General features: G+C 33.2%; 12 protein-coding genes and 5 pseudogenes across 14 annotated transcripts in view; 10 read left to right on the top strand and 7 right to left on the bottom strand.

Moving 5' to 3' along the window:
- LOC120123631 (replication factor C subunit 3-like) overlaps positions 1 to 5247 on the bottom strand; it is an 8379-nt gene extending 3132 nt beyond the window's left edge. Inside the window, exons 1-9 of the mRNA XM_039142481.1 lie at positions 5080 to 5247; positions 4836 to 4946; positions 4505 to 4537; positions 3957 to 4125; positions 3490 to 3671; positions 3117 to 3253; positions 2925 to 3023; positions 2620 to 2689; positions 2473 to 2547 (exon numbers count right to left, since the gene is read on the bottom strand). Coding sequence (XP_038998412.1) covers positions 2473 to 2547; positions 2620 to 2689; positions 2925 to 3023; positions 3117 to 3253; positions 3490 to 3671; positions 3957 to 4125; positions 4505 to 4537; positions 4836 to 4946; positions 5080 to 5163 — 960 coding nt within the window. The 5' untranslated portion in view covers positions 5164 to 5247. The remainder of the gene's footprint in view (positions 1 to 2472; positions 2548 to 2619; positions 2690 to 2924; positions 3024 to 3116; positions 3254 to 3489; positions 3672 to 3956; positions 4126 to 4504; positions 4538 to 4835; positions 4947 to 5079) is intronic.
- Positions 5248 to 6033: 786 nt separating this feature from the next.
- LOC120123642 lies at positions 6034 to 7827 on the top strand (annotated as a pseudogene).
- A 2220-nt stretch (positions 7828 to 10047) lies between these two features.
- Positions 10048 to 29110, top strand: LOC120123613 (transcription factor IIIB 90 kDa subunit-like). 2 transcript variants are annotated; one of them, XM_039142471.1, is made up of 20 exons: positions 10048 to 10099; positions 10262 to 10381; positions 10478 to 10559; positions 10908 to 10980; positions 11250 to 11338; positions 11431 to 11507; positions 12721 to 12777; positions 12902 to 13014; positions 13132 to 13211; positions 13302 to 13388; positions 16763 to 16843; positions 17284 to 17445; positions 17571 to 17675; positions 23867 to 23918; positions 24021 to 24139; positions 25290 to 25373; positions 25736 to 25873; positions 28082 to 28171; positions 28575 to 28628; positions 28886 to 29110. In XM_039142471.1, exons 2-20 carry the CDS (start codon positions 10320 to 10322, stop codon positions 29069 to 29071), a joined length of 1791 nt encoding a protein of 596 aa, XP_038998402.1. In that variant the 5' UTR covers positions 10048 to 10099; positions 10262 to 10319; the 3' UTR covers positions 29072 to 29110. The 2 variants fall into 2 exon arrangements, with proteins under 2 accessions (XP_038998402.1, XP_038998397.1); XM_039142466.1 differs by lacking the exon at positions 10048 to 10099 and having other exon boundaries at positions 10241 to 10381.
- A 7743-nt stretch (positions 29111 to 36853) lies between these two features.
- Positions 36854 to 38605, top strand: LOC120120735 (WUSCHEL-related homeobox 11-like). The gene is made up of 2 exons (XM_039140284.1): positions 36854 to 37485; positions 38403 to 38605. The coding sequence occupies exons 1-2, from the start codon at positions 36942 to 36944 to the stop codon at positions 38603 to 38605; spliced, it is 747 nt and encodes a 248-aa protein (XP_038996215.1). The 5' UTR covers positions 36854 to 36941.
- Positions 38606 to 41798: 3193 nt separating this feature from the next.
- LOC120120956 (probable arabinosyltransferase ARAD1) lies at positions 41799 to 43338 on the top strand. The gene is made up of 2 exons (XM_039140447.1): positions 41799 to 42651; positions 42757 to 43338. The coding sequence occupies exons 1-2, from the start codon at positions 41806 to 41808 to the stop codon at positions 43309 to 43311; spliced, it is 1401 nt and encodes a 466-aa protein (XP_038996378.1). The 5' UTR covers positions 41799 to 41805; the 3' UTR covers positions 43312 to 43338.
- A 10000-nt stretch (positions 43339 to 53338) lies between these two features.
- Positions 53339 to 54500, bottom strand: LOC120120949 (transcription factor MYB60-like). Its single transcript, XM_039140437.1, has 3 exons — positions 54337 to 54500; positions 54126 to 54255; positions 53339 to 54036 (listed from the first exon to the last, which is right to left on the bottom strand). Exons 1-3 carry the CDS (start codon positions 54467 to 54469, stop codon positions 53433 to 53435), a joined length of 867 nt encoding a protein of 288 aa, XP_038996368.1. The 5' UTR covers positions 54470 to 54500; the 3' UTR covers positions 53339 to 53432.
- Positions 54501 to 63044: 8544 nt separating this feature from the next.
- Positions 63045 to 65032, bottom strand: LOC120120725 (annotated as a pseudogene).
- Positions 65033 to 68733: 3701 nt separating this feature from the next.
- On the top strand, positions 68734 to 72968 carry LOC120120715 (F-box protein At5g07610-like). The gene is made up of 2 exons (XM_039140272.1): positions 68734 to 68902; positions 71653 to 72968. The coding sequence occupies exons 1-2, from the start codon at positions 68734 to 68736 to the stop codon at positions 72966 to 72968; spliced, it is 1485 nt and encodes a 494-aa protein (XP_038996203.1).
- Positions 72969 to 74082: 1114 nt separating this feature from the next.
- LOC120123585 (protein GrpE-like) lies at positions 74083 to 76645 on the top strand. Its single transcript, XM_039142433.1, has 3 exons — positions 74083 to 74361; positions 75419 to 75937; positions 76232 to 76645. The coding sequence occupies exons 1-3, from the start codon at positions 74119 to 74121 to the stop codon at positions 76502 to 76504; spliced, it is 1035 nt and encodes a 344-aa protein (XP_038998364.1). The 5' UTR covers positions 74083 to 74118; the 3' UTR covers positions 76505 to 76645.
- A 756-nt stretch (positions 76646 to 77401) lies between these two features.
- LOC120123574 (ELMO domain-containing protein A-like) lies at positions 77402 to 81479 on the bottom strand (the record flags this gene model as incomplete). The annotated part of the gene is made up of 9 exons (XM_039142424.1): positions 77402 to 77651; positions 77883 to 78025; positions 78609 to 78729; positions 78909 to 78963; positions 79058 to 79173; positions 79422 to 79490; positions 80103 to 80215; positions 81147 to 81249; positions 81336 to 81479. Coding segments are annotated over 9 exons (966 nt in total), but the record flags the coding sequence as incomplete, so codon positions are not given.
- A 2904-nt stretch (positions 81480 to 84383) lies between these two features.
- LOC120123552 lies at positions 84384 to 90623 on the bottom strand. Its single transcript, XM_039142406.1, has 5 exons — positions 90382 to 90623; positions 90193 to 90248; positions 86802 to 90094; positions 84994 to 86274; positions 84384 to 84852 (listed from the first exon to the last, which is right to left on the bottom strand). The coding sequence occupies exons 3-5, from the start codon at positions 90048 to 90050 to the stop codon at positions 84535 to 84537; spliced, it is 4848 nt and encodes a 1615-aa protein (XP_038998337.1). The 5' UTR covers positions 90051 to 90094; positions 90193 to 90248; positions 90382 to 90623; the 3' UTR covers positions 84384 to 84534.
- Positions 90624 to 93147: 2524 nt separating this feature from the next.
- On the bottom strand, positions 93148 to 96967 carry LOC120123564 (annotated as a pseudogene).
- A 74-nt stretch (positions 96968 to 97041) lies between these two features.
- Positions 97042 to 105571, top strand: LOC120120706 (annotated as a pseudogene).
- A 3462-nt stretch (positions 105572 to 109033) lies between these two features.
- On the top strand, positions 109034 to 113901 carry LOC120123532 (MLO-like protein 1). 2 transcript variants are annotated; one of them, XM_039142402.1, is made up of 14 exons: positions 109034 to 109190; positions 109415 to 109747; positions 110168 to 110424; positions 110642 to 110758; positions 110878 to 110938; positions 111056 to 111150; positions 111731 to 111805; positions 111898 to 111986; positions 112098 to 112147; positions 112359 to 112399; positions 112866 to 113075; positions 113163 to 113230; positions 113342 to 113402; positions 113486 to 113901. In XM_039142402.1, the coding sequence occupies exons 2-14, from the start codon at positions 109567 to 109569 to the stop codon at positions 113702 to 113704; spliced, it is 1524 nt and encodes a 507-aa protein (XP_038998333.1). In that variant the 5' UTR covers positions 109034 to 109190; positions 109415 to 109566; the 3' UTR covers positions 113705 to 113901. The 2 variants fall into 2 exon arrangements, with proteins under 2 accessions (XP_038998333.1, XP_038998326.1); XM_039142395.1 differs by having other exon boundaries at positions 109034 to 109225.
- A 788-nt stretch (positions 113902 to 114689) lies between these two features.
- Positions 114690 to 117112, top strand: LOC120123520 (annotated as a pseudogene).
- Positions 117113 to 117740: 628 nt separating this feature from the next.
- LOC120123509 (50S ribosomal protein L3, chloroplastic-like) lies at positions 117741 to 119299 on the bottom strand. Its single transcript, XM_039142384.1, has 2 exons — positions 118694 to 119299; positions 117741 to 118214 (listed from the first exon to the last, which is right to left on the bottom strand). The coding sequence occupies exons 1-2, from the start codon at positions 119226 to 119228 to the stop codon at positions 117925 to 117927; spliced, it is 825 nt and encodes a 274-aa protein (XP_038998315.1). The 5' UTR covers positions 119229 to 119299; the 3' UTR covers positions 117741 to 117924.
- Positions 119300 to 132883: 13584 nt separating this feature from the next.
- LOC120123499 (RING-H2 finger protein ATL52-like) lies at positions 132884 to 134090 on the top strand. Its single transcript, XM_039142377.1, has one exon. It carries the CDS (start codon positions 132991 to 132993, stop codon positions 134068 to 134070), a length of 1080 nt encoding a protein of 359 aa, XP_038998308.1. The 5' UTR covers positions 132884 to 132990; the 3' UTR covers positions 134071 to 134090.
- Positions 134091 to 144179: the final 10089 nt, after the last annotated feature.

Genomic DNA, 144179 nt, shown 5'->3' with positions numbered 1-144179 from the left:
CTAACTGCCTCTTCTAGCTCGACATGTCGACAAAGACCATCCAAAACTCCAACTATAGAGCCTCCAAGATCAGAAAAAACTCCCTCTCCATGCACCTTCCTCTGAGACTTCTTGCTTTGACTTTAACAAGGCTTCCTTTGATGAGCAGAGAATTTTTCTTGAAAATTTCGGAGAGAACTAAATATAGCATTTCTCTCCTCCAAAGCTGTTTTTTTCTGACGCCCAACCACTTTCTCGGAATTCGACAGCCCCATCCCCTGACCAGCAGGCATATCCTCGTGCACAACTGTTCCACTAACCGAACTAATAATCGGGAACTCCAAGAACCTATTACTATTTAATAAAACCTTGGTCTGCCGAGAACCAACATTCCTAATTGGAGCCAAACGCCTCCCACTAACAGCAAGAGACATGTGCTGCACATCTTTCGAAATTGCACTATCAACTTTAGCATCACACACTTCCAAACCTGAGCCCACATGAACCCCACTAGCTTCCTTCAAAATATTAAAATCCGCACTCCTTTGGCCAACTGAACCGAGCGTAGCTTCCCCATTACTGTTTGTCGGGTTATCACAAAACGGCAGCTTATGCCCATGCACATTAGTCCCCACTTGCGCCCCCCTAGCTACCTCCAAAGAATTAAAAGTGTCGCTCAACTTGCAATCAGACCCATGCGCAGCTGTACCGTAACGGACTGTCGGGGACACAACTTCCACAGCCCTTACCTCATCGGAACATGGACCATTTCCTACATCCTCGGCACCCGAACCACACATACCACCACCAGAATGCGTGCCTTCAAAACACGCTCGAGTTTCTAACTGAACTTCCTTAATATTAGTTGAATCAAGATTAACTCCAGAAATCGTTCCAGCATCTACCACCAACTCGGAAGGCTTAAACGGCGAGACACCACAAAGCTCCCCTCCGTGGGCAACGGGGCTGCTACTGACGTTTCCAACACAGACGAATCAATCCAGACGGAATCTGGGCTAAAGCAAGGTTCAAACTCAGAAACAAAAACTGTAAAAGACTGTTCACCAACTTTCAAAACACAGGATTCTTCCAATCGATCTTTGCGGTTCGTAATGATCTGAAAACAGGCCCTATCAAACGAGCCAGGATTAACGGTTCCTTCGTCAATGGAGATAAGAGCTCCCCATTTTTCTGCTATGTTCCTGAAAGTTGAATGGCACCACACAAACGGAGGGATCCCTCTGCACGATAACCATGCCCGTCGACTGCTACACTGAAAGTTTTCCGACCACAGATCCACTTTGACAAAGCATTTATTCAACGCTCCAATCTGATTTTTTAGAGTATAGTCCCTACTCTCTTCATCTTCAAATATAATCAAAATAGCTAAACCACTTAACCTCATAATTTTCGGGCCTAATATGCCTTCCTTGTGCATAATAGCAGCTAGCTCTTTCATTTTTAAAAATTTTCTACTCCAACCAACCAAACAATCTCTAAGAGTAATGAGCTTATCCTCGTCAACTACACCAATAATTGGCGCCCCTTTAACATCCGCCTCACTGCTCTTGACCACAGCTGAATTTGAACCAGAATACTTTTTCCTCTAGAAAACATCACGAGGTTGAAATCTCGCCATGAACACCCTAACCTTTTTATCTTGAATCCAAGATCTATCGGCACAGAGGATAACCCTCCTCGAGTCCTCCACTCTGGAAAATCGGACAAAACCGAACCGACTACCTCCCTTGCTTCTTTTGCTAGGGATGAAAGAATCGACCACCTCGCCATATTTATCGAACAATAACCTAAGACCTTGATAACGAAGACAATCTGGAATATTGAAAATAATAACTGTAGCACAATTCTTCCCACCAGATCTTCTCAACTGACTCGCCATTAAAGGATTCGAAAGTGATAAAGAAAGAAAATTTTGAAAAACGCCTAAAATAAAGGCCAAAGAATAGAGCTGTGAATCAAGGTCAATTTCTAGTTGACTTTTTTTTATAGGAAGTGGAGGCCTCGTTAAAAACCCCCTTCATGATTAACATAACACCGATCGGTGTTCCTTAATCAGCGGAAGGAGGAAAAGAGTGCCTCAAAATTCATTAATAAGTAAAAGATTACAAAAAAGTTTAAACCAACAATCCCCATACAATAACAACCCGAAACACACCACAACATCCTAATCCAACCAACAATAGCTACCCAATACCAACCTAAGCTAAGCTATCAGCTTCTATTATTAGCTGTTCAGTCAACCCTTCTGATAGCACCCTCCAAAACTCTTATCAACAGCGATATCTATCACTAGAAGAAGAAAAACACCAGGACGGCTATCTAAATTCTTAACCCAATCCACAGCAAGATGCTATCTGAATCAACGGTCCACCCTTCTATTTTGATGAAACACCCAATAGTCAGCCACAACTTAATGTTGGTAAGAGAATGTTAACACTTACTGCCTGGAATAGGATTGACTATTGAACTTACATAATATGCGGCCCAATGGCACACCTCATGTTTTAGCTCTGCATCCAATTTCTTCAATAACTCATGAAGGAGCCTCTGAGACAGAAAGCAAGTAAACTTTAATTCGAGGAGGTATCAGAGTGCAACATGAAAATGGCCCGTATTTACCTTCAGGATCATCTCAGGAGGAATACAATTAATAAGCAATTCATACACCTTTCCTCGAACTTGAAACAACCTAAAGAACAAAGAAAAGGTTTAATAAGAAGTTCACAAAGACGGATACTCAAAAAGATACCATAAAATAAACGACAGTTTGCATTTCAATTAACTTCTAATCATCCTACCCGTACATCTTTCCTATAGGAACTTGCCATAAGTAATCACATAACCAACTTGTCACTAAAATGAACTGAAAGAAATATTAACTACTGCAGCAATAATAAGATAGTGTAAGATACTGCAGTGGAAACCTTTTAGGGCTTTGTTCCTTCATTATATCAGTTGCTATTTCAGATATATATTCTTCCCAATCCATTGGCGGAATTGCTTGGTTGCTTGTGAAAGGGTACCTATACAGTACAAAAAGAAAAAAATGTAAGGAAGTTTCTTGCCAATTTGCATGATGGCAATATTAATCCATAAATGATAACACCGAGCTTAACTGTTGAACCCGGCAAGTCTCAAACGACAATATAGCTCTCCTTAAACTCCTTTTTGACTTTTTGGCAATGCGGGCTGCAAAACCAGATGGAAGTTGCAATCCTTCTTTCTTTCCAATGAACTCTAACACCTTAATGATCTGACATAGAGAATTTAACAGAAATAAAGTTTATTTCACCAGTAAGAAGACAAATTGAGAGAAGAAAAAAATTCTTCACGAAACTAAAATGCATATAAAAATCATTAAGGACTGAGTTGAAGGAAACCCCCCAAAAGGGTTTGAGGAAAAAAATTGAAGGAACATTCCCAGGAATTTATCTATTCATCTTTTCACATTTTAATAATAATAAAAGACAAAAAGCAAACTCTGCCAACCTGTTCTTTGGAAGGTGCATTTACTCGAATATTCAGACATCGAGACCGAATTGCCTCAGCGACTTTTGAAGAACTATTACAGCACAAAATTAGACGGCAAGAAGCACTGTATTTCTCCATTGTTCTTCGAAGTGAATGCTGGGCTTCTCTTGAAAGCTTGTCAACTTCATTGAGAATCAGCACTGACTTCCATAAACGACTATGTCAGTAAAATAGTGAAATTATATGCAGTTACTCTAAATTTTAAAGAGAAATAGAAACCTATAAACTTGAAATAGGCATCAAGAGTAATACCAAATAGACACAATAACCTAAAGGGCACAGGCAAGGAATGTTAATTCTGGAAAACTAATTATTAAAAATGAATATACAATGCCGTTTTGGAGACATAAGTTAACATTGAATTTTAAATGAGACAAGCTTCCAAATGAGATTTACTAGGACGAAAAGTAAGTAAAAGAAATTACCTTTATATCCTCTTTTCCCTTTTGTGTCAATCGGTCTATTTTTAGCCATTTCCTTAATTATCTCTTGAACTATATATCTGTCCTGAAAGCCTGCATCACTAGGACTCAACTCCACGTGGTTGGCACTTGACAATGTGGTCAACTCCAGATCGATGGTTCTACTTCCAGCCTGAAATAAAATGAAAGAAGTGGAGATTCTAGTAAGAGCATATAGGGGAAGGAATACATTGATTCAACCAATAATGATTCAAAAATGCTCAACAAATAAATAAGTTCCATTGTTGCATACAAAGTTAATAATGGTAAATTAAAATTAAGTACAAAGGTCTCTTAAACATTGAGGATGGGGAAAAAATGCTTCCAAGATAGCTTTGACGGATAAAGGACATGAAACATTCAATCTCAATGCTCTTTTATGCAAGTCATCAATAGAAATTCTTATTCTTACAATGAAAGCTTTATTGAAAATTTTATCATGGTGCAGAAAATCACATTTCATTTCTATTACATGAAATTTTGATATGAAAATTACACCATTTGAAACTTACATCAATTTTCCAGTTCCTATTCTCCACTTTCACCTGCAACCAACCAAACAAAATGATCCTTCTAAGCACAAAAACCAAAATAAATAAATAAAATTAAATCCAATAGAAAACAACTCAATAAACTTCCTTACCTAGTTGAAAAAAATAAAACCCATCTTAAATCTCAAAACCAAAAACATTTCTAGGCCCCCAAATTAAATAAGTGAAACACTAAAAATAATTAACACCGTACTTAAATATTTCCCGCACTTAAAAATTATAAATAAGAACATTATGAATCGATTCAAAGAGTGAAAAGAAAAAAATGGAAAACAAATAGAAATAAGTAGACCTTTTCAGCAGAAGGACCGAAGATCTGTCTGAGAAGAGCCATAATTAGGGTTTTCTTGCCAGACCCAGATTGTCCATAGAAGAGTAAATGAGGGCAATCCTGCTCTGCAACCTGTTCAGATATTTTTTTTTATAAAAACAAAACCATGAAACGGAAAAAATTAAAAACAAAAATTGAAAAACTAAAAATTAGGCATTCAAAAGTAAAAAAAAAAATCATTTTGAAGTGAAGAAAAAATGGGTACCAGTTTCTTGAGATTCGCGGCAATCTCCTCATGAACCATAACTCGGTCAAGGGTTTTGGGTCGGTATTTGTCAACCCACAACATCTTTAAAAAAATGGTTACTTTCAGTGATCCGAGTGAAGTGGAAACAAAGAAAGATGACGGGAAGTGGCGGGAAAGAGAATGAGGAAGTGGGTGAGAAGGGTTTTATTTATGTAGAAAAAAGGTATAACACATATGGTCGTTTAATTTTGGTCGCTAAAGTTGATAAATCACAAAATAATCATTCAATTTGACGACATTAACAAAAAGGGTTAATATCCAATTCAACATCTAAATTATAATAAAACTTTAATTTAATCCTTCAACATGGTTTCTTGAATTCATCTCTTTTCTCATCTTTCAGATCTCTTGCTTCAAACAATCAATTTTCACTCTATCAAATCTATTTTTCATGGGTAAAAACAAATTTAATAACTGAACTTTCTCATCATTTTTATTTTACTCACTATACTTTAAAAAATTTAATTTAATAACTAAACTTTATACATAAAACTTTTTTGGTTACTTTACTGACAGCATTATGACTGACGTTGTTAAATACTTCATAACACGATCGTTAAAATGAGTACTAGCTAAATTATGAAGAGTTTGGCAAAAATTAATGACAATAAAAGAATTAATAATTTTTCGTTTAATTATATATAAAATGAATAGTAAAAAAATTAAAATATACGATCGTCGATGATTATTTATCTGGTGTATTATAAACTTGACTAAAATTAAACAATTTTTTTAATAATACTGGAAGAACCATTTAAAAGCTTAATTTTCTCTTTGTTATTTATAAATTTGTAAATCATCTCGTTATTTATTCAAATTTCTCTTTGTTTTTTAACTAACCCGATACCCGGCCCATGAAAGAACAAACGGATAAATCCAATTTCATTTTCCCACCAAACATCGTTAACGAGATACGAGAGGCACCAAGAAAACCCTCAATTCTTCGATTTCTTTGGAGCTCTCTTCATAGGTTTCTAATCTAATTCAAAAACCCATTTCTCCAGTTCCCCGGTTTTCATCAAAGAAATTCACTTTGTGTGTTTTTCTAAATAATAAGATTATTATTAATTGTTTGAATTTTGGGATATAATGGAGTCCGCCATTAGAGTTTCATCTCCAGTAATATTTCCCATGAATTCAACACCGAAATTGAAAAAAAATAACAAAATTTCTTATGGTTTCGGATCCAGTGGATGCAACCGGATCTCTAAAATCTGCACAGTTTGTTCCAGTGGATCTGTTTCATTTTCTTCTCCTGAGGTTAGTTTAGCTACATTTCTGTACTTTTATCCTTTTCTTTTGTAATTTTTATGTATATTCATATTAACTGCGACGTGTTCATTTATTTTTCTTAATTCAGAAACTATACAATGAAAAGGAACTTTTTTCGTTAATATTAATTTCATTCATTTTCTGCTATTCGAATTACAGTGAATATTTCATTCTCAAAGTTGTTAATATTAATATCTGGTAGTGTTAAGATAGTTGTGCAGTCGGGTTGTCTCACTAATTCCAGTTCTGATACACCTTCAAAATAAGATGGCTATGGAGTGTATATTTGAAATGGTGAATTTTGATGTTACAGGCAGAGTCGAGGGCAGTGGGAGATGCACACAGACGAAGAAGCAGTCTCGAATCACTATTTTGTTATGATAAACCTATCCCTGAGGAACGAATTGAAGAACCAGTTGGGGTATCTTTGGCTGAAAAATAGTTGGAGATAATCCCCGTTGCACTGGTTGTCAGGCTAAAGGTTGTGTCGTACCACTTGCTCTGGTTGCGGATTATATGTGGACTCGATATTAGAGAGCCAGGGTGTCACTGTCAAAGTCCGCTGTCTAGGTAAAGTTAATGCTTCTTCAATGATTTTTATTTTCCTATATGCATTTTTATGTTGTCGAATTCCTACATCTGTACTGATTTTACATTACTATGGACCTGATTCTGCATGACAAACCAATGTAGTTCCAAATACAGCCCTTAAAACCTGTTTATTATAGGAAGAATCCTTTATGAAATGATTAGATTAGGGTTTATTCAAATTATTTTGACCATTTCCTCTTTATAGGTCATTTCTTACCTTAAAGCTTCGCCAGCTTGCTGCCACGCTATGCAAATATCATGGAATAAAATTTTCAGTGCTTGGTGAAATACATTATGATTTCACATTAGCAAATCGAACGGTTAAGAGGTGACTTAGAAAATGTGACAGCATGGATCAATTGGACTAAGCTTTGGTTTTAATCCCAGATTTTGTTGGTTGTATAAATCGATTGGATTAAGCTTTGGGTTTCATGTGTCCGACCATTTTATTAAGTATGGTTTTGCTGTTATGTTTATGTGACGGATAATATGATATACTGAAGCATAAAATTTGTTAATGTTCAGGTTGTGGAGGAACTGGCAATAATATGTGCTCGGAATCGGAATGTGGTGGCCGAGGTCATCTAGGACCCAAATAATTTGCCGTTGGCCTCATTACCTCTTCTTGGAAAATTTCATTTAGCCTTTATATGTAGCATTCACACATTGAAATTTCATTTATTCTAGTCATTTAGTTCATGATAAAAGAAATGCAACAATGTAATTTGATTCGTGCCATTTTCTAACGATGTTTGCCTTCGTTTTAAAATCGTCAATTACATGTCAGTGCACAATCGTTTATAAATGTATTTATACCTGTATACTAAACGAATCGCCGGCAAAGAAGATCCACATCAAGATGCCAAACCTAGGGTGACTAAGGCTGACCAGTACAGAGACCGTGCTGGACAGAATTTACATAATATGATCGGAAAGTGACAGTAGTCGCCAAAAGAAGCTGATCGGAATCAGGGGCGGATGCACTAAGCCCCCTAGGGGTAAGTGCATCCCGTTATCTAGGAAAAAAAAATAAAATTTAGTATAATATGTTAAAAAAAATAGAAGAAATTTTTTTTTGCACCCATTATTTTTAAAAAAAAATTAAAATTTTAAACTCCTATTTATAAATTTTTGGATGATCGAAATCGATGGCATGTCATCTTGAAACCTAGGGTGGCAGATGTAGTAAAATTTAATATATTAATTTTATACCCATACACCTGAATAATGTGTGATGACGTGTTGAACAATCTTATTTATAAGTGAAATAAAACGGGTAAATTTATGAAAAGGTACAGGTGGATGGTTGCCAAAAAAAAATCAATAATATATTTTTTTAAATTAATCGAATCATCTTGTTTGTTTGAAAAAAATAATATTATAATTTTTTGTATTATCAATGATCATACACTAATAAAAATAAAGAAAATCTTTATAAGAGATGAAAGAATGATAAAAATAATCTCTAATCACTAATATTTATTAAAGTTAAAACTATATTTTGAAATAAATACGAAAAAGTAAAAAAAACTTAATTTAAAGTTAAAAAAATAATGAAAATGTACGCAACCTAAAATATTATAAAAAACAACATTTTAGATTATGATTTTCAATTGTCCAATTTAAAATATTATGTTTTTTTTATAATATTTTAGATTAAGTTGTGTTGAAAATATTTTGATGTTTCGATATAACAAATTAAATAAAATTTTAAGATTTCACAATTGATTTTCTAAATATATTCGATTTAATTACTTGAATATCAAATTATTACTCAAAGTCTTTCAAGATCAATTTCAAACCTTACTAAATGTATAAAATTGTGTTTTATACTTAAACTATTTTTGAAACAATTTTCACAAAGTATTTTGAAGCAAAATCAAGCCTAAAATCAATTTTTCAAAGTGATGCACCAATCCATGCATCGATGCACCAATTAATTTTTCAAACATCAAATGCATTTTATGCATCGATGCACATACCATGCATCGATGCACTCAGTGCATTTGATGCATCGATGCACAAGACCATGCATCGATACACTAAGGTTTTTCAAAACATCGAATGCATTTTATGCATCGATGCACTCAGAGTCCAATGATCAAAATATTTGAATTTTACACTGATGCATCGATGCACTGACGCTCCCAACTGAATTTATTAATTGTTTTCACACTTAAACGACTCTATTAACTCCACTAACCATCCCCAACGTTCAGAATCATTCGAATGTGTATTTAAACAAGCTTAGAAGCCATTGATCAACAACACGAAACAACAAGCAACTAGAATCAAGAGATAATAAAAGAGAAAGCATCAAACCTCAAGTTTGAGCATTTCAAGCCTGTTTTTCATTCAATATTCATTTTGCTTTCAAGAACACTACTTGTACTCAATTGTATTCATTATTGAGTGTTCTTTTCTTTGTTCTAGAATTGTGCAAACAATTTACCTTGTGAGGATTTTCTTGTAAGTTTGCAAATTTGTAATCTTCTATTTGAGAAATAGTGTTCTCAAGAATTGGGTATATTATTGAGGGTGTTGTAAGGTTATCTATTTGGCCTCAAAAGAAAGAACAAATTAGTGAATTTATTGGAAAATCTTTAGTGTGGATAGCTAAGGTAGTGGACGTAGACTTTGGTTGAGAAAGTCGAACCACTCTAAATCGCTGTGCAAATCTTTTTAATTTTCTGCAAAAGCTTCCACCGAAATTTTTAATTGTCAATTCACCCCCTCTTGATCGATTTCGTCGATCGATTAACTCAACAAGTTATTTTTTAGTCACATAATAGAATTCCTCAATATATACTATTTTATAATTTAACTAAAAATAAGTAGTAGATTACAAAAATAACCTTTAGGATTTTTTTTATTACTTTAAAAACGATATCTCCTAGCGCGTTTAAATTGATACTTCCGATTAAGATAAAAAGTAGTGAGAACTAACTTCTTTCCTCCACTCCCAAGTTAGTTAAGACACACACATCCACGGCGTTAACTGCTCCAAAATTCTGAAAATTTTAGTAATTTCCTTTTCTTAATAAAATTACCTACCTCCTAAGCCCTAACCCTAAGTCCTAACGTCATCTCTTAACTGTTCCCGACTCCTAACTTAGTGAGTAACTTCCCTTCTGCTTCTCAACCTCCGGTTTCTTCATTTTTTTCCGTTTTAAATATATTCTTCTAAGTATTATTATGAATATTAATCTCTTTTGATGTACATTATTTGTATTGTTACTATCTTGATTTCATTTGAAAACTTTATTTCGTTGCTCAGAAAAGGTGAGAAGCAAAAAAGATTAGCGCTATTTTTTAAAAATTCGTAAATAAGGAGGATGGTTTTCTGCTCTAGTTGCTCTAGAAACGTTGCTGGAGAACGCCTCAATGAAGGTGTTTTGTAAGTGATTTTCTTGCTCATAATCACTGTTGTTTTTTCCGGAGAAAATTTTGATTTTCTTGTTTCATTATTTGTTTTCTTTATATATTTATGTAGGTGTTGTAATTTTTGCGGGAAGGTTTTGGAAGAATACAATTATGCAACCGAACCTCAATTCGTTAAAGATTCAGCTGGCCAGGTAATCTTTCTGATAAAATTTAGCGGAACAGTTGTGATATAGGTTTAAGCAAGTTGATATGTACTGTTTCGTAAATTTTCTGCAAAATTCATTGTTTTCAGCTATTCGTAGTTTACTAACCATGAATTTGGCTGGGTGAATATGCTATTAAACAAAAGAAGAAACATTCTTTGCTAATCTTATTGTCGGATATGTTTTAATCGAGACAAGTGTGTTGAATTGGGAAGTTCAAGTTTTATCACCCTTTATTTATTTTTATTTTACTTTATTTTGATCACTTGATCTGTGCTCTCATGTTTTTGACTCGCATTTCTATTGATTTCTATTACCGATTTCACTTTGTTCCAGAGCAAATTGTCCGGAAATTTTGTGAAATCCGTCCAAGATATTTCAGATTCACGTAGGCGTACATTGGATAAAGGTATGGTTTGTCAAGTAGCATCTATGCTATGCAAGAAGCTATATGTTTCTGACTTTTGATAAAGGATCACTGATACATTTCACCATATTCGCCCTTCCTAGTTTCTCTGATTTCAAAACAGTTTAACATATATTTATTGCAGGCTCAACTCTACTTTTTTGTGTTATTTCAATTTCTTGTCATGGTTAATAATGTGCTAGCATTAAATTGCTTACTGCAATCTGACTTACAAACATCTTGTTTCTGATTTTAATTTCATTGTGATACAGCTTTTGATAATATGAATAGTCTGAGGATTCAATTAGAGATTGACGATTATAGTGATGAAGTTGTTCAAATTGCTAGACGCTTTTATGAAGTATGTTTTGTTCTGCCTAAGTCTCATTTCAATGCTTGTCATTTTTGTCTTTTTCCTCAATATTTTGAGCTATTTTTATCTGCATTGTGAAGATTGGCCTTGAACGGAATTTCACTAGGGGGCGCAGATCAGAACTAGTAGAGGCTGCATGTCTTTATCTTGCCTGTCGGTGAGGAATATTTCTTTCTTACATTTGTAACGTGGTTACAATCGAAATGCTATTGCCTGAGCTTGAACATGGTTTGTTGTCTAAACTTAAAATGTGATGATTCGGCTGTTTACATGTCAGTTTAAGAAAACAATCATATAGGTGTCTACTGATTACATGTGTAAGAATTTGCAAAACTAAAATTTCACTCTAGTAACTTGTTATATCGGATATGTATTTTACATATTTTGCCTAGTTTTTGGTTTCTGAAATTTGTTACTCAATGCATTTTTTTATTACTAATATAGGGTCATGTAGATGCCTAGACTGTAGTTATCTTTTACTACTTCAAACCTCTCGTTCTCATTTATAAAATACCAAGTAGATTATTTATCTTGTATTCTTTCAAATCCTTTGGAAATTTGTGTGGTATTCTCTACTTTTCCTTCTGCAACACAATAACCTATGACCCTTTTCTTCATCTTCTAGTATGATATGCATATGTTATTTTCTTTGGGATGGATTTATGCCTTTAGTTTATCATGTCATTATATATGCTTTTGGTCATGGAATTTGTGTAAATTAGGCTTAAGGAAAAGGAGGGTAATGACATAATTTGTAAAGGTTTTTCGTTGGCTAGGATTTCTTGCAGTAGGAAGGAGCGTAAGGCTTGTATTTTAGATGTTGATATTGGTCAAGTGAAATGTATTTGCAGCTAGGGTTTGAATGCTGAAAACTATTGCTGGTTTGGAATTTGGATAGAAAATGTTGGGATGTGGTCTCTTTCAGCTTGTGGTTCACTACTTAAAAAACCCCAAAGGTTCATGCTGTGTTTTTGAGAGCTGCATCAAATTCAAATTAGCTCCACCCTTTCTTGAAAATTAGACCAATGCAGAAATATATAAATCATGCACTGTATGATAGTCAGGAAAGAGTGCAATAGAGGAGGGAGAGGAATAGAGGAAGACAAAAAGAGAGAGCTATCATGAACAATATGATACAGTGTTATTTTAAACTATAGTCTGTAAGGTGCATACATTTGAATGTACTTTATTGTAACAAAAATGTGTTTTATTCCATCATTTTTATGGTGGTTAAATGTTGTATCACATGTATATATTAATGCCATACTCGAATCATTTGCCGTCTTGATTTTCTTTCCTTTATATCTCTTTTTTGTTTCTTGAATTGTTGAACTATTTCCCTCCTTAACCATGTAATTTCTGGAATGCAGGCAAAAGAGAAAGCCGTTCCTCCTTATTGATTTTTCAAATTCTATAAGTGTAAACGTGTAAGGAATTTCCTCCTTTTTACCCCTCGTAAAAAAATAATTAGCTTGATAATCCTTTCTATCTCTGTTTTTGTGTGACCTGTTTCTTTTTTGTTTTGATCAAGTTTTGTTGTTTCTTCTTCAGTTATGAGCTTGGCTCTGTATATCTGCAGCTTTGTTATGTGCTCTACCTTGCTGACACAAAAGATCTTCCGAAACTAGTTGATCCTTCAATTTTTATTCATAAATTTACAAATAGTAAGTTGCTTAATCAATTTCCAGACCTTGAGATTCTTTAGTTGATTATATGATCCCAGTGTTTGAGCTTTCACTGCTTTGAACTCAGACATGCATAATAACCAACATGCTTTGCAGCTTTGATTCCAGAAGGGAATGATGCAGTTGTTAAAACTGCACGAGACATTTTAGCTAGCATGAAACGGGACTGGATGCAGGTATGATTTTATTCAAAGCACTTTATTTTAATTCTGAGTATTACTGGGTAATTTTTAGAGTTAAAATCTTACTGTAACACAAATTTGCAGACAGGGAGAAAACCCAGTGGATTATGTGGTGCAGCGCTATACATTTCTGCTCTTTCACATGGTTTGAAGGTTTCTAAGTCAAAAATTGTAAGTTGTTTTCTTACTTCTTTGTTTATTGGCTTCTTCAATAATTATAGGTGTTTTAATTGTATACCTACTTTTATTATCTGGCTGACGAACTTTGCAATTTTAAATTTATGAGTAGGGCTTGCAATTTTAAATTTATGAGTAGGGCTTGCAATTCAGTAGATGTTTTAACTTTCAGCCATGTCATGATTGTGCCAGAAGAAACACATGCTATATAAGGTCCTAACTTATATTACGTGGTTTTGGACTAGGTTCATGTCTTCACCCAAGCTAGAGTAGTAGGGATAATTTTAGTCTTTTAGATGCCTCACTGCAATAGTAAAAGAAATTCACAGCAGTCTTAAGCCATAACTATAACCCCTAGACCCGGCCTATCAGATCTAGTGAATTATAGTAAAATTTTCCAAAACATTATTCGATAATTTAAATTCATATTATGAATAAACACCTTTTAAAAACATGATTATTAATAATAAATTCTAATTCGAGTAATATATATAAAACCATAAATATCTCTGAATAAAACAAAAATCTTTCACCAATCAGTATCAATGAAATTCTAACATCAGTCGCAAAAGCAATATATGTCGCAAGGCAAGTATTTCAAAATAAATAGGCACATGTCACCCAACATAATGGCAAATCGGAAGATAAAAACATTACAACAAAATAATATTGTACTGATGTGGTGATCCTCTAAGTGTCAGGTCCATGTCGCCTATAAAAAGTATTTGAAAGGGGAAAGTTTGGGGGAGTGAGCTAGGGAGCTCAATGTGTTCCAACAGTACAAAATAAAATCATACAGTTAAGTTTCAAAATCGGTTCATTATCAAAGTTATGAAAACGATAGTAGAGTTGTAGTTTAAAATACAGAACAACCCTCCAACCAAACGCCATACGCAGTTCCCCAAGAACCACATCCGTAAGGACTTACCCTAGGCCCAAAGAGCGTAGGTGCCAACCTAAGGGAACACCTTGGATCCATAAGGGCTTACCCTAGTTGAAGCATAGGTGCCCACCTGAGGGGTGTGCCCTCAGGCCCATAAGGACTTACCCAATGCACATAGCAGAGGAGTCACCCTAAAGGAGTATCTTAGGGTCCATAAGGTCTTACCGCTAGGCCCATTGGGCCCAGGAGCCCACCCAAGGGTCGCCTTAGGTTCATAAGAAATTACCAACTTGATCAGTGATAAACCTACATGAGGAATTACCAGCTTGATCGGAGCTGAACCTGTAGAGACTTCATACCAGATCTCAGAGTACTCCGAAGGAAAATAGTTTTTAGACAGTAAACAGTAGTAACAGGAAAACAGATTTCAGAAAGATATCAATTCAATAAAAGCAGTAACTAGAGAACATGAATCAGACAAGCATGCTTAAAACTTCAGCAAATCAGAAATCATGCTTGAAACAGATAAATCATGTGAAATTAAATCAGATCAGCTAGCCATATTGCAATTCAGGTAAAACAGTCATGTGAACATGATATTTCAAACATATATATATATATATATATCACACAAGAAACACACATCGCAAAAAGAATCAGTCCGGTAGATTTATCGAGCACCAGCTTCACTACGCTCTTCGACTGTATGAGAACCTAAGTCATATCAGAACAAAATTATTATCGGAGTAGTACGCTAAACTGAGTATTTAACAGGATTGCAGAACTATACGAGTAATCACGGGCTCTTGCAGACAAGCGGGTCAGGAGGAACCGGGCCAAGAAGACGAACGATTGGGAGAATCACGGGTACCTTAATTAAACGACATAATAATTTAGTCCTTGACCCTCAAATTAGATGCACTTAAATAAATCACTTAAATTATATATGCATATTCAGGTTTAACGGGACAATTTGGAGGTTTTTAGGTTCGAATTTGGAAAAACGGACTTCGGATTCGGACTCAGGACGTCGAAAAACATAAATATGACTTTTCAGAAATTTTGACTTTTTTGTCAAAGTAACGGTCAAACTGAGTTAAAGTCAACGGTCAAAGTAAACGGGTCTGGGTCAAAGTCAACGGTTCAGACTCGTTCGGGTTGACTAAGGTCGAGTCAAACAGACCCGGTTCAAACCGGGTTGGGTCGGTTCGGTCCACTTGGACCATTTCTAGAAAGAGCCATAGCTGGAGAAGGAGTCCCACGCATGTTGCTGGAGCATGAGACAGTGGAAAGGGGTCGGGTCGGTCGGCTGAGTACTCTGGGTGCAACTTAGTCTTCAAACAACTCAAACACAACCAATAATCAAGCAAAATCGAGAGAAAAATTAACCGAAAATTAAATCCGAGCTTACCCACACCGGCGACGGAGAAACCGATGAAAAAGTTACGACCCAAAGGTTGGGTTTCGAGTGGACGACAATGAGGAGTCCAACCACGCCGGCGGTGAGGCAAACGGATGACGATGGCAGCATGAAATCGCAATTAACCGAGGTGACGGGGGGTTTCGACGAAACTTTAAACGCTCATCCACGACGAACGACGGGCATTTAGCGTCGGTGGTTGGCTGGGTTGCTTCGCGGTGGCCTGGCGCTTCAATTGGAGGTGGTGGTGACCTGTACCGCCAGTCGGAGCAGGGAGCGACGATGAGGGGCGACAAATGAGTTTCCCCCCTCGTTTTGCGACGATCGGTGACCAATTGGGTGAGTTGAGGGTTGGGGTTGAGTAGCTGGAGAAAGCTGGTTATGATGGCGGCAGGGCACAATAACGGCGGTCGGAGCGGGGTGGATCGACGGGGGAAAGCTTGAGGACCGAGGGGTTTGATTTTGGGTTTCACGAATGGGGGTATGTGATTTTGGTTTTAGGTATATCCCGAGCCAAAATAAATAATATATATTTTTATTAAATAAAAACACTAACAAAAGCATAGCCTAGTGGCCATAACCCTTGGGTCACATGTTTAAGTCTCCCGCCCACCATTTTATTTTATTTTTGTGTCAGATGATTTTTTTGGTTATAGGAAAATTACGGGGCTAGTCCCTGAAAAATCTTTGATTTACATTTTAACCTAAAATCATTAATAAAAATTCAATTTAACCCATTTAATTAATTTATTGAATTTCTAATATTTTTACCCGAAATTTTGGGGTGTGACTAACAAATACTAAAGATATTAAAAAAATGCTTGATGTTTCCATTTAGCATCTGCTAGATAATGATTTTTCGTTTTTTCCAGTTTAATTGATATTATTACTATTATTATGGGCAGGTTTTGTAGTTTTATTCTTATATGAGATTTTCCATCATTTTCCAAGTTCCAATTTCTTCTTTGTTTAGATTCATGTTTATTATTGTTTCCCCCCTTTTTCTTATTATCCTCGCTTTCTCTCTCTAAAATTATTTGGTTAATTAAGGTCTATGTTTATCAGATAGAGGTTGTTCACATTTGTGAAGCAACATTGTCAAAGCGGTTGATTGAATTTGAGAATACCGACGCTGGAGCCTTAACGGTGTGTATCTTTCAACTTGTTCATGGTAATCTAGAAGAATTACATTGTGCCAGGAAACTGGTAATGGAATAAGGTGTAAATTAATAGTAACTATGAAATAAAGAACCATATTCTACCTAGTTGATATTTATGATAGTTAGGATAATTTTTTTTTAATTTTTTTTTTCCTTTTGATGTTGATGTGGCTTCCTATCTGCTTAGGGCCCTAAGTAGATAATGATTGTGTGATCGGATTTAAATGGTTTGCAGCATCTTGTGAGGGAAAAAAAAAGCTTTGTTGTTGTTGTAATTGTTACTTGTGTCAGTGCTATTATTATAATCCTTACGGTAGAATTTGATTATTAATTTTTTTACTGTTATACTGTTGTTTGTATCCACTCTACAGACTATCTAACTAATTTTATGTAAAATACTCTCCATTGTTATAAACTTGGGACCAGATGGAGGAGTTTACGGAAAAGGAGAGGGAGCTTCGAAATAGTTCATTAACTATAAAACAGCCAAATACTGGGTCAAAAGAAACAAGCTTAGATGAAGTTCTGTGTAGGCATACGGAGAGAAAATCTTTTGCCTATGGACTTTGTAATGAATGTTATGAAGAGGTAAGCACACGTGTTGTTTTTGACATTTATTAGGCTTTCTTATCTTTCTTTGCGCTCTACAATTTTACCACTGGGAATTGTTTTATCATTGAAGCTGGAGTTCATGCTGTTACTGGTTGATGCAGTTCATGAAGGTTTCAGGAGGGCTTGAAGGGGGATCAGATCCACCTGCATTCCAACGTGCTGAGAAAGAGAGACTTGCAAAATTATCTGTAGAGGAAAATTCTAATGTAAGTTCTGTAACTATACCTCTCTAAAGGTTTAAGGACATTGAAAGGTTGATAATCCAAATTGTAATTGCTTCATTTATTTTGAATTTCCGGATTTACACGACCATGCAAAAATTATTCACTTACAATGTCTCTCTTTCCCTTCCTCATGTGCTAACTTATCTTTTAATTTGGTGCTGTCATGCTTTTCAGTTTAAACACTTAATAATTAGGAATTTATCTGTGGGTACCAGTTGTAATCCTAACTCTGAAGATTTTGGAGTCGTGAGGCAGAATTTTTCATATAACAGTTGCAATAACGATGTGTCAAAGGGGGACGATGGTAGAAACTTAGAGAAGGAAGAAGACAACAGGGAAAATTCAGAAGAAGGATTTCGGTCAAAGGTAGAAACGTGGCTTCAGACCAGTCTAGAAAGGAGGATGTCAGAAGAAGATGGGGAACATTATTTGAAAAAGAAGTCTGTCACTCTGCCCAATAATAATGGGGTGTCAGACAAATTTGAATTTGATTTAAACTATTGTGGGGATTATGCAGGAATTGGGCTGCGAGAGGCTGTGGACCAGAGTATCCAAGCCCATTCTGATTCAAATGGGGAGTCTCTTTCTCCTATAACTAAAATTTTCCCAGCAGGCCCTGCTGTGAAGCTGAATTGGGCCAGGGTAGTAAATAAAAAAAGGATCAGCCTTTGTTCGATTTTCTAGAGCAAGATACAGATGTAGTGAGGGATGAAGCTATAGTTAACAATAGAGCTGTTCCAAAGAAGTTGAGAATGGTTAAGGATGTCAATCAAGTGATGCTCAATGCGGGTAGTGATTCTTCTTTTTGTGAGAAGAAGAGAAATTCAGTGAATTTCGAGGACTGTGAAGAAATTGAGCCCTTAAATCCTAACTTAATGTTGTCAGCTCCTAATCAAGAATCCTTGCATTCAAGAGGCAGAACGTTGATTCAGCATAGAAGATTACTTTCTTCTAAAAGTGTGCCCTTAGAGAGAAGGAGAATGGCCAGCTATAGAAGATTTTATAGCAGATCTAGGGTGAGAAATAACTGGTTTGAGAATGAACACAAAGGAATTCATGGTAGAAAGGATGATGTTCTGCAGCTCACTTCAGAAAATATGGGAGAGAATGTGTCAGTAGTTCCTATCTCTGTTGTAGGATCAGGAAGATCGAAAAGAAGGGAGAGAAGAGTTAATCAAATCTCTACTGAAGATAACATTAAGATGGTTGCTTCAGAAAATAGGGGAATTGAACAGGATGTACAAGTCTTTGGTTCTGCTAATGATCAGGAAAAATCTTTGGTCCCTATCTTCTGTAAGAATATTTCTGAGGACCGGTCTATTCTCCCTCCTGTTTCAAAGCGTGGTAGGAAATACAGAAGGGAGAGGAGAGTTTTAACTAGGGAAGCTGTGGACTTGGTTAATGTGATTACTGTCTTTTCTCCTCAGTTTTCGAAATTGGTGGAGGAAGCATTGGCAACTTGGGAAGTTTGTCAGTTGTTAGGCATTTCATTCAAAGAGGAGAAGGAGACTTTCATTGAAAAAAGATTAAGTCTTGAGCATGGATCGGAGGTAATTAGGGAAGGTTGATTTCTCAGGGGAGGCTGATTTCTTGGGAAAGTTAGGAGTATGTTTACGATTTATTATGATGAAGTTAAAGCTTGTTATTGTGTCTTGGAATGTCAGAGGTTTGGGTAGAAAAGAGAAGCAAAGGGCAGTGCAGAGAGTTGTGTATACTCGTTGCCCCCAATTTTTGTGGCTGCAGGAAACTAAATTAGAGTTGTTTCAGAAATCTGTTATCAGAAGATGTGGTTTAATTAACTTGCAAGGGTTTATTGAATCCCCTTCGGTTGGTGCTTCCGGGGGATTACTCTGTTGCTAGAATGACAGTACTTTCGAGTTGGAAAATCAGTTTATATCCAGTAGATTCATTGCTATTACTGGGAGGTTTCGTGCCAATAATTTCATATGCAGTCTTATTAATGTCTATGGTCCTTCTATTGAGGAGGAGAAAAGAGGCTTTTTTGAAGAGCTAGGCTTGTTCATTGGAGGCCTTAGTGATCCTATCTGTGTTGGAGGGGACCTTAATGTTTATCTTCATGAGGATGAAAAGATGGGTAGAGCTCAAAACAGGAATTCAATTGAGATTTTTAGTCAATTTCTGCTCTTCACTGGTTTAATCGATTTGCCATTGAATGGTGGCCGATTCACTTGGTGTAATAACCAAGATTCCCCAACCTACGTTAGATTAGACAGATTCTTGGTTGATAATCGTTTCTTGATTGCATTTCCAGAGTTAGCTCAATATCTTTTGCCTAGGTCTATCTCTGACCATAATGCTGTATTGCTTGAAAATGGTGGGGTAAACTGGGGTAAGAAACCCTTCAAACTTTTTAATTATTTGATGGATGAAGTTGGTTTTGAGGATTTGGTAAGTTCATCAATTCAAGATTGTAAGAGAAATCAGAGGAATGCTGGAATTTTCAGTATTCTGAAGAATACCAAAATAGCAATAAAAAATTGGGTAGGGAGGAGAGATAAGTTTCCTGGGGATTTGATTTCTGATCTTGAATTAAAGATTCAGAAGCTTGAAGTGGATGCTCATCATGGTCTACTGGGCTCCAATTCCAAGACAGAACATGAGTTGAGGGTGTTGAGATCAGAATTGTGGAGGCTGTATAAGATAGAGGAGCAGATTTGGTTTCAAAAATCAAGATCGAAGTGGGTTGAAGATGGGGACAGAAACACAAGATATTTTCATACTTGTGCTTCTATTAGGAGGAAAAGAAATGCCTTGAATGCGCTACTTGTCAATGGCAGCTTTGTTCATGATCCGAATGTGATTAAGTCAACAGTAAGAGAGTACTTTTTCAAGGCTTTCAATGATCAGTTTACTTTACAGGTGGAAGACATAGGGCTGGATTTTTCCAGTATTACTCTTGAGCAGAGCTTGAGATTAGAGAAAGAATTCTCTGAGGAGGAAATCTGAGAGTCTTTAGAGTCTTGTAATGGGAATAAAGCTCCTGGGCCAGATGGTCTAAATATAGGTTTCTTTAAGAGATTTTGGAATGTGATTAAGGGAGATGTCTTGAAGTTCTTCAATAACTTCTATTTGGGGAAAGAGTGGGAACATGGTATTAATCATACCTTTATTACTCTTATCCCTAAGGTATCTAATAGTGGTGACCTTGATGATTTTAGACCCATTAGCTTAATTGGTGGATTATATAAGATTCTTTCTAAGTGTCTTTCGAGGAGGCTGAGGAGTTGTATTTCGGACATAATCAGTCCTACCCAATTCGCTTTTATACCAGGCCGACAAATCTTAGATTGCTCTTTAATTGCCAATGAAGGAATCGACTTTTTGAGGAAAAATGGGCTTCAAGGCTGTGTTCAAAGCTGATTTTAAAAAAGCTTATGATTCGGTGGATTGGAACATCCTGTTTCTAGTTATGGAGAAGATGGGATTCAGTTCAAGATGGATAAATTGGATTAGAAGATGTGTTACTACGGCCTCAGTTTCTGTTCTTGTTAATGGAGTTCCTACTGAGGAAATTCCTATGGCGAAGGGTCTTAGACAGGGATGTCCTTTATCTCCTATGTTGTTTAATTTTATTGGCGAATTACTCAATTTATTGATCTTAAAGGCAGTTTCTCAGGGGCTGTTTTCTGGTCTTATTATAGGGAGGGATGAGGGGTCTTTTAAGTTATCTCATTTACAATTTGCGGATGATCTCATTATTTTTAGTGGTGCTTCGGAAACGCAAATCCTAAATGTGAAAAGGGTGCTTAGAGTGTTTCAAGTTATGTTAGGACTACAACTAAATATGAAGAAATGTAAAATGTTTGGTGTGAATTTAAATGATGAGGTTGTGCATGAGTGGGCTCACAGTATTGGTTGTTCAGTTGGTAGCTTTCCCTCTGACAACCTAGGACTTCCTTTGGGGGCTTCTAGGAATTCTGCTGCTATTTGGAATCCAGTGATCAGTAATTTTTCCAAAAAGTTAACTGGTTGGAAGGCAGCGTCTCTTTCTTTAGCGGGGAGATTGGTTCTTATTAAATCGGTTTTATGTTCGCTCCCTATTTATTATTGATCTCTTTTTAAGATACCAGTTTCGGTTCTAAAAATCCTCAATTCAATGATGTCAAATTTTTTATGGGGAGGTGGAGTTGATAAAAGTAAGATCCATTGGGTTAGTTGGTCGAATGTTTGCAAATCTAAGATGGAGGGGGGGTTTGGGTGTGATGAATCTGAACTTGATGAATAGAGTGCTTCTAGAAAAATGGTCTTGGAGGTATGCAAACGAGAGGGGATCTGTTTGGAGGGATTTCATTTGTTCTAAATATAATCTTGATCCCTCTTTGTTAATGTTTGAAAATAAATCTCCAAACAAAGTTTCTTGGTTGTGGAGATCAATGGTTTCTAATCACTTTAAAGAGGACCCTGTCGGCTTTAAGCTGAGAAGTTTGTGTTCTAGTTTAGTTGGAGATGGCAAATGTATTCGGTTTTGGCAGGACCTTTGGGCTCTGGATTACCCTCTTTTGATTATCTTTCCTAGGCTGTTTTCCATTTCCATCAACAAGACAGGAAAATTGGTTGAATTTGGGGAGTATAGCTCTACTGGATGGAGTTGGGAAGTGCAATTTCGCAGAAATTTAAATGATTGGGAGATTGAGCAGTGGGCTAATCTGATGACTGTTATCTCGTCTTTTGCTTCATCTATGGATAGCTCGGATGGAATGATTTGGAAAGGGATCGGTGATGGACTGTTCACTGTTAAGTCGGCTGTCAAGCTTTGTTCATTCGGTTCTCTGGGTTCGGAGGAGGCTTACTTTTGGAATAAGATTGTTTGAAAGGGCCAGTTGCCACCAAAAGTTGAATCCTTTATGTGGCAGGTTGTTCTAGGGAGATTGACTGTTAAAACTGAACTGGTGAAAAGAGGGGTTTCAGGAATTCAAAACCTGTTGTGTCCTCTTTGTATGGTGTAGTAAGAGTCTCCAACGCATTTGTTTTTCTCTTGTGCGGTGGTGTGGTCTGTTTGGAACAAATTTCTTAACTTTTGGAGAATTAAGACTGTCTTCCATTCTAATGCAAAATCTTTTCTCCTGGCTTGGGATGCTTTGAGGACTAATTCAAAGATTTGGTATCTCATTCCAGGGGTGGTTATGTGGACTACATGGAAATTGAGGAACTTAATTGTTTTTGAAGGAGGGAAGTTGGATGAGGTTGAGTTCTTTTTCTTAGCAAGATTTAGGCTTGCTTCATGGTTTTTAGCAAAAAATAAAGGGGTGTGTATTCCAAAAGACTCTCTTATTTCAGACCCCTCCTTAGGGGACTGTTGTTACTTTCAACCTAATAGGATTAAGTCTATTATTCCTTGGCATCCCCCTCCTAAGGGTTTTGTGAAAATTAATGTTGACGCAGCTACGACTAAGGATTGGAAGAAGAGCGGGTTAGGAGGAGTTTTAAAAGATTCTTCTGGACATACCTTAGGGTCTTTCAAGGAGCTTGCTGGTACGGGGCCTCCTACTTATATGGAGTTAAAAGCTATTCATAAAGGGCTAATATTCTTTGCGAATTTTCGAGATAGACTTCAGGACCGGTTGATTTTGAAAGTGACAGCAAAATCGTAGTGGACTGGATTAAGGGGGTTGTTTTTTGTCCTGATGTTTATGCAATATTGGTTAGAGACATTGTTCACAGGCTTATAGAGTTCGGAGGGCTGGTTAGATGGGTTAGCAGGACAGCCAACATAGAAGCCGATGCCTTAGCTAAAGAAGGAATTGGTTGATTCTATATTTATAGTTACGTTGTTTTATGGTTGTTTCGAGTTTTTGGTTGGTGGGGTGTATAATGGTTGTATCTTATGTAAATTTATGGTTCAATAAAATCCTAAGGCACTCTTTTCCTCCTTCCGCTGATTAAGGAGTTCTATAAGCTCCATTAATCAAGAAGGGGGTTTTTAACGAGGCCTGAAATTCTTATCAAAAAAAAAATTAGGAATTTATCTATGGTATGCTGCTTAATTATGAGAGATTAACCAGTCTCAAATTCTTGTGACTGGATGCATGAATATTTTTTCTGCTATTGGATCTTTTTAGTTTACTTAGTTATAACGTTTTCTTCAACATTGTTTTAACCGTCATTTTTTATCATGGGGTTTCATTTGTTTTGGTTATTCTTGATAATTACAGAGCGTATCTAACAGCACCATCGAGAGTGGATCTGAAAAAGCTCAAAATATTGGTAAGTTTAAAACTCACGATTAATCATGCTTTACATGGTTTAATAATTGGACACTTTGATCTAAATGCCCAAGTTTTTTAATTAGAGAAGGTATTGTTTCAGGGATTTTAGAGGATGCAACTAACAAGGCAGCCATTGATGACTGTGACAATAATAAATTACCTGGAGTTGATGGTAGTGATGATGGATCGGATAACTTTTCTGATATTGATGATTTTGAGGTAGGGAATAAGTCTGCTTTCTTGTATTTTGTCATTGCAATGTCCATATGAACTTCAACAAACAAAATACTACGAGCTTAAGCTCAACTACAAAAGTGCTACCAATTACTTTGGTTATATTTCCTAGTCTAACAGAATTGTTAAGGTGTAGTTAGAATCAAGTAGATACATTATTATCAAGATTCTTGAGCTTTGACAAGCTTAACTTGTTTTGCTTTGCCCTGCATCAATAAACCATCTAAGATGTGTACCCATGAGTTGTTGAAGTCAGTTGGGCTTAAATTCAGCTTTCAATCATTGCTGCCAAACTAATGCTAAACATATGGTCGGTTGTGTGTCACATGTAATCAACATCACTATTGTTATATTTTCTTCTGAGCTGCTCTGGGTCTATATAATGTATGTGATCCGTGTGGACTTAAGTCTTCAGAAATACAAAATCGTCAATTGAAGGAAAAAAATGTTGAAGAATTGACTAAAATTTACCTAAATTAAGCTTATTGTTCAGGTCTATTCTTCAGTATTTAGTGTTTGATTCTTCATAGCTTTTTTAGGAAGTGCGTTTGGTTGGTCTGGTACAGAATCAACCAAGCTGACCTGAAATTTAGTTATATAAAATTCTTTACTATATACCTTTCTCTACAATATTGTTCATGACTGTTAAACGTGCTTTATATTTATTATGCATGCACGCATTTAAAAATTATATAAAAACTTTTATAAAAGCTTATTCAACGAATAGTTAAAGGTGAAAGGGTAAACAATTTGCGTGTGATCTATTAGTTGTGTATTCAATCTTTAATGATGATTTTGGTTGTTTTATTTAAAAAAATACATTAGAATATATGAAAAAAACCAAAAACACTATTATGACAATATTAATTATCTCATTTAAGAAGATGGCTTTTCAGTCTTCTCACAATTGAGTTGGTACCCAGTTAATCGGTGACACCAACTCAGTCAAAAACTTAAATAATAGTATAGTTAAGTGCATGTTTATTGTTTGAGCTGCACGCATTGTGTTTAAACTTATTTTAGAAAGTGTTGGTTGATTTTATGTGTTTATGTGTATGGAACAGCACTATCCGTTGTTTACTTTGATAACATTTTCTTATTACACTGGGGAATTACTCAAATATTATATTTTCAGGTTGACAGTTATCTTCTTCACAACGAGGAGGAGAAGCATTTCAAAAAGATCATTTGGGAAGAAATGAACCGGGAATATCTTGAGGTGATTTGAAACATGACTTTGTTGAGTACAACATTATTTTGGCTTACTCTAGTCTAATATCACACTTTAAGCGCAATATTCCTGCATTGGCGTGTCCTCAACTATGAGCATGAAGAAACATTTAGTAAATATAATTGAGTGCTGAAGAGACGGACTTTTAGATGGGTTTTCTCATATTCTTATCATATGGTTAAATTGAGCCCCAATTCCAGTGAAATTGTTTGATGTAACTAATTTGCGTCCCGATGCCTTTTGTTAGTTAGAACGTTAGTAAAGAATGCAAATAAACTTTGCTTTGAAGAATTTATCTAGAATCTCATACTATATATTACAGGAGCTTAATCATGCTGCAATCTTTGCAGGAACAAGCAGCCAAGGAAGCAGCCATAGAAGCTGCTAAGGAGGCTTTAATGGCCAAGTATGATAAATGCCCAGAGGACCTCCAAGCTGCACAGGAGCTTGCCGCAGCTGCTGCAGAAGTAGTGGCAAAATCTAGAAAGGTGATTCTTGGATATTAAGAAAAGTATGGAAGTTTGCTGATTTCTGAAGATTATATTTTAGAAAAATGCAAGCCACCATTCATGCTCTGTTACTTCCGAATAAAGTCAGTCAGAAACTGAATTCGTTGATGGCTGGTTTTCTATGGGGGGCGGTTTAGAGAAGAAGTCTATTCATTGGGTGAATTGGCAAACAGTGTGCAGTCCTAGAGATGAAGGAGGCTTGGGGGTTTTAGATTTAAATCTTACTAATCGAGCTCTGCTAGGGAAATGGATTTGAAAATTTCCTAATGAAAAGGGTACTTTGTGGAAGTATTTGATTTGTTGTAAACATAACATCGATAGTATGTCGATGTCGGTTAGTAGTGCGTATTCAACACAAGACTCTTGGATTTGGAAAGGAATTGTTAGTAGTTTTATGAAGAATGATGCAATTGGTGAGAGGCTTAGATCTCATTCTAGAATCCAAGTGGGGAATGGCAAGTCAATTTCTTTTTGGAATGATGTTTGGGTTGATTTTTCACCGCTGAAAATTCAGTTTCCGAGAATTTTTGTGTTGTCAACGAATCAATCGGGACGGGTTAGTGATTTTGGAAGTTATGATTCGAACGGATGGACTTGGGATATCCGTACAAGAAGAAATTTAAGTGATTGGGAGTTGGAGCAATGGCTGGAACTAATGATCAAATTAAACAACTTTCAGTTGACAGAGGAAGTGGATGATTTTTTATCATGGACAGGGAAGGGCGATGGTTTGTTTACTGTCGGCTCTTGTAGGACTATTGGTAAAGGACAAGTGGGTAATCCTCTTTGGAATAAGTGTGTATGGACAGGTTTGGTCCCTCCTAGAATAGAATCCTTTCTTTGGCAAATTACTCATCAAAAAATGGCAGTTAAGTCCCAGCTGAAGAACAGGGGGATCCCGTTATCAGATTGGGAGTTTTGTCCGATGTGTTTATTAAGTGGAGAAACGGTTCAACATTTGTTTATTGTCTGCCCTGTGGCTCATGAGGTTTGGTATAAGTTTCTCAGTCTGTGGCACGTTAGCACAGTTTTGCCTGGGGATATTTCTACTCTTCTCAGTTCTTGGCCTGATTTGGTGGCTAATTCACTTATCTGGAAATTAGTTCCAGCAGTGGTTCTTTGGTCGATATGGAATTATCGAAATTCTATTGTTTTCGATAACAAGGTTATGGACAGACTTTCACTTTTCTTCATCGTAAAGTTCAGGCTAGTTAAATGGTTTCTAGCAAAGTTCCATCAAGTGCAGATTCCGGTGGACTTGTTAATATCTGACCCTACTTTAGCAGATGGTTTCAAGGGTCTTCACGCTACTAATAGGTCTGTCCAGACCAGTTGATTTCTTTAAATTTAATGTCGATGGTGCAGTGAAAAAGGATGGGATGGCGGGCGGCATTGGGGGTATCCTCAAAAATCATAACGGTTTCGTTTTAGCAACGTTTTCAGAAAGCACAGGGCCAGGGCCACCCCCTTTAGCAGAGTTGAAAGCTATTAGAAAGGCTGTTGACATTTTCTACTCTGTTTGGGCTTCTAAGGGCAGATTAATTCTGGAAACTAACTGCAAGAATGCAGTGGAGTGGGTCAACTTTCCAAGTCTCTCTCCGGTGTTTTTTAGTAATTTAATCAAGGAAATTAAGTCTTATGTACTGTCCAGGGGTTTGGTAGTGCAGTTTATTCCTAGGTGTAGTAATTGGGAAGCAGATAAGTTGGCTAAGGCAGGGATTGGTTAAGTATTTGATATTTTGTAAAGGTTTCTAATGTATGCTTCTGTTATTAATAAAATGAGGTACTCTTTTCCTCCTTCCGATGGATGACTTTTTTCCAAAGGGTCAACTATGAAGGAGGTTTTTAATGAGACCTCCAACTTCTATAAAAAAAAAAATGCAAAACAAACTACAAATGTACCATGCATATTAGCTTGATCACATGCACTTCATTTTGTTCTCAGTTTCAGTTGACTGTTGCCACTCTTGTTTAATTCGAAGTTTCTTTTTCCTCCTCTTTTTACTTTACGCACACACACGCATGAGCATACTTGTAAGCTTTAGCATGCCTACAATATCTTATTTTTACGTCCAACAATGACCCTCTTTAGATTATGTTAGTTACCCTTTTAAGATATATTGCTTCAAGGGTTCTTTCCCGTATCTCAACTTCTCTCTCTTTTGTTGGCCTTTGTTGTATTACCAGGAGAGACGACAAAAGCGGGCTGCTGAAGAAAAAAGTGCAGGTCCTCCACAGACTGCTGCTGAGGCAACCCGGCGAATGCTGGTCAAGAAGGTATCAGATAGCTTTTCTTTCTTGTTTTACCACGAGGCTGAATAGTGAAACTTAGTTCTGAGATTTGTTTTTACGATAAAACTGCACTGCCTTCAAAATGGCAACACTGTAGTCTTATAGTAATTAAGCCACCGGAATTTTATCTAAATTAATATCAGGTTAATGAAACTCTCTCTCCAGGTGGTCGTATTCTTTATTCTGTGAATTTTACATATTAGTCAATCCTAAAATCGAGGTCATGATTTTTTTTAGGAAATCCCATTTACATAAGATTTTGCTGAAAAGAGTTTTATCTATATTTTTGAGTTGCAATGGTATGGTTGAACAAATTAAAATCAGAAAGTTTAACCTCATTGCCTAAGTTTTGCGTTGAATGTATGATACTTATATTGCTTCTGTGCAGGGACTAAGCTCAAAAATAAACTACGATGCATTGGAGAAACTCTTCGATGACCCGGTATATTTATTATGTCTGCTTTAATGTTTAAGATCAAATTTTAGGCTTAAGACACAAACGTAGGAGAACTTGTGTGCGACACAAATACTTTCTCATTTGGGTGGTATAATACCTATATTATTCGGATTCGGTAGTGTCGGATACAGATGTAGTTAACTTTTTCCAAGTTTTTCCTTGTATTAGAGTATCATTCCCTCAGGATTTAAAAAAAAAAAGATCTTTCTTCAACTTGTCTTAAGATTTCTATGGTATCGTAGGTAGGTACAGAGAAACCCAAGAAACAAAAACTTGAGTCAAATTTGGATGAAAACGAAGAGAAGGGTTCAGAAATTGGGAAAGCAGGTGATGAATATAACGATGATGGAGGGGATGAAGAAGATTATGAAGACTATAACCCGGAATTTGACAGCCAAGTTTATGATTATGAGTATGATGGATATTGAGAACTTAGGAGTGACAGCAGGGGTCATGGCTTCTCCAAGATTTTTAAAATTTGTTAATAGACTCCTAATTTTTTTTTTTGATCTTCTCAAAATGTTTAAAAGTCTTTTATTTTCTTTATTTTTATAAATATTCTCAGTATATATTTATACTAAATTTAATTGATACCGTTAGAATATGGATTTCATATTTTTCTTTAGTTATTGTAAAAATAACATATAAAATTTAAACTTATTTTTTAGAAGAAAAAAATAACCTCCTACAAATTATTTTTCTTAGTTTATTTATTTATTTATCAAATTCATATAATTATTAGGGTAAAGTACACAAATGGTCCCTTGATTATAAGGCAATGTTTTGTTGAGTCAATTGACATTTAAAGTTACAAATTAGTTTGACTATTTATATGTTCAAAACTTGACTTTTTTTAAAAAAAAAATTAGCAGTCATTTGAACTAGATGTAAACTTATTGATAGAGATATGATAAAATTTGATTCTATAATTATTTGAGATGTATTTTGTAGATCGATTTTTCGTTTATATTATATCATCGATCAATGCTTAAAATACTATGTTGTCGAGCCGGTGTTTGAAAGCAATAACGGTGCCATTAGACATCATTGAAATATGGTTTTATCATATCTTGATCTGTATGTTAATGTCTAACTTAGACGATCATTATTTTTTAGCAAAAAAGAACGGGTTTAGAACATATGAGTAGTCTAGCAATTATTTTGTAATTTTTAATAGTCAAAATACTTAACAAATTAACATATTATTATCGAGAAATCATTTTATAACTTTTAATAACTGAATGACTCAATAAAATAATATCTTATTATTATAGATCATTTGTGTATTTTACCCCGTTATTAAAGAGAGGAATGGACTTTTCGAATATTACTGACGAAAACTGTAGGTATAGTTATATATATGTGAATATGATGTATATATATTTTGAAGCGATATTTGTGGATAAAAGCATAAAGGTAGAGGCAAATGAGATGACCCATTTCCCGCAATTTATTGCACCATCCCATCCTTCATAACTGGAAATTTATTTGTTTGTATAAGCTTAACATTTTTATTTGGTTGCAATTCACTCAATTTAAATTTTAGTTGGTAATTGGAGTTTGATTCAAATTTTGATCCACTATTTTTAAAATATGAATCTCATTTTTAAAATCCCAATTCCTATAATTTTCATTTTTTAAATTTAATCACTTTATTTTTAATTCTATGATTTAATCTCTTAATTTGTTTGATTTAAAAATTAAAGTCCAATTAATAACATTTTAGTTAACTTCTATAAACAAATTTGAATATATCATATCAATTGGATTTGTTTTTTTAATAAACTTTTGAACATTAAGATATCACATACTTAAATTTATAAAAAATTATAAATAGTGTTATCGATTATGTTTTATTTTTAAATCAAACTTATAAAAAGGCCAATCTTGCATAATTAAAAACGATAGACTGGGAGCATAATTAAACATTTCTCTTATTTTCTAGGCTCTCGTACATTAAAGTGAAACTATATATATTCGTTTACTTATTTTCCATGCTTAATTCAAACGAAATCATTAAGTTTGAAGTTCAAATATATTGTATAAGAAATAAATAATAAGAATTACTAACAATTTGTTATATTTTGAGATGGGTTATTAAATTCTTTAAGAAAGTTTAAAAGTTCGAGTCATGACATTGTGAATGAAGTAAGTTGGGTTGAGAGAATTATCCCATAATAAGTTTATATAAATCCGAATTAATCGATCAATAGATCAAATATCAATGATTAGAAAATATCATTTATGATAAATACCTGCGTATGTTAAATTGCTTAAAGAATAAATTCATTGACTCATCCTTATCCTCTTCATAGCTTTAATAAACACATCTAAAAGATAACAATTAAAATGTTCCATATTTTTTATTCTTTTTCCCCCTGAAAGAAACCATTATAGCCCTCTCAAAACAATGTCAATAGTGATGGTTTTGCTAAGTAACCTAATAATCACCTTTTACATTAAAAAATATAATTAATTTATTTTTAATTCAACAAAACGATTGAATAGATAGAGTGTCATTATTATTATACAATTTTGTTTGGTTAAATTAGGAAGGAAATTTAGCTTCTACTTTTTTTTGGAAACATGGAAAATCTTTGTAAGGAATGAAATTGACAGATTTTCATCTTTGTTTGGTTGAATGAATTGACAAAGATGGAACAAAAGGGGAGGGAAAGATAAGTGTTGGAAGAAGAAAGAGGATGACAAATTTAGAATTTGACCCAAATATTTTAAATTAGAATCAACTTGATAAATTATATAATTTTTTGGACTAAAATTATTATTAAACCATCTCACAATGCCAATTTTAACTACCACTTATTAAAATAGAAAAATATAAGATCAGTGGTCATATTTGCATAAAAATACAGTTAAGTGATAAAAGTAAAAAAGAGAGAATCATCAGGTGACTAATATTGTAATTTAAGCTTTATTTTGAGAGAAGTCTGTACAAAATAAACAAACCCTAAAAAAGTAATAAATAGTACAAGTTGAAGAGACAGAAAAAGGCCATAAACCCATGTTTTGTACACTCTTTTTTGACAATCATCAATGCTCTTTCTGCAACATATCAAGTTGAATGGAAACACCTCTACCTGCAAAAAGCAAAGGTTTAGGTCGAATTCATAAACCAAACAACTACGTATAGAAATTAATAAAAAAAATAAAAGTGAAAAATATCATTCATGAATGTTCAAAAACTAGATACATGGAGAAGTAATAATTGGCCTATCATCTTATTCTTTCCTCAATTTCATGTATTTCATCAAGGGTGCGCCCCCGCATCACTAAAATTTGAGAAATAAAATGGCAAATTACTCCAATAATTGTCATGTTCACATAAAAGTTGATGAATTCCATGGGATATAATCATCGTTCCTATGAATTCAATGAATATTTCCATTGCTTGTGTTAAATTTCATGGATATGTATAAAAAGCACATTGTGAATATAAAATGAAGTTTGATTATCTTTATGAGAGTCAAAATTGGAGTGAAGTTGGATTATTTATGTCAAATGCAACACGTTTGGTCTGTTTGAAAAGAAGCAAAGTTTTAGGAAGTAGTGAAGATTTTTATGGAGTTAGTTAGTGGTCCATTTCAAATTGCTGTTTGAACATACAAAAATGGTTGAATACAGTTTTCACAAGACGGTTGGGTATAATAAAAAAGTTAGGAGGTACTCGGGGCACGTATAATTTTACGTTAAAATATGAATTTAGAAAATTTAAAGGTGTTGTATTCTACAAATACAATTATATAACTCAATAATTCTAAAAAGAATAATACATTTTTTATTATTAAAACCACTTAATTGGTCGAAGAAATTCAATAGTCGTAGGGTAAAGAATGAATAGTTATATATAACACAATGTTCTTTTAATAATATGATGTAAATGTTAAAAAATTAAGAGTACCACGATCGTACTGTAACTAGATTATTAAATAGAGAAAGCGTCGATTTGATGTGGCATGTAATGAATTATTCATTCGGGGTTAAAGCTCTGTAGAAAACAACAGTAGGCAAATAAAAAGATATGAGAGGAGGAGGGGGTGTCAGTGTCAACACGAAGCACAGTGAAAGATTCCTTTGGTTTGAAAATGCAGAGAGGAGGAAAGTAGGCAGTTTTCCATTTGTGGATAAACTCCAAAACCCCTTCAAAAACCACTCTCATGAACCTATCATTTAATTAATTAACCACTAACACCAATTTTAATGTTACTACTTAAACGATTCTTAATTCGATAACCCTATTTAGTGATTAATGGAAGCAATCCCTTTATTGTCTATTTGCTGTTGTGGGTTCTTGATGTATATTCTTTTTGATAGTTTTTTTAAGAGGAATTTGCAAGTAAAATTTAGGGGACACCGACCAGCATCTGGTTCTGCTTTTGGGGCACATGTAATCGAGCGTTTTAGAGAAGTTTCGACTCATATGTGCAGTGTGCGTTTCACCGTTTTTCTCACTATTGCATAATTCTCTTGCAATTAGTATATAGATTTAGGGTAATTAAATGCGTAGAAATGAATGGTTGAGATTAATAGTAGAATGTAAGAAGATATTTATAAAAAAATAAAGAGTTAATTTTAATATTTTATTGTTATTTATCTAACAATTCTAAATCTATATAAAATTAAAAAAAAAACTTTACATTATATAAGTGGATCCTAATCTTATATACATATATATATTTTTTTGTTGTCTTCCTGGTTACCAAGACTTTTCTCGCACAAATCCAGACCAAATCGAGTTGTACACCTAACTTTAGTAGATGAGTATCCCAACAGAGATTTTGTACATACACAAAAACTTGAACTCGATACCTAGTTAAAAGATATCAAGTTACTTATCATTTAAACCAACCCATTGATATATACATGTATATTTGCATTACTAGCAACAACCCTTAAATTAATTTTTCTTCTTCTTCTTACCAATATAATCTGATTTTTATTTATTTCACTTATTCATTTACTAATTTGCATAATCTTTTATTCACTTCTGCTCAACTGAATTTTCACTTATTTATTTCACTATATATATATATTATTAACATTATACTTAACTAGCAAAAGTTTTTTTTTTATCTTTTTACCGATCGAATTAATCATGTGCTAGGTACATCATTTTACTGATATATTAAATACATAAAGCTCTGAAATAAATATTAAAAAATTAATGAAAAAAACAAAGCACCGTTCTATTAAATAAAAAACTAAATCCTTCCCAACCAAGGCAAAAGGAAGAGAAACAAAGACTGAAAACCGCGACCGAGTAGGTTCCCGTTTTATACTCCTGTTTTAATTTCACTATATATTAAAAATAAAATAAATATATTATATAATATAAATTACATGAACACAACTGTAATCCTATATAAATCTTTATATAATTTATTGAAATAATATTTATTTCAATCATGATAAATTTAGTTCTATTGATAAGTGCAATATGAATATAAAAATGTAAGACGGAGAGAAATGTGTTCGAAGTTTAAGCCAAGCTTGAAGAGTTGTTTGGTCCTCTCGTTTAATAAAAAATGTTATAGAAAGAAGATGGCAGTGCTACTGTAAGCCATGTTTTGCTTAACGTCACACTTGTTATTTATTTATTTTTATTTTTATTATTATTCCACCATTTTTGACCATCACTTTGGATGGATTGTTTTCTTCTCTCTTTTAGATTTTAATATTATTATGAAAATTATATATTATATTATATTAAATATAAAAGAAGTTGTCTCCTTCTCTTTTAACAGCAAGCCCAGGTTTCCATGCATTCCTTCACATGCATTTAGCCATATTAGCCGAAACCCTAACTTTCCTTCTTCAACCTTCTTCTCTTCTTTGTTTCTTTACCATTTTAACCACTCTTTTTATGATTCTTGTTTCCACACAGTGAGTTCCTCTCCATCTCATATCTACAATATGTTATTTCTTAAACTTAATTGCATGAATATATATTATCAAACATAATTTTGAATAATAAATATGAAATATTTTTCTTTCTGAAGAAATAAATAAATAAATATATATATATATTGGTTTATTAAACAGAATCTTAATAAAATACACCATAGTAAACCCAGCATATATAAAAGAAAAATTAGAATTTTTTAAGTATATATAACAACTGGTAATCTCACTGTACTAATGTTTAGGTATTATTGGCATTCACTTTATCTTAAATTAAAATTAGATTTCTTTTCTAATTATAAAAAAATATAAACAAAACATATTAATTAGATTAAAAATACGACGAATAAACGGTAAACATTTTTCTGAATTTGATTTTAATTTAATTTGATCCTTAACATTTTTTGAATTAAATTGTTACAATTTTAACAGAGATGTCAACTAGATCCTTAAATTTTACAAGAAGTTTATGTTCAGCATTAACATGACATCTTTTTATTTATATGTTATGCCAGAAGTAGCTTGAAATATTATTATTTTTTCAATAAATTTTGTTATAAAATAATATACGATGTTATAGATTGTCACTTCAATAAAATAATGTTAAATTAACATACGACTTGTGAGGTTATCATTGTGAAATAAATAATTACCTAGTTAACGTATTTATAAAAAATAAAACAATTTACATAAAGTACTAAGACCCGATTCCAATTAAAAAATAATTAACAAAACATGAAAAAGTTTATTCAACCTTGAAAATAGTATCCTGAAAGTAGAGAAGATGGGGACTATAATAGCCAAATAGTAATTTAATATTATTGTGTTTAGCCGTTGTTTTTAATTATTATTTATTTATTTATCAAATGGGTGAAATAATTACCATATATGCAAAAGAAAGGGGAATGTGTAACATTGTCATTCACTTGACATAAAAGATAATTGATCTAAATAAAATATATAGTAGAATAATTAAAGTCTAAAACAAACCAAAAAGTATGTTTTTCACCTTTTGTTAAGCATGAAAAAGTTTGGATACAAAATCCTTAAACCAAGGAAGCTAAATAGCTAGAATTCAAGATTAAACACTTAATTTCCCTTTATTTTATTCAATTAGCATGTGTTTATAAATCTGGAATCAAATTATTATATTTTCTTTTCGATTGCATATATAAAATTCACTTTTAAATCGTTTCAATTAATTTAAGTTTCAAATTTTATTATTAAAAGTATTTAATTATGATTTAACAAATTTAATTGTTTATAATTCATTGATGACATAAATATACCCTACAGACGTAATTGCTTGAATCTAGGACTTTAAAGTAAAACAACACTCCCTTCGACCACTAAGATTACTCAATTAATTCAACACAACATGATATGCTAAAATATTATAAACATTATACAAATATATAAACATTGTATTATAAACATTATAAAAATTTAAATAATTATATATACCAAATTTATTTTTACAAATCATATACTACTAATTTATATGTTAAAATTAGCATCGGTTGCATATATAAAATAAATATTGATATACATTTTCATATATCTATTATCTCAATTTGTATTACGTATGTAGGTGTGAATTCAATTATCCAAATTTGACTATGTATTATAAAATATAAAATATATTTGTTTGATTTGAATCTTGATAATTCAATTTTTAAAATATTCAAATTTAAATTTATAGAAATTGGAATATTTAACATATAATTTTAAATTTTAAATTAATGTTTTGTAAATTTAAATATCATTATATTATTTTTAATATATGTTGATATCTGATTTATTAATTAATTAATTTAGATCAGGAACTATAGAGATAATGGTGATTATCCCAACCCAGTTTGTTTTATTCGCAAATCGAAAATATCATATTTGAACCACTTAACATTGTTTAAAGTATCTAAAGCCTCATCTGCTACACCGTCTGATTGTCGATTTTAAATGTCGATTTATTAAATATGATTAGATAATATTATTTAATTTGTATCCAAATTTGCGTGATCTACTCAAATAATTTATAAATAAAAATCAAATAAAATGTTTAAACTGATTTACAAATTGAGAAAATTTAAAATTTATAAATATCCAATACTCTAGATTTCTTACCTTGCCAAAGCCAGGATTTAGGACTTAGGAGGCAATGAAGTAATTTCAAGTGTAGGAGGTGGAAGCAACAAAAGGGTGATTTGGTAACTTTAGGAAGCAACATTCCATCAAGACTTGTATAAATTCACTTCCTCACTCATGTATCCTAGACCGTGTATTCATGTGCTTTGTTTTTTTCCCCTTATATTTTAAACCTAGTTTTCAGTTTCAACACCATTATTTAGCTTTCTTGTTTCCTCAGCTTTCATCCTAATAATGGAAGATCAAGGTCCAGACCCTAATAGTTCGACCCATGGTTCCGAAAGAAGTGAACCGGTGAGGTCAAGGTGGACGCCAAAACCCGAACAAATCCTCATACTCGAGTCCATCTTCAACAGTGGCATGGTGAACCCTTCAAAAGACGAAACCGTCAGAATAAGAAAGCTGCTCGAGAAATTTGGTTCCGTTGGGGATGCTAACGTCTTCTACTGGTTCCAGAACCGGCGTTCAAGGTCTCGTCGCCGTCAACGGCAGATGCAAGCCAGCCTTGCAGCTGGTTCGGAACAAAGGAATAATAACCACCAAGCGCAACATGTACTTGGCGGTGGTGTAATTCAGTATGACAGCACTAATGCGATGGCCGCCGCCGCCGCCATGGGGTTTGCACCGCCGTCTTACAACGTCGGTTCCTCCTCTTCTTGCGGTGTTGTGGCGGATGATGGCTTCGAGAATCTACTTTCAATGTCTGCTCATATGGGGTTTCAAGAACTTGGCCAGAGCTCGAGTGTTTCAGAAACTTCAAATTTGCACTATCAAACTGGTAATTGCATGGTGGTAAAAAAGAGTTAATTTCTCGGTTTATTTTTTTTTTATTTCCTAGCTAATTTCATTTTCATTAAACTTGATTATATATGTTCAGAATCACTGTGGATTGTTGTCATCTACTTCAAACATTTAGTTCTTTATTCATCCAAATTTATACTATGAATATTCATGGATTTTAAAAACCAGGTGTTTATTCTTTTTGTTTTTTCCTATAAACATTATTTAGTATTACTACCTAATGACAATATATATTTTTTAATTTTTCTAGTTAATATATCATTTTTATTGAATTACATAAAATTAATATATTAATTATACGGTTTTATATATAATTTTAGTTAATATCATTAAACACTTAGTTTAGCTAACAATTTTCATTAAAAAAGGTTTATTATAGAGTTTTTAATAAAAAAAAATTAAGGTTGGAAATGATATAAAATAAAGTATTTATGATGTGGTTAACAATGTGTTTAGTGTTTTGTATTATAACTCATATGCTACCTTACTTATTATTTCGTATTCGAGCTTTGTCTTGGCTTATTTAAGAAAAAAAAATATGAGTTTTTAAAAGAAATCAATTTTATACAAGAGAAACCAATGATTGAAAATAACCTAATTAAGCCAATTATACAGTTGTTTTTTCCCTATAGTTTTCACAAAGATTCTCTGTTTTAATTAAGATTCAACTTTTAGCTTTTCCCAATATTTAAGGGGAAAATGAAAAAGGGATGATTTCAATTTCTTTGCACAATTGGAAATTATAAGACAATGACCGTAAAGAGCAGTTCTGCCTGCAGAATTTAAGCCAACAAATCTGCAGAAATTAAGTGCTGATACTCTGCAAAACTGAGTTCCAGCTAGAAATCTGCAGCATGAATTGGCCTTGTAATTTTTACTAGGATTGTTTTCCAGGATTCATCACAGTGTTCATCAATGGAGTTTCAACGGAAGTTCCAAGAGGACCCCTTGATATGAAAGGCATGTTTGGTGAAGAAGTAGAGTTGGTTCACTCCTCAGGCGTGCCTATACCCATGAACGAGTTCGGCTTTTTACTTCAGACTTTGCAACATGGCGAAAGCTATTTCCTGGTAACTGCATTAACCATGTTAATCTAACTTTTGGTCGACTCGATTAAACTTAGTTTGGACTGAACAAAGTTTCTTTGATTAGCCCTAATATGGATTTAAAGGTTTAGACCTTTCTTCTTAGAACAAAACCCTAATAACAAATTTTGAGGTTGAGACCAAAATGATTACATCTCATTCTTGATTTCAGGTTTCGAAAATAACTTAATTTTCAACATCTGCAATATCTTCTTCTATTTTCAAGCTTCCGTCTCGTTTGTACTAAAACCGAGCTGCAAACAGGTGAGAGAGGTGGTGGTATTAAGATAATATGCAACTATAAACTATATATGTAACAAGTCCCTATCTATTTTGCTTTATTCATATATCTCTTGTTTCATAGGAGCTCAACTCAATCTGAATGTTAAATAAATTTGCATGCATCTTATCTTGAAATGTACGCTTCATATCACATACGTATTAGATCAGGAAATTAAAGATATGTATCGGTGTTGTGTTCGTATAATTTTTGTGTAACAGTTAATATTTATATTAATATAAATTTAAATAGATTAATAGTTCGTATGGTTTATATTTATCTTGTGCTGTTTGATTTTTTTTATGTCACAAGATCAGGTATAATGAGAATATAAACCCTAATCATCTTTACTGGACGTCTTACATTGGATGAAAAACGTAATTAAATCTTTTAAATAAATAAATACTTAAAAGTTGTTCTAATTTTAGCGACGACATTAAGAATCGAATAGGTATTGTTTAATATTAAAATGTTAAGTAGAGGTGCATGGGCAGTACGTGGGTATTCATGTGAGAAGAATTGTTTTCAGTTTATAGAATCCAAAGAAAATAAAATAAGAAAGGTTGGGCACTTCAGTCTTCACCACCGACCAATATAACCAATCTGAGTCATACGGATGTTTTGTTTATGTACGATTTTACACACCACACGATCTCTATTTTCCTACATTATTTTTTCTCTATTTTTCACTACAATGTTGCTTCAAATGTTATTGTTATATGGATTATGTAGAACAAAAATTCCAATAAAAACTGTTTGTTTGTTATTTGATGTTTAACATAATACATGTGTTACCAAAGCTAAATTGATTGGACATAATAGTTTTTTTTCTTCAAAAAAATAAGTTAAATTTATATTTGATTTTATCCATTTTTAAGTATAATATATTTATAATAAAAAAATTCAAAATATCAATGTAGAATGATAAGATATTTATATAAAAGTATATTAATAGGTGGAGTGATAAAAATATATATGTAAAAATATATTAATATGATGTTTGATTCTTAAAGTTTTGATTTTTTAATTATTTTATTTAATACATTTTTTAAGTATGTAAACATAAACATTATGACTTATTAACTTTTTAATTGAATCGATATTCGATTGAGTATTCGTAGAGACTTATTATAAAAACGATCTTTCAAATTAATTTATTTCATTCATAATGTCAATATTTTAATCCTATGAAAACAACTAATAATTGATTCAAAGCTCGAATAGTTAGTATATATTAAGATGATCCTAAATGATCATTTCATGCACATATGAAATAATACATGGAATAAAATGTATATAATACATGTGAGGGTTTATAGATGGCATGTTTTCAATGTATAAATTCATGGTACTAATTAAAATATTTATAAAAGAATATATGAGGAGTGAAGTTATCTTTATTTTTTAAATATCATCTCTTAAGGATTAGTGAGAAGTGTTTATTTATTTAAGGTTGGCAGTGGCAAGCCGTTATATAAAATGGAGAGAAAGCCCAATGGGTTAAAACCCATTTAATACGGGAAGATTACATTTATTATATTTTGTTGGGCCTTAAATCAAGTATTTGATCGCCACTTTTGTATTAGCTATTTACTTTTTATAAGGGATATGATATTATTATATAATGTAAAATTATTTAGTCTTTAAAATATTTAAAACTGTTGGATGAGTAAAAATAAATGATTGAAATTAACAGTAGGAACCGAAGAGATGTTTACTTAAAAAAGAATTAATTATAACTATCTATTTTCATTCGTCTAACGATCTTAAATTTGTGTAAAATTAATTTCATCATCACTAATAGAAGCTAGGAGCTTACACCTAACATCATCGTTAAAGCTCATTTCCCTTAAATGCTTGTGAAATGTGGCATTTCTTTGTGGACAAACAATAAACGTCAAAGGATAGCATTCTGTTGGATGAGTAAAAATAAATGATGAAATTAACAGTGGAACCGAAGATGTTTACTTAAAAAAGAATTAATTATAACTATCTATTTTCATTCGTCTAACGATCTTAAATTTGTGTAAAATTAATTTCATCACTAATAGAAGCTAGGAGCTTACACCTAACATCATCGTTAAAGCTCATTTCCCTTAAATGCTTGTGAAATGTGGCATTTCTTTGTGGACAAACAATAAACGTCAAAGGATAGACATTGTTGAAAATGAATATAATTTTAAAAGGATATATATATATATATCACTGTTTTTGCTTCTTTATTTTATTATGTTCAACTATATGTTCAATAGCAATAATTGATATGCTTCCTTTAATAATGGAAATTAAGATTTATTTTTATAATGTAAAAAATTTTAAGTTCGCGTTATTATATAATTAAATTAATTGAATTTTTGTAGTGGAGACTAAGATTTTTAAATTGGAGATAGTTTATTTTTTTCTTAAAATTTTCTCTATTTTTTATTATTAATATCTTATTTCGCTTTATATATGCATAAAATAAAATATATTATTGTTCTCCTTTAATCATAGTGGTGATCGCCCCCTATTGCTTAATTTCAATACACTTACGCAAACACCTACTAGCATTTCTAACAGCCCTATGTATAAACACAAAATCAAAGACATGATTGCCTCAAATGAAAAGAAGCCTTGCTATTATCATATATGTAAATTAGATCGAATTTATAGGATATATAAATTTTAAGATTAAAACTGTTATTATATGAGATTTAATTATTATTTCATTTAATATTTGATAGTTATTGACATATTTATAATATTTTTTTGATTTATAACTTATAAAATATCCTCATTAATTTAATCATACCCATTTAAGTTGTATAAACTTTAATATTACCCAACAAGTGCTCAACCATCAATTAATAGATTTAAAATAGATAAGAAAATATAAAATAGTAGTAACTTTTTAAAATCAATAATTTTACCTATAAAACCAACAACACCGGTGATGTTCGTGTTAACTTCAAGTAGCCGTGCCGGTGTCTTTGATCGTAAATCGTTGCCAGACGAGAAGCTTCTCACTGATTTCAACAATGGCGATTCGCAAACATTGAATCAAAGCAACGTCGAATCTTCAAAAGGATCGAACAGAGCGATTCTCGTAGATAACGGAGGAAAAGGCGTGGAAGAAGGAGGGTTCCGATTGAGTTGCAACGGGAATTTGAAAGAACCATTAAAGATTTACATGTATGATTTAGACCCAGAGTTTCACTTCGGATTATTGGATTGGAAACCCCAAGGAAACGAAATTTGGCCTGATATTAGAACAAGAATCCCATCTATTCCAGGTGCATTGAATTCACAACACAGCGTAGAATACTGGCTGACATTGGACCTCTTAGCTTCAGAATTTTCCGCGAATCCAAACACCAGACAAGCCATCAGGGTAAAAAATTCCAGTGAAGCTGATTTGATATTCGTGCCATTCTTTTCATCGCTGAGTTACAATTTGTATTCGAAGGTGATTCCTCCTCGCAAGAAGAGCAAAAATATGGAATTGCAAACCAAATTGGTCAAGTTTTTGAGGAATCAAAAGGAATGGAAAGTTTCAGGTGGGAGAAATCATGTGGTTTTGGCTCATCATCCCAATAGTATGCTTGATGCCAGGATGCAACTTTGGCCTGCAATTTTCATACTTTCCGATTTCGGAAGGTATCCGATCAATATAGCAAATGTCGAGAAAGATGTGATTGCGCCTTACAAACATTTAATCAAAAGTTATGTCAATGATTCATCCGATTTCGATAGCCTGAAAACGTTGTTGTTCTTCCAAGGTGCCATATACAGGAAATATGTATGTGCTTCTTCTCCCAACATTATACCCAACACTTTATTATATTTAATATTCGTGTCATAATCCGACTAACACTTGTGTTCGGTTTTTAATTCTTGATTACAGGGTGGATTTGCTAGACAAGAGTTGTTTTATCTTCTAAAAGATGAAAAAGATGTACATTTCTCATTTGGGAGTGTTCAAAATAATGGAATTCGCAAGGCAAGCCAAGGCATGCATTCATCCAAATTCTGCCTAAACATTGCCGGTGACACTCATTCATCGAACCGCCTTTTTGATTCCATTGCTAGTCATTGTGTCCCGGTCATTGTCAGTGACGAGATCGAACTCCCTTACGAAGACATTCTCGACTACTTCGAATTCTGCATATTTGTGCGTGATTCGGACGCCATGAAGAAAGGGTTCCTCATAAACCGGATCCGGAGCATCACGAAGGACGAATGGACTCAAATGTGGGAGAAATTGAAACAAGTGGAGCCTCTGTTTGAGTTTCAGTATCCATCAAAGGACGGGGATGCCGTTCAAATGATATGGCAGTCATTGGCTCACAAAGTTCCTGGTGTCAAGATGAAAATAAACAAGTCTAGGAGGTACGATCGTTTTGTTCCTCGGAAAAGGAGAGGGCTAAGAGTTATAGAAAATACTTCTACTCAATTATAGGCTCGAATGAGTGTCAAAAGATGGATACGAGTATTTGCGTTACTTTCAAATATTTTCTCTGCACGCCAAGATTATATTTTTGTATCTATTTTTAGATATTGATATCGGACACGAATATTTTATGAAAATAGCATGTATAACATAGTTAGGAACTTAACCTTCCGTATGTGGCTAGAGATAAGCTGATGTCAATTGTTGTCTTAAATTCTTCCTTGTTAGTGAACTTGATATTTTGATCAAACCCGGTTCTTAAACCTATTTCGAACCCTGACCCTATTATTCGAAGGCCATGAAGCAAATAGGCCGCTCAATGCAATTTCACTACCCCACCCTTAGATGTTGGTTTTCTTAGCCCAAAGAAAGAGATATAACATTAAGCATATTTTAGAGAGGGTGACCTTTCTCCATTTTTTTAATTAACCAGGTAATATGAATGAAAATAGAATTCTTAAATTATAGATATGTTGAATTTTAAGTGAAATAATGATTTAAATTAACGAACCAATATATCTATATATAACTTGGCGTCACCGATTTAGTTGAAATTTATTGAAATATCATCTCTTGTAAATAAATACTTAATAATAATAATGATGTTTATATTCTTTAAATGGAACAAATTAAATTAAGTAGTAAATGTGTTGTGGAGAAGAGTTCCCATCAAAGATGAGTTGATAATTATATTAAGTAGTAAAATTATATTTATTGAGTTGGTTTCTTAAATAACGTTTTTTCCATTATATGGTCATTGTATAAAAAGATAAAATAATTAAGCCAGTTTAAAAATATGGTTAATATTTTCTCATATTTTAAATATATCGTTAATAATTGAGTTAGGTGGACATGACAGTAGTGCTTGAAAGTGAGCTGCTCAGGAATTAATTATTTTGTTTTTCCATTTAACAAAAAGAAAGCACTAAGCCCTCGTGGAATTGTTTAATTATATCAATTTCAAGGTTTAATATTATTAATTTTAAATTTTATTTTAAAGATTAAGTTATTTATTTTGTGTAATCTGAATTTAGATAAAATGAATTTTAATTCCAACTAACTACTTACAATACATTTGGATAATATCAATTTATTTATGAATAAATTTATACAAAAAAAAAAATCATAGTTTAAAACAAGTGAAAAGATTTTGGATTCTACTACTTTTATGTATAGTGGAAGTTCTATATATGCAGACAGTAAAGCTTACATATTAAAGGATCATCAAGGCAAAAATGTATCATTGATAGAACTAAAACCTAATAAATTAATGTACAATAAAACCCCATCATATAAAGTCTTGTGCCATCATGTGTCATGTCTCACCTATATTACAACAATTAATTTAAGTTTTATATTTCAAATATAAAATATCATTTAACTTAGTAATTTAGAATAAACTAATCTTCAAACTTTATAATTAAATATATTAAAAATTAATTTGATTAAATTTAAAACTAATTTAATTTAAAATATTCAAGATCATTTCGATTGAAATTGACAAGTTTAAGAATTATAAGATGCTTTAAACATTTTTTACAACATTACATTACATTAATAATTATATGATGGGTGAAATGAAGGAGTGTTGGTATACAGTCGAATCCTAAAAAAAATTTAAATCCTTATATAATTTATATATTTTATTTATATTTTTAAAAAAATTAATTTTGTACTTTTTAAATTACTAATATGATATTTTATATTTACATCTATTGATATAAAATTTTAATTTCATCCTGATTGGGTTAATCCTCTAATATTCAAATCATGTTATATATTTTTTAAAGAATAAATATAAAATATAAAATATATAAAAACTAAATATATGTATTTATATTAAATATATAATCGAATTTAATGTTTACCAGAATCACAATGTTAAACTTGGTGTCAGTACAGTGGACGAAGGAAATCACTTAAAAATCACAACAAATACCCAGTTTGTCTTATCCCTGGTTCCAAGCAAATGCACTTTTTTCAGAGTTCTTAACATAAAAAATGATTGTACTTTCTAAAAAAATTAATCATTAACTGACTCTTTAAATTACAACAAGACAATAGGTTTGGTTTTGGTGAACGAATTTAATTAATCTTACCTATCTAACTAACTGGTTTAAATAAAATCTATAAAATATTTTTATTTACTAAATTAAAATATGACAAAATCTAATGTTGTTAATAAATATCAAAATTAGACAGTAAAATTATTGGGTTGGAGGTCTTAAAAAATTATTAATGTTGCGAAAGACGGCTATCAGATAGAGCAAAATCGCAACTGATAATTTGAGAAAATAAAAATGAAGATAAAAGAGACACAAAATTTACGTGAAAAACCCCTAAATAATATAGGGTAAAAACCACGGGCAACGGTAGAAGAATTTCACTATGAGAAAATATGAATTACAACTTCTCTCGATCGACCAAGGAGAAAACAATGATAATTCTCTCTTGATAAAAAAGAGAAAACAACTATCAAGAAACTCTCTAAATTCTTTCTAGTATTGGAGGAAAGCTAGAATGCTTTGGGATGGTTTTGAAGCTAAATGGGATAGGGTATTTATAGCTAAATCTTAAGGACTTAATCTTGTAAATACCCTAAAGTTTAATGATTAAAATGTGTAATTTTACCATTTATTATTTCAACAATTTGGTGCCTAACTTGGACCAATTTTTAGCCGCCCAAAGCAACCCCATATGCTGTCAGCCGCCCATGCATTGGCATTTCAACAACGCCTTCGTCATGAAATCTGCTATGTTGTCTTTGGTATGAATCTTCTGCATATCTACTGTCCCTTCTTCAACCTTTTCACGAATGAAATGGTACTGAACTCGTATGTGCTTTGTCCTTGAATGAAATGTTGGATTCCTTGCTAGATGCAAGGCACTTTGACTGTCATAAAATAGAGAGACATACTCTTGATTATGCCCAAGCTCCTCCAATAGCATCTTTAACCAAATTGCTTCTTTACTGGCTTGTGTAGCTGCTACATATTATGCCTCTGTTGTGGACGTAGCCACAACTGACTGCAATTTTGAAACCCAGCTTACAGCTCCACCAGCAACTTTGAACACATATCCTGTAGTAGATTTGCTTTTATCCAAATCCCCTGCATAGTCAGAATCGACATACCCATTTATAAGTAAGTTTGATCCTCCGTAACATAATGCAATATTTGAGGTCCCTTTGAGGTATCTTAGGATCCTCTTTACAATATTCCAATACTCTTTGCCTGGATTCGCCATGTACCGACTAACCACTCCCACTGCTTGTGCAATGTTTGGTCTTGTGCATATCATAGCGAACATTAAACTTCCCACTGCTGATGCATACGGTACTCGAGACATCTCCATCCTCTCTTCTTCACTACTAGGACTCATACTGGAGGATAGTTTGAAGTTAATAGGAAGAGGGGTAGAAATTGGCTTACAATCTTGAATGCTGAATCGTGACAAGATCTTCTTCAAGTAATTCTTTTGTGAAAGCCAAATCTTCCTATTACTTCTGTCTCGGTGAATTTGCATCCGTAGAATCTTATTTGCTGATCCCAAGTCCTTCATTTCAAATTCCCTAGCCAGTTGTGCCTTCAATTCTTCAATATGATCTTTGTTGGGTCCTGCAACCAATATGTCATCCACATACAATAACAATATAACAAAATTGTTATCACCAGACCTCTTGAAATAAGCACAAGGGTCTACATTAAGTCTGTTGTATCCAAGACACATAATGAAGGAGTCAAATCTCTTATACCAATACCTCGACGCCTGCTTTAGACCGTACAGAGATTTGTTCAACCTGTAAACCAAGTTCTTCTTTTCGTCTTCTTCAAAACCTTCAGGCTGGAGCATATAAATCTCTTCTTCAAGATTTCTATGAAGAAAAGCTGTTTTAACATCTAGTTGTTCCAGATGTAAATTCAATGTAGCACACATTGCCAAGACTACTCGAATTGTTGTTAGTCGAACCGCAGGAGAAAAAATTTCATTGAAATCAATACCTTCTTTCTGAACATATCCTTTGACCACCAGTCTTGCACGATACCTCTCCACTTGATCGTCACCATTTCGCTTGATTTTGAAAACCCATTTGTTACCAATTGGCTTCTTTCCTTGTGGTAGTGGTACAAGGTCCCATGTATTATTTTTATGAAGGGCTTTAATTTCTTCTTGCATCGCCATCATCCACAGTGAAGCATCTGAGCTGTTTATTGCCTCCTGGTATGTTGATGGCTCACCGTCCTTTGTTAAAAGATAGTATGCAATATTACTTTCTATAACATAATCTGAGTACCAATTGGGACGTATTCTCACACGATTTGATTGACGAGTTATTGGAGCTTCAGAACTCTCTGGTTATTGTTCATCATGTGCTAGTTCCGCTTCAGAATAATCTCCTTGTTCAACCTCCTTTTTCACATGTATCTGTGTAGTCTCTGACTTTTCAGCGTTATCATCGGCTTCTTTTCTTTGTAGTTTATCCTCTACAAAGATAACATCCATGCTGATGATCACTTTATGGGCAGTGGGATCCCACAAGCGATACCCCTTTACACCATCAGCATACCCCAAGAATTTGCATTTCCTGGATTTTGGATCGAGCTTTGAAATTTCTTGGGAGTTGTACATCACGTACACAATACTTCCAAATACATGGAGGTTTGAATAATCAGCTGGTTTACCAGTCCACATCTCCATTGGTGTCTTCAGCTCTATTGCAGTTGATGGAACTCGATTCACCAAATAACAGACGGTATTGACTGCTTCTGCCCAGAATGATTTTTCTAGGCCTGCATCCCTCAACATTGCTCTTGTTATTTCTAACAAGGTTCTATTCATCCGCTCTGCCACTCCATTTTGTTGAGGAGTGTTCGTCACTGTGAACTGTCTTTTGATGCCTTCTATCCTGCAAAAGTCATCAAATTTTTCGCTTGTGTATTCTCCTCCATTATCTGTTCTGAAACACTTGATCTTATTTCCAGAATCAAGTTCCACTCGCGCTTTGAAGTTTTTGAAAGTTGAAAACATATCTGACTTCTTTTTAATAGGGTACACCCAACATCTCCTGGAGTAGTCATCAATAAATGAGACAAAGTATTTTGCTCCGCCAAGGGATGTAACCGGTGCTTGCCATACATCAGAGTGAACCAATTCTAGAACACTTTTTCCTCTAGAATTTGATGTGTTGAATTTCAACCGGTGCTGTTTGCTTGTTATACAATGCTCACACAAAGGAAGTAATACATTTGTTAAGCCTGGAAGTAGCTTTTGCTCCACAAGGACTTTCATTCCTTGTTCTGACATGTGTCTAAGTTTCTGATGCCATAGCATTGTCGAATCTGAACTACATGAGGCAACATAGGCTTCTGCTTCTACCAAAGTCTCTCCCTTCAGCATGTATAAGTTTGCAGCTATCTTTTCATCTTTCAGCACCATAAGCGCTCCACGGATCACCTTCATGATTCCTTTTCGTGTTTCAATCTTGCTTGCATTATTATCCAACAATCCGTAGGATAATAAATTTTTCTTCAGGCCTTTCACGTGCCGCACATCTCGAACAACTTTAATTGTTCCATCATACATCTTCAATTTGATGGTTCCCACGCCAATGATCTCTAAGGCATGATCATTGCAACTATACACAGATCCTCCTGAGACAGGTTCATAATGATGTAACCATTCTCTTCTTGAGGTCATGTGATATGTTGCTCCTTAATCAATGAGCCATATATCTGTATATTTCTTTCTACCTTCCACGGTGGTTGACGCTTCACAGCATAGAGCATCTCCATCATCTGAAGTGTTTGCGGTATTGCCTTGTGGATTGGAGTTTTTATTGAGACTCCAACAATCCTTCTTCAAGTGACCATTCTTTCCACGGTGGTAGCACTTTAAATTCTTCTTGCTCCTTGACTTCGATCTACCATGTTTATGACTGTTGCTTTGGCCACGTTCCGTTGATCTCCCTCTCATCGTTGTCAATGCTTCTGCTTGTTGCAGATTTACTTGTCTGTCTTCCTTGTTCTTGCGCCGATTTTCTTCTTGTAGAACACAGCTACAACGTCATCGAAGACTAGACTGGTGACATTACTATTTGTCAAGTTGATGATGAGTTGATCATACGAATCCGGTAGACTTTGAAGTAGAAGTTCAACACATTCTTGTTCTCCTATTTTACAGCTTAAGGATGTAAGCTAAGAAAATAAGGTGTTTAGTGTATTTAAGTGCTCCGCCACTGAAGTAGATTCTGACATCCGGAGAGTGTACAATTTCCTCTTAAGGAAAATTTTATTTTGCAACGATGTGGCCTCGTACAATTTGGTGAGATGATCTCATATATCCTTAGCTATCTTCTTCTCCTCGATGCTTGACAATACTTCATCTGCTAATGCTAGATGAAAGCTTGCCATAGCATTCCCGTCCATTTCAATCCATTTGTTGTCATCTGTGAAATCCACCGGCCTTTCATTGATAGCTGCTAGACAACCGTCTTTCCTCATGATGACCTTCATCTTCAATTTCCACAATGAGAAATTTCTCCCATTGAACTTTTCAATATCAAATTTCGTTGCCATAGATTCTATTTCGGATAGCTCCCACTATTTCACTATCGTGAATAGTTCTCTAGAACTGTCAAAGAATGAGTAATACATTCTTACTTTCTTATGTTGGAGGATCCACCTTTTGGTGGCAACCAAAAAGACAACAAGCATATATTACACACTCAAATCTGGCTCGGATACCAATTGTTGCGAAAGACGGCTATCAGATAGAGCAAAATCGCAACTGATAATTTGAGAAAATAAAAATGAAGATAAAAGAGACACAAAATTTACGTGGAAAACCCCTGAATAATATAGGGTAAAAACTACGGGCAACGGTAGAAGAATTTCACTATGAGAAAATAGGAATTACAACTTCTCTCGATCGACCAAGGAGAAAGCAATGATAATTCTCTCTTGATAAAAAAGAGAAAACAACTCTCAAGAAACTCTCTAAATTCTCTCTAGTATTGAAAGAAAGATAGAATGCTTTGGGATGGTTTTGAAGCTAAATGGGATAGGGTATTTATAGCTAAATCTTAAGGACTTAATCTTGTAAATACCCTAAAGTTTAATGATTAAAATGTGTAATTTTATCATTTATTATTTCAACAATTTGGTGCCTAACTTGGACCAATTTTTAGCAGCCCAAAGCAGCCCCATATGCTGCTAGCTGCCCATGCATTGACAATTCAACAATTAATACGGGGTATTAAAAAATTATTTTGTAAAGTCAGGTGAGTTGAATAATGTACGTGGAAACTCAATCGGAATTCTTGACGTTTTTAAAGTTGGCTGGATCACCTGACGTCTTTGACACCTATACAATATTTAACTATCAATCTAGCTTATATGGTGATCAAAATAAGTGATTTTATCCCCCCCCAAAAAAAGAGAGTCTTCAGCCGAGAGAGAACTAAAGGTGGGTGACGGGTTTCGACTGCTAAAAAAATTGAGTCTCAAGCCATTAAAATGGAAGGGGACAGAGTAAAGACGCTTAGGTGATGAGGTTAACTACAACAAAGATGAAGTTTGTTGGCTGAACTTGAAGATATTAGGCGTTTCGGTCGACTTTCCAAAGACAACAAGTAGGGGTATTTAAATTTAACCATTATTGTTAACCGTAATTGTTAACTAATATAATCGTTATATTTTACAGATTAATTAACTAAACTGTTTAAATTTAACGATTTCGGTTAATCAAATCGCTAAAAGTATCGGTTAACAGTTACAATTACGGTTATAAAATTTGATAAATGGTTAACTATTGGTTAACCTTCAATAAATTATAATTAATTAGTTATATTTTTTTAAAGAATTAAATTAGAAATAAAATTAAATCAAAATGGTTTCTCTTATATTTTTTAGTTATCATGGTTATCTTATATAAGAGCACACTAAATTAAATACAAATGGAAAAAATTGATTTTAAATTGTAAAATATAAATATACACGTAAGATTTTAAATAGGAAAAAGAAAACCTCTATATACCTCATAATATATATTTCTATAAAACTAAAATGCATTTACAAATAAATAAGATTTCTACAAATATATGTTCGATAATCGTAAATTTTATGAAATTTTAAGATTTTCATATTGTGTTGTGTTTGGAAAAAAAAAATTATAATTGAATACTGTAGCCAAACTGTTAAGGTTAGGTTATGGTTAATTAAATTTAATAACCGTTATAATAATTAACCAACCGATTAGATTAAACAATACAATTAACCGATTATGAACACCTGTAACACTAAATGTTCCGGCTGACTTTCAACGTGCACTACAACATCTACATTAGATCAAAAAATAATTTCGATAACAACCTATATATCAGATTTTGTTTTACCGCGCTATCTAACCATTTTTGCCAAATTACAAAATAAGAGTACATCTATTTAAATTTATAACTGTAACTGGTATTGCTATTGTTGTATTAACATTTTACTGAAAAGTATATATCCTTTTCTTTTTTAAATTTAAATCTATAAAATGAATATTCTCCTTAAATGATTTTTAATACCTTAAATGAGTAAATGGATTTTTTTTATTAATTTGAGATGAATATAAGATAGTATATATTTAAAGATAACTTTGAATAATTTGATATTGAATGCTAACACTTCTATTATTTCTAATATTCAAACATGAGACTTTAATAAACAACAATAATTTTTTTATTATCGAAATCGTTTGGTTGGGGCAAGAAAATATAACTTAAAAGCATTAGAAAGGGACCGTAGAAAGGGACCGCATGACTTGTGGTTGATTTGGATAGGTGGTGAACTGGTGAGGAATCTGTGAATGTTCTCTGAAGCGGTAGAGGTAACCTATTCCCTTTTCGTTTTCCAACTCCAAATTTAACAGTCTGGTTCCATCATATTAAAGCCTGTTTTTTTTTACCTATAATCGAGGTATATTTATATTCTCATTAAATCTTTTTTTTCATAGTTTAACAAATTTATAAAACTAGTTTTAAAAATAATATGTAATAATATAAAACTTAAATCTTGATATTTATAATTATTTCATATTCTCCTTTCTAAAAGAAAAAAAGAAGAAACATTTTGCTCTCACGTTTCCTATGATAATGGCAGCTGTTAAGTTCCAGTTTTCACACCGTAAAAAGGTCAATAAAATCACAAGTTTCACTCTCATGATTTTCATAAAACGAAACCATTTTGACTTATTTCGAAGCAAGACTTTCGTGATACCAATCCCATTTATCGTTCATATGGAAATAAATACATACACATACATAAATATATATTAAACAAAAATACACAGATAAGGCGTTAGATTTTTTTTTAAAGTGTATTATAGTGGTTTTTTTTCTTCCGATTAGTGATCTTTTTATATTGATAATTGAAGATAATCTGACGACTTCTGAAAAAATGGTTGAACAACACGACGTCTTTCAATCTTTATGTATATAAAAGATGTCGTGTCATCCGACTGTCTTCCCAAAAGATATCATGTCGTCCTATCTTCTTATCTGACAATATTATAAAAAAAACACGTCACTTAAAAAAATAAAGTCCAAATCATCACTTAAAAATAAACTCCAAAGATCATTATCTTAGAAAAAAAATATTCCAGTGCAGTAGTTGGTTTATTTTACCATACATATTCATTACGCCAGTGTAAAAAATAACGCATGAAAGCTACAATAACTAACGTGTTTTAGAAGAGGAACTAAATGCTATATATTGTTTATGATAAATGAATAATTATCAAATATATAATTATTAATTTAAATATAAAAAATACATAACTAATCTAAATACCAATATGTTAATCATATATATATATATATTTAAAAACCACAATTTAATTAAGTTATGTAATTTAATTCGCGACATATAGAGTAAAAATGGAAGTCATTGGATTGCATGGAATGATCCATCTGCAATTAATTTTACTCAAAACTAAAAAAATATGATTAAAAAAATAAACTAGTGAGTGTTGCTAAAGAAACACCCAAGGTTAATTACATTTTGTTAATACTAAGAGATCCCTTTAACTTGTTCAGAATTCTCGATAAAACTTGAAATAAAATTAGGGTAATTAAATAAGAAAAAAAGATTTTAGAAAATTGAAGACAATTCCATCATCTGATTCATGTCTTCTACTTGACCTGCAGTGCTCTCATCCAAAAGCCACTTCTCCAGAAATGATAATGGAGGATTATCATTATCATTATTGAGATTTTTCTGATGACCAACTTTTTGCTTCCTCTCTGGGTTCAACTTTTCACCATTTTCAGAATCTTGAAAAGTAGTCTTTGAAGTAGATTTATCCACTAATGCGACATTGTTTGTGTTCTCGAACGATAGAATCGATTCCAACTGATCATCTCCACAAGAGAGCAAATCACAGTTCGCAGAAGTACTCCCGATACTGTTGTCGTTGATCTTCGGTGTCGATCTCATCCAACCTTGAAGAAGACGACAAATATTCTCGGTGCTTGAAGCATATGAAGAAGAAGAGCTTTGGTTTAGCTTAACATTACTCGAACCAGCTCGAGTACTGTCGTCGAATATTTCGTAAACGATCTCATCGGTAGCTGCCATGGAAGAAAACTCCAAAGCTGACTGAAACTTCCTTAGCTTCTTCTTCAAGTGAGTGTTCCAGTGGTTCTTTATGTCATTGTCTGTTCTTTGCGGTAAATATGATGCTATGGCTGCCCATCTATAACCAAAACAAACATATTATTTCAAGGAAAAATGATCAAAGACAAAATCATGAGGGAAAAAATGGAGGAAAAGATTGAGGATTACTTGTTACCCAGTAATGCCTGCAAATGAACAATCATCCCTTCTTCATGAGTAGTGAAGTTGCCTCTTTTGATTCCCGGTCTGAGATAATTAGACCATCTAAGCCTGCAACTTTTGCTGCATCTCAATAACCCTTTTTTCCCCGAACAAAAATGGATTTGGATCAGCTAAAAACCCTATGAAATTATGAAACATATGAAGTGAAAGTATATACCAGTATTAGTGGGGACTGATCTCCAATTTCCAGGACCATGTTCTTGAACGTAAGAGACGAGGATGATATCTTCTTCAGGAGTCCATGGACCTTTCTTGATACCTACTTTATCACAGCATGGTGGTCTTCCCATGGCTTCCCTTTCCTCCTTTTTCTCTCTGTCTTTCACTTATGGAGCTTTCAAATTGTGGCCATAACCATGTGAGTGGCATATATAAAGTAGGGGGAGATAGTTAGAGCATAAATGAGATATTTGTATTCCTAAATTACAATCAACCATAATATACGATGATTATAAGACAAAATTTGTTTAAACTATTTCTTAACCATCAACAATGTACGATTGTTCAAATTTCAAATTTTGAAAGAGAATAATACTCTCATTTATCACTAAATCACTTAATAAATCTGAAAAAATATAAAGTATTATTTAAATATATATATATATATATATTGTACGTCATATATTTGAGATGTTACTCAAATCTATAAAAGGTAAATGCATATAGAACTCTCTCACACCTAATTTTGATATATTGGTGATTTGTTTTATATATTTGTAATATATTCTGGTTAATTTTCATTATGGCATTGAAATCTATATTATAGTTTGATTAGTTCTCTTAATAAAATATTATTGCAGCAACAAAATCATGAATTACCGTAACATAAATATTGGGTTTAAAGAGCAGACAAGCAAAGTTGTGGGTAATTGAGTTTCCAACCGACTTCTTTGTACATATTTATGGGAAATTACTTTATGTCTTATGATGGGGGCTTAAATAAACTGTAATAAATAATAATAATAATAATATTTAACTTATCCATCTACCACATGGAAGATTTAATTGTAATAAATTTAATTGTGTACGGAATAATGATGATTGGGCAGAGCCTAATATGGTTTATGTTTTTTCCCCAATTCAGATTAAATTCAGTTAGTTGATTCCATATTTTTAAATTTAATATAAACATTATTATTTAAACAATAAAACTAGATTATGGACTCATTGCCATCCAACTTTTATAAAGAAAAATATAATTACAATATGATAGTTATTTGTTTGCTTGTCCATATATGACTAACTCCTTTATTTATTTGCTTACCTTAACTACTTATATGACCAACTCATTCATTTGCTTGTCCATATGATTATATAAACTATAGAATTTCTATTTTTTAATTTTTTAAATTTATGTTTTCCATCGTTTTCGATTTTACTATTGTGTTTGCCATATATTAAAAGCTAATTAAGGTGATTTGAAAAAAAAGCATCAACTAAGTTTATAAAATGAAATAAATAAGTTTATTTGTATACAAATAAAAGTCGGATCAAACTCAAGACAATTTCATCTTCTTTATTATCACCTCAAGTTGTTGATGTGATATATATTTAGTCATTATTTTATTAACTTGAGATGATTATAAAATAGTAGTTATTCGAAAAAATCTCAATTGTTTGACAATAAATGCTCATACACTATTATAGATGTTGTGCTCGAATATGAAATCTCAAGAGATAACAATCATCCCTCTAACTATTGAGGTTGATTGGTTTGTACATGTTGAGCTACTTTAAACACGTTATTTTGGAAATTTTATATTGGAAAACTTATTTTTAAAATCCTGGTTACAAACACTTTAAATTTAAAATATAATATTAAAAATAAAGTATATATTATTTAACCCATATGTAAATAACTATAATACTAACATATTTAAAATTATTTTTTAATTTTTTGATATTTTATAATGAATTATTTATGCTTAAAAATTATAGTTTTTTACTTTATTCATTTATATCAATCGAAATTTTATAGGAATGTTACTTTTAAACAGAAAATATATTCAATACACTAAAATTTAAGACTTTTTTGAAGAAATGCCATTATTCATTTGCTTATCTTTGTTAATAAAAATCAAAATAATATAAAAGTAAATTCATAAGGAGAACATTTTCTTCTAAGTGGAGTTACTCTAACAAAATAATAAGAAAATTATATAAAATAAAGATAGAAACTTGTAACGAAAAACCTTATATAATATAAGATAAAAACTTTACTATATTCATAAGAAAATAAATAGATGTCAACAATTTCTAAAATAGATGATTAAGACACCTAAATGGATACAAAAGCAATGTTAAGACATATTCCAGATGAAAAACATCTAAATGGATACCAAGAAAAGAAAATGGATTTTTTATGCTCATATCCTCCACAAATTCAACCAAAATATTGCTAATGCAATAAATAAAAGAGAAAGACAAAAAATGCCTTATAATATACGATTTTAACCAACTTTTTTTGGATTTGCCAAAATGACCAACTAAATCGCAATGCGATCGATAATTCGCAACGCGATCTTCGGTATCGCAAATCAGTTTCCAGATTCGCAACGCGATTCTGACTATCGCATTGCGATTTTCCAAATTCGCGTTGCGACTTTCCTAATTCGCAATGCGAATACGTAAATCGCAACACGAATCTGACTATCGCAACGAGATTCTGACTATCGCAACGCGATTCTGACTATCGCAATACTGAATTTCAAATTCGCAACTCGATTTCTGAATTCGCAACAGGTTTTAGTTTCGCAACACAAATGTTTTGGGTATATAACTACGCAGCAGCAGCAACTCATAACCTAAATCCCTAAATCGCAACTCATTCCATCTCCATCTATCACTCTCTCCGGCGACATCCGTTCCTATATCCAACGACATCCTTCCCCATCCGGCAACATGTTTTAGTTTCGCAGCTCGTTTGTTTAGTAAATTAATTTACAATAATGAAATCATCTAATGTTGATCATGTTTGGATATATTTGTGTTTTGGAGGATCATGGGAGAATGTGTAAGGAAAGTGGTCATACAAGGTTGACATGTGGATCACCAGTGCCATCACAATCATCTTTTCCTCTACCAAAATATGGATCCTTATCAAAATCCCAATCACAACCGGCTTCACCTTTTGGGACTGTTAACTTAGGTGATTTTTAAATGCAAATGTTGTATTATGTGTATATTATGTGTGAACTTTTAACATTTTCAGTTAGACATGTATTAGTAACTTGAGTTTGAACATTGCTATGATATGTTCAGTTGTTATCACTTATTAGACATTCATTTGACTATCGCAACACGGAAATTGCAATGCGAATATGACTATCGCAACACGGAAATGACTATCGCAACGCGGAATTGACTATCGCAACGAGAGAATCGTAATGCGAAATGAAAATCGCAACGAGAGAATCGCAATGCGAAAATGAAAATCGCAACGCGAATTTAGTTTCGCGTTGCGATTTTCATTTTCGCATTGCGATTCTCTCGTTGCGATTTTCATTTCGCATTGCGATTCTCTCGTTGTGATAGTCATTTCCGCATTGCGATAGTCTGTTTTGCATTCAACATAATGCAGATTGAAATCAACAAATCAACAATTACATTTCAATCAATTAAACAAGCACAAATAATAATTATGTACACATCAATTAAACAAATCAACATTTACAAATCAATTAAACAATCAAAAAATAATAATAAGAATTATTTCCTCATCAATTATTGAATCAACTTTTGCACCCATACATCCATTTCACGCAGCTCACTTCAGGATTAACCTGCAGAAACCAAACATTGAATCAACAACACTTTCTACACATCTAAAACCTACAAACAACAAATTATTGAATTCTAGCTACTTAACCAAACATTTTCAAACCAAAAAGAGTATATATGTTTAACAACACTTGCATTTGACTTACAAATTGTTTATGGACACTTTCATGACGTGGATACAGGTAGGCAGCGTATCGCATATATCGTTCTAGCCATAAAATGCCGAAACCACAAGCCTACAACACCTCTATCTCTATCAGTGGGAGGTAGAAACTGTGTACTTCCTATCGTCAAACGCTCCAAGCACATGCATACGAGAGGACCACAATCCCCTCTGGCTTCCTTCGTTTGTTGTGGCGCGGTCTCGTCTCTGATAACTGTAACATTGAACTTCTTTGGCTTCTTGTTTCCAGAATTAGTCCAATAATTAATTAAATCCAAGAATTTAGCCAAATGAGAGCTCCATCCCTTAATAATATCTCTCAAATCAGACAATGATATGTAATTTATCATGCTGTCATATACTATTGTCTTTAGGGATGGGAGCTTAAGCTCGACGAGAAGCCAATGAGTACGTTCCAAAACAGGGATAAACACCTGCATTGAAATGTAATAATTCAAATTGCGCACTTATTTATGAACACCTTTAAAATATTTAAACAAATAAATACTAACCTTATCGACCTCCCACCATGCAGGATAAAGTTTAGCTTGTCCATTAGGCAACACATATGATTCCTGTCGTTGATTCTTCAAGTGAACTACGTGAAAAGCCGTCGGCATAATTATATATCGCATTTTTTTATATTTTTCTTTAATTTCCTAACAATTAGAAGACGTGTCACCCATGCATCAATATGTTGTTTTACAAAAAAATACATATATTAGTGAATTACATAAATTTTAAAAAAAATTAATCAAACTGAAATATAAGACTTACCACCCATCGAAATAGCCGTTGTCTTCAACCCCTAATAATATACCCCACCAAGACCGTTCAATCAACAAATGCATATCATTGTTGAGTTTGTATATGTCAGCGTAACACCCTTGGCTCCGCTCATGTTGATAAAAATCAACTGTAGTCTTAGCGCAAAGGGTATTATCCAGAATTGTTTTCGGTAGTTGTTTCCTCTCCACTTCATCTGCCGGAATGGTACTGGCCGGTAACTTATACGAAAGCCAACAGTCATCCATCATGCCTGGCACGTGAGGGGGCTTCTCAATAATTCAATATATTACGCCGTGTGAATCTGGCTCTAGAATGTTGGGAGGGACCTCTTCAACGATGACAGTGGCCTCTTGAACGGTGGGAGGGGACTCTTGAGGGATGATAGAGGCCTCTTGAACGATAAGGGAGGCCTCTTGAACGATGACATGTGAGTCGGGATTTTTCTTACGGATTCTTCGCACTATTGAGGTGAACGGAGACGTAATGGCACGTGCATGCCGTCTGATGCATGAACTCCGTCTTGCAAGAAAAACCCGACGTAGAGCATCCACCTTAGCAGGCCGCTAAAAATAAATTAATACATAAATCAGTAAATAAACAGACATGATATTAAACAGTGAAAACAAAGACAAATATATTTCAAACTTGCACGGTATTCACCCAAGTCATTATTATATCATTGTTCACAAAATGCATCAGATAACATTCCAGAAGTAAGCACTTATATAAACACTTAAAAGGACAACATATAGGTTTAGTGCAGGTTCAATGACAACATAAAGAGTAGTAGTTTATTCTTGAAACTTAAATTTTCAACACTGTGAAGTTAGTATTTGTCTTTTGGTTGAAGTAATGCAATTCATTCAAGTTTCAATTTGCAGAAGAAGAATAGAATCTGAAACTTAAAATCGCAACGCGAAAATGACTATCGCAATGCGAATTTGACAATCGCAATGCGAATTTAACTATCGCAACGAGAGAATCGCAATGCGATTTTCATTTCGCATTGCGATTCTTTCGTTGCAATAGTCAAATTTGCATTGCGATAGTAATTTTCGCGTTGCGATTTTGTTGTTGCGATTTTCATTTCGCATTGCGATTCTCTCGTTGCGATAGTCATTTTCGCGTTGTGATAGTCATTTTTGCATTGCGATAGTAAACTATTCTTCTTCTGCAAATTGAAACTTGAATGGATTGTATTACTTCAACCAAAAGATAACCAAAAACAAATACTAACTTCACAGGGTTAAAGAATAAACAGTTAAACAGTATTGGCAGCAACCGAATGAATTTACTAAGCAATCTAAGTGAAATTACGAGTAAATTTATCATCAAGTTAAATATGAAAAATATTAAACTTACCTCGTTGCGTAAAGTATGAACCTCGTTCTACGACGATGCTACAATCTCATGTAGAGCTGTTACCTCACCACGTAAAGTAGACACCTTAACACGCCATGCACTATTGTCATCGCGTGAAGTACCGACCTCCTCACGCAAGGCATTGACCTCATTACGTAACTCCCCTAACTCATCCCGTGGAGGTGAAGGTGGAGGTAGAGAACAGGGAGATAAACGTCGTGGCATCTTTGCCGGTCGCCTATCATGAGGTTATGGTGGAGAAGAGGCTCGATGATGTGACAGAATAGGTGATGACTCTCGTTCTGGAGCTGTATATTCGGGTCGATCAGGTGATGGCTCTGGGTGAGGTTATGGCTCTCGAAGTGGTGGCTGCTCATCATCCGTGCCATCAAAAAAACGCTTACTAGCTTGCCACCAATCAGTGGCAAGCTCAGCTTCCGTGGGTGTTAGCCTCTGTAATGGAGTGTTGGCCTCCTAACAATATAAAAGCTCAAACAAAGTTAAACGTGTACTAGTAATAACTTGTTTATAAACATATGGTAGTATTTATGTTAACTTACATTATTTATTGTAGTATACGGTAGTAAATCTTCCCATTGCTGCAAGGACCGTTTCCTCTTCCAAGAAATAGCCCTAGGAATATCATTAGAAGTTTTTAATGCATATGTCTGCATGGCGAAAAATGCCTCAAATATCCAAATCTACAAACAATATAATAACAAATATTAGTAATTGTTAAAGAATTAATTATAATTTTGGAAACATTATATAAAAATTATTACCTTAAAGGCCCAAATAAAGCCTGACAAAGTGTATTTGGAACCATCGCCTCACAAACTTTTCCGATCATCAAAGGCAGACGACAACTTATTCCATGTAGCTTTCCATAGATACGAACCCCACGGAAACAGGTTCCATGCATTTAGGTCCTCTACCAATTTAATTAGATCATTAGGAATAGGTTGTCGGACCTCTCTGCCTAAAAAGCCGGCTTGCAAAAGTATTAGAAGGCATACTCGGACAACATCGACATCATCCATCCGAGTAAAACCATCTTTCTTATTCAATAATCTCGTCAAGTCTTCCACGTGTAAATTCGACTTCTCCGTTGACAGCTCAGGAAAAACCCGGGAAAACCATGATAGGCGGGTAATATGTCTAGTGTACCGATCTACATCATCGTGTCCGAAGCGTAGACTGGTGATTAAGCAAAACTCCTCCCGCCCAAAACACGTATACGCCGGTGGAAAATCAAACCATATCTCTTCATCACGACGTTGTATAGTCTCTGGTAGATCGCTAGTCATGGTTTGAAGAAACAGATGGGTCAACATAGCATCTCCACCCGGATGTTGTACTTTCAGCCATGGCCCGAAGCAAGTATCCTCAAATATTTTTCTTTGTGCAGGTGAAAGCTTCGACGCAATTGTTTTGGCCAGGCTTACTTTATTTCTTAAGGTCAATTGAGCTGAATAAAAGTTCTGCAAAAACAATAAACATAACAAAGTTAGATATACCAAAAACTACACTGTGAATATATAACAAGAACAATAAACATAAAGAGTAGTAGTTTATTCTTCAAACTTAAATTTGCAACACTGTGAATTTAGTATTTGTCTTTATTTTTTGGTTGAAGTAATGCAATTCATTCAAGTTTCAATTTGCAGAAGAAGAATAGTTTCTGAAACTTAAAATCGCAACACGAAAATGAAAATCGCAACACGAAAATGACTATCGCAACGTGAATTTGACTATCGCAACGCGAAATGAAAATCGCAACGACAGAATCGCATTGCGATAGTCATTCTCGGTTTCAAATACTAAAATTGAAAGAAACTTGAATGGATTGCATTACTTCAACCAAAAGACAAAACAAAGACAAATATTAACTTCACAGGGTTAAAGACTAAACAGTTTAGCAGTATTGGCAGCAATCGAATGAATATAATAAGCAATCTAAGTGAAATGATTAATCTATTATTGAAAACACCAGTAAACTTATCATCAATTTCAATATGAAAAACCTAATAATAATGCAAAAATTTCAAAATAAAAATAATTAAAAAAACTAACCCTCGGTGGTTGATTTGGTTGATTTTCCATTTCTGACCGTGAATGATTTCGCCGGAGATTGAGACTGATATCGTCGGAGATGGGGACTGATTTCGTCGGAGATGGGGTCGGATGTCGCCTTAGAGAGTGAGAGATGGAGACGAGACTGAGTTGTGATTTAGGGTTTTAGGTTATGAGTTGCGATTACGGGATATACTGTGGACGGTTCAGTGTTCCGATATATTAATATATTCTTGTTTGGAATTTGAAAAAAAAATACGCGTTGGATACGAATGACGCTATGTAAATCGCATTGCGATAGTCAGATTCGCGTTGCGATTTACATATTCGCATTGCGATTTACGTATTCGCATTGCGAATTAGGAAAGTCGCAACGCGAATTTGGAAAATCGCAATGCGATAGTCAGAATCGCGTTGCAAATCTGGAAACTGATTTGCGATACCGAAGATTGCGTTGCGAATTATCGATCGCATTGCGATTTAGTTGGTCATTTTGGCAAATCCAAAAAAAATTGGTTAAAATCGTATATTAAAAGGTATTTTTTTATCAATGATGTTATTTTCTCTAAATAAAACAAGGTATATTGGTACAACCTATGTTGCTCAGAGGCGTGTCCGAGTGTCGGGAAAAGGTATGTATACAAGACAGGTATGGTTAGATTTTTCTTAGGTTTCCATGTATTTGAAGGATCCTTATCCCCATATCCATGGGTCAGACACTAGTCCATGAACAAGATAACCGAACACAATTTCTAAGGGTAAATAAGGTGGATTGTCTATGATATATCATAATGATAGGAAGAGACCATAATTGCAAGAGAAATTGCATTCTCAACATTCAGTTAAGCGGCATACCTCTTGAAAACTCTGACGAAGTGCAAGAAGTTTCCCTTCTTCAGTTCCAGCAAAAACTAACTTTTGATTAACAGAACCAGAGGATGTATTCCTGGATAAATATAAAAAAGTTGAAGTATGTCAAAGAGGATTCATCTTCACTGTTGAGAGATAATAATCTTGTACTTATTTTTGCCCAATAATAACTCGAACAACAACATGCATAATGGTGCGTGCAAGTTCCTCAACAGAATCAAGTAAAGTAGCACTAAATAAGGAGCGTATTATTGAAGGATTAGAACATGCTTTGACCACAGCATCAATATTCTTTATCAAGCCAAGCTCAAACAGTTTGTCAGACTCATCCAGGACAAGATATTCAACCCTGAAGAGAGAGAAAATTTGTATCAAGAAAGCAGTTTAGATTTAAAATTAATGTTCAACCTTGAAACATTCAGACTGTTCTATCTATTCTGATAAAAACAAGATGTTCTAAGCATAGTTTTCCCAAAAATCATGAGCACTAAAAAACATTCAAATAAATAGGTATAATAATAGACCATAAATAATCAAATAATTAGTAGTGTCGAAAGAGCTTTTAACATCCCCTTTCCTACATATTCATCCTATTGGTCTCTCTACAATCTAAAATGAGAAAATAAATGTTTTGGCAAGACAATTTATAACCCTAACCTGCTCAAATCAAGTTTCTTTTTCTTGATAGCTGAACGCAAGCGAAGTGGTGTGGATATAAGTATATCACAACGAAGCTTTGATAAATCCCCACTTCTTATGAGCTTTTTAGTCAATAATTTGATATAAAGCTTATTGCCTTCTGCAAATTTTTTGCACTCTCTGGTTGTCGGGGCAGCTAGCTCACGAGTGGGACACAAAATAACAGCCTTAACGCCTTCAGTTGATGCATGCTGATAGATGAAGAAAACTTGGCAATAACTTCCGCAAAAATTTATTCGAATGAAAGATACCTTGAGTTTCATAAGCATGGGTGATACAAAAGTCAAGGTTTTTCCAGATCCAGTTGGAGCACAAGCAAAGCAGTCTCAGCCCTTCACAAACAATGACAAAAGTGTTACAGTTTTCAGCCAGTAAGAGACTTTACTGAATATATATAAAGCAAAAACAGTCGAATGCTAATATTTTTAATGCATAGCCTAATTGCCAACAAAAAATAAAAAATGCAAGGAATAAAAGTAGCAGTAGGTAAATAAAAGAACATACAGATAGAAGAATCGGGATAGCATGCCGTTGAATTGGTGTTGGCTCTTTAAATCCAAGTTTAGCAAAATTCTGCAACAAGTAAGATTCACATCCATATCTGCATAATTCAAGAAAATCTCAACTCATGAAACCAAAAGACAAGGTCAATGTCAACTAATATTTTAAACATAATACAAAGGAACCAAAAACAACATTAATGATGAGTCTTGGATAACTGGATAAGTTTAAAAGTAGTTTACCCTAACATTAAAAAAAACGTTTATTTTTTTGTTTTTATAACTAGTTTTAAATTTTTTATTTCGTTTTTTTAAAGCCGTTGGACTTAAATATTTAATTATTTTGTATAAAAATATATCATTATTTATAAGAATTAAAAATAAATATATTTTAATTTATTAAAACTAGGATCGAATTGAAAGAATATATAAATAACATGGATTATTTGTGTAATTATACCATCCAGGTAAGCCTGTTAACAGCAGTTAACAGGTCACGTGTGCTTTCCGTCACGCCTGTTAACGGCGAGTGATCAATTTGTAACAAACGATAATATTATTGACCGATTTGTGACTTTTTAAATATTAGTGGTGAAAACAAAAATTTACCCAAACATTAGTGACCGTTGGAGTAGTTTACTCTTATTTAAAACTTTACATTTTTTAATAGTAAAACGGAATCATTGAATCATATGTTAACGACTGTTTAGGTACTTTACTCTTTTAAAGTGTTGTTCAAAGAATTGGGGTTTTGTAGCAAGTTTCAGTCTGATCTCAACAATGAAGCCTAAATTAATGAACAGATCTGCAGAAGAGATCTGTAACATCCCAAACTAGGGGTTAGTGGCTAAATTGTAAAGTTTAAGAATTTGATGAATTAAGTAGAAGAATGGAATAATTCAATGATTTATTTGGAAATAATTCCTAAAAGTTGTTAGTAATTATTAAAGTAGATGAAGGGCAAAATGGTCATTGAACAAAGATAATATTAAATATTAATAATGGGTATTATAATATATGAGAGGTATGATTGAAGAGATAAGTTTTAGACTTATCTTCTTCATCTTCATCTTCTCTCAAACGTGAAGAGCCAAGCTTGCAAAGGTGAGTTTCTTTGTTAGTTGATTATTTGCTAAATTTATGGTTGGGTTTTGATCATTAGATAATAACTAAGCTTAAGGAAAGCTTAGGTTATCTTAAAATTGAAAGATAAAGAAGTTATGAAAGATTAAAGAAAATGGGTTTGTAAAGGAAATTTTGGAAAAGAGTTAATAAGAGATTTTTAAGATGGAATTTGACTTGTCATCAAGAAGAATAAGAGATTTATGAAGTTAGAAAAGATTTATAACAAATTTGAAAGTTTAGTAAGATTCTTAATTTTAAGAATCTCGATGAATATAGAAGATAAATATGATTTATATGGACATAAGTTGGTTTCAATAATGATAGTTGAGTTTAAAGTCATAATAGGGGATTAAAATAGAAGAATTGAATGAAGAATTGATGAATTTCGGGCTTGAAATACAATTTCTGGACAAGGTGCATCGATGCACATTCATAAGTGCATCGATGCATTTCTTTAAAAGAAGAACATCGAATGCCTTTGATGCATTGATGTATAGATAATGCATCGATGCATCCTTTTAAAATAAAAACATCGAATGCATTTTATGCACCGATGCACAAGTAGTGCATCGATGCATACCTTCATTGAAAGAGGAAATTGGCTTTTCTCTTAGCTTAAGAAATGACAGTTTAGAATATATCAATTGGAATATTGATATGAATCTGTGTATTGTTATGTAGAGATAGAAAGTGATCCGTTTCAGGACAATTGAGGAATTAGAATCGAATCAAAGCAAAGCTAAGGTGAGTGCAATTTATTTTGTACTTATTTTATTGAATTAACATTGGCTTGTGATGAGCCAGTGATGGAGTTACTATGGTAAGAAGTAACTTCTAAATTGTTATGTGATTACCATGTATGCATTAATACATAGAAATAGATGGATGCTATGTTATATGATTTATATGCTTAAGTGAAAATGTAACATATGATATATGTTATTTGACATGACATGCATGGTTACATGAAAGAAAGCTATGTGACTACATGTATATGTGAAGGAAGCTATAAGCTTATATGCACATGTGATATACGTGATATGAATTACATAAAATGATTTATATGAATACATGTATATATATAATACATGTGATATGATATGAGATATATGGTTACACATACATGTGATATGTGACAGAAGAGAAAGAACAAGTGATACGAAATGTATAAATAAATGCCCATAGTATATGATACGAGAGCTATAGGTATAGTTGGCATGCCAAGAGTCGAGGGTTTACCTATGTTCTAAGGAACATATGGACAGTTTACCTAGGTTCTTCGGGACCTATGGACAGTTACCGAGGATCTTTATGACCTCTGGATAGTTACCGAGGATCTTTAGGACCTCTGGATAGGTCCTTTGGGACATTTATACGAGCTGTGGTGACAGCATTAGTGCACAACCTCAATGTACTCACATACCTCTATTCTCAATAATATACATGGGCAATGAAATTGAAAGACAAATGAAAGGGAAAGTGATACAAGAAGGTAAGTTGCATGTGTGCATGACCTGATTGTATATTGTTATCATACAATAGATTCATGCATATTGATATGTCGTGATTCAATGATATGAATGCACATACATGAATTATATGTGTTATATGATGAGTATATGGTAAGTGGAAATGATTATTGATAGTGTTTGTATATGTATGTCTTTTATTTATATGAAATGATATATGGTTATATTATATGTTTTATATGCCTCACTAAGTCTATGACTTAGCGTGTAAGTGATTTACACGTAGGTACCAAGAACGAGAAGTGAAAGAATAGAAGTGGAAAAGACAGTATCACTACTAAAAGATCAGATCAGAAGTATTTGACAAAGTATGTATTTGGTTATGTATAAAGTGTTGGCATGTAATAAGTCATTAAGTACGAGCACTCTGATCAAGTCTGTATTTTGTTTTAAATAAAGTTTTAAATTTCCCGGGATTTTTCTTAAGAGTCAAGGTTTGAAAAGTCAATGTGACACGTCGGACTCGTATCCGGGTCGGGTACGGGTTGGGGTGTTACATTTAATGGTATCAGAGCTACGGTTTAGCCGATTCTAGGCTAAAAATGAAGTCAAAAGTGTTTTAAAAAGTATACATGCCAACGAAATAGTGAAAACTTCTGATCTGATAGAAAGTAAGTATACTGTTTTGCTAATAGAATGATATGATTATATTTTATTAGATGTCTGGACAAGACAACTCCCGAGACGTAGCGGGAAATGATAGATGAAGGTAGTAATTCACCTGCCCTGGCCAGGCAAGGTGAAGGACAGACACTTTCTGGAGTGCCTGTGCAAGACCAAGACGTTTTCTTTAGAACGTTAGACGCGGTGTTGATACGTTTCCAATCTCCTGCTCCTTCCACTCCGAGAAGGAATATAGCAAAAGATTTAAAAGGATTAGGAGCTCCTGAATTCAAAGGTGAAGTTGAGGAGAGTCCTGTTGAAGCGGACTTTTGGCTCAATGACGTAAAGATTATGCTAGATGGACTTCATTGTTCTGATATGGAAAAGTTAGACGGAGTAGTCTCCTTGCTTCGTAGACAAGCAAGAATATGGTGGACGAACGTTACTCTAAGAATGACAAGTGACCAAGTGACCTGGTTCTTGTTTTTAGAAGAGTTCAAACACAAGTATATAGGAGACCAGTTCATCAAGCAAATGAAACAAGAATTCTTGAATCTGAAGCAATTGGATCACACTATATATGAATATGAGTGTGAATTCAATAAGTTGAGTCGTTTTGCGGCTGAGTTAGTTCCAACAGAAAAAGATTGCATGCGAATGGTTTGTGGAGGGCTTACGCCCGAGATTAAAGGAGATGTTGATTGTGTTAAATCTGTCCTCGTTTCAAGAGGTAGTGAATCGTGCAAAAGCTCTTGAAAGAGCTCAGAATGAACGTTATGGGGATCAAAGAGTTCAATCTTTTAAAAGAACGGGGCCTTCATCGAGTTTAGTATCACCCAAAAGAAGTAGAGATTCTGGTTTTCGATCTCAAGCACGGTCAGAGTCGATGACATCCTCCGCTAGAGGATCAAGTCAGATGAGAGATAGACAGACTCAATTTGTAGAGTCTGGTGATAGAATAGCACAATTGAGACATTGTCAGAATTGTGGAAGATATCATGGTGGGATGTGTAGAATTAAAATATGGAGCTTGTTTCCGATATGGGGAAATAGGACATTTCATGAGAGATTGTCCATTGAAGGACAGAGAGCTTGCACAATCGGAACGATCTGTTTTGATGTCTCAAAGAGATAGGGGTAGAGGTAGAGAAAGAAATCAAATAGAATCTTCTACTCAACAGGAGATGCGCTCCACTGCTAGAATATATAATCTTAATGATAATGAAGACTGTGAGGACCCATAATTATTAGCAGGTATTTTTCGGTTGTATAGTAAATGCGTTATGATATTGGTTGATTTAGGCTAGCATAATTACATATGAACAGTAAATTGATGAGAGAAGTACTAATTTTAGTTATAAGTTAATTGTAGTAGTTTTATTGATATAAACCCATTAAGGTATAGTGTTCAGGTAAATAAGATTTGTGGTTACTTGAGTGGATTAAATAGCGTATGAACATGAGAAAAATATGGTTTAGTTATGCTATAAGGAAATCTTGATAATGAGGAATAAATAGAGAAAGATATGAGAATGATAGAGTTTAAAGAATCAAGTAAGATAAGCGTTATAAGTGGTGTTAGATTATTTATAGCATGAGTGAAAGAGATATGTATTGAGTAATAAAAGAGGACTGTATATAAGGATTGCTTCATATTGTTATAAAATGAAATTCGAGGACGAATTTTCTAAGGAGGGGAGAATTATAACATCCCAAACTAGGGGTTAGTGGCTAAATTGTAAAGTTTAAGAATTTGATGAATTAAGTAGAAGAATGGAATAATTCAATGATTTATTTGGAAATAATTCCTAAAAGTTGTTAGTAATTATTAAAGTAGATGAAGGGCAAAATGGTCATTGAACAAAGATAATATTAAATATTAATAATGGGTATTATAATATATGAGAGGTATGAGATAGTTTTTAGACTTATCTTCTTCATCTTCATCTTCTCTCAAACGTGAAGAGCCAAGCTTGCAAAGGTGAGTTTCTTTGTTAGTTGATTATTTGCTAAATTATGGTTGGGTTTTGATCATTAGATAATAACTAAGCTTAAGGAAGCTTAGGTTATCTTAAAATTGAAAGATAAAGAAGTTATGAAAGATTAAAGAAAATGGGTTTGTAAAGGAAATTTGGAAAAGAGTTAATAAGATTTTTAAGATGGAATTTGACTTGTCATCAAGAAGAATAAGAGATTTATGAAGTTAGAAAAGATTTATAACAAATTTGAAAGTTTAGTAAGATTCTTAATTTTAAGAATCTTGATGAATATAGAAGATAAATATGATTATATGGACATAAGTTGTTCAATAATGATAGTTGAGTTTAAAGTCATAATAGGGGATTAAAATAGAAGAATTGAATGAAGAATTGATGAATTTCGGGCTTGAAATACAATTTCTGGACAAGGTGCATCGATGCACATTCTAAGTGCATCGATGCATTTCTTTAAAGAAGAACATCGAATGCCTTTGATGCATCGATGCATAGATAATGCATCGATGCATCCTTTTAAAATAAAAGCTTAAGAAGTGACAGTTTAGAATATATCAATTGGAATATTGATATGAATCTGTGTATTGTTATGTAGAGATAGAAAGTGATCCGTTTCAGGACAATTGAGGAATTAGAATCGAATCAAAGCAAAGCTAAGGTGAGTGCAATTTATTTTGTACTTATTTTATTGAATTAACATTGGCTTGTGATGAGCCAGTGATGGAGTTACTATGGTAAGAAGTAACTTCTAAATTGTTATGTGATTACCATGTATGCATTAATACATAGAAATAGATGGATGCTATGTTATATGATTTTATATGCTTAAGTGAAAATGCAACATATGATATATGTTATTTGACATGACATGCATGGTTACATGAAAGAAAGCTATGTGACTACATGTATATGTGAAAGAAGCTATAAGCTTATATGCACATGTGATATACGTGATATGAATTACATGAAATGATTTACATGAATACATGTATATATATAATACATGTGATATGATATGAGATATATGGTTACACATACATGTGATATGTGACAGAAGAGAAAGAACAAGTGATATGAAATGTATAAATAAATGCCCATAGTATATGATACGAGAGCTATAGGTATAGTTGCATGCCAAGAGTCGAGGGTTTACCTATGTTCTAAGGAACATATGGACAGTTTACCTAGGTTCTTCGGGACCTATGGACAGTTACCGAGGATCTTTATGACCTCTGGATAGTTACCGAGGATCTTTAGGACCTCTGGATAGGTCCTTCGGGACATTTATACGAGCTGTGGTGACAGCATTAGTGCACAACCTCAATGTACTCACATACCTCTATTCTCAATAATATACATGGGCAATGAAATTGAAAGACAAATGAAAGGGAAAGTGATACAAGAAGGTAAGTTGCATGTGTGCATGACCTGATTGTATATTGTTATCATACAATAGATTCATGCATATTGATATGTCGTGATTCAATGATATGAATGCACATACATGAATTATATGTGTTATATGATGAGTATATGGTAAGTGGAAATGATTATTGATAGTGTTTGTATATGTATGTCTCTTTTATTTATATGAAATGATATATGGTTATATTATATGTTTTATATGCCTCACTAAGTCTATGACTTAGCGTGTAAGTGATTTACACGTAGGTACCAAGAACGAGAAGTGAAAGAATAGAAGTGGAAAAGACAGTATCACTACTAAAAGATCAGATCAGAAGTATTTGACAAAGTATGTATTTGGTTATGTATAAAGTGTTGGCATGTAATAAGTCATTAAGTACGAGCACTCTGATCAAGTCTGTATTTTGTTTTAAATAAAGTTTTAAATTTCCCGGGATTTTTCTTAAGAGTCAAGGTTTGAAAAGTCAATGTGACACGTCGGACTCGTATCCGGGTCGGGTACGGGTTGGGGTGTTACAAGATCGGCAACAACCATGATTTGTTAACCCAACTCCTCCTCAGGTTACCCAGCAAATCCCTCCTCAAGTTCAAGTGTGTCTCCAAACAATGGCTCTTTCTCATTTCAGACCCTCAGTTGTCTCTCCCACACTCGCCACCAACACCGAGATGATGATCGATTTCTCGAGCCTACTGCACTTTTGCTGAAAGTACAGTATATTTGTCGCCTGAATTCGATAACCCAACTCCTCCTCAGGTTACCAGCAAATCCCTCCTCAAGTTCAAGTGTGTCTCCAAACAATGGCTCTTTCTCATTTCAGACCCTCAGTTGTCTCTCCCACACTCGCCACCAACACCGAGATGATGATCGATTTCTCGAGCCTACTGCACTTTTGCTGAAAGTACAGTATATTTTGTCGCCTGAATTCGATGTGGTTCCTTTGAAACATTACAGTAAAGTCCCTTTCTTTGATTATATATCGAGCTCTAACTTCGACTTGATTCAATCTTGTAATGGATTGTTTCTTTTAGAATCCCTGGATGATGATGAGGACGATCCTGTTTCCGGCTATTTCATCTGCAATCCGACTACGAAGAAATTTAAGAAGCTATCTTTTCCTAGAAACCCTTTTAAAGCTTGTGATTTTTATGTTAGTTTGGCTTTTGATCCTCTGAAATATCCTCATTATAAGATCATCGTTGTTCGGGAAGTGTCAGTAAATTCTTATGAGTTTGAGATGGATATATATGCGTCCGAAACTAATTGTTGGAAAGTATCCGAATTCAATTTCAAGGCCGCCGCGGACGATGGCATAGCCTTTAGGGACGCAGTCTTCTGTAATGGTAAGCTTCATTGGAATAGTTACGGAAATGAATCGCTGTATTTCAATGATGAGAAGGGAAGTTTTCAGATGATGCAGATGCCAACGCCATCAAGTGATCACCATCAGCTTGAGATTCATAGATATTTTGGAGAGATCAATGGGAATTTACATCTTGCAGTGACATACCATGCTTACATTGCCTTGGACTTGAATGTCCATCAGATGTCAAGCGATTATTCACATTGGTTCTTGAAGCATCGTCTGAATCTCGGCGATGCCACGAAGGTTTTTCCAGAGTTGAACTTGGGGTGTTACCCGTTTGCACCCGGGTTCTCCGGTGTGAGTTTTGTTGGATCCAAGAAAAAAAATGAGGCAAAGGTTGTGATATGGGCAGATGGTAAGATAATATGTTATGATTTCGGTGACGTAGCATGGAAAATGGTGTATGATCCAGGGCCTGGTCTCAAGTTTGGCGCTCATCGTGACCATTTCAATCATTTACACGAACAAAGGTTTATTTCTTACAAATACTTTGAGAATCTATCCTGTATTTGAGCAATCTTCTTCACTCATATTTGAAGGTGAGACATATATATGTAGTGGATTTGATGATGAATGTTTTGATTTGGATATTCTGCAAATATCTAGCAAGTCTCATTCCCTTATTTTGTGCATATTTGTATCCGTCAATATCTTGAAAATGGGATGATTTCTGCATTAGTTTTGAGGCTAATGATCTTGTAACAGACATTATAGATTCCAAATTTTGAAGGCCAAGTGTTGAAATTCATTGTTTTAAGGGGTTCTCTAGTGATTTGCTACCGAGGTAAATGGTGCAACTTTGATAAATGTAAATGAGCTAAAGGCATGCCATAATTTACACTGGCAGCGTGCATTTGGTTACAGTCTTGTTTACAGTGGAACTGAAATGCCGTTCTATAATGTTTTGAGACCCTCTTTTGTGTTTGAGCAAATGTATGGAGTTTTCATCAATCTTATGAGGTCTTATTTCAGTAATTATTTTGTGTAAACATTAGAGCAAATGTGGTATGTATCGAATATTTTCAGTAGTTCCTGGTTCTCTGTCATAGCGAGCACGAGCCGGTCGCCGCCGACGGCATACCTACGTATAATTTATCTGTAATCACTCAGTAAGTGTGTATATATATATATATATATAAACAATAGAAAATTGAAAATATTATATTAATTTTATTTTATCAAAAATAATTCTTAAATTTAACCGGATTCATATCAATACTACATAAATCAAAAAATAAAACTTGATTTTTTTCATGAAAAGAAAAGATAAACAATTAATCAATAGAAACCCTTAATAAATTTTATTATATCATTAAATTAACACTAACTATTCCAACTTAATTCAATTAAAAATAATATATAGAACAGAGAGAAATAATATTATATTAAATCACTTAATGTCGCACTAATTATAAGGTAAAAAATAACATTATATTAACATCATTTCATGTCGCACTAATTATAGATCACCCCAGAAGTTTCTTCTTTTTGTTTTCTCCATAGGTTGGTTATTCAACGACCCTCCGATCTGCATACCAAACAATCATCCAACGGTCAGTATCAATCCCCACCATCTTCTTTATTTTTCCACTCACCCTGCCTCTCTTCCTCCGCTTCCCTCTTCAACTCTCTGCCATCTCAAAGATTCTTTCATTTGCCTGCCATGGCTATTCTTCTCAAAACGCCGCCGTTTAAGCGCCCTCCTTCTCTGTCTCCATCTCTAAGACCCACTTCCTTAAACCCTCCAAAGCCCTTTAATGTCTGCTTCAAAGAAAGATTTCCTCGTACAACCGGTGTCCTCCGGTTCAGCTCCACTCCTTCTATTCGGTTCGTAAAGTTGGTTCCGTTTGCTAATAATGGTGGTGAAACCGAGACCACTGAGACCCAACAAGAAGCTCAAATTGAGGTAACTGTTAACTTTCGCTGAACAAGGTTGCACTTCTTTTATGGATTCAAGCTTCTGGGTTTGATTATTTTGGCTTCATTTTAGGTTAAGGTTTAGGTTTTTCTTCTAAAATTGAGGAAAACATTTCTGGGTTTTGGAATTGAATGGTTTATAGAATTTAGCTGTGTATCAAAGGAATTCTTATCGAAAATCTTCTCTCTTTATTGAATGACTTACCAGAATGAGTGGAGGAAACTAGCAATGAACTTGAGGTTTTTATCTTTTAGGCCTTAAAGATCAGAAGGTGGTCAAGAACTTTGGTGAAGTTCACGAGCAAGCTGTAAATCTGAATTGAAAACATCAAAATTTTTACTTGGTTCAATGCAGTTCGTGTTGGAATTTTTTTTAATTAAAATTTAGTCTAATCAGGTGGCTGGTTATTTTCTGCTGATGAAAGTAACATAGCTTTAGTGATTTGGCACTATGTTACAATTGCTAGTCGTCTCTTTCAAAGCTACCTATGAATAATTCTAAAAAGACATGGTTTTGACTTCTGAATACTTTGATGACAATATAAATTCCGGGCTCAATATTTTCGGAAATTATAGGTTGCTATGTTACAAATAATTTATCCAAGTTCTTTGGTTTTGCTCTCTTTTCTGGGCTATATATTACTTGCTTATTTGTGGTAGTGAGTTTAATCGAGAGCAACACTTTCCCTACAAACTGACACTTGTTGGAGGTGCTCTGTAGTGGTAAATGGATTTTAGTCCTTGAACTCTTCTATTCCCCCCCCCCCACACACACAAAACAAAAAATCCTGACAAAGTAATTAGTCCAGATTGACTATTTGACTTTAAAAATTTCCAACTATTATTGCATGATATGATTTCTTTAGGGTTGATTTATACGGTTTCTTAACCTGATTGAACAGTTTGTGATCACTGGCATAGGTCAAGTATACAGTGATATAGAGATTTCTTTATTGCAATATTTTTCTTTACGTGGTTTACCTTTTATTAGTGTGTCAGAGACATATTTGTGCCCACATTTTTCATCCTAATGGATATATATACAGGACTCTTTGGACGGTGCTATCAGTGTTGAAGAGGACACCAATGGAGATGAGAGTAGTGATTTTGAAGATGCCCCATCTTCAGTTATCCCATCATTGCTCCTAGCATACAAAGAAGCTTTGGCTAGTAATGACGAGTCGAAGGTTGCCACTATAGAAGAATTTTTAAATTCCATTGAAGACGAGAAAGTTGATCTTGAAAAGAAAATGTCTTCTTTGTCAGAAGAATTGTCAATTGAGAAGGATCGGATTCTTAGGATTAGTGCGGACTTTGACAACTTTCGTAAGAGAACAGAGAGAGAGCGTCTTTCATTGGTAAGTAATACCAAGGGAGAGGTTCTGGAAAATTTGTTGCCTGTTTTGGATAATTTTGAGCGAGCTAAAGCACAAATTAAGGTCGAGACAGAGGGAGAAGAGAAAATCAATGACAGCTACCAGAGCATCTACAAGCAGTTTATGGAAATTTTGGGCTCACTCGGTGTCGAACCTGTCGAAACTGTGGGAAATCACTTTGATCCAATGGTGAGTTAGTACTTGTTACATGAATACTCTTTGCTAATAGGCATTATGATAGTTGACTTAATCAGATGAAGTATCGAGTTGGTTTGACATTCAGTCAAGTACTTGATGGGCTTTTGTGAATCATAAAGATCTTGATGCGTAAATGCAAACCAAGTCTTGATTGATTCGAGCTGACTCGTTGAGCTTACGAGTAATATGATATGATACAATGATATGAATATTAGATTTTTCGTGCACTGCTTATCAATGTTTTGACAATTTTCTTACAGTTGTATTGTGTTTCTCTTGTAAAAGTTGCATGAAGCGATTATGCGCGAGGATTCTGCTGAATTTGAAGAAGGAATCATTCTTCAAGAATTTCGGAAAGGGTTCAAGCTCGGAGACCGGCTGTTACGGCCATCGATGGTTAAAGTATCAGCAGGCTCAGTTGCAAAGCCTGAACAAGGAGACTCATCAGAAGGGGCAGATGCCGATGAAAACACCAAGACCAGTGAAACCGTTGAGAACAATGATGCTGAAAGCAGTGAAACTACCAAGAACGACCCGGGATCTGCGGAGGCTTCTTGAAGACTTAAAGAAGATGGATTCAGTTTTGTTTCAAGAAACCCAGTGTTAATGTTACTTCCATTGTTACAACTCAATTTTGGTTTTCATTTTGTTAAAGAGGAATTTACAATGAAATTAGGAAATGTAATGTATTGGGAACAATTTATTTATCGCCTCTTCCTGTCGCCGCTTGGAATGTTTCCAACGGGGATGTGAATAGTACAAAATCTAAAATCATTCTCGCTTTACAATCCGTAATATTATAATTATTTTTCTCTACCATTCGTGTAGATCTCGAGATCTATTTAATTTTTGTTATATTTATCTTGTGATTCGCCTTATATAATAGTATATTTATAAATATCAATTAAATAGATATAAATTACTTTTTATAAAGTATAAAATATTTGTTTTTTTTTAATTTTCAACATATATATGATATTAAAAAATAATTTCAATACAAGTCCATTTTTTTTAAATAGAACATTTACATAATATTTAAATAACAATAAATATCTTCCAATACAATATAAAATACAAAAATTTCAAAAATCAATCAACACTTGCAAGTGTTATGAAAACTAATTTTTGAAATATTTATCTTTTAAATAGGCATGTTATATATATTAAACGGACAAGATGATGCTAAAATCATACTAACGTTCGTGGGTCTAATTTTTTCTCTCAGCCTTGTATCCTACCATTCACGAAATATGTACGTATTCCCGTCCAATTAGGTGCGAAGTGGCAAGAATCCCCACAAAACCCATACCACCTGCACTGCATCCCTACTTCTGATGGACTATTATTTTAATTATTTTTATATTTTATTTTTAAATTACAACTAATAAAATATTTAAATATATAATTAACACGGTACATTTTTTATATTGAATTTTGATAATACAAATCTCAATATCATATTATGGGGGCATTTGCAGATTCTAACCTTCCAAAGTCAACAAGAACTATACCCAATTTTCATCGGTCTATTACAGCTATACAAAGGAACCACGTATGACAAATGTTCTTAAAATGATGAAACAAATCTGTTCTCCGACCGTCGTTACCTTCTCAAGAGATTGTATGCCGGTAAATCTTTCACGCTGAATACATCTTCGAGTGAGAGATCTCGTTCTAATTGTGTTCTTGTAGACTTCAGAACATCCTGCAAAAGCAATGTATATGTATATATATATATATGCGAAAATTTGTCCTTGATTTAGGTTTGAGCATCAATCCGACACAGATATGTATGCATAGTGTTTTAGGAAGGTCGCATTCCCATATCCATGTCAAATTGAATACTGGTGTTGAACACGAATAGTTCAAGAAACATAAATGCAAACCATGGAATTACAAATGTAGAAAGCTCGATCTACAGGTTAGAATAGCTTACATTGAATTCCATGTACGAAGCCCGTTTCACAAGCCATTGTGCATCCATCATCTGGAAGGCTACACAATAAAGATCATCAAATGCCATTTCATCTTCCCCAAGTAGTTTCAAAAATCGGATTCCAGCCATGGAAGATGGTTTTCCTGCAGGTAAAATATAATTATAGCATTGGAATTCAACAGAGTTGAACAAAAGGCAGAAAACGTACTTTGTTACACACGAGTTTCCAGTGAGTAGAAACGTAATGACAATTATTTGAGCAAGTACTGCCAAATCTCAGCCGATGCAATGGACGTTGCACAGAATTGAGCATGCAACACAATTATGACTAAAATATTGAAAAAGCCTTCAAACTACAATTACTTCTTTTATAAACAAGCTCCAATACTTTTATTATACCCAGATACACCTTATCTTGATTTGTACCTAATTAAACCCTTGTTTCAAAGGAGATGATGATTTATGCTAAGGTTTATTTATATATAAATTTAAGTTTAGAAGCTTATTTAGATACAAGTAAAAAGATAAACAACTTATTTCAGTATATGTTAAAAGGTAGAGGGCTTGTTTGGATATAATCAAAAGTATAGGGACATATCCTATCTAAGAAAAAAAGAGAAATAAGGGAATATCTGCAAAATGTGGAAACTGGTATAAGGGGTTTTTTTTTTTTAAAAAAAATTATTTCAACCATTCAATATTTAACCAGTCCTGAATTTGCATTACCTGATTGCAGATCCAACATCTGTATCAACATGAATGAAATGTTGATACCAGCTACAGCAAATGGATATTCCCAATCAGCTCGGTTTCCATCTTGTTTGTGTAACAACCTCTGGAAAGATTCCTGTTCGAATAAAAGACCAAATCAGAGTTTGATTAACCATGGCTATATTTCATGCTGATGAATAAAATAATTGTTTGGCACATGTAAATATAAGGAAATAAGCAAGGAACCCTTTATCATATAATAGATCATAATAAAAAGAAACGTAGTCCGTGCAATTTATGGAAAAGGAAACAAACCGGATATTTCTTAGCAAAAAAGATGAGATTCTCCAATGATATGAATCCTCCACCCCTTAGAACAACATTGAAACAACCAAGAATAAGCATACACGTCAGGGAGAGAAAAGGGTGCAAGGTAAACAGTCAAGGCAAAATTCTTGGCATACCGGAAATCTGTTGAAGGGTCTGGGCCTTGCCATCCCATTTCCTTCCAAAGCTCTGATTTAAGAGATGGAAGCTCCCTGTTAGGGTAAGCCAATCTCCACAACTGCTTCAGAGCATCCTAAAAGCCAAAGGAAAGAAAAAAGAAGTCATCAGCAACCATATAATGATATATAGGAACTTCTAACTCGTGCATGTATTTGGTATTGATGGGGGGTGGCTAGCTTATGAAAGAAATTTGATGAAATTGGCAAATTCTTTTAATTAAAAAGTGTCCCATGCATACTCTAATTCATAGAAATGAATTAACAAAAACATGGGAAAAACAAAGGATTAAAACATATAAATATTGATTATAGTGAAACCTACTTGATGATCCAACCGAGATCCATCAAATGGGACTCCCAGTCTTTGCTGTAGATTTCTCAGCCTTGCTTCCTATGAGAACACAATATGGAAACATCAATACACAACGAATTAGTAATAATAAAGTCAACATGATGGTCAGTGACAACAAGGTCTTTTGCTCTTTTCAAAGACAAACACAAAATAACCTAAGCACATAAAACTTGTGCTATTTTCCGACTCGACTCTTTTGCAATAAAATCTACAAGAAAGGATCTTCCTACCCGTGAGTTCCAAATATTACGAAGCAGATTCTTAGAATAAACTTAAAAACTCAAACGAATTTCTCTTTCAGCCCCAATGACACTTGTCAGTTTCCCTATGACTAGAGCTAATATGTCGTATTACGGCCATGGGCACATAAGCAGAAGCTTCAAGACCTTAGGATATAAACTGATAAATCCTAGCTGAACGAACCCCTCTTGGATACATAAAAGAGGGGACAAGATTCCTTACCTCTTCCCACTACAGGAACAGATGACCGAAATGAAAAATAAGATTAAAAACAAAACAAATAACAGAGGGGGAAAAACATATGTTGATTATTAGAGATGTACCTATATAAATGCCCCTCCCAACCCCCAAAACAAAAAGCTTATTCAGATCCAGAGATTTACAATGAAAAAAGTGAAATGCTGATAATACCTGTAAAGGACTAAGAGTAGGCGCGATAAGTTTCTGGTTTGATCCATTCTGGGTGTTAGAATGAAGAGGTAAAAATTGTGCAATAAATGATCCAGATCCAAAGACAATGTTTGCTGGAAAAAAGCCAAAGATTCAACTATCAGTAACCCAAACTGCTATAATGTTAAAAGAATGGAAAGAAGCAAAAAATCATGTGATGAGTAAACAACACCAATGAGTAAAACAGATAGTGTGGGGAAGGGGGGGCAAGTGTTTCTATAAATTACACTGATAGAAAGATGTCCCAAAGACAGTACTTTTTATTGTATGAATCTTTGGCACATGCATAGAGAATGTGATGTACTGGGAGGACTCCAGACACATGTTAAATGCTTCCCAATAATATAATTAAATTCAAATTAGACTCAAAACATAACCAAATAATATGGATGCCACTCTACTAAACCAAAATACTCAACAAAATACAGATAACAATGGAACGAAGATTGGTTCATCTACCTCCTCCCTGCTCTTGAATGAATATTGAAAAATATCCACTTCCATGTATCTGTGCTTCATACACATACACCTCACTTTTTTACTAATGATATTTAATTTAATATTACAAAGAACATATATTACAATTATTCATGATCATGATTTCCATATAAAATCGTATTTAATATATATAATATAAAACACACAGATATATAATGCATATATTATGATTTTAGTATATATCCAGTATATCTCTATTAAAGAATGAACAAAACATAGAATATTTTAAGGGGTAAAATAAAAATTTAAAAGGAGAGGCCTGATAAAGTGGAGCAAGTATAATATACCAAAACCACCAACCTACAAATTCCTTTTCTTTTTTTATCTCAAAACCATTTGGAGCCGATTGGTGTGAAATCCATAGGCAGAAACAGAGTTAAAAACCAGAAACCAAAGTAGTAGTTGACTAGTTTAATGGTCTAACTTTCGAAGTTAAACGCAATTATATGTATTATAAACAACAGAACACACATATGTAAGTAAGAAACCACAATGATAATACCACACCTATCCACTGTGCCCATTGCGCGATCAAGTTCGAGAACAAAAGTGTCCAATGCAACTGTTCCTTCTTTTGTTCGTCATCCCAAATTTCCTCTGTCATCTTCCCCTATATCAAATCAAACTAAACATTTACAATACTCTATCCCTTCTCTTCCAAACAGGTATAATTGGCAAAAATAACGAAATAATCACCTCAGAATGTTTGTCATCATAATCATGATTCCCTAACAAAGGTTCATCTAAACCATCCAGTCCTGATGTCTCATAATTTTCATTCTTTCTATCGCCAACATCCCCATGATGAAGCCGCCTTCTCACAGTGCTGGACCTAATTAATTACAGGCAAAAATTTGCACTAAATTCTTCTTCAATCCTGAAAATATTTTTAAAAGGCAACAAAGGGGGAAAAATAATATCAAAATCCTCAAAACTGAAATAATAGATTAAACAATAAGTAGCCCTAAATCCAATCAGCAAAAAAATTATTTTCAAATTTTCCAATTAGCTACAAATCTGGATCTCAAAACTGCTGTAAAGAGAGGGGAAACAAGTAACCAGAATTTAAAATGATACGAAACATCCAAATTAGCCAAGAAAAATCTAATAAAAAGGGCAGATTTGGTTTAAAATTTGAATCCCAAATAAACAAAGTAAAAAGAAAACAAAAACCACAGCGAAAAAAACGATTTCGTTACTTTTCCAGAAATAAAAAGTAATGAACCAAAAGAAAACTAAAATCAAAGGAAAATAAATAAAGAAAGCTAACCCGAATGCTGAAGAGAGCTGCTGAAACCGAATCTACAGAAGGCTTAATGTATAGGAGGAAAACCTGGACGCTAAGCAAAGCACAAAAATATTAAAAAAACGAATTGAGTTGAGTTGAATCTTTGCTTACTAATTAAGAGAGTGTTAAGAAATCGGATGTTAAGCTTTGGAGATTTATTGTCCCATTTTTTCTCCTTCCTGGATTTGTTATTTTTTCTAAATCCATTGGGTTCCGAGAAAAATGAATAAATAAAATATGAAATGCAAACACTGACTTCCTAAATAAATACAGATTTTTTAAAAACAATAAAATCTTAAAAAAATTGAACTAATAATAATAATAACTGATAATAGAATTTCTTTCTCTTTGATTAATCTAAAATGATTACAATCGAAAGATTCTTAAAAATTTCACAACAAACGTTTGTATTTGAAATAAGACATTTAATAATAACGACTATTCTTTTAACTACTGAAATCTTTAGTTCATAGTTTTAATTAAATATATTAATTTAACAAGTATGTGTAATTGTTTTTAAAATATAATTTTAAATAAATATGAACATTAAAATTTTGACGGAAATCTTTAATAAACCATCTTTAATAATTTTAGTTTTACTTGTGTGCATATACATCTAATTATATATTATAATTTTAAATAGATTTTAAATTTAACATAAAAATATATTCATGTTAATCATTATATGTATATAATAACATTTTTAAATGTGAATATATATATTATTAAATAGTTTAATACATAAAAATTTGGATAAACTACACTACTAAATTATAGTCAAAAATTATTTTAACCATCAACACATTTTAAACATCTCAATTAGACCACCAGTTGTTAATTGAAGGAATTGTTGCGGGGAAGATTCGAACCAAGGTCAATAGGATGGTGATCTCAGGTACAAACCACTCGGACAACAAAAATTCTTGGCATGTATTTACAATATTTTTATATATTTTGTTATTCTTAATGAGAAAAAAATGAAGTCAAAATGAAAATAGAATGTTTCAAACTGAAACTTTTCCACTGGTCAAAACATATATTAAAAGCATAAATACAACATTGTTTTATATGTTATTGATTTTTATTAATGAGTGTAATTTACTCTAATATTTAATATAAATTTTGCATTTATTTTTGTTATTATACATAATATTTATTCTTTTAAAATATGAAAATAATTTTATACTGTTTTTAATAATTTGAATTAGATTATGAGTTTTAAATTTTTTAATAATATTTTTATTAAAAACAAAATTGTTGTAATCTAACTATAAATTTTAAAAAATATATATTAAAAAAACATATTCTTTTTGGTATGATGTTTAAAATTATCACAAAAAATGTATATATATTTTAAAGATTATCATATTCTTTTTAAGATTTTTTTTATTTAAAACAAAAATGTTATAATCAAATAAAAAATTTAAAATTAATAACAAAAATAAATACAAAATTTATATTAAAAACATAATATTAAAAAGCTGTAATCTAACATATTTTTTTTCAAAGATTATCTAACTAAATTAATAACTAAAAGTTTTCTAACTAAAAATTAATCATATATAGAACAATATTAGCATTTTAATTTCATATGTTTCTTTCATTAACTGTAACAGAATATATAAAACATATTATAACTTCGTAGCAAGAATTGGAGGTGGTTGAGTGGTTTAGGCGCGAATCAGTTCTCCTCTTAGCCTTGGATCGTAACCACACAGCAACATTTTATTTTCTCCAACTGAATAATGGCACATGTCATAATGTAATTGGATGTTAAATTTATTTAATTTAATTTAAATGATGACTAAATTAATAGAATGTGTAAATATTGAGGATCAAATATACAATTATGTCAATTTTATTAACTGACACATCACCCTCCGTTAAAAATTAAAGTTCGGTGGTTTGATTCAAGCATTTAAATAGTAGTGGTCTGATTGAAAATTTTGAAACGTTGGTGGTCAAAATGATTTTTGACCATAGTTTGGTGGTCTCTCGTGTAATTTACCCTAAAAATTTTAGTTTATTGGTTGATTATTCAGGTTAATCAATTTAATTTCAGATAATCATGTTTTTAAAATTTAATTTTTCTTAAAGAAATTAATTTGTTCACTTTTAGCATCTGTTTGTCGGTATCAAAACAGAACCCCCGGGCATGACAAATCATGTGAGAAGGAATATCAAAAGGAGAAGCTGGAAATCCATTGCACCATAATTCATCACTTTTACAAACAGAATACAATAATTTATAAAAAAAAATATTTCAAGGACCACAATCAACTCTAAACCTCAAACTGGCTAACATGGAGAAAGAAAAGAAATCAAACCAAAACTCATTCTTGAAGAACTCAATCAATCATTCAAAAACTCAACGAAAGAAGACCAGACTAGGAAACCCAAAAACTCACTGGAATGGAAAGGGGGAAAACATTTTCAAAAGATAACTGGAAACGCCAAACTATATTTTGTTGTTTTCATTCCGAATCACTTGAACTCGAGCTGGAACTAGAACTTGAGTTGTGGGATTTTGTCTTTTTACCTTTAAGTTTCAGATTCGACTTTTCAGATGATTCTTCATGTTCCTGTGTTGGGTTACCAGCAGCATTCTCAGGCATTCTCAGTATGTTTCCAAGAGACTGCATTTTCACCAACTTCAACCTCTTTAATTGAAACCCCATCATGCTTCTTGGAAGAGTGCGGTAGCTTAGCCGGATTAGATTTGAGGCCTTGTTGGTAAAAGCTATGTATATCCTCCAGGGATCTTGCCTCGACAACAGGTGATATTGAACCGATATCGGTATGAACCTGTAGGTTCCCAATCATACTTGGAAGAATGACTTCCTCCACACCTAGTCCTTCATGAAGTTGTTTAAAAGCCAAATCAATGTCTTCCATTGATTTTGCTTCGAGAACAGGTAGTGCCACCTTAGTCTCCGTCTCTATTTCTTCCATATCCTTGTATTCATTTTTTGGTTCACCAGCAGCATGTTCACTTGTTCCTTGAATACCAGAGACGGCATTACTACAATCAATCTCTTTAATAGGAACCACGCCATGATCTGCCACCTTGGTCTCCGTCTCTATTTCTTCCATATCCTCGTATTCATTTTTTGGTTCACCAGCAGCATGTTCGCATGTTCCTTGAATACCAGAGACGGCATTACCACCATCAATCTCTTTAATAGGAACCACACCATGATCTGCTCCAGATGAACGTGGCATCTCACCTAGATTAGATTCGGGGAATTGTTGAAAAGTGTTATGTAGGTCCTCCAGAGATCTCGCATCAACAACAGGGAAATCCGAAATGGTATCTGCACCACCCTGTTGATTCATAATCATACTTGGAAGAATTACTTCCTCAACATCAATTCCTTCATGAAGTTGCCTAAAAACCAAATCATCGTCTTCCACTAATCTTGCTTCAAGAACAGGCAGCTCCGCATTGACCTTAGTCTCTATTTCTTTGTATTCATTTTTTTGTTCAGCAGCAGCATTATCATGAATTTCTTGAAAACCAAAAACCGGCTTACCAACTTCAATCTCTTTAGTAGAAACCTCACAACTTTCTTCAATACCAGAGAAGACATTACTAACTTCGATCTCTTTGTAAGAAAGTACATCACAATGCTCTACTTCAGATGATCCGTTCCTCAAGTCCGTAGAATGTGGCAGCTGATCTGGATTAGGTACTGGACCTTGTTGCAAAGCATTATTTACATCCTCCAGAGATCTAACCTCAACAATGGTTAAATCTGACTTGGTATCTCCATGATCTGGCAGATTCTCAATCATATTTGGAAGAAATACTTCCTCAACATCCATTCCATGAAATTGCTTAAAAGCCAAATCAAGATCTTCTACTGATCTTGCTTCAAGAACAGGCAGTTCCACATTGGTTTCGTTTTTTATCCCTGTATCTTCTGGTACCATTGCAGATTCAGTATAGGTAACACGAGATCCCTCTGGTAAAACCATTTCCCCAACAATGAAGTCCCCAACAGTGTCCAATTCAGAGAGTATAGCTTCATCAATTTCTTTAATCTCATTGACTTCACTATTATTTTCTTCAACAACACGAGGGGCATATACTTCCACATAACTAAAGTGTTCATTGGGGCCCTCCCTTTCAATTTCTTTTAAGATCTTCTCCCTCAAATCTTCTTGATCTGTTGGCAACGTATGTTCGGGACTCTCAGAAGGCAAAGAAGTAGATTCTGAAGTCATGGAAGAGAAATTTATTGAATGTTTGTCCTCAGAATCTTGATCTTCATGCATATTAAAGTAATTGTTGACATCATTTGCTTCCCTTCTAGACTCGATTGCAATTATAGAATAATTCACCTCCTGAGAAAATTCAAATATATCAAAGGAAATTTGCACATACATAATGCAGCGAATCATCTAAAATGCAGTATTTAAGTATACATGCAGTGACAACATTTCCGACAATTCCAGTGAAAAATTAATTCAGTAATAGGAGTTTCACATAATCCATGATGAGATAATTCAACATCATTATTTGACACAAACATGGTATTGTTGTTTTCAAATTAGCTCTTTCTTCTTCTGGTACATACAGTATTAAAGATTATTTTTGTACAGCCATCAATCCCGTACTAAAAATGAAGTGGTGAAGAAGAAGAATAGAACAGATGATCATTTCACTTCCTCCGGAATCTAAGCTAGCAATGAGAAAAATCACAACAGAAGGGTCTTATCCAAGGAGACCAACATAAGCACTAGTATTGAATAAATTGAAAAAAAATTATTGAAGACAAAATATACAAAACAATTGATAATATTATTCTCCAAAGAAGTATGACAATTAGGTGAAGGAAATTTAAACAAATATAAGTGATTGAATAACTTACCTCAAGCTGCTTATCATGTTCATCGACCGGCAGTTCATCTTCATCGAACAACTGCAGTCGTTTCTTTGATTCTGATGAAGGGTTTTCACTAGAAGACATGTCTTGATAACAAGAAAGTGAAGGAATTCCCTCCACACTCATCTCGAAGTCAGGAACTGTACCAGTCTTTGAAACAGAAATCGGTGAATGGATTTGATCCATTTCAAATTCCTTTTCTTGCTCCTCCCTGAGGTTAGCCTCTGATGGGTGAACATGTTGAATTTGAGCCACGACTACGTAACCTGGCTCCTCTGCTGTGGATGAAATTACATCATTGGAAGGCGTATGCTGGTATGTCAAAGCCATTGAAGACAACTCCTCGCCCTTATCATGGTGACCATCAACATCAAGATTAAAATCGAAGTTCGACAAATGCATTTGATCGCACTGAGTCTGGATGAGCTCATCTTGCTCAAACGTAGTGTCTTCCTTTTCAACTACATGCCTAGTCACCGTTTCAGCTTCCACGGATTCATCAGGGTGCATTTGATGTTCTTGTTCTTCAGGTGAAGAATCCTCAACTTCACCCATTCCTTTGTCAACAGCAAGAGTAATCTCTGCATCGACGCTCAACAAGTCCACTGGGTTCTGGAAAGAGCTTTCTTCCTTATTTGGCACATCTTCGTCTAAGCTCTTGTCCGAAGATGAGCATGCCCCTCTTGAAACATATTCAACAACAGATTCATGAACCGTTGATACATTATGATCAGCAGAAGTGGAAGAAACCCCTGTTGAACCATTAAAAGTAACATCATGCTCACTAATCTCTAGCAGATCCCGTGCCTTCTGTTCATTTATATTAAGTAAATCTGAGGAGCAGGCATGAATCTCTTGAACACTAGAAGTATCCTGCTCAGCCATCTCACAATGTGCTTCACATTTCTTATCAACAGATTCAACCAACATTGAGGGTGAACCCATTTCAGATATCTCAGCTCGTATGTCAGAAGAGACAGATGAAACTGATAGAAACATCTCAACTGATGGAGGATGAAAACTAGAATAAAAAATGGGATCCGTGTGTTGATTATCACTCACTACCCCACTTGTAAAATGGAACTCTGATTCCTCAAATGATGGTTGTTTAGAAATGCCAGATTCATTAAGTTCATGATCTCTGGGTTCAAAACCTGCAAATTTGTCTCCCCTGCTATCTGATATCTTTTCATCGATTTCTGATAACGATGACAAACTTGATCTACTGCTATCCTCCTCCTCATCTGGCTCGGTTCTGGGATGAATTTCGGTTGCATTGAATTCCACATGAGTAATTGCTGGTGCTCCATCTCCCAATGTTACCTCAACCACATCATGAGGAATAGAGAGAACATCTCTATTCTCAACTTGGTCTACATCCAAAGACTCAAGTTCGTCAGAAGAATGACTCTCTTGTTCATCATCGCCAAAACGGTGATCTTCATTCAATATCAGTTCAGTTTCTCGAGAAGCATCTTTCGTATTTGGCTTGTTGTCCTCCTCATCCACAACTGAACTCACTGATTCAGAATCAGGAACAGAGCTCAACTTTGACTCGCTAACTTCACTTGACTGCCTCTGGAATAAGGAAGGGCTAGCTCCTTCCGATAGTAATTGCCCTGGAACAAAATAAGGTTTCCACTTAAGCTCTTGCTGAGGAACACCTAAAGAAGATGATCCAACATTAAAGCTTTCATGTCTGCAGAAGAAGGCATCTCTTCGGGAAACAGTTCCCCTTTGATTAAAATCTGAAAACTCTTCATGGAAACTGTCTGCTTTAAGATCAGGTTTTTCCTCGCTTGAGTCATAAGGAATATCAAAAGGGTTTCTTCGGGGCTGCCAATTGGATGGAGCTGACCCAGGGATGGGAGGTAACCCGAGGTCACCATAGGAATCATATGGAAGGTCAAAAGGGTTACCTCTTGAGGTTGAAATCGGTGCTAAGTTTAGTGGACTATCACCACTATCAAAGTCTATTAGATTCGTCTCGGCCATCAATCTAATACTTTTCTGGGCTCTTCTCCTTGCCATAAGTTTATCCAATTGTAGGTTTCTTTCAACTTCTAAAGTCCCTAAATCCATGAGATTCTTCTGATCATCCTCTGTCCATTTAATCGCAGATTTACTTTCATCCTCTTTATCTCCCTTTGCTCCTTCTCCCACCTCATCATTATCTCCCTCTCCCTCATTTTCTAATTCATCTGACTCAACACTTTCATCATTACTACTACCACAAGAACTCTCTGAGGCAGCGTCCGAACCATCACGAGACAAATGGGCAGGCTGTGTAGCTTCTGAGCCCAAAAGTGGATGCAACTCGTCAAGCATCAGATTTATATCTGCCAGTGAAGCATCAGGAGAAGAACTCTCAGCACCGTCAGAACCAGAATCCGAAGATTCACCATTGTCGTCATCTTCATCATCATCGTCCTTACCACCATCACCAGCATCATCATCACCCGCAACACATTGCCAAGAAAAGACCAGAGAAGAATCCAGTTCATCACCCCTTGGATGATCAATAACATCGTATGTGAGTTTACCATCAACCACTTCGAGATTCCTATCTCCTACTTCATCTGCCAAAAGATGTTGACTCTCCTCAGCCTCCCTCATGCTTGACACCCGTCCACTCTCTAGCATCTCGTCCCGAATTTCATTTATCTTCTCCAACAAAGAATGACTCAACAATCCCTCAACTTCATCAATCACCCCATTCTCACAATGAATATCCCTAGAATCCAAATCATCATTGACTAATGGTGTATAAAGAACCGGACCATCACCTTCCCCAACTCCATTGACCTCATTATTGACTAAAGTAACTTTCTCATCGGCATTCTCTACTATATCCCACCCATTCACTACATGTCTTTGTACAACAAAACCATCATCAGTAAAATCTCTTTTGACAACAGTGTCATCCTCAGCAGCCCTAGTTTTCAATGGTGAAACTTCAGGAGTAACATTCTCTTCTTCTTCTTCGTACATTTCGGGTATGTTTGGTGACCCGAAACTCAAAAGGGTACCAAGCAAGACAGCAGTGCAAACCAAAACAGGAGATGCAGTAACGAAAAAGGAAAACAACAATGGAAATGATCTATACAAAAATATTAAAAAGAAAACCGAACCAACCAAAAATGGATGATTACAAACAAAACTACGGCATATTTTAACTGATATCAACATATATTTCCTAACTTTAACTCCAAAGTCCATTCTTTCAAGCCCCATCTATCTCTCTCTCTATATAAATTTATTTCTTCTCAATTTCCAATCTGTTTAAAAAGAAAAGAAAAGAAAAACAAATTAAAAACATAGCAAACCATCGGATCCAAAGGAAGCAAATTCATTAAAAAGTTAAGTGTGAACTCACCTTAGCGCTAGAATTAAATGAAACAAAGAGCAACTAAATGAAGATCAACCCAATAGCTGAAAAAAACAACAATTAAGAGTTTTTTTAGTAGTGAAATTGCTAAAAAAAGAGATAAAATTAAAGCAAAACTGAAAGTTTCTCAATGGCATAAAAAACTAAAACTTTCAAGAAAGATATAACAAACCCAACCTGGAAAAAAACTCAGAAAACCAAGTCTTTGAAGCTTAAGAAATTGAAACCAATGAGATTTTCAAAATGGGTTAAACACAAAGCGATCAGTAGCTAAAAATAAAGAAAAAAATGAAATCCTCTGGGGGGTTTCAGCTTTTCGTGCTCTGATTTTTTCACTTTCTTCCTGGCTTACTTTTCGATGCCTTAGCAAAACAGCGAAGAAGTTGTTGGCAAGGGTTTGATTCACTTTTTCTGAAATTCAATTGTTTTTTTTTTTTTTTTGAAAAAAAATGGTGGATTGGGGTGGCACGAAAAGAAGAGAAAGATAGAAAAAAGAAAGTTCTAATTATATTATTCTTTTGTTTTTCTTCTCTTTTTACTACTACTGCACACTGCACACTGCACACTGCACAGTTAGGGTCTTTTCCCATTGATTACATAAAATAATAGTATTTTAGTCCTTGTCAAATATCAATTATTTAATATAAATCCTTTTGAAGTTATTTTATTTTATTTTAACCCCTCCAAAACGTTAAAACTTTTAATTTGCCTAGTATCAATTTCCTGGCTTCACCCATGTCTTTAGCTTTAATTTTTAAAAATAATTGTCTTTGTTGTCAGATGACAGATGCTGTACTTTTTAAATTTATATTATATATTTTTAATATGCTGTAAAAGAACCTGGTAAGCCTTTAGTTATATTGACAAAAGTACAAACATTCAACCGACCATGTGTAATGTATTATTTTCATTCTGCAAAATAGAATATACTAATTAATTTATTTATTTCCGATTCCGGCCTAGCCAAAGTAGTCTGACATGTTTATTTTTTTTATATCTTGATTAATAAGAAAAATAAAATATTGACTTATTCTTATGTAGGAGCATATGTAAAACCAAATTTTGCCTTGAAATCCTTTTCCCTTATTTGCTTCGTTTTAATTTTAAATATCATTTTCATTATTTAGGACAATTTTGAAATTTTAAAAAATATTTTTATATTAATATTTAAATTAAAATAAAAATATTTTAGAATTGAATAAAAATCAGAAAGATTTATCTTTGAACACGACTATCTATACAAAATAAAGTAATCCTTTTAATCTAATAGTACGTTTGGTTCACATAATGTAATATTATCGGTGAGAATAAAATTATTGAGAATGTTGTATTTTGTGTTTGGTTCGTTTAGTAGAAATGTAAGATTATAATGTTTGGTTAAAGGAATAAAAGATTATTAAAATGTATATTTTATCAAATTCTCCTTATTATATATTTGTTTTTAACAAGTTAAATTCTACTATATTATTACTATAATTAATTTATATATATATATATTTTAAAACTTTTAAATTCATAAAATTTATATAATTTTTTTACAAATTTGAAAAGATAAATAGGTTTAATGAAAGGGTCAAATTTTATTTTAACAAATAAACTTCATATAAAATTCTAATTATGGATTTTTTTTGTAAATCTAAAATAGTTTAATGATAAATTTGTAATTTAACCTTCGTAGAAATTATTTTATTCAACGACAAAAGAAGAATATTTTTGAAGAAAAAAATTAAGGACATTTTAGTCCAAAACGCCTGGAATGTAACATTACCTAAGGGAAGAGGGGTGTCTACATTTCCGGTAATATACTCCCAAAATACCATTGTTGGGAATAACTTATTACCGAGGCTGAGAATATTGGCCAACAAAACGAGGGAATGACATTTCATTCTCCCGGTAGTGTCATGAACTAAACGCCCCTAAATGGGTTACATATTTCGTCTAGTCTTTCTCACCGAATATTAATTTGTTAAATTAAAAACTATTGTAAAAACTTAATTTTGATGAATGAAATGATTTTTTTATAAATTTTAATAGTAGAAAATTTAAAAATTAATATAATTTAATTTTAAAATTAATCTGATAATTAATAATACTACATTAAAAGATTATTTTTATTCGATTATCGTTTTCTTTCATCGTTGTTTTTATTATTATGTGATTTCTTAGATTAAAAAATCATTAAGCTATTTTAAAAAAAAAAAATTCTCGTTCTTTCTCTCGATTCAAATCTTCTAATATCCCAAATTTCGACCAAAACTAAAATCAATTTTTTTTTCATTAATCATCGTCAATCATATGAAAATAAACTATATTAATCTTCTTATTGGACAGATCTTTTACACCATTGGATTTAACCAACGATCGTACCATTCATAAAAGAAGTTAACTATTTTGGTGGTTGTAATGACGGTAATGAAAATAAATGAAAAGTTTAATAACGATACTACAAGTTTAAAAAATTCAATGACTTCAATACAACACATCTAAAATGGAAACCATGAAATATCAAATAAATATCAGTAAAACACTTAATAAACAATACAAATATAAATAAAACAGATATTAAAAATGAGACTATATTAAATACTCGTAATTTTTTGTAGTATATATTTAATCTCTGCATGATGCAGATTTCTTAACGGCTAAACATAATAGATATAATAAAAATATTTCAAGTATAATTTAGGTTTTAAATGTTGGAGTATTCAATGAACGACCCAATTTGTACGTTCGGTAGTTAATACTGTTGTTTAATAGTTGATATTTTTATATAAAATTTCTCTAATAGACTTTTAAATTTGGACTAATAACTACAATATAATAATTATATTAATTTTTTAAAAGAGATTCAAACTTTAAATAAACTTAATTTGAAAGTTCAAGCTCATCTGATGCAGTTAATCCGTTGGTTACATTGAAAGATTGAAGCCAAGCTCACTATCTGCATATGAAATTTGATTGCTCAAAATGTTAAAAGAGTAATGAAATCAACTCGAAACTGGATTGAAACGTACCGCTCAAAAAACTCGAAACCGGATTGAATCTTTCCGTCAACTTGCTTGTTGTACTTGTTCCTCAACGGCTGATAATCTGCCTTCATCCGAAGCGATAGAATCATGATCTAAATCCGTCGACTCCTGCTGTGATTCTGACAAAATTGATGAAGGATAAGAATATGGCGATGAACAACCGGAGCAAACGGAATTCAACCTTTTGATGTCATCCTCCTTCATCTGTTGAGCATATGCTTCGTAATTGAACCCAGCTGCGTTTCTCCCACCAAATGCAACATCCAGGATATTCAAATCGAAAATTTCTTCGACTACTGTCATGCTCTTTGGATCATCAGAGTAGACAAATTTTATTTTCCTGTATGTCTTGGGCTCAAGGAATGGCTTTACCATCTGTCACCGAGTTTCCATTAAAACCACATTAATATCATGTAAACAAATGAGCATCTCAAAGAGAAAAAAAAAAAAAAAGGAACCATCAAGACCGGGAAAAAGAATTGTATGACAGACAAACAGAATACAAGTTTCTTTCTACTCGGGGACTCGGGTGTAAATGATGGATATGAGGATGTGTCCAACATGGATATGATACGACTTTTTAATTTTTTTTCAATGTATTTCAAGAATCTTCAAGAAAAAGAAAAAGATGAGATAGAACCACATGGCATCTAATTGCCTTTTCTCAATTTAACACAACAAAGGGATTACTAATTACACCGCTATCTCATATGTATGGTCTAGCTTAGGGGTATAATCGAACTGATCCGAGTTCCATCTATAAAAATATCGACTTGAAATTCAAAGCTCAAAACTTGGCTTGAGCTCAATCGAGTTTCACTTTGAAAGTTTGATCTCAATTTGAGATAAAGGTTGAAGTGTTCAAGCTTTCTTGATTAGTCTCGTTTAGATTCCCATGCTTGACTTCAAACTCGAAAATTCGAGTTTGAACTGAAAATTCTCAATACTGATTTAAAAAGAAAAAGATCAACCAGGCTAGTGAGCTAGTCGAGTTGATCATTATGGTACTGAAATTCAGTTCGTTCGACAGCTCGATATTGATTGGACAATAACTGAGTCAAATTCAAATACCCGATGATGAGCTTGCTAGTGTCCATATCATTTGAAAGATAATTTTAAAACTATCGAAAATGCATATTTTGATATAAAAACAACAAAGTTTTGGAATTTTTTGATCTAAATGAGTTTTGAAATGAAGAATAGGAAAGTAATAACATACCGTCCAGAAAGATTCAAATATTTTTGGTGGATTATAGAGGATTCCTATGCTCAGTCTTTCTGGATAGTGTTCCTGCAAGATATTAGCAGTTTCCTTTGTCACCTTAACAGATATGCTTGCCATTGTCCACCCTTGGAAATAGACAAGCCAAACCATCTGCTCTTGATCTTGGGCCATATTCATTATAGCATTTTCTATGCAATAAACCAAGTATTTGATCTGCTCCGTTGGTGAGTTTGTATTCTGAAAAGGGAGAACTTGTCCGAATTCATGATAATTATCACGATAAAAAAAAAAAACTAGAATAGCAACGTATGAAAAGCCAGATAATTCATTGAGCTAATACCTGGAGACCGGGTCTCATGACAAGAACAGGCCTCCCAAGTTTGTCACAGTAATTAGCTCTGTATATTTTCCCTGTCTCGGCTTCTTTAGCAATATCTTCCTACAGGCAAAAGAAAATGTTAGTCTCAGCAAGATACTGATGTATGCCAAACTTCACACTAAGAGGGAAAGTATGGCTAACAATAAGCTCAATCTCACAGGCAGCTGTTAATTATAGCTATCAAGAGATCCATTTCTGAAACGACTCTAATTTCAACCAGCAGACTGAGGCAGTTGAACAGATCAAGTAAACCTGTTTAATCTCTAACAATAACTTAGCAATGTGCGGTATTGTGTGACTTTGCAGATCTTTAAGAAATCCAAAATTTATTGCAAAAATGTTCTGTAAGAAAGAATAGGATACGAACCCATCGGATTGCCTCTGGCTTGTATTGAAGTCTCCAATTCAACGTTTCTTTTAACATTTTGCTTGCTTTTTTTGTACTCCAGTTCCTTGCTCTGAGGAATCTTAGTATTGATGCTTCCGAATAAAGTTATGGTATTTTGTCAGCTACTGGGCCGATTAGTTTCCTAACATCATCAATCTGAAGTGAAGTGAAGGGCATCAATTAGTTGGAGACTATTCAGTTCAATTAAAATTTTGCAATCAACAATTTCGGTGTGAATAAAGTATAATATAATATAATATAAATTGTGTTATTTTAATACGGGTTCGAATAAGAAACAAAATTATGATCACAGGTAGGGCTGTAAATGAGACGAGACAGATCGCGAGCTACTCGAGATCGACTCGGTCAAGGCTCGATAAATACTCGGATCGAATGAACTCGAGCTCGACTCAAATTCTTAACGAGCCGAAACGAGCTACTTGATACTCATCCTTTCTTTGGAATAATAACTTGATTCACCCAATTTTCGTCTCCATTGCTATAGAACCTTTAAGGCACAAAGATATTAGGCAGCTACAAGGATTTTTTTCACGGTTAGCTTAAAGCCTCTATTGACAACAAATGATCATTAGTTCATGAAATAAAATGCATAAGAAAATTTCTTATTGCTTTCTGTTCTGAACCCTACCTGAGATAATAGCAGAAGACAAGTCCATCGATATCACTAGAAGCACATGGAAGGCTTCATTTTCTTATCAATAGTAGCTAAATGATAAAGCAAAAGTTATAATATGGTTACTCATCCAGAGACACTATTAAATCAATCCACAATATAGTCGATATTGTTTCGAGAATTTTGCTATTAAAATGTACCTTTGCTTGTTGTTCGACAGGGGACAAAGACTTGTCGCTAGTTCCTCGTTTCAATTGTATAGATGACATTTTCGAAGTTAACAAAGCTGGGCAGGTCAAAATGACAGGATAGAACCTATAACCATGAATGAAGTACATACTAAGAACGGTAGAATGCAGCATTCAAAAAGAGCCAAAATCCCAGAACATATATATTCATTTAGATTTCAAAGCTGAAAAAGGACCAGCGACTGTCATGATTGAATAATTGTGTACCCTAATAGCAGATATCGAAGAGTAATTAATGATAATAAAAAGAAAAATCATATATTCTGAGTCGTAATATGATAAAATTAAATACAATAAAATAAACAGATATTCCATCCTTCAAGAATTGTCAAAATTGAATGATGTCAACCTTTTCAATTATTCAGTTCCAATATGAAAATTTTCAAAATTTCCCATGAAATGTTGTAACTTTGGGATATCATTGTGGTTCTTCAATGAAAAAGAAATGAAATTTAGCAGCATCCAACGAAAATTATAGCGAAGTACGATCTGATCATAAACAAAACATGGAAAACTAAAAACTTTTGGAACCAAAAATTCACCTTCTGAAGCCTGTTCCTTAGCAAGCTTGATTTATTTGATCAATGAATTTGGCACCACAAATAATCATTACTGCACCTAAAAGAACCCACATCAGAAACAAAACATACAATGAATTATAAAGAAATAAAACCCATAAATTTTATCCAATGAATCAAAACAACCTTACAGAAACCACAAAGAAAAAATGGACGAAACAGTTGGAACCCAATTGAGATAAGAACGAGAGGAGACAGCTGAGAAGATCAAAACCAAAGAAAAAACATGAGAAGCTTACGGCTTACCTGCATGGAAACTGAAAAATTGTTCGTGGGAGAAGATTTGTGATTTGCTTTTATGTTGAAGAAAAAATTATGAATAAATAAAAATAATTGAGGGGGGGGGGGGAGAAGTAATGGCTATGGAATTTGATCAGATGGCGAGGAGGTGCGGTTGGGGTAGAGTGCTACGTGGCGTACTGGCCCTTGGCATACGGCCGAGATTCGAGAGGGCCATGACGTTGGACCAAAGCGCGCCGTTGTACTTCTACGAGTGCTGCACGTGTACGTGCTTTCTCTAGGCCATGCATGCAATGCAATTTCTATTTCTATTTCTATATATCAAAGAAAAAATTATAATTTTCAAGATCGAAAAATTGAATTATTAAATAATATAATTAGTTTTTATTAAATGTTATTGTTCAAGTAATTAACTTTTGTTTAATAAGTTTAAACATAATTTTAAAAAATACATTCAAAAAATTATAGCATCACATTAATAAGATACATAGATCTAAACTTAAATAAAAAAAAATTGAAGTAATCCTTACTTTTTTAATAATGTATCAAGTAATTTATATAGTATAAATTCTATATTTATAATATGACACTAAAATAATATTTAATTTATTTATATCAATTTTGTTTTCAATTCAATGAACATGATAAAAATTATTTTAATTAAAATTAAGAATAAAATGAAATTTTAATTACAATTAAATGGTCAAATGAGATATTTTTTTATTAATATAGTATGTCACATCACATATTTAATGATAGATAATAGCATTGTGCCCATTTTATAATAAAATCTAAAATTTAGTGTCTATTATATAACTTTTGAAAGTTTAGTGTCTAAAAAAATCATTTTGATATAATTCAATGTCCATTTATAAATTTTACCTTATAAAACTAGTGCTGTATATGACATTTTAGAATTTTCCTTCTAAAGCTAGCTTAAATAGTAAGTAATTGAAAATCTCGACTTCAAGTTTTTACATACAGTGTCTTAAGAAATTATGAAAATAATAAAAAATAAATTTAAAATTTTAATTTTATTTTACCGAACATAGCGAGAAACTATTTTAATAAATAAAATTAAATTCATGGAATAAATCATGAATTTTTTTTAATAAATTAGTAATCTATTAATCCCCCAACTTCATGAAAAATTTCCATAAAAATGATAATAAGACAAATGGAAACCCGCATCGTCTAATGAAAACGGCGTCGTTTCATTCATAACCCTAACTTTACCCATCTTTCCCTCTTTTCTCTTTCTTCCATTCTCTTATCGTTTATCACCAAATCTCGAATATATAAAATACATTTACAGAATAAGAAATACTGTGCCAGAAAACTAAAGCCAAACAAAGAAGAGGGGGGGGGGGGAACAACGTCGAATCCAAAACTTCCTTTCGACGTTTTCAATTTTCGAGAACCGGAGAATTACGAATTACCGGTTCTGTTTGTGTTTTCTCATATTGAATGGTCGAAGACGATGCCGAAGAGTTACTGACGAATTATTGGATTGTCATTTTTTTTCCATCTTAGCGAAGATAATTGTCGATGCTGATGCAGAAATGTCTGTAACTAATACTAGAGTCATTAATGCTTCAGCATTGGGGATATTTGCATCAAAGTTGCAGGAAAATTCTTTGCAGTACGTAGTTGATCCACTTTGGAATGCACTTACCTCTTTGTCAGGAGTTCAAAGACAGGTGGCATCTGTGATTCTTATTTCTTGGTTCAAAGAGATCCAAAGCAAGGATTCATAAGGAAACCAGGAAATTGTGCATTCTTTTCCAGATCATCTTAGAAAATGGTTGTTGGATTTGCTAGCATGTTCTGACCTGTGTTCCCTACGAAAGATTCAGTTCTACCTTATGCTGAGTTGTCAAGGACATATGCTAAGATGCGCAATGAAGCTAGTCAGTTGCTATATGCTGTTGAATCATCTGGCATGTATGTGGATATATTGTCAAATATGACCATTGATGTGGAAAGTGTAACCGTAGATGATGCAATCAGTTTTGCTTCAAAATTTCCATTACTATCTAATGATAATGCTGAGAACGAATCAATGGGTAGGAATTTTGATGATATAGAGTCAGCAAAACAACACTTTATAGCTACTTCAGGCTATTTAAAATGCGTTCAGGTTTGTTTGCAATTCTATTTTACATGTGTGATATGTCGCCAATGCCTTGATATTCCTTGACAGTTCTCATTTTTTTTTTATTTTGCACAGAGTAATTTGCATGTTACAGTGACATCCTTGGTTGCTGCCGCTGTTGTCCGGATGTCAGAGCTTCCTGCACGACTTAATCCTATAATTTTGCCTCTAATGGCCTCAATTAAAAGAGAGCAGGTAGTGCTTTCAAGATGATTTTTTGTGAGTGCGTGAAACACAACACAAACTGATTTGATTTTGATATATTTCTCATACGTTGTTTAGGTGGAAATACTGCAACAGAAGGCAGCAGAGGCAGTTGCGGAACTTATATATCATTGCATTGCTCGTAAGCCCAGCCCAAATGATAACTTAATCAAGAATATTTGTAGTTTGAAATGCTCGGATCCTTCTGAGACACCTCAAGCATCAGTTATCAATTCCATGGAAACTATGGATGACCCGGATTTCCTCTCCTTTGGTACTAGCACGGGAAAATCAAAATCGAAGGTTCACATACTTGCTGGTGGTGAAGATCGGTCGAGAGTGGAAGGTTTTATCAGCAGAAGAGGATCAGAACTAGCATTGAGACATTTGTGTGAGCAGTTTGGTCCTACACTATTTGAGAAGCTTCCCAAACTCTGGGATTGCATTACTGAAGTTCTTATACCTGGCAGTCCTTCTTACGATCAGCAAATTGTGCAGGCTGTTGAATCTATCAAAGATCCTCAGGTCTTGATTAATAATATCCAGGTCATTGTCTTTCTTGATTTTCTTAATTTCTTGTTCTGAATTCTTCTCCCTGTTATGATGGACAACATAGAATTTGCCTGTTAGACTTATTTCTGGTGTAAACTCCCCAAGTGTATGGCCAAATGTTTTGTCTCGTGTACTGATGTGAAATATCTGAACGTGATCAAATTTTCATTATTTAAGAAATCACATATGAGATATTATAATACCATTACAAACAGGTTGCTGAATCGGTTATTAAATTCAGTACACAATTATTTTGCAATACATTCCATAAATGGTTGATTGGAATTTGGTTCCTTGATGTTTTGTAGCAATTGTCATCTTTAGTATTAGTCAACTCATTATGGTGAACCTTGTTGGTATAATTGGTTCAAAGTATGTTGAATCGTAAAGCACATAAGCTATTTATTCTTTTATGATAGTTCTCCAAGGCACTCGATTTTGTATCCTGGTGCTTAATTCTCTTTCATTTGGTATGTATTCTTGTTTAACTTTTAGAAGCAAAACTTTAGTTTTACCAAAAAAAATGCAACCAATAGAAGTGCCTTAATGTGTGAAATATATCTGCGTTAGAGCCACCTATGTGAAGGAAGCAGATGAGATCATAACCAATCGATCTATGTATGTAATTGATCTCAGAGCTCTAGGTTTTCTGTTCTGAAATTAGTGGTTTTAGTGTCATTGACTTCTTTTTTAACCGGCTAAAGTTGATTGTTTGGAAATAGCTTAATCATCACAATAACTTGGAACCATCACTTTTTCCATACAGAATGTTGTAGGTACATTCTTTCTCTGTTATTCAATGATGGAAAATAATACTTGTTTCTGGTATGTCTGTTTTTTTAAATCTGATGGTGCCTGGGGTATCTACGATTAATTTATTTCTCTTTTATCTGTAATTTATTTTGGGCAGGTTGTATGTTCTATTGCTCCAGTGCTGGATGAAACCCTAAAACCTAAAATTCTTATGCTTCTTCCTTGCATGTTCAAATGTGTTGGTCATTCCCATGTGGCAGTTAGATTGGCCGCTTCCAGGTGTATTATGACTATGGCCAAGTCTATGACTGTAGATGTAATGCGGGCTGTGATTGAAAATGCCATTCCTATGTTGGGGGATGTGACGTCTGTCCATGTCAGACAAGGTGCTGACATGCTTATTACTTTGCTTGTTCAAGGACTGGGTGTGGAGTTGGTTCCATATGCACCTTTCTTAGTTGTCCCCCTTCTTAGGTGTATGAGTGATTGTGATCATTCTGTCAGACAGAGTGTGACACGCAGTTCTGCTGCCCTGGTACCTCTTCTTCCATTAGCAAGAGGTCTTCGTCCACCTGTTGGACTGAGTGAAGATTTATCTAGAAATGCTGAAGATGCAAAATTTTTGGAGCAATTGCTTGATAATTCCCATATTGATGATTGCAAGCTCTTCACTGTATTGAAAGTTACATTGAGGAGGTACTTTTAGCTCTGCAGACTAATTTTCCTACTTTCTTTCTGATTCTTTTCCCTCCCTACCTTGGCTCGATTGAATAAAAATGCATTATTGTTCAGTGCTCAATGAATCTGTATGTTCTTGTGACAGTTCAACAGGAAATTTATGTTCAGGATACTCTTTCCTGCACTTGCCTACTTGCTTTGCTGGAAGTAATTGCATTTAAATAATTCATATTTATTGTTTTGTTTTGAAGTGTAAAGTGGAGGTCAAGTTTGTCAAGTTCTACAGGGGCCTATCAGTTACCCTTCCTTTCCCTTCTTTTCTGAAAACCAACAGTATGTTGAATCTAGGATGGGGAAGCTCTAAAACTAGCATCACATATATCTTCTTGGAGGGTCTGAAATATTTGTTGATGGTTACATTAAATATCTTCGGAACAATTCTGACAATTATTTGACCATGTTTGGCTGTTTCTCTATTGAGAAGTAGTTTGGGGTGTGGGACTGACATGATGGTATTTCATCTGTGCCAACTATTCAGTGTGTATATGGATCTTACACATTTGTTATCTGTTCTTTTATCTCCACTTGTTTTCGTCTCTAAATTGGAAATATATCTTTTGATCAATGTTCTTTCAATCACCTGAGATGTATTATTACCATCTTATGAGGAAGGCAACTTTTAATTTAGTTAGTCTCGGTCTTAGAGAGAAGTCACTGTCCAGTGAATACTGATTTGCAAATTGGATGCAGCATGTAACTGATCTTATGGTTCAGTGGTCAGTTCTAGTGCAGTTTTATTTACCTTATAGTCTTCCCTTTGCTTGTGTGCTTTCAGGTATCAACAAGAAGGTATAAACTGGTTGGCCTTTTTAAAACGTTTCAAGCTTCATGGGGTCTTGTGTGATGATATGGGGCTTGAAAAGACGCTTCCAGCATCAGCAATCGTAGCATCTGAGATAGCCGAGTGTCGTGCTTCAAATAAGAACACGGAGCCTCATCTATCCTTAATTGTTTGCCCATCAACCCTTGTCGGACACTGGGCTTTTGAAATAGAGAAATATATTGACATTTCCCTGATATCCACGCTCCAATATGTTGGTTCTGCTCAGGACCGTGTCGCTTTGAGAGAACAGTTTGATAAGCATAATGTAGTTATAACATCATATGATGTTGTGCGCAAGGATGCTGATTATCTTGCTCAATATCTCTGGAACTACTGCATTTTAGATGAAGGACATATCATCAAAGGTGCTAAATCTAAAATAACTTTGGCTGTAAAGAAGCTGAAAGCTCAGCACAGGTTAATACTAAGTGGGACACCAATCCAGGTAAGGTTGAAGTCCATTTACTTTGTATATTAGAATTTGCAGTTTCCTGAGTAAATTTATTTTTCCTATTTTTCCAGAACAACATCATGGATCTGTGGTCCCTTTTCGATTTTCTAATGCCAGGATTTCTTGGAACGGAGAGACAGGTATCTATTTTTGATTTCTTGGCTTCGATACAAATAAAATCTGCTGTCTGTTGTTTAGATTATTCAGATTACTTCCTCAAATGTGGATCAATGAGTTATGTGGAAAATTGTCTGATATATGCTTTTTAACAAGGTGATTATTTATTGTGATTTTGCCTACAAAACTGTTGTCTGTTATTGTCAACTGTTGATATAATGTCATTTTGACAGTTCCAAGCCACCCACGGAAAGCCGCTACTAGCTGCTAGAGATCCTAAATGTTCTGCAAAGGATGTTGAAGCTGGGGCACTTGCTATGGAAGCTTTGCACAAGCAGGTAATGCCCTTCCTACTTCGTCTAACAAAAGACGAGGTTTTGTCGGACCTGCCTGAGAAAATCATTTAGGACAGATACTGTGATCTTAGCCCTGCCCAATTAATTCTTTATGAACAATTTTCTGGTTCACATGTGAAACAAGAAATTTCAAGCATGGTAAAGACAGATGATTCTGCAGTTGTGGCAGTGGGAAAGCATACTTCGCCAAAACTTCTACACGTATTTCAGGTGAAAATAGTGAAATGATTCGTTCACCTTCATTCTTCTTTATCTTCTTTTTCTCCCCTGTGCATGAAGTTTCTATGGCTGAGCAAATGTCCCTTCTGTTATTTTTAGGCACTGCAATACTTGTTAAAACTTTGTAGCCATCCCTTGCTTGTTGCTGGAGAAAAGGTTCCCGAGTCACTTTCATTGCAGTTGTCGGAGCTCTTTCCATCAAGTTCAGATATAATTTCTGAACTTCATAAACTCCGTCATTCTCCCAAGTTAGTTGCCCTTCAGGAGATTCTGGAAGAGTGTGGAATTGGTGTGGATTCTTCTGCTTCTGATGGTTCTGTCACAGTTGGGCAGCATAGAGTTCTGATATTTGCTCAACATAAAGTAATGATCACCCAATCTCTCTTGCTAATTGCTTGCTAAGTTGAGCTTGTATCCTTCTTTCCATAATTACCATTTTAACAATGTCTCACTTGCAGGCCTTACTGGATATCATTGAAAAGGACTTGTTTCAAACCGACATGAAGAGGTGAGTCATTCTGTAACTGTTTTATAGCTGAATGTTAGAATTGTTGATTTATAGGTATATATTCCGTGTTTATTTTATTACTCTAGTGCAACTGAAGAAATCTTTATCGAAGTAGTGTTAGAATTGCTGACTTAAAGAAGATTTTCTCCTGGTTTGTCTTTATCCTGTGCTGTATTCGATTTGCAATCATGTGTTCTAGTTCTAGAAGGCAAATGCTTATTCCTTCTTTATTGAAGTAATGATTTTGTCTTTATCCTCCAAATATGTGGAAAAACTTGGAAAAATCTTATTATACCTGTTTCAGACATATACCCATATGAACATATCTGACATTCATGTCCGAGTCAGAATAACATAGTGGAGAAATATAATTGATCTCTGCACCTATTGTTAGGCAAGCACCTGTGTATCCCTATCAAATGCGGTTTTTATTTTAGTCTCTTGTCCCCCAATTTTCCTACTTTTTTCAAGTTGATGCTTTTCATTTAGCATTTAGTTCCTTTGACCTCTTTTGCTTTCAAAGAATGCTCCATTCAAATTAAATCAATTAGGGATATATTGAATGTTCAAACAAGTGTCAGTTCCCATAGACTAATCATTTAGTCATTGCATTTTTGTTCATTAGACCCGGTTGGAAAATCTGTCATTTGTATGGCCGATGTTATTTTGACAATTGCAATGCAGTTAAAACAATTAATGTAAAGTATGCATTGACAATAAACTAACTTCAAGATCTTTTCATTTTCTTCTCTGCTTTGATGTATCTGTTTGGTGCTCTTTCATCTGCCTTGAAGTTTATTCACCTTTCCATAATCTAGTGCTTATCCTGCAGTAATTCTAGAAAATTTTATCAATTTCTATCTTTTGCATCAAACAGTGTCACATATCTACGACTGGATGGGTCAGTCGAGGCAGAAAAGCGTTTCGACATTGTGAAAGCTTTCAGTTCTGATCCGACTATAGATGCCCTGCTGCTTACAACACATGGTAAGATTTTCTTTTTGCTGACAATTTCTTTTATGATGTTTTGCTTAATTATCGGCTCTGTTTCACAGTTGGTGGGCTTGGTCTGAACTTGACTTCTGCTGATACCCTCGTTTTTATGTAACACAATTGGAATCCAATGCGTGATCATCAGGTAACTTAAATATTAGTACATATTTTTGTATAGAATCTGTGATGGTCCAATGAAATTAATTCCTCAATTAGTGTTCTTCGGTAACATTTTTACAAATTTATATCAAAAGATGAGATCTGGTTTTGTAATTGTTTTCTTTTGACAATACTTATATCTAATCCCATATTTCCTCGTATAATATGTTTTCAATATAATTATGTCGCAAATAAATATGGATGCATTCTCCCCATATTTACTGTCTTAAAGTGTTTTACCTTTTGCTTAAGCTTTGCTGACCTTCTTTTCATGCTCATTAATGACCTCTGAAGTTCTAATTTGTATCTTATATGCTCTTTCAGGCAATGGACAGAGCCCATAGATTGGGCCAATTTAAAGTTGTGAATGTCCACAGGCTTATCATGCGTGGCACCCTGGAGGTAAAAGTTATGAGCCTTCAGAGGTTCAAACTATCGGTTGCCAACGTTGTTATCAATGCCGAGAATGCCAGTTTGAAAACCATGAACACTGACCAGTTGCTAGATCTATTTGCCTCTGCTGAAACATCTGAAAAGGTATTTTTATTTCGAACTTCGTCATTTTCTAGTAACGGGTCAGGGGTGACAGTTCATATTTAATATTATTTTGCTTCTCATATCGAGCTGCACTATTTTCGACGTTCGGTTAATTTTCTTGTTCATGCTTTTGCTACTCGGATGTCGTCCACATCAACATTTATGTCTTTTATTTATAATGTTTTGAATTCTATTTCTACTTATGTACAATGTGATGTTACTTCTAGTTAACGAATTCACGAATTTTAAAAAAAAAAATTATTTTGCGTAATCTTGTATGAGCATCTCCATGTTTTCTGGAAAGTCCCGAGGGGAAGAAACAAAGGTAAAGGCATGTCACGTTCATTTTTCCAATCTAATTTAATCATAGCCATATACAAATGGTACTTCATTAATCACCTGAGGGAGGATTGTAGAGTAGGGTGGGCAGAACGTGCGTAAGGTACTAAGGTGGTCGTGGTTTATGGATTATGGAAGAATCGCCTATTCATATCTTTTATCTGCTTTAAAAGGTATCATTCTCTACAAAGACTTAATTTTTTTTAAAACATATATTTCAATAAACTTTATTTTTTATAATTCAATAAGGCCTAATCTATTAAATATTAATCATACGGCGCATGTCATAGTTATTCATCTCATCATTTAACAAATAGATCTGTTTAATCTTCATATACAAGAATAAGACACATTTTATAATTAATTAATTATCTTTTAAAAAACGTTTTTAATGAAAGAATAAATATTCAGTCATCACTATTGATCCATGATAAATATCTTATCTTTAAAAAAAATTCCTATATTATTTTATGAATGTAACATTTAAACTTTAAAAAGCACATAGATGTAACATTTGTGATCGTTTTAAAATTAGTCATAAAATTAATTTTTATTATTGATATATATCAAATAATAAAATTTTTAAAATTTATATTAGATGAAATTTAAAAAAATTAAAAAGTAGAATGAATTAATTTATGTTTTTAATCAAATTAGATTAATTAAAAGAACATTTAAACTTATAGCAGTTCAGGTTTAAGAAATTTGTCAAAATATCTAGAGTGGTAAATTAAAAATAGTAATGATTTGAAAAAGAGTAAGTTCGACGTAACTAACCTCGTATGTTATAAAACTTTAATTGGCTGCTAACTACTTGATTTACAATTTCATCTAACATTTTACTAAAACCACCTCATCTTCGTGTTAGGTGGGATTAGATTGAGTAATTTCCAATGTCAATAATATAAAATGTATAATCAATATGAAAACAATGATTCAATATAATTAGATATAATTATTACGTGTACCGTATTCTTGCTTAGATTTTTATTATATATTATAATAATGGTAATTTATATTTTTTGTGTTCATGACTGACACAAAAATTGAAAAAAATATATAGATTAAATAAGAGTAGATTTGCTTAAAAGTAATGCTATTTTGCTGAGAGACTTGCAATATTATATACCATTACCTAAACTGTAAAGGTAATGTTTTTTTATAATGACTATAAAGGTAATGTTATTTTGTAGAGAGTTACACTATTAGTATTATAGGTTAAATGGTGTGTTGTTTATTTAATTGAATTTAATTCGATTGATATCGTTTTTAGCATAACATATAAAAAGTGTGATCAAATATATATCTTTTAATCTAAAGATGTGATATCACATATATTTAAATATTTAATATCCTATTATTTAAGGATGAATCTAATTTTACCCATTCAAAAGACATTAATTAAATAATAACTTTTTTTTATAATACGTGAATAAAAGAGTGGTGAAAAGAAAAGAAAATACAAAAGAATTATCTTTTAATCACTAGAGATCTCGATCGAATCATTAAAAGATCATCGACATAATATTATTTTTAAATAATTTAATTGAATTAAAATAAAAAATAAATAGAAAATTAAACAACTATTTGTATATGAATAAAAAAAATTATCTTTTATTTTATACAGTATATCAACTATAAACGAATGCATAAATATAGTATTGGTAAGCAAAAGGGAAGATCGTATATGAAAATAAAGAAATAAATCTATGTGCAAAGTGATTAATTGTATTCCAATGAATTGCCGTGTGTGAGATAAAGTAGCAATTAAGTAATTAGTTAGTCAAATTTGGCAACATTATGTATGGCTTTGGCATCTGGGCTCTACAACTGGCATGCATCATGCACATCTTCATCAACTCAATATCATTTTTTTAACTTAACAATTTCTTTAACGTGTCATCAGTTAACAAATCTAATTTATTAATTAAAAAAATCTAATTTAAAATCTAATTATTTATATTTTAAGATTTTAATAAAGGGAAAATACAAAGTAAAATAATATAAACATAAAATTTGTTAGTTAATAATATAAACATATTAATATATTCGTGTATTAAAATAATGTTCGTTTACCAACAAAAATTAATTCAAGTGATAAGTAGTTTAATATTATTTAAATAAGATCTAAAGTTTAAATTTTTGTATGTTTACAAAATTCATGTCAAAAGACTCACGATATAAATAGATTCGAATTAGTTAGTACGAGAACCAAGAGGGAAAAAAATGTTCGTTTGAACTATGTTCTGTACGAAAATAACAAAGTAAAATTACAAAACGGATTAAGAAAATAATAAAAGAAAGAAAAGATAAGGCAGCTGATCAGAGGTGTCGGCCGTACATTAACCATCGATCTGTCTGCCACTAATTGAGCTTTGACTTCGATCCAGATTTATTATGGCCGTAAATTATGGTTAACTTTATTCTTAAGTTTCGTTTGATTTTAATTATTATTAGTAAAATTAAAATAAAACTTTAACAGGAATTATTAAAATTTAAAATCAAGTGTTTTAAAAAATAAAATCATAAAACTTATATATATAAATTCAAATTGCGACAGGCGACCTGTTCTCAAGGGTTAACCTCTGATCCAATCAAGTAATCCCACAGCAAAAAAAATCGGACGGTATATTACATAATTTATAAATTATATATATATTCATGTTAATCACAACATCTTAGATTTTATCTTTACAAGAGAATTAAAATAAAATACTTAAAAACCATTATCATTATTAAATTAATTTTTTAAAAAAAGACAGATATCCCAGTTTTATAAATAAAATACTCTACCCCACCATTTTTGTACTTTGTATGAATAAAAGTTGACGATAAATGGCTGTCCCTTTTTTCCCATATGTATGGGGTAAGGGGGAGGTAAGATAGTAGGCTGCCTCCAACACCAGATTGAAAGCAGCTTCCGTAGGAGACCTCCAAATTATGAAATGCCCTCCGTGGGACTTGATCCCACGACCTCAAGGTTGACGATACTTATAACGAATTAAACGCACATGCGTAGCATCTGAAAACATGGCTTTATTTTGGGCGAAATGAGCATTTATCAGTCGTTATTTTGATTTTTGTTTTGTCAAATTAGTTCGAATGTAATATTAGCATTTAATAAACTTTTAAGCACAATAAATGAAAACCGACTAATATATATATATTTTAAAAAGAACTGATATATAACTTAAGTTTAGGAGATACAACTGACCTTTGGGAATCTTTTATGAGAGAAACTGAGAACCATATCTCTGTTTGAGCTATACTGTGTGCCATCCGCAGAAAAATCGCTTCTCTTTAATCGTGACTTTTGTGGACTGAGGATCTTTCTCTTCAGATATCATCCTCTCCTTTGATTGTATGTCGGTGAAGAACCCTACATGTTCAATCTTTGTAATTTCCAGCTCTTTTTAGATGCAACTTCTCTATGATCCATTAACTTCTGTCCCAATCTTGTTTGCTTTCTCTGGACTATCATACAGTTTTACTTCAGTATCTGTTTGATGTTCCCCTTCAACATGATGCTTTATATGCAACTGTAGTTTCACTTTGTTTGAATCTAACTTTTTGAGAAGCATGCAGATGATAGATGGTTTCGGGGGCTGAGTGAGACATTCGTCGAACACTTTGCAGAAGACCAAATATTTTGCAGGTAATTTGGCCTTTCGGGAGAACCGAAAGCCAAAAACAGTGACAGTTTGAGAAGAAGAGAGAAACTAAACTTTGGAGAGAAAATGAGTGGAGGGGAAGAAGGGGAAACGTTGGAGTTTACGCCAACATGGATTGTTGCAGCAGTTTGTACTGTGATTGTTGCTATTTCTCTGGCTATGGAACGTTTGCTTCATGTTCTTGGGAATCTTTTGAAGAAGAAACACCAGAAACCACTCTTTGAGGCTCTTTTGAAAGTTAAAGAAGGTAACCCGTTTCTTTTTTTCCTCTCTAATTTTTCATTTTTGATGTTAAATTTGATTTGAAGTGTTAGGGAAGTATTTTTTCTCTTCTTTTTTAAATTATACCTTTTCAAAAAGCCAGTCTTTATCTTTGTCTATCTATCTTCTGTTTCCTAAAGGGGGAAAAGCTAAAAGTGATAAGTTGCATTTATTTTTCTGATTTACAGAAGGAATTAGAAACTTAGCAAAGATGATCCTTTGAGCATTTTGGAGGGGGGAAATAGTTAAATATTGTTTTTTATGATTATATGTTCAATGATGCGAAATTTGCATACTTTTCTTTGAAGTTTATGTGGAATAAGGAGTTTTTATGCGTTTTTGTTGGGAGATTTTCTTCTATTTAACAAATTTTAGCATTGAAATGTCCTTTTTTTCTTTTTGGCAGAGTTGATGATCTTGGGCTTTATATCACTGTTGCTGACAGTATTTCAAAGTGCAATTTCTAAAATCTGCGTCTCAAAGGAAATATTAACTAGCATGCTTCCTTGTAAAATTGAACACAATAAAGCAACAGGGGAGGGCTCCAATCACACTGAAACAACATCACATTTTCAAAAGTATTTTGCTTCAACCATGGCTGGTAGCATCAGGCACCTACTGGCAGAAGAATCTACATCCCATCTGGAATATTGTGTTAAGAAGGTAGCATATGCATCCATCACCAAATCTACGGTTATTACTTTTATTTATGCTATAAGGAAAAACAAAGAATAGGGTAGGAAATGCATCTAGGATTGGAATAGGATCCTATGCATCTTATTTAATGATAGTTATTGCAGGTTTTGGCTGTGTTCTTTTGATTTAAAATGATAAACGCTTTGATTAATATATTTATTGTTTCTTTATTTCTGTGCTTCAGGGTAAGGTACCTTTGTTGTCAGTTGAAGCACTCCATCATCTGCATATTTTTATCTTTGTCCTGGCCATTGTTCATGTGGTATTCTGTGTTCTCACTGTTTCCATTGGAGGGCTAAATGTAAGCAGTCGGCTATGGACTTATGGTTCATTTGCTTATTCTTCAACTTTTTTCTGGTTGCAGTACAGTTCTTTGTTTGTTCTGAACTTCTCATAAAAAGATTGGTTTATTTTATTTAGATACGCCTGTGGAAACATTGGGAAGATTCAATTGCTAAAGAGAATTATGATTTAGAGCAAGGTAAGGACTAAGGGATATGCAGTATACGCTTCTGCTGCAATTGGATCAAAGAAGAGTGTGCTAGTTCTTTTTCATTTTTTTCTTGGTTCTTCTAACTTATTTACTGTGTTAGTGCAGTGTTGAAGAACAAAATCACTAATGTCCATCAGCATACTTTTATCAAAGCACACTTTCTGGGTTTCGGTAAAGATTCAATTGTGCTAGTGTGGTTGGTAAGCTTCTATTTCATTTATGATGCTATACCTTTGCCATTCACATCTACAACAATTGAACTTAATGAAAAGGGTTTGGTTCCAAAATTTCCTTCTCTTTATTAATTATATCTTATGTGTCTGCGTATTTCCTTGCTCTCATTTCTGCCTCTTGTGGTTGATAAAATTACGTTTGATCTTCCTATCATCTGGTTTTAATTGTGAATGGAAGGATTAATTTTTTCCACAAGAGTTTTTACTTGGAATCGGTCGAAATGAAAGAAATTACCGTAGTATGATAAAAAGTGATGGTGTGCCTCATAAGATGGGGAATAAGAGCAAAAGTCATAGCTAAACTAGGTTTGTTTATGCTGAAAATAAATAACCTTCCCCATGCTCTGTTTACTTACCTTCATAGAATAAAAGGTTTTGATTCTTACAGGTATCTTGATTCCCTTGTCTCCCTTTTTGTTCATAATTTTGAACATTAAAAGACATCCAATAAGAAGCAATCTTAATTGAGCCTCAAAACATTTCTTTTGAAGGAGAAGTTTGTATGCTTGTGCTAACCATGGCTTCAATCTTCTTTGTTTTCTTACAGCATTCATTTTTTAAGCAATTCTATGTATCTGTGACCAAATCAGACTATGTGACACTAAGGATAGGTTTTATAATGGTAAGTTTTCTGTGGAAGGTTCGAAGAACGTTTCTATTGTTGTAATATCATTCTCATATCCAATTACCAAATACTTATTATTTGTGTTGCAGACGCATTGCAGGGGAAATCCCAAGTTTAATTTTCACAAATACATGATACGAGCCTTAGAAGATGATTTTAAGCAAGTTGTTGGTATTAGGCAAGTGAATATGAGATTGTTTGTAAATATTTATGTCTAGTGTTTCCACTTCGATTCATGCTTACTTTGCTGCGTCATCTTGATTTATTGTTTTTGTTTGCTTTTTTGCAGTTGGTATCTCTGGGTTTTTGTGGTCATCTTCTTATTGCTGAATGTTAATGGTACGTAAGAGCATTGACCGTTGTTAGCATTATTGTGTTTTGATGTTTAATTGCTTTTACAATTTTTTCGAAAGAGTATTTTCATATAATATGAACCTTTTCCTTTTCTTCTTTATGCTTCTGTGGCATGTGGTAGGTGTTCTTGTCGAGATTACTTCCTAGCATTAATGCACTGTGTAAATGATGACATTTTCTCAATTTTCTTCTGCAGGCTGGCATACATATTTCTGGATTGCTTTCCTTCCTTTCATCGTGAGTAGTTTTTATATGGTTCCTTACACATGCAAATGCATATGCACAACTCTAAACATGCATCTATGTACTCAAAATAAAATTAACCAATTCCATATTGAAGAGATCATTGCATGGACTAATCCATTTTATCCGAATTCGGGGGTAACGGATACTTGCATACATGCATCAAGGTTATGCTTAATTTTTCTAAATTTATTCCGTATACATAGAGGATCATATCCCTATACCATGTTCGACTGTCTCAGAAACCGGTGTCAGAATTGGTACTTCAGGGAAAACTAAGAGTCCATGTAACATGCCTGATCGATGGAATGATAGAATCTCAACAATGTCACTAATTGATCTATCAGAAAGAAATAAACAAGGGAAGAAAACCATTGAAAGTCGGGATAAATTCATTGACACTAAAAAGTTACTTGTTTGCATTCTGTTTTTTTCTTTTACTTGATTCATTTGTTTCCAGCTTTTGCTTGCTGTGGGTACCAAGCTTGAGCATGTGATTGCCCAGTTGGCTCATGAGGTTGCTGAGAGACATGTAGCCATTGAAGGGGACTTAGTGGTCAAGCCATCAGATGAACACTTTTGGTTCAACAGGCCTATCATTGTTCTCTACTTGATCCATTTTATCCTCTTTCAAAATGCTTTCGAGATTGCATTTTTATTTTGGATTTGGGTAAGCCTATATTTTAGTTCTCTTTTTTTTCATATGAACAACATAGCAAACTGGATAACATAATAACACTTTCTTCATCATCTGTAGGTTCAATATGGCTTTGATTCCTGCATTATGGGTCAAGTTCGTTATATCATTCCTAGGCTCATTATAGGGTAAATAATCAAATGACCATTTGGTTTACGTTGCTGTGTGATGTTGGTTCGTTTTAAAATTTTCGTCTTCCTGTGAGTTGCCAGCATTTATTCTTCTGTTGGTTTCTTCAGGGTTTTCATTCAGGTACTCTGCAGTTATAGCACCTTGCCACTGTATGCTATTGTCACACAGGTTAGTTGAGTTTCTTATAACTATAAGATTCAATTCCGTATCCGGAACTCCTATTTACATGTCCTTTTTCTACCGAATTGAAGATGGGAAGCTCGTTCAAGAAGGCTATATTTGAGGAGCATGTGCAAGTAGGTCTCATTGGTTGGGCACAGAAGGCGAAAAAGAAAGGCTTAAAAGCCGCTACTCAGACTGAAGCTGAAACAAACCCGGAGCAAAGTCCTTCGGTTTCGATTCAGATGGGGAGAGTGCTGCGAAATGCATGTGCTTCAGAGGAGATTCATCCTTCACAGGGCTCGAAATGAGCGACACTGAGAAGAAAAGGAACCATGCTTCTTGTAGAAATATTTATCAGGTAACAGCATTTATGATGTATTTATCGGTCCGGTGGTTTGTTTTGCTTGGTTACTAGTATGTCGTAGGCATCGGATTCAGATTTGAAAAAGCTGCTGTAATGCTTACTGACATGTTTATCTAAATACCCGTGATTTTGCAACCTTAACCCACAGCTTCGGCTTTGTCTCAAAATTTGCAATATTATCATATGTTAATGTTTACTACGAACACAGATTATCATTGCCAATAGAAACCACCTTAGAAATGTCAGCAATTCAATTGTTGTTCTTATTCCGTGGTATATTAGTTGATCCCCATTTCCCACCTGCATGAACTGCTTGCAAAGCTATGTTTCATGTATAATTATACGTGTTCCACATTTTTGTTTGATCTACATTCAAATATGAAAATGAAATACGAGTACTCAAAGCACTCCAGAACTGCATAAAAAAAGAGTAAACTACTAATAAGAGAATACCAGGAGTCATTTATGTTCATACACATACATATTTGGTGAATACCATACGCATCTGTGGCCTGGAACTATGACAGCCTCGGATCATGAGTAGTACTGTCACCGGGACGTCGCGACACGCACATTCATATATCTGCCATGGTGAATGTATTTGATCTAACGCCACATATGTGTTCGTACACATAAATGCAACATAGTCAGCCAAGAATGCTCGTATCTGCAAAAATACTTAAGCCCGAATTAGACTGATGCTACCGATCGGAAATCTATTTTATTATTAAAATAATAAAAAATCTATAATTAAATTGAAATAACATATATATCATTACCAATAATAATGGCAAAATAAGGGCAAAAACTCTGTAAGGGTAAAATATTCCAAAAAAAAGAGAGTAAAATAACCATTTTAATAAATATTGGGAATTAATTTTGATATTGAGCCTAAAAGAACACTTTCCCACCTTCGGACGAAAACCCATTACCAGGAACAACTTGATGACTTAAGATTCCATGGCAAAAACTCTGGTGAAAACCTTCCTGAAAGCCCCCCATTCTCTGAAAACCAAAATCCAAGCCAAACAACTCCATGCCCAATTCCTCAAAACCCAACCCTACTCTCCTTCTTCAACTTCAATCCTCATTTCCATCTACACCAACTTCAATCTCCTACAGCACTCCCTCTTTCTCTTCAACTCTCTCAACTCCCCTCCACTCCTCGCTTGGAAATCCATAGTCAAATGCTAAGCGAGTTCCGGCCTTTTTGTCAACTCCTTGACTTGTTTTGTCAAAATGCGTAGTTTTGGCATGTACCCAGATCATACAATGTTTCCTTTTGTGCTTAAAGCTTGTGTCTTTTTGAAAAACTTGAGGTTGGGTGAGTCTATTCATGGTTGTATTATTAGGTTTGGTTTGGACTTTGATTTGTTTACTGGAAATGCCCTTTTGAATATGTACGCGAAATTTCAGAGCTTACAACTGAATGGAGGATGTAAAGCTATCGCCTTTAATGTGTTTGATGGAATGCCAAAGAGTGTTATTCGATTAGATTGTGTGACAAAGGTTCTAGAAATGATGCCAGAAAGGGATGTAGTCTCATATAATACTGTAATAGCAGGGAATGCACAAAATGGGATGTATGAAGAAGCTTTGAGGATGGTTAGGGAAATGGGGAATGCTAACATGAAACCCGATTCGTTTACTTTGTCCAGCGTACTTCCTATATTTGCAGAGTATGTCGATGTCATGAAAGGAAAAGAGATTCATGGGTATGCTATTAGACATTTGTTTGATTCTGATTGTTACATAGGTAGTAGTCTTATTGATATGTATGCGAATTGTGCTCGCATCAAAGATTCATGTCATGTATTTAATCTGTTACCTAAAAGAGATGACATCTCTTGGAATTCGATTATTGCAGCTTGTGTGCAGAATGGTGTGTTCGATGAAGGTCTGAAGTTATTTCGTCGAATGTTAACAGCTAGAGTAAAGCCAAGGGATGTTACATTTTCTAGTATCATGCCGGCTTGTGCATATTTAACGACATTGCATTTAGGGAAGCAACTTCATGGATATATAATTCGAGGTGGATTTGATGATAATATGTTCATAGCGAGCTCACTCATTGACATGTATGCCATATGTGGAAACATTAAGGCAGCAAGGTGGATTTTTGATCAAATGGAACACCATGACATGGTTTCATGGACAGCAATTATAATGGGACATGCTTTGCATGGGCATGCTCATGATGCCCTTTCATTATTCAAGCAGATGGAAAAGGATGGGGTGAAACCCAACTCTGTATCATATGTAGCTGTTTTTACTGCTTGTAGTCATGCTGGATTGACAGACGAAGCTTGAAGATTTTTCAATAGTATGAGCCAGAATCATGGTATTAAACCGGGTTTGGAACACTACGCAGCTATGGCTGACCTTCTTGGTCATGCAGGAAAGTTGAATGAAGCGTATGAATTCAATAGTAGCATGCATATTGCACCTACAGGTAGTATCTGGTCAACACTGTTATCGGCTTGTAGAGTCCACAAAAACCTTGAGTTGGCCGAAAAGGTTGCTAAAGAGATATTTAGAGTTGATCCTGAGAATGTGGGAGCTTATGTTCTGATGTCAATTATGTATGCAGCTTCTCGGAGATGGAAAGAGGCAGCAAAGATGAGAACCTTTATGAAGAAAAAAGGCATAAGAAAGGAACCAGCTTGCAGCTGGATTGAAGTTAAAAACAGGGTTCATACTTTCATATCGGGCGATAAATCACATCCTTTATATGATAGAATATTTCAGGCGTTGATCTTCTTGAACAGATCGAACGTGAAGGCTATATCCCAGACACAAACGACGATTTCCATGATGTTGGTGAGGAGCAGAAGAAATACTTGCTATTTAGCCATAGTGAGAGGTTGGCTTTAGCTTTTGGCATCATTAGCACGCCAGCTGGGACAACAATTCGAATAACCAAAAACATTAGGGTCTGTGTTGACTGTCACACTGCTATGAAGTTAATATCAAAGGTTGTTCAAAGAGAGATAATTGTGAGGGATAATAGCAGATTTCATCATTTCAAAGATGGAGAGTGTTCATGCAGAGATTATTGGTAAGATTACAGGTTGAGAGATCAATATTTACGTGCAGTTTTGGCATTTGAGAGTAGGGTGGAAGATTGCAATAAAAATCTATAGAGTACGAATCAATGAGAACTTGTACGCAGAGTTAAAATTCTTGGGCAATTTAAGAGACCAAAGGCAACCTTAGAAGCTTAAGTTTCTGCATATTTCTGCAACTTCTGCCTAAGCCCCTGTTTGAAGGTAGCACCGTGCATATTTGAAGTTCAAATCTCAACATCTGCAGCCCTTTCCCTTTTCCTAAACTTGGCTCCAAATCATGAAGATGGTAGGGCATTTTATATCAAACCTTGTTGGTTGATGATTAAAATTGTAAAGAAAGATGAGAATTCATCCAAATATTAAATTCCAGTCTCTTCTATGTTAATTGATTCATCAAAATAATTTGCTTCAGCCATCCTGAGCATCACCATCTCCTTCATAATATAGGCCTTCATAAACATAGCAAGACAATTATGTTAGACCTTGGAGGTTGAATACCAATAATCGCTATCTGATTTTTCTTCTCCACCTAATGTTTTATTGCTTATTGTTTAGTCTTTCTTGTCCGCATGCACCTATTATCGGTTATTTCCTATTGGTTTAAAGCTTTTCCCAATAGGAGTCCACGTGACTTCGCCTCGAGATGAATGTTGGGTTGTATATGTGTCCGACATGGATATTTGAAATTTGTTTTGGAGTTTTTCCATATATTTGGAGAATCATACTCCTTACCATATCTAAATATGTATGGAAAAAAGTATCAACCATTAATACATTACAGAAAATGAATAAGTACAATAACATTGGAGTTAAGGTAATTCAGATGGTGCAAAGGATATGTATTCTGCAGTCCAGCGGAGGGAACAGATACTGTGCATACTGACAAGTTAAATTGAATGATCAATTCAAATAAAAGAAGGTAAATTTCTACACAAACTCATACACCAAATAATGCATCAAAAGTCTCCACAACTGAATTACTAAATTTCGAGTACAGGAAGTTAAAACGAAAAGAGTTATGTAGCAAGACTAACCAAATTGAAATGAAGTACAACATCTGAAACTAGTTCTTTTTTTTTTTTTGGATAATTTGAAACTAGTTCTTTGGTATGTTCTTCCCAACAATCTTAGCCGGGGTTATACGTAGCAGATTTCCAGGCTTATCAGGGACAGCACCTTTGATCATCACGACTCGAAGCTCATTGTCGATTTTCACAATCTTAAGCTTTCTGATCTTTCTTTTGCTTCCTCCCATTCTGCCAGGCATTTTCTTCCCCTTGTACACACGACCAGGTGTTGTTCCAGCACCAATAGACCCCAATGCTCTGTGACTCTTAGAACCATGAGACATTTGACCTCTTTTAAAATTATGGCGCTTTATTCCACCTGTGTAAAAATTGGGGCAAAAATCATGTCTGTTATTACATTCCACCGATGGGGAATTTGAATTGCCAAACCATTAAGACCCACATTATGGCAAAGGAAGCTAAAGTTTTCAAAGAAAAACCCTAGAATTCCATATCAAGATGATAAAAACAATGTGAAATGAGCAAAGAACATACTTAGAAGAGAAGATACCAACCAAAAACGCAGAGTTCGAATAATATGTGTGTGTATGCATGTAACATCAATAAAAAAGAAAAATAATACACCCATTTTTGAACCCTGCAATTTGACCAACATGATATTGAAGTCTGTGACACCAGCATATATTCATGATGAAGCAGTGAACCACACAATTAATTCACTTCAACTTACATATAAGCATTATATGTTCATTCATCAACATCTTCAATAATGCTAAAATCAAGCAATCTACCATCAATTGATCACCTTCAAAATGCAATACATAAATAAAATCTAACCTTGAAATCCTTTCCCAATAGTGGTCCCAGAGACATCAACAAGATCACCTTCCTTGAAAATCTCTTCAACAGCTAACTTCTGACCAGTCTCAAACTCCACACTTTGCAACCTAAATTCCTGCAAATGCCTCATGGGAATAACACCAGCTTTCCCCAAATGGCCCAACTCAGGCTTCGTCAGCTTCTTGTCTCTAACTCTCCTGTACCCAACTTGAACAGCATCATAGCCATCGGTAGCCGATGTCTTAACTTGGGTCACTATATTTCCTTCTCTGAAACCTACGACAGTCACCGGAACAACTGTTCCATCGGTTTCAAAGTAACTCATCATTCCAAGCTTTGTGCCCATCACTCCAATGCCTGCTTCCGTACTCATCGAGACTATATGCGAAGAAGACCTCTTCTGGGTAGTTTTGAAGGCAACCGAAAACTGGGTTTTTGTGGGTTTTGAGAGAAAAGAAGATTTGAGGGATAAAGGAGGAGACTTTTGGCAGCAATAGCCTAAAGAAGGGAGAGATAAGGAAGCAAGTGGCATTGTTCTTTTGGGGTTTGATTCAGAATGAAGATTTGAGCCGAAATAACTCGGAAAATGGGAGCTTTTATCCTCGTCGGACTCGCTCTTATCCTTGGTGACAAAAATGAGACATGGGAAGCAATCTACTGCTGTTGGATGCATAGGATGGTTTATGCGACCATTGGTTTGACTTGAAAATATTCAATTTGTGCATTTTCTTAAGCTCAATTAGGAGCTTACCTGGATTGAATTTGAATATACAGTAAATAATTAAAGTATATTATAAGCGGTTTAATTTGATCAATTTTGATGTGATTATGTCCTTCAAACCTAAAATTTATTTTTGAACGAGTCTTCAAACCAGATTGTACTTATTTTAAATTAAATTATGTTTTTTATTTTATTTTATCGAATAAGAAATGAGATTTTTCTGGATCTATCATCTAAGATAATCTTAGACATTTTTGGTTCACATGCAATGTTATTAAGATCAAATCAAATTAATTATTGAATAAGTTGAATTAAGAATTGATATGTTAATCAGTTTGAAAACCCTAATTAACTCATATATGAATATGGATCCAAAATAATCTAGCTAAACATAAAAATTTAATTTGTTAAGGGATTTTTCGATTGCACGGTTAGTTGAATCTTTCAACACTCGACAATAATTATTCTTTTGAGAGTGTTTGTTATCATTTTAGTCCCGGATTTTATTTCCCGACTCTGGAGATAGTTTAGGAGCACTATGGTCAAGGAGGACATGATTCGTAGATCATGTAACATATATATCCTATATATCGAGTCACTGTAGTTAGGATCCAATCAAAGGATTAGTGAAGTCAAAGGAAAAAATTGCAAAACAAAAATAATTAAAGGACCAATTGACGAATAATGCACAATCGTTGGCAGAATGCTTCGGGAGATTTCTGACACCAATTGCTTAAATAGACTTATCGTGCGCAATAATAACTTTATAAAAGTATAAATAAACTTTTAACCTTTTATTTTTACTTGAGAAAAAATGCACTTTAAAACCTTAAGCTAAATGCCTAAATCTTAAATCTTACTTTATCGTTTTGGTTAGTTAATTTTAATTAACATAAAATTGGAATAATTTTAAATGCAGGTAATTATACCACACATCCCTAAATATGACTTTCATTTTAAATTGATCATCAAACTTTTAAATATTTCAATTCATCACTGAACTATGACTCATTTTTAATTAGTCTTCAAACTTTTGAATATTTCAATTTCATCCTCAAATTATGATCCTCATTCAAAATGGGTCTCCAAACTTTTGAATCTTCCAATTTTGTCCACAATGTCATCCAAACATGTAATTAGTTTCAACCGGAGTTTAATCAAAATTTTATTTTTTAGAACATATAATAATATAGTTTGGTTGAACGGTTATATTAATAGGGGATGTGATTAACATATACCGATAGTTTGGGATGAAATCAAAATGTTCAAAAGTTTGAGGACCAACAAGGGACTAATTTAGAATGAGGCTCATAGTTTGGGGATGAAATCAAAACGTTCAAAAGTTTGAGGATTAATTTAGAATGAGAGATATAATTGGGGATAAAATTTGAATGTTTAGAAATTTAAAGACTAATTTAGAATAAAAATCATATTTTGAGGATGTATGATACTATTAACTCTTTTAAATGCTAACAGTGAGTGTTTTATGCATTAGCAATTAATAATATGTGCTCATGTGTGCCTCGTGCAAAAAATAGGTATAATATATATGTATTAATTTCTCATACCCTCATTAAACAAGACTTTCCTTTTCGTTAGTTTTTCTCTTTTCTTTAAAAAAAAAATTAACCCTAATTAGGTTTCATAAAAGTCTTAAACTAGTATAAATAGTGAGTTGATATAAATTGTATAATCTCCATCAATGAAGTTTTAAATTTGATCACCAACCAAAAATCATCTTTCCTCTTTAATTTATGCTCATCAGCAATACATATAATTATGATTTTATAGGTAGTCTTTTTTGTGCTAGTTTATGTATAATTTTACGTTTGAAAACAAATTATTAGATTTTTTTATTTCAAACATATTAATATTTATTTTTGCTTACACTTTTCATGTTTTTTTTTTTTTAATTTTACACTTTTCATGTTGGGACAGTGAATATGGAGATCATTGGCCGTTCGTGTTAATTATTTTGTTACTTATTGGCGCCGTGCTAATTGGAGTTCTCGTATTCATTATCATCAAATGTAAGAAGAAACGAGATGCTGCTTAGTAGAATTGTAAATGAGACGAGTTAGATCATGAATTATTCGAGATCGACTTGATTAAAGATTGATAAATATTCGACTCTAATGAACTCGATTCGAGCTCGAGCTCGACTCAAATTCTTAACGAGCCTAAACAAGATACTTCATATTCGACTTGAAAAGCTCACGAGCTACTCGAAAAATAATATATTAAAATTTATTTTTAACAAAAAATAAATTATTAATAATATTAACATTTATGTTTTGATTTTCTTTTTAAAAATACAATATAAATGTATTTAAGATTCATGTTTGAGTTTGAGTTTTAATCAGGTTAAATTTAAGATTTTTTATTTCGAGTTTTTTTTAGCTTTTTCGAGCTTTAATTCATGGTTTTAAGTTCGAACCTAGGGATGGCAAAAAAATCCGAACCCGACGGGAAAAACTGAAAACCGAATTAAACAGAGACGGGGAAAAACCGTTTATGCTAAACGGGGACGGGGATGGGGAAAATCGTTTATGTTAAACAGGGACGGGTTTAGTAATCCCTGCCCCGATTACCCGATTATCCGGCCCGATAAATATTAAAAAATAATTATTATATATATATATATATATATATATAATATTAATAAATTTAAATTAAATTAAAAATATATATAATATTTATATATTTAATTTAAATATATATATATACGGCCCGATACTCGTTTAAATAATCGTTTATGCTAAACGGGAATACTCGTTTCCCCGCGGTTTTCCTCAATTACCCGATGGGGATCCCCGTTTAAATCCCCACGATTTTTTAAGCGGGGACGGATACATGTTTTTAAAACGGAGACGGGGACGAGGGACCAATACCTGCCCGAACTAGGCTCGTTGCTATCCCTATTCGAACCGAGCTTAAAAATTAAAACTCGCGTGTTTTTGAGCCGAAACAAACTCTATTTCAGAGTTTTCGAGTCGAGACGAACTCAGTAATACTCAAATTCGACTCGACTCGTTTACATCCGTACTGCTTAGCTTAAACCCAACGGCCTCCCTAGGGTTTTTTTTTGGATGACGGCGCTATTATTATTGTTATAGATATACCTTCAATAAGTTTAGATGTTGTTGGCTTTACTTTCTTTCTCATCGATGAGTGGTTCATATTTATAATCCAAGTATAGTTTATTTATATTATTTTTTATATAAAGCTGTTTTCTTTTTCTTCTTAGTCTATTATTAAATATTTTTTTATCTTGGTATAATAAAAATATTCAAGATCATGTTAATCTATATTCTTATAAAAATAAATAATTTATTGAAGGTATCAAAAATTCAGTGGTAAAGAATAATGTTGTTATTCCTAGTATTTTTAAATTATATATATAGGATATGTGTATTTTATCAATATATTAAGAAAATTTTAAATAAATATTATTTTGTAATTAATCGAACTAGTAAAAAATATAACCAATTTATTCCGTTAATGTATATACAAACTTTATTTTATTGACAACAACAATTAAATATGAATGCATATACAAGTTACACAATTTCAATCATCTCAAATCACAAATGTTATAAACATATTTAACTTGAAATACTTTTGGATGTAAAATAAGGAAATTTTAATTTGATGCAAATGAAAGTTGATTTATGATTAAAAAATTGAAAGTCAATTAAATAAAAAGTTAACCTTTTGACTTTGGCTTCGTTTGGTAATTCTATCTAAACGCACTTTTGATCTAAAAATCAGGTTTGAAATCAAAATCATTACCAAATGGGAAAAATTTAAAGGTGAAAGTGCGTTTAGAAGAGTGGTTTTAAACCACCACAAAAAGTTGAATTTTCTAACTTTTTTAGTTCAAATTTCCGTTTAGAAGCAAAGTTATGTTTTTACCCTTAAGTTGCATTTGGTAATGTTGTCTAAAAACACTTTTAACTAAAAAATTCGTTTTGACCGCAAAATTAATGTCAAACGGGTAAAAATTGAAAAGAAAAATGTTGTGAAAATGATGGTTTAAAATCAACCCCTCACATATCTAGCACTTTCATTTCCAACTTTGCGTTTAGAAACAAATTTATATTTTTAACCTTGCTAATGTATGTGCTCTACTCATTTGCCCGAACTTTGAAATCCAGTTTCATTTATTAATTATGTGTTTACATTTTATTTCAATAATTTATTACTAACTTCATTAAAAAATAATTTATTTCTTAAAAATTTATTTTAATTACTTATAAGTAAATAAAATTTATGATTTATATATTAAAATATTAATAATGAGCTATTATAAATTATATTTTTATTATAATAATATATTTTTATATTTTTATCATAGTTTAAATTGATATAATAATAATTTCTTTTAAATTTGTTTATAATATATATCTTTTTTTTGAATCATTAAAAGATAAATATATCGTTTAAATTATTTTATTTTATATTTTAAATAAGTTAATGTGGTTAAATTAGAATAATTAAAATATTATTTTAAAATACAAATATTAACAGTTTCTAATCGACAATGAATATCGGTGACCTATTTCCATTAATTTCCCTTTTTATTTTCACCTTTCCTTTTTTAGCTCATTCCCTTCTTTCTTTTCTTGTTGCTCACGCATTCTCCATGTCGATTTGATTTGACACTAGAAGGTGATTCAATCACTAACAACCTCTATTTTACATATCTATTTCATAAACCTATAATTTATTTTATTAATTTAAATTTTTATTTATTTTTTAATAACTATTCTCATTTTCTTATGAAAATAGAGAAAATTTGTACTTTATCTCAAATAAAATTCTTATATTGTCTCGTATAAATTTTAATCTCATGTCCCCCCCCCCACAAATAATGATCCTACTACTTCATAAAATTAGGTAATTTTTCTAACAAAACTAACACTTGCTAGATATTTTGGTTTTGCATTATGCCACTTGAGCTGCAAGGAGAACAACATGCCTTGATTGGCCTTTATGCTTTGGGATTTTTCATTAATGCATGCAGTTTGATAGTTTTGTAAGTGAAAGAGGTTGCACCATCTATGTACATAATAGTTATGTCGTTGTACGTTGTTCTTAATGCTAACAGTGAGTGTTCGGTGCATTAGCAATTACTTGTATGCGCTCATGTTTACCTTGTGCAAAATTAGATTGCTTGAATCTTAAAAGGAAAGGGAATATATTAAAAAAAATATTTCTTTGTTAAAATGACAATTTAATCTTAACCATTGATCTAGTGTTAGAAAAAAAAGTGTATTAATTTATTATACCCTCATTAAACAATACTTGCCTTTTATTTCTCTTTCCCTTAAAAAGTTTAACCCTAATTAGGGTTCACAAAAGGCTTAAACTAATATAAATAGAGAGTATATACGAATAATATAGACTCCATTAAAGAAGTTTTAATATTTAAAATCAATATAAATTTGATTTTCAAGAAAGATTATTATTAAAGAATCAGACGCGAAATCAGAAGTCATGGGGTAAAATTATAATTTTTCTTTAGCTAGTATACCTCGACAATATATTGTGATTTTATAATTGGCTTTTCATTTATTAGTTTATATATAATTTTATGTTTAAAATTAAATCGGTACATGTTTAATCTATTTTCTTCTTTTGAATTTCGAACATTTTGGTATTTTTTTTATTTTTTGACTTTAATTTTTTTTCTCTTGATGTTTTTATTTTATTTTATTAGTTTCTCTTCACATTGAAACTGTGAAAACAGGGACAGACAGAACTGGGCGCCAGTTATAATTATTTGCGGATTTATCGGCGCCATGCTTTTGGGATTTCTCGTATACTACATCATCAGACGTAGGCATAATGCAGGTGCGGCTATCGTTGCTGGGGCTGTCGTTTATTCTTAAGCTTGAACCCAACGGCCGACCCTCCCTAGGGTTCTTTTAAGGACGACGATGCTACTCTTCCACCTATTCTTACTCATATATTTACCTTCAAATAAATAAGTTAAGATGTTTTGGCTTTACTTTATATCCAATTAATGAGTGATTAACATTTATTATCCAATTTTAGTTTTATCATGTTTAATGTTATTTTCTTTTTCAATTTTTTTCTATTAGAAATATATATTTTTTACATTTCGGTATGATAATAACATTCACAATCATGTTAATCTATATCCTTACAAAAAAATAAATAATTTATTATCCGGTAATTCATATACAAAGTAGATAATTATTTTATTTGACCTAAATTTCAAGTGATGACATGGCATATTCTAATTCTATATTCTCAAATTAGGTATAAGGATGAACTAGAGAGTGATTGGATAGTTAGAATAAAAATTATAAATTATATAAAATTTTAGAGAGTAAAAAATATTTTTATCGGCTTGTAAGTTTAAAATCACTAAAATTTTCTTAAAATGTGAAAAAATTTGGTGATTCATAAAAGAATTGAACTGCGTTTTTCTTAATTAAAGTTTTAAACCGTTTTAAGTCAAGAAAAAAATTACGAGTTAGTATAAAGTTATGATAATCAGTCAGTTATTTTTAATACATTAAATTAAAAAACATAGCATTTTCTATCAATTACCGTATTTAAAAAAATGATTTTTTATTAGTATAGGGTAAATATAAAGTAATATTTGTTTAAAGATAAACTCTCAACTATTAGACATTGAACGCTCACAGTCCTGACATTTATAATGTTCGAACCTGTGATATCAAGAAATAAACAACAATTTCTTAACTAATTAATAACCATTTCAGAAAAGATTTTCATTAATAATAATTTCTTTGTAAAATACAAATCCGAGAAAGTAAAAAGAAGAAGAAAACGAAACTATCAATCAATTAATGAATGAATGAACGAAAAAAACACTAAATTGATAGTATGTAGGAGTTTCTGCTTAAAGTACCAATTTTAGGGTATAAAATGAAAAATCCAATAAGCTATGCTATTGTATTACCATCCTCAATCTTATTTAATTTTGGAGTTGAACTTAATTAATTCAGTTGAAATCAAGGCATGGAGAATTCGCAGAAGTCAGCCATCCTTATCGTTGTTGTGTTCCTCTTGGCTGCTGGTAAAGTACCACAAATCCACCCTTCCTTTACTGTGATTTTGGAAAGAGTTTATTTGAATTTATGTATACAAATGATGTTATAAATACAGGAAATGAGATAATGGCGCAAGGTAATCGAGAAAAAGTATGTGTTGTCCCGTTTGTGCTGCAGAAATGTACATATAATCTATGCATGAGGGCATGTGTCCGCAAATTCCCACCCAATGCAAGTGGGCTGTGTCAGGGTACTTCCCTTTGTCTTTGCTTTCACCCTTGCTCTTAGATTTTGTCTCAGGAATATGTTATTCGTCCGCTTTAATAAGACTGATTTTATTTGAATCCGACGTAAAATAAAAATTATATAATTTTAGTTTAATAAAGTATGAGCATTTGAGATCCATTAATTAATTGATTAAATGGCCAAAAATATTATATATTATTATTTTATGTGAATTCAAATTTTAACTTTTTTCGTTCAAAATATAACATCTTTAATAAAAAAAAAGAGAATTTTAATCCAGAGATCAATTTGTTCGAGTATTGATGGAACTTTAAACAAATATAATAGGCTGTGAATGTTTAAAAAGTGATTTTTTATAATATCATCCTAATCTAAGTTATACTCAATAATATGTTTTTTTATATTTATTTATTAAATTAATTTTTAAAATATTCATTTTTAAAATAACATAAGTAAAATTGATAGTATTTTTTTAAATCCAAGTAATTAATATTGATAATTATTTATAAATAAAATATTATCATCCAATTGATGGCGGTGTGAAACTCAGAAATTATAATCCAATGACATATATACATGCATGCAATTGCAAGCCTATAATGCAATTGCAAGCCTATATATATTTATGCACATAGCATGTAACTTCTATATATTCTCCAACAAATATTTCAGAAACATTGATGAATTAGAAGATTGAAGACTTTCGATATTAAAATCAACATCTAATAATTCAAATAGAAAGAAGCAGGAGAATTAGGGTCATGACAGACAACAATCTTCCTCCTATGTGTTCGAATAATTGCGGTGTCGAAACGGTTTTTTCCGGGGAGGAAAAGAGGGTTTCGTTTCAAAAATAATTTTTGGAACGACCGGTTAATGAAAAAATGTGTGATTCGAGAAGTCGCCACCAATATTTGATTAGAGTGTGATTGGGCACGAAACAACGTATTTACCATTTTAATAAAATAAAATGACAAACTTGTGGTATGTGTTACCTAAATTTGAGTTCATGAGTCGGTTACGTGTGGGGAAAGATTAACACTCACACCCTAAATCGATTCATAGTCGATCAATTAATTGTTTTTGCAATAAAATTTAGAAGTTTGAGTCTAATTTAATTTAAGATCCCCTAAAAATAATATTCTTTGAATTTTTGGATGAAAAATAATAATATTTAACTATTTTTTTATCGAGAAGAGTCGATCTCTCATACCTTTAAACAATCGATTCTTACTCTAATCGAAATAAAGAAATATTTAAATTTCATTCTAAATTTCCCTATCAATTTCAAAATAATAACACCTAAAATAATTTTAAGAGTGAAAACGATAATATCTAATTATTTTCAGTCGAGAATAAATGACATTTTATGCATTAAAACAATCAATTATTACCCCAATTGCACAATTACAATAAAGTGATATTAATATTCCGTCTTAAAATTACATAGCGATTCGAATGAAAATGATAATATCTAATGATTTTCAATCGAGAATAAATGACCTCTCATATCTTAAAGCAATCATTTATCACTCACACCTAAAAGAAAATATATTACTATTCTCAATATCGATTCAAATGTTATTGTTTTAAAATTTTATCAGAAAACACATGCAAAAAATAAAATAAATAAAAAACATAACAAACAAGTAATTAATTATTTACTTTACCACTATTTGACGAGAATAAAGATGTTCAATTATTTAAATATTTCTAGACGATACCTTAGATTCGATTTAAAATGAATTCGATTTAATTCGTGTCACTAAATGAGATATATTTTCATTTTAAAATTATCGAAAGTAACTTTCTTATACGTTAAGACAGTCACTTTACGATAATATTAAAATGATCGAATATTACCCTTAGTCAATTTATTTCAAATCGAGTCAAGGGATGCTTATGAGGCTATCATACAAAATTAATTAGAACTAAAATGAATTAATATGCAAACAACATGCAAAAATTAGAATAAAAATAAAAGCAGAACTAAGACATAAATAATCAAACTATCATGCCAAAATTAAAATAAAATAAAATGTACAAGTGACTAACATAAACAATTTCAATATTAAAAGCTAAAATTAAAATAAATGGAAAATAAATAAAACATGGGGCTAAATTAAAATAAATTAAAATTACATGGCCGAATTAAAATAAATTAAAACATATGTTCTGGTTTGAAATACAAACGTGTAAAAATACAGGGGTTATATAGAAAATATCCCTAAAAATAAATATCAGAAATAAAAAAGGTAAATTACATATACAATCCCTAGAGGTGACTAACATGCAAAAACACGCTAAAATTAAGAGAACTAAACTAAAATTAAACTAAAATTTATATAACATAAACATAAAAGGGTAAACTATTAAAAAGTCCTTCCCAGTGACTACTATGTAAAAACGAGCGTAATTTAAGGGGACTGAAGTGAAATTTCCCCTTAACTTACTCTATATATACAACTTAAACTTTGCTTTTTTTTAACCTAAACCTTAAAAAAACCTTTCTTTTTTTCTCTCAAAAGCTTCGGTCGACCCACTGTCGGTCACAGCCCCAAAAAAAACTTTGACTTTTCGATTTTTTTATACCTCGAGCCGCTGCGAAGGCCCCCCTCCGACTCAGGTATTTATACTCTCTTCCTCTCCTTTCGTTTTTGGTTACATGCAAGACTTATTTTTGCTATATATATGTTAATATTTGAAACTGTAAAGAAAAAAATATACCTCGAAAAAAACTTTCAAAACTCTGTTTTTTATTGCTTTTGAATCTGGAGAGTGAGAGCCCCGTTTACATATTTGGTTCGGGTATTTATAAGTCCCGATTTATAGCTTTTGCTTTTCTTTTCTTTTTTCGGATGAAATCATTACAAAAGAAAAAAGTGATTTTTGCGTGTCCTGTTGGTCTGGGTTACTTGTCTATTTGATCTGAGTTTTCTGACATGCAGGATCTCTGGTTGGTGGCAGCAATGGTGGTTGTCGGTTGGTGGAGAAAGGGGGTGGCATGGGATTGGGTGAAACGGGCGGTGGAATATGCTCGATCTGGACCGTTGGATGGGTCTAGATCTGACGGCTGAGACACATTAGGGTAAACCCAAATTTTGGTGCGATCTGCACCCTCCATCTTCAACTTGATCGCGACTGGAGCTAAGATGGAAAACCATAGCTGTTTGGGTTCTCCCATCTAGGCCGGGTGGTATCTTTGGGTTTGATTTGTAAACCTGGCTTGGGGGATTTGATGCAATTGGGGTTTCGGGTCAAATAACCCCCATGTAATCATTGCCCAATCTTGGGTTTGCTTTGGCCTGAAAAGAAAAATAATAATCATTTAATTAATAATAATAATAATAATAATAATAATAATAACGATAATAATATATTAAAAACGGGACGAAAAACGAGTGTCGACCTGCGGTTTTTTTGGTTCGATCAAAACAAAACAAAATTATGCTCAAGTGTTGGAATGAATTTCTCAGAAAACTCGAAAAAAAAATTGAAAGTTTCAATTCCACTAAAAGATTCTACTCAAATTGATTCTTCTTCTTCTTCTACTATATCCTCCAACTCGGATACATCAAAATCGAAGAATCGATGTGATTGTTGCAACAAGAAAGTTGGTTTAATCGGAATTTCCCTTTTTTGTGGAGATCAACGTTTTCCCGATCAACATTTATGCGACTTTGATTTCAAGGCAGCCGATCTTCGGATTGTGTCTCAACAAAACCCTGTTATAAAGGTTGATAAACTAGAGTCAAAGATTTGAATTTTTATTTGTTTTAGTTCTATTTAGTTTATTTTCCATCAGCGTTCTTTCTTTCAATTTGATATCGTAAATGCTGATTTTGATTAGTTTATCAAATAAAAGTCTTGGATTATAATTTTATTTTTTAATATTTTAGTAAAATAAAAAAGGTAGAGTATTTTTTCAAAAATACGACTAACATGGGTTGGTAAGCATTTTGATTCCGCTTAATCAAGATCTCAGGTGTGCGACGCGGATCGATTTGGATTAGTTATGAAAAAATCTTGGAACTGAGAGGGAACAAAAAAAAATACAATTTCGATTACGGTGTCTATACTTTAAGACAAAAATTAGAAGTTAAAAGGGTTGGACTTTTGCAACTCTAATTAATGTAAGTTGAGAATTGAGAGTGCCATGTGACTGCATATGGGTTACGCATCATCGGTTGCTTAGGACATTATTGAAACATGAAAATTGTTAATGTTTTTAATGACATTGATTAAAGTAAATATTTAAATATTCATGAATTGCTATCCTTTTTTTAATTCTATAACCAAATATACTTTTAATATTAAATGCATATTTTTTATAATTTATTAATATATATATTAAAGATTAATTGAATACGAAACATGCATTGAAAATCTCATTATAATTACTTATTTTGATGCAGACACTTTTTCTTTTCAACTTTTTTGGTTGCATGTGCAAACTATAGAGCGCAAGCGTTGAGCTTTTTAAGTAATAATAGTAGTTAATTTTATTAGAGAAACATATAATTCAATATTGGTGAGGTTTGATTCGGCTTATGAATAGGTATAGTATTGATATATGTATTCTTCCAATGTTGGAAAATAAAAGAAATATATAATTTGATATAAATCTAATAAATTTTCCCAATCTATTTTATAAATTATTTTGTTCATCGTTATTTTCTGAATTTGATAACTTTTTTTAATAAAATACTATTTGAGTTTACAACATATGATATAATCTTAAACTATTATGTTATCAAATTAACCAAAGCTCTAAATTCAATAGCTCACAAAAGAAACAAAAAATAAATTTAAAAAATTTGGATATAAAATTTAGGGTGAAATATACAAATGGTCCCTCAAATATAGGATGTTACTTTATTATATCTTCCGACTATTAAAAATTATGAAATGGTCCCTTAATTATAAGCATTGCTTTGATTATAACCAGTATTTGCACGACATTGCTATTAAGTTAACAAAGATTAACCAAATCATAAAATTATTCATAATTTTGGACAAAAACCGACCATATGGATCGGATCTATAACACCCTTAGATTTTTATTAATCTAAGGTGATTACAAGTGATAATATACGTTATAAAGACAATCAATCATTTGACAATAAACGCTTAAATATCATGTGGTCGTTGATGTTTAAATTTAGGACCTTTAAAAATAACAATCACTCTTTTAACCATTAAGATCGCTTTGTTCGTGCAGTCAAATTAAATTGTAAATTGAATTTATTTCACCAAAGAAAATATTGTTATTATTGTTGTTCAGGGATTGCATGACTCCAAAAAATGAACTGCATCCGTGATTAGTTAAAATTTTCAAAAACAAGTATTGTACGTTTAAAATGTCTCTATATATACTTTTAATCTTAAAATTTTATCTTCACAACTTTAAAATATATTAAAAATGGTTATAATTATCATGATTAAATTCTATACATATTTTAGTTGCATCGCATCGGTTAGGGATTCTTTTTCCCTTTCAATATTTCAGGGTTGACATCTAATATAAAAAATAGAATTTATTACATATCATATCCTCAGACTATGATTATATTCTAGATTAATCTTTAAATTTTAAAATATTTTATATTGCTAAACTGTAATCACATTCTAAATAGATTCATAAATTTTGAAATATTATACATCAATCTTTAATTTATCAATATCATTTTATTTTGATTTTTTTAATGTAATATTAATTCCACTGATTAAAAAGTTAATATATTCTCTAAAATCATGAGAGTTGAACCCGTGAACTTTTAAAAAATTTAAATATTTTTTAAGATCTTGAAAATCTTTTAAAGGATTATGAGTTTAATAACTAGGACCTTAAAAATAAATTATTTTTTCAATGAGTTAAATTACCGAATCTATTGAGTAAAATTAACAACACGTTAGTATTGAAATAAAATGGCAATGATAATTTAAGGATTCATAAATAATGTTTTAAAGTTTAAGAAACAATTTAAAATGAATCATGATTTTCGGACCTCATATGCAATTAATTCAAAGAAAATATTAAAGTTTATAAAGTTTATAGACTAATTTAAAATGAATCATGATTTTCGGACCTCATATGCAATTAACTCAAAGAAAACATGAGAGAATAAAGCCAGAGGATAAGGGAGATGGACACCTCAACTCACCATTTCCTCTACTTTCCTTCTAAGCCCCCCTTCATCACTTTCTTTCCTTGTGATTCCTTTTTCTTTTCTCTGAAATTCCAAACTTGAAAGCTAAAAGCCAAACATTATTGAAACATGAGTTCTTCATCAAGTTCCCCAAATCCATGGACACCCTACGAAACTTTCAAAGATTGTTCACAAGGTATTTGTAGCATGTATTGCCCTCAATGGTGCTACTTCATTTTCCCACCACCCCCTCCTTTCCCCATCGACGACGACGACGACGATTCCTCCACCGATTTCTCGCCTCTAATTATAGCGCTGATCGGGATCTTGGCCAGCGCATTCATCTTGGTAAGTTACTACACGATCATCTCAAAGTATTGCAGGAGGCGTAGGCAGCAGAGTCAAAGTACGAGCTTAGATTTCAACGAAAACAGAGAGGAAACGAATCACGAAGGATGGCAAACTGGTTCACAAGGATTGGATGAGAGTCTTATTAAGGCTATTTCGGTTTGTAAGTTCAAGAGAAACGAGGGTTTGATCGAAGGGACTGATTGTTCTGTTTGCTTGAGTGAGTTCATGGAAGATGAGAGTTTGAGGTTGTTGCCTAAATGTAATCATGCTTTCCATGTTCCTTGTATTGACACCTGGTTAAAATCTCACTCTAGCTGCCCCCTTTGTCGTTCCAATATCGCATCCACCAACCAATCCGCCGCCGCCGCAGTGACGGTCCAGGAAGGTCCTCGCAATGCCGGTGTATCCGCGATTGTGTATCAGCAGAGGAATGAAGCTATTTCGGTGATCCAGGATCTGGAAAGTGGTGTTAGGGAAGAAGCTGTTGTTAGCCTTGTTGTTAACGAAGACGTTGGGAAAACGGCCGGTGAAGAAGATGGTAGAGACACGGCGGTGTTGGAAATCGGAGGAGATGGGGGTCAAATCCAGCCGCTGAGAAGGTCGGTTTCGATGAGTTATTCGCATGGACAAGTGATGTCTATTGCTGATATATTGCACATCAGTGAAGATGATGAAGATGAAGATGAATTGCAAGTGGAACATCATTTGCAATCATCATCAATGGGAATTGGATCCTCAAAACAATTCGATGTATCGGAATATTGGTGCAAGTCAAATCAGAGAAATGGAGTTCTCAATTTAGCAATGAAAAGATCCATTTCCACAGGAAGGTTTATGTTCCCCAGGCTTGAAAAATAGAAAAAAACACTTTGCAATTATTTTTTTCAAATTGCGATCTTACTTGTACGATAATCGAGAAAATTCAATGCACCGAATTCAGAAAAAGAATGAATTTTTCTGTGTATATAAACGTAATGAATTGAATCAAAATTATTTGTGCTTATGAATGTTCTGAACTTGTCATCATTATAGAGTTGGGAAATCCTAATCTACGCCAGCTATTTAAAAGGTAACACCTTTCACTTTAAGCACAGAGAACATAAGTAAAATTATTCACAATTCCGGCGTCTAACTTCACAGAGATTTTCTTTTCCAAACTACGTAATGTATAGAGTATGGTATAGAGTATGAAATGATTATTGTTGGTAATGCTAGGTTTGTAAACGAACCGAACGCACACGAACAGAGGTATGCTCATGTTCATTCATTTAATAAATAAATGAGCATAAACGAACACGAACATAAACGAACAAATTTTTTTTTGTTCATGTTCGTTTATTAAGGAATATAACTTGTTCATGTTCGTTCATTTAATAAACAAACGAATATAAACGCGCACGAACATAAACGAACACGAACATAAATGAACACGAACATAAACGTTGGAGACCCTACCTAGAGGTGTAAACGAGCCGAGTCGAGCTCGAGTATTGCTGAGCTCGACTCGAACTCGTAAACTTTCAAAGTCAGCTCGACTCGACTCGAAAACTCGCGAGCTTAAAATTATCAAGCTCGACTCGAACTCGAAATATAATATTGAAACTCGGCTCGAACTCGAAAAGGCTCAAACTCAAAAAAAATTAAGAGCTCGATTAAAACTCGAGACTCGAGCTCGATTGAAGATCGATTCTGAGCTCGATTCAAGCTCGACATTGCCCCAAGCGCAAAGATGCTTAAACCTATTCTCCCCCGTCTTCTTTTTTATAAGTTACCAACCCCGAGCTGCTTGTTTGCTACTGATGTGGGATTGCATAATGTTCCTCCACTTTCTTTCTTCCTATCTCCTTCAACAACATTCGAGATAAACACAAATTGTGTTTCATGTGATTGTCGACCTTAATCCTTGGGGATCAAACTAACATGTCCTTAGCTTCGTGCTATGTAGAAGTTGAAAATTGGGAGATGAGAGAAGTAGGTTGGCTAAACTTCCATATCCGGATGGCGCACAAAACTTGTTTGATGAAACGCGTTAAATAACTTCTCAACCTATGGAATAAGGCCTTACCATTAGTGGGTTCTTGATTTCAAAGTAAGCTGACTTGAGTTGCTGGTTGATCACTATTTACTTGTAAATTCGAATACTCCATTATATATGAAAGAAAAGAAGATTATTTGAGTAGAAAAAACGGTGTTTAATACTTAACATCCCTTCTGGAATCCATCACCTTTGGACATGGTTTCGAAAGCAATCGGTTTTTGGGACTCCTCTTTGCTCATCGGATAACCAGCTGGTGGTGCAGTCACATAGGGTTTCGACGCAGTGGGTGTTGACGGTACTGGGTATGCAGCTTATGGATCGTTAAAAAAGAACTAAACCATGTTAATATTGTTGGGTTTTCCAAATAAAATTGGGTTAATTATGGAGTTAGTCATCAAAATATCAGATTAATTAATATTTTTAAGATACTTACAAATTGGTCACCAAAATTGATTTAAGAAGATTGGGTTAAACATAAATAAACGAACATAACCGAACGTTCACGAACGTAAATAAACGAATGAGACCTATGTTCATGTTCGTTCATTTAATTAAACGAACACAAAATCTTGTTCATGTTCTTTCATCATGTTCGTTCATTTAATAAATAAACGCACATAAACGAACTTCCCGCCGCACGGTTCATGAACGGTTCGATGAACGTTCAGTTCATTTACAGGCCTAGGTAATGCTCAATCCCACATAGTGTAACACCCCCAACCCGTACCCGACTTGGATATGAGTCCGAGGTGTCACATTGACCAGTCAAAGTATATACTTTTATAAAAAAAAACCATAGAAAATTTAAAACTTTTATTCTATAAAGTAATTCTTTTACATAAACATATTTAAAACCTTAACAGACTCCGTCAGAGCGTACATATATATCATGACTTGGTTACATGCCAACATAATAAATTATATGACAATACTTACTTTACAAAATATTTCTGATATGAACTTTGTACGAAGATATGCTGCTCTACGGATCCGAAGCTTGATCTTCTGACTGTTCACACCTACGTGTAAAACACTTACACGCTAAGTCATAGACTTAGTGAGACATGTAAATACATAAAGTAAACTAACAAATGCATGATCATTCCATATAAAACATATTATACTTATATACCTATTAAACCCATCACTTGCAGGTTTATCCTTACTTATTTCCTTATCATTGATTCAATTCCATCATATGAGCATATATTGAACATAAACATATAACATCACTTCAACCACAACAATAATTACTTATGATCATACCATACATAATCATATCACATCTCATATCACTATTACCCATATACACTTGTTACCATTATTATCAGATAATCCTAACTTATCACTTATACATATCGCATATCACATGTACCATTTCACGAGAAACACACATATCATTATATCAAATTATGGTTTCTTTTCAAAGCCCATGCACACTATTGAGAACTTAAGGTACGTGAGTACATAGAGGTTGTGCACTATACTGTCACCACAGCTCGTATAAATCCCACTAGGGGCGCGTAGAATTTGTCCCGAAGGACCACATAGATGTCCCGAATGACCACATAGATCCTCGACTCTTGGCATGCCAACTATACTTATAGCTCTCATAACACATGACATGTGCATTATCTTTTACCTCATTACACATTCACATATTCATATCACATAGTTCTTTCACATAGCTCTTTATCACATTTCATATGATCACATAGTCACGTAGTTTACTTTCACGTAGCATTTTCCATGAAATTCACATTATCCATCCTTTTTACATATGATCACATCACATACCTTTTTCTCATATGCATATAACATATTATTTCTTATCTTTTAACATATATTACATATGTATATAATCTTATGTCTTATTATCCATATCTAATCTATTTTATTATACTAGCCTACCATATAGAATTCTAATAGAAGCATATACATGTCATATTATTTTCATATATATGTTTTATCATATATTTCATGATCACATGACTTATTATCATAATACAAGCATTTACATAGTTCACACATAAAAATGCATTCAACAATCAAACATATGCATTTACTCATATATCATACATCTAACACCATATCACTACATGTTTATGCTTTAATACTTATATCATATAATATCGGAATTGGACTCATCGTAAGTCTTAATTCCTTAACATAACGTACACTTACTATCATGTAGTCACCTGATCTCAATGAACCCTCTTAAACTCTTGTTTCCGTTGCGTATCTTACTCTGTCGACCTATCTGAACTTTGCTTTCGATCGATGTCTACATAATCATGCATTGATACTATCAGTATCTAATTAATATACTTTAATCTATCATTTCATAGACTGAATAACAATTTATTTGATTTCCCATTGAAGTACATCGGTGCATTCTTCAGTGCATCAATACATTCTTTAACATGTGCATCGATGCACTACCATGCATCGATACATAATTTACATTCGATGTTTCCATTTTAAGGGGATGCATCGATGCACTCCTCATGCATCGATGCACCAACTATACTCGATGTTTATTTATTTGAGAGTGCATCGATGCACATTGAAGATGCATCGATGCACACAACCCAGAAATTACATTTTTAGCCCAAAAATTCTTACTTTGACCTCAAATTCTACTTATTACCCCTCCTTATGCCTTAAAACTTATCTATACATGTATCAACCTTCTTATAACACTATAAAACTTTACCATCTCCCATAATCCACCATAATTCTTGAATCAAAGAATTTCATTAAATTTTCCATGTGTTCTAAATTCAATTCTATCACCTTTAACTTCTTAATTAACTCATTGACAAGTCAAATCCATCTTTAAAACTTCAAAAACATCTTTATATCAAGAATTCATTTCTCAACCCTTAATCAAATTTCCTTTCTAATTCTCTCATTTTGGTGTTTTAAACTTATATAAGCTTTCCTTAAGCTTATATAACACTCATGAAATAAAACCCAACTTAAACATTCAAGAATTAATCATAAAATTAAAACTCACCTTTGAGGTTTGAGCTTGAACCCACGAGAAGAAGAAATGAAGAAGGAAAAGAATAGTTCTAGATCACTCTTCATATCCCACGTGTTTCATTCTTAATAAGGGAAAGAAAATATCTTTTTAAACTAATTACCATAATGCCCTTTACTTATTCCATAATTATGATTTAATCCAATATTGAAATAGTCCTATTTAAATTCTTGAACTTATCAATTTCCTTAAATTGATCCTCAAATTCCAAAAATTCTCATTTTAGCCACTAACCCAAATTTTGGGATGTTACAAATCTCCTCTCCTTTAAGGAAAATTCGTCCTCGAATTTTCACTTTACCTCAAGATGAAGCAATCTGTTATAATACTCCACAACTCTTAACAATAATTACTTATTGATTCAAATCAAATCTTTTAATTATCTCTCTAATTACCACTTACTAAATACTATGATGATTCCCAAATCTATTAATCATCAAACTATTTTACCACGATATCGAAATTTACCTGCCAACATCTCTGGATCATTGAAATCTTCATCAGTCCTTAAATTATAAACTTGTGCAGTTGGTTGCATATCATGTTGAGTGAATGACTCCGATCGATTTCTTCTACGACCTCTACCTCTATTTCTTTGAGATACCGCTATAGATCTTTCTCTCTATACTATCTCTTCAGTCATAAGTGGACAATCTCGAATAAAATGTCCAACATCCCCACATCTAAAACAAGCTCCGGAGATTACTCTACATACCCTTGTATGATTCTTTCCACAATATGAACATTGCCTGACTTGACTGAGATTTGATCTTCTATCAATAAAAACATATGATTCCAACATATCATGTGTTGGAAAATCTCATTCCCTATTTTTCTTGGATGGAGAGGAGCTCGACGAAGCAGCCATCCTCTTAGACTTCTGAACTCTCTGTTCTTCAAATCTTTCATTCTGAGCTCTCTCTAGAGCTTTAGCTCGATTAACCACTTCTTGAAACGATGACAAATTCAAGGCTATCAGCAACTCTCTTAGCCTAGGGCATAAACCCTCCACAAACCAGTCACATACATCCTTCTCAGTCGGAATAAGCTCAGCAGCAAAATGACTTAACTTATTAAACTCACATTCGTATTCATATACTGTATAATTCCCTTGCTTCAAATTCAGAAATCTTTGCTTCATCTGTCTAATATATTGGTCACCAATATACTTACGATTAAATTCTTCCAAGAAGAATAACCAGGTCACTTGATCACTTCTTAATCTCATGGTGACATTGGTCCACCATATTCTAGCTTGTCCCCTTAACAAAGAAACTATTCCATCTAATTTCTCTACATCAGAACAATGGAGCCCATCCAACCTAATCTTAACATCGTTCAACCAAAGATCCGCAGCAATCGGATCTTCCTTAGCTTGACCCTTAAACTCAGGTGCTCCTAAACCTTTCAATTCTTTAGCTATATTCATTCGAGGAGCTGAGGGCGCAGAGGGTTGAAAACGTGACAAAACAACATTTAACGTCCCAAAAAATATCCCTTGATCTCTCACTGGTACTATTGGAGGTGTTCGCTCTTCACCATGCCTGGCCAGGGCAGGTGAATTGCTACTACCATCAGGTCTATTACTTCTTCTTTCACTTCAAGAACTTTCACGATCATACATCTAATACATGACCATATAACTTTATTAGAAGACAGCATACTCATTACTTTATCAGATCAGAAACTTTCACTTTTTGTTGGCATGTACACCTTTTCAAAATACTCTTGACTTCGGTTTAAGCCTAGAATCTGCTAAACCTTAGCTCTGATACCATTAAATGTAACACCCCCAACCCGTACCCGACTTGGATATGAGTCCGAGGTGTCACATTGACCAGTCAAAGTATATACTTTTATAAAAAAACCATAGAAAATTTAAAACTTTTATTCTATAAAGTAATTCTTTTACATAAACATATTTAAAACCTTAACAGACTCCGTCAGAGCGTACATATATATCATGACTTGGTTACATGCCAACATACTAAATTATATGATAATACATACTTTACAAAATATTTCTGATCTGAACTTTGTGCGGAGATATGCTGCTCTACGGATCCGAAGCTTGATCTTCTGACTGTTCACACCTACATGTAAAACACTTACACGCTAAGTCATAGACTTAGTGAGACATGTAAATACATAAAGTAAACTAACAAATGCATGATCATTCCATATAACACATATTATACTTATATACCTATTAAACCCATCACTTGCCGGTTTATCCTTACTTATTTCCTTATCATTGATTCAATTCCATCATATGAGCATATATTGAACATAAACTTATAACATCACTTCAACCACAACAATAATTACTTATGATCATACCATACATAATCATATCACATCTCATATCACTATTACCCATATACACTTGTTACCATTATTATCATATAATCCTAACTTATCACTTATACATATCGCATATCACATGTACCATTTCACGAGAAACACACATATCATTATATCAAATTATGGTTTCTTTTCAAAGCCCATGCACACTATTGAGAACTTAAGGTACGTGAGTACATAGAGGTTGTGCACTATGCTATCACCACAGCTCGTATAAATCCCACTAGGGGCGCGTAGAATGTCTCGAAGGACTACATAGATGTCCCGAAGGACCACATAGATCCTCGACTCTTGGCATGCCAACTATACCTATAGCTCTCATAACACATGACATGGGCATTATCTTTTACCTCATTACACATTCACATATTCATATCACATAGCTCTTTCACATAGCTCTTTATCACATTTCATATGATCACATAGTCACGTAGTTTACTTTAACGTAACATTTTCCATGAAATTCACATTATCCATCCTTTTTACACATTATCACATCACATACCTTTTTCTCATATGCATATAACATATTATTTCTTATCTTTTAACATATATTACATATGTATATAATCTTATGTCTTATTATCCATATCTAATCTATTTTATTATACTAGCCTACCATATAGCATTCTAATAGAAGCATATATGGGTCATATTATTTTCATATATATGTTTTATCATATATTTCATGATCACATGACTTATTATCATAATACAAGCATTTACATAGTTCACACATAAAAATGCATTCAACAATCAAACATATGCATTTACACATATATCATACATCTAACACCATATCACTACATGTTTATGCTTTAATACTTATATCATATAATATCGGAATTGGACTCATCGCAAGTCTTAATTCCTTAACATAACGTACACTTACTATCATGTACTCACCTGATCTCAATGAACCCTCTTAAACTCTTGTTTTCGTTGTGTATCTTACTCTGTCGACCTATCCGAACTTTGCTTTCGATCGATGTCTACATAATCATGCATTGATACTATCAGTATCTAATTAATATACTTTAATATATCATTTCATAGACTGAATAATGATTTATTTCATTTCCCATTGAAGTGCATCGGTGCATTCTTCAGTGCATCGATGTATTCTTTAACATGTGCATCGATGCACTGCCATGCATCGATACACAATTTACATTCGATGTTTCCATTTTAAGGGGATGCATCGATGCACTCCTCATGCATCGATGCACCAACTATACTCGATGTTTATTTATTTGAGAGTGCATCGATGCACATTGAAGATGCATCGATGCACACAACCCAGAAATTACATTTTGAGCCCGAAAATTCTTACTTTAACCTCAAATTCTACTTATTATCCCTCCTTATGCCTTAAAACTTAATATACATGTATCAACCTTCTTATAACACTATAAAACTTTACCATCTCCCATAATCCACCATAATTCTTGAATCAAAGAATTTCATTAAATTTTCCATGTGTTCTAAATTCAATTCTATCACCTTTAACTTCTTAATTAACTCATTGGCAAGTCAAATCCATCTTTAAAACTTCAAAAACCTCTTTATATCAAGAATTCATTTCTCAACCCTTAATCAAATTTCCTTTCTAATTCTCTCCTTTTGGTGTTTTAAACTTATATAAGATTTCCTTAAGCTTATATAACACTCATGAAATAAAACCCAACTTAAACATTCAAGAATTAATCATAAAATTAAAACTCACCTTTGAGGTTTGAGCTTGAACCCACGAGAAGAAGAAATGAAGAAGGAAAAGAAGAGTTCTAGATCACTCTTCATATCCCACGTGTTTCATTCTAAATAAGGGAAAGAAAATATCTTTTTAAACTAATTACTATAATGCCCTTTACTTATTCCATAATTATGATTTAATCCAATATTGAAATAGTCCTATTTAAATTCTTGAACTTATCAATTTCCTTAAATTGATCCTCAAATTCCAAAAATTCTCATTTTAGTCACTAACATGAATTTTGGGATGTTACATATAGTATTGGAAACACTATTGAAAATAGGTATTTAAGGTTTGGATTTATCACTTCCTTGTTGAGTGATAGAGAACAAGGGGACTCTCGCGCACCGCTACTGTCGCCGTTTGTCTCGTCTCTGCACGGCACGACACGACACATGGTCCGCGCGAATACTATCTTTTTAGAGAAAATTCTTGAGGAATTTCTCTTTGAAAGAAACAAATGAAAAAATGTGAAAGATTTCAACTGATATTTATAGTCTGCTGATGACTGTTTAAATTCAAATGATTGAGTTATCAGAAATTAAATAGTTTTATGAGTTATCAGCTGTTACAATGAAGGGTTTTAATCCTGATATTTTATGGACGATTTTAACCCTATATCTAGCCTATAAATAGAGAGCTGGATTCAGCTTCTCAACTTATTCTCAACATTCAGAATTCACTCTCAAATTGTTTTCTAAATATTTTCCTCTGTGTTCTTTCTGATCAAAAGTGCAATACCACTAGCAGTCCACTCCGGTTTCGGGTGTACGGAATTCGGAGCGACCGTGTTAATCTCGGGGGACGGTCCGCCTATTGCAACGATTATACACATCGGAGCGAATTCGTTTCTAAGGCAGTGGTTTTACCACGACACGGTTTACAAATTTATTTTTTTAAAATTACTATTTATCTTTCATGTAAGTGCTAACAGTGTGGTTTTACAGTACATATTTCCAATAGATTACATTGAGTTTAATGAGTTCTCTAAATGAATTCACATTATACTGATTAATATAAAGAATGAATTAAAATGATAAAGGGTTAACCCACCCTAAACCCAAGGATAAGTTAAAAAGGTAAGAAACAAGAATGCAATAATGGAGGGAACTTTGTTAGCTGTTGCTTGCAACTTAATCATAATATATACTTTTGGCCATTTTTCATTTGGATTGGAATCACATTGAATGATTTTCTTCTTGGAGAGGAAAGAAATTGGATCTAAGGCTTATAGACCCAATTCATACGGATCGGGTTTTGTATAAAATTATGATTTGGTTAATGTTTGTTAACTTAAAAGCAATGTTACTGAATTGTATAAAGATGGTAGGGACTTGTCAACAAACAAAACAAATACGGTTGGGACTTGGAAGGGAGTTGGGAAAAACATTGCAATTGAAATCAATTATTGGACTTGAAATCATCGAGTGAGATTGAATCTGGTTACAACAAACTCGGGACAGCTGAACTGCCACTTGATCATTTTTAAACACATCTCTTGTATTGTGTCGTTTGCCCCGATAAAAAAAAGTTTAGTTTTAAAAAAATATTGTTAGAACAACATATTAAAGTTATAATTAGTAAAATGAATATTTATGATAGATGTGCCTGATTTATTTTATTTTTTTGATATAGATAAAGAGTTGAGAATTTTTTTTTAAGGATAACAATTGATGATGCTTCATTCATTCTACATAAAAATTTGCAGGCCGAGGATGATGATTTAAAAATTTTAACAAATATATGATTAAATTAAAAAAAAAACC

The sequence above is a fragment of the Hibiscus syriacus genome, unplaced genomic scaffold (genome assembly GCF_006381635.1).
Source record: "Hibiscus syriacus cultivar Baekdansim isolate YM2019G1 unplaced genomic scaffold, ASM638163v2 tig00001120_pilon, whole genome shotgun sequence".
Taxonomy (NCBI): Eukaryota; Viridiplantae; Streptophyta; class Magnoliopsida; order Malvales; family Malvaceae; genus Hibiscus; species Hibiscus syriacus.
This window is presented reverse-complemented; position numbering and strand designations above follow the sequence as displayed.

What these genes read in the sequence shown, in the direction of transcription:
- LOC120123613 (XM_039142471.1), top strand. Translation starts at nt 10,320, where the DNA reads ATGGTTTTCTGCTCTAGTTGCTCTAGAAACGTTGCTGGAGAACGCCTC. An exon ending in TTAAAGATTCAGCTGGCCAG is followed by an intron (nt 10,560 to 10,907) that starts GTAATCTTTCTG and finishes ACTTTGTTCCAG; the next exon opens with AGCAAATTGTCCGGAAATTT. An exon ending in TGAACCGGGAATATCTTGAG is followed by an intron (nt 25,374 to 25,735) that starts GTGATTTGAAAC and finishes CAATCTTTGCAG; the next exon opens with GAACAAGCAGCCAAGGAAGC.
- LOC120120735 (XM_039140284.1), top strand. Translation starts at nt 36,942, where the DNA reads ATGGAAGATCAAGGTCCAGACCCTAATAGTTCGACCCATGGTTCCGAA. An exon ending in AAATTTGCACTATCAAACTG is followed by an intron (nt 37,486 to 38,402) that starts GTAATTGCATGG and finishes ATTGTTTTCCAG; the next exon opens with GATTCATCACAGTGTTCATC.
- LOC120120956 (XM_039140447.1), top strand. Translation starts at nt 41,806, where the DNA reads ATGTTCGTGTTAACTTCAAGTAGCCGTGCCGGTGTCTTTGATCGTAAA. An exon ending in GTGCCATATACAGGAAATAT is followed by an intron (nt 42,652 to 42,756) that starts GTATGTGCTTCT and finishes TCTTGATTACAG; the next exon opens with GGTGGATTTGCTAGACAAGA.
- LOC120120949 (XM_039140437.1), bottom strand. Translation starts at nt 54,469, where the DNA reads ATGGGAAGACCACCATGCTGTGATAAAGTAGGTATCAAGAAAGGTCCA. An exon ending in ATCAGTCCCCACTAATACTG is followed by an intron (nt 54,256 to 54,336) that starts GTATATACTTTC and finishes CGGGGAAAAAAG; the next exon opens with GGTTATTGAGATGCAGCAAA. An exon ending in CAGGCATTACTGGGTAACAA is followed by an intron (nt 54,037 to 54,125) that starts GTAATCCTCAAT and finishes TTTTGGTTATAG; the next exon opens with ATGGGCAGCCATAGCATCAT.
- LOC120120715 (XM_039140272.1), top strand. Translation starts at nt 68,734, where the DNA reads ATGAGAGATTGTCCATTGAAGGACAGAGAGCTTGCACAATCGGAACGA. An exon ending in TCTTAATGATAATGAAGACT is followed by an intron (nt 68,903 to 71,652) that starts GTGAGGACCCAT and finishes ACTCCTCCTCAG; the next exon opens with GTTACCCAGCAAATCCCTCC.
- LOC120123585 (XM_039142433.1), top strand. Translation starts at nt 74,119, where the DNA reads ATGGCTATTCTTCTCAAAACGCCGCCGTTTAAGCGCCCTCCTTCTCTG. An exon ending in AACAAGAAGCTCAAATTGAG is followed by an intron (nt 74,362 to 75,418) that starts GTAACTGTTAAC and finishes ATATATATACAG; the next exon opens with GACTCTTTGGACGGTGCTAT. An exon ending in GAAATCACTTTGATCCAATG is followed by an intron (nt 75,938 to 76,231) that starts GTGAGTTAGTAC and finishes CTCTTGTAAAAG; the next exon opens with TTGCATGAAGCGATTATGCG.
- LOC120123552 (XM_039142406.1), bottom strand. Translation starts at nt 90,050, where the DNA reads ATGGGGCTTGAAAGAATGGACTTTGGAGTTAAAGTTAGGAAATATATG. An exon ending in AACATGATAAGCAGCTTGAG is followed by an intron (nt 86,275 to 86,801) that starts GTAAGTTATTCA and finishes GAATTTTCTCAG; the next exon opens with GAGGTGAATTATTCTATAAT. An exon ending in AAATAGAGACGGAGACCAAG is followed by an intron (nt 84,853 to 84,993) that starts GTGGCAGATCAT and finishes ACGGAGACTAAG; the next exon opens with GTGGCACTACCTGTTCTCGA.
- LOC120123532 (XM_039142402.1), top strand. Translation starts at nt 109,567, where the DNA reads ATGAGTGGAGGGGAAGAAGGGGAAACGTTGGAGTTTACGCCAACATGG. An exon ending in GAATTATGATTTAGAGCAAG is followed by an intron (nt 110,939 to 111,055) that starts GTAAGGACTAAG and finishes GTGTTAGTGCAG; the next exon opens with TGTTGAAGAACAAAATCACT. An exon ending in TAAGGATAGGTTTTATAATG is followed by an intron (nt 111,806 to 111,897) that starts GTAAGTTTTCTG and finishes TTTGTGTTGCAG; the next exon opens with ACGCATTGCAGGGGAAATCC.
- LOC120123509 (XM_039142384.1), bottom strand. Translation starts at nt 119,228, where the DNA reads ATGCCACTTGCTTCCTTATCTCTCCCTTCTTTAGGCTATTGCTGCCAA. An exon ending in TATTGGGAAAGGATTTCAAG is followed by an intron (nt 118,215 to 118,693) that starts GTTAGATTTTAT and finishes ATTTTTACACAG; the next exon opens with GTGGAATAAAGCGCCATAAT.
- LOC120123499 (XM_039142377.1), top strand. Translation starts at nt 132,991, where the DNA reads ATGAGTTCTTCATCAAGTTCCCCAAATCCATGGACACCCTACGAAACT.